At 37.9% G+C, this 144,179-nt stretch overlaps 1 protein-coding gene across 7 annotated transcripts; it reads left to right on the top strand.

The window, feature by feature from the left end:
* The first annotated feature begins 36,567 nt into the window (after positions 1-36,567).
* On the top strand, positions 36,568-117,006 carry LOC149143963 (serine/threonine-protein kinase D6PK-like). 7 transcript variants are annotated; one of them, XM_089446756.1, is made up of 3 exons: positions 36,568-36,841; positions 38,549-40,237; positions 115,773-117,006. In XM_089446756.1, the coding sequence occupies exons 2-3, from the start codon at positions 38,727-38,729 to the stop codon at positions 116,656-116,658; spliced, it is 2,397 nt and encodes a 798-aa protein (XP_089302882.1). In that variant the 5' UTR covers positions 36,568-36,841; positions 38,549-38,726; the 3' UTR covers positions 116,659-117,006. The 7 variants fall into 7 exon arrangements, with proteins under 7 accessions (XP_089302882.1, XP_089302881.1, XP_089302884.1 ...); XM_089446755.1 differs by having other exon boundaries at positions 38,513-40,237; XM_089446758.1 differs by having other exon boundaries at positions 36,568-36,871.
* Positions 117,007-144,179: the final 27,173 nt, after the last annotated feature.

The raw sequence follows: 144,179 nt of genomic DNA, 5'->3' as shown, positions 1-144,179 counted from the left end.
ACTTGAAGTATATGCTCAGAGGAAATTGTCGAGGAGTTTCTTCCAAGATTTCTAGCTTAGCATGAAAACCTTGACAAAACTCTAGCTCCTGTCAATTGTCAGAATTCTAGTGTAAATGGTGAATTCTTTAACATGATAATTACTTTTGATAATTATTATGGTTGTTCTTGGTTTATAAATTTTCTTCATCAAGGAATTACCATTAGAATATAATGAAATAAAACAAGAGACAAGAGACACCATAGATTAGGCTCTAATCCAGGGAAAAACCCCACCAAGGGGGAAAACCCATCAAAACCTTTCCTTACAGAGTTATAGAAAATCCAAGTCAATACAACCAATGTCTCAAGTGCCAAGTCATCCCTCCACTAGACAACATCCGCCTTCACAACGTTCTTCATAGGTTTGTCCATAAATTCCTTCACAGAACATCACAAAGATATATCACAGGAGCTCACATACTAGTCACAGAAAGGCTCCACAATGGCTCACATACTATTACAAAAAATTCTCTGTAGTTGCTTACGTACTATTACAGAAAGGACTCCATAGCAGTTCATATACTATCACAAAAAGGGCTCCACAATAGCTCATATATCTCAAAGATGTCTGAATTCTACTACAGAATAACGATGAACTTTTTCCCAAATGGAGAAGCACGTAGATAATATATTGTCGTTCCCATGTTCAAAAGGGTGCCTCATAGGGTTTAGCTGACCTATCTCTTAGGAGGGCTAACTTGGCAACTTGGAGGAGAAATATTACTTATAAAATTCAAATTTTCTTTTCTTTCAATTGTCCAATGGAACATAATACAATTCAAATTTCCTTTTTGACAAATAAACGATTTCTTCATGTAATTATGAAGATTGAATCTAGTTACAATTTCCAACACTCCCTCTTAACTAGGAGGTATTCATAATGCCTCATCCTGGTATTCTCATCTATAAGAAAGGATCCATATTGATAAGCATCTTCATCATCATAACCAACATTGTCAAAATACCAAGGCCTTGACAGGTAAACTCTATCCCTCCACAAGATCAAAGCACAATGTTGGGAGGCATTCCATAGGACACCACACTGCCTCTCTAAGGCACATACTCCAACTAGACATACCAATTCCCTCAAGGAAATTTATGTCTACTGGACCATTCATTATCCAATTCATGTACTTAACTTAGGATGTCAATCCTAATGCGTTATAGTACATGATGCAAGAATGTTTGTCTAAGATGCTTATCTAATCCACCATTCTCCTTATCCATGTCCATGTACTTGACTTAGGATGTCAATCATAATCCATCACAATACATGACACAAGGAGAATCATGTGTCCAACCTTACTTTCTCTCAACTTGAGAGGATAAATCAATACTCACTCCCTCTCAAACAGGGAGAGTACATCCACAAGCCTAAGCTTGCCATGGAATTACACATACTTCCATCAAATCAACTACTTGTTCAACAATGGAGATCCTATTGTAGCTTCTTGGTTCCCATCTTCATTACATCTCAAATCACAATGTGCTCCAACCTTTCAATAAAACTAGGTTCTTAGACCTTAATAATTTTCATACTTCCTTAACCATGGTCGAATCTAGCACACCCTATTCATAAAACATTTTTTGGGGTCAACTTGCTTCAAGGCTATCAACACAAGTCACCATATCTTTCTCTAATGCATCAAAAATATGTTTCTTATTTACCACAGCCAATTCTCAAGAAAAAATAGTTAGTTACGACCATTAAAACAACATCTAGAATAATGAATCAATTGTACATAACATGATGGATAAAAAAAATCATAACTTCTACAAATAGGTCTACAATCCATATCCCAAGGATCTTGATCACATGCTTCCTTCAACCAAGGAATATTTTCTAGGTTTCTCTTTTCAAGAAAAGTAAACTCCCTCTTAAGCTTGACCTGCATGATTTTTTTTTTTTTTTTCATTTGTCATTCCTAAGATATAGGACTTCTTTCAACAACAATGAAGGTTTCCTTAATCATACTTTTCAAGGGTCAATATCCAAATCCCAAGAGCCTACCAATCTAATTGCAAGTTCTACAAGAATGCATATGTTGGTTACAAATTCAAGAATTTATAACCATATGCCTTCTATAGATCTTGACTAATGATTTAGTTCACAAGAGAGGATACTCCTATCCATTCAATATATCCTTTCAGACCCTCATGTTTCAACAACTCTTCAGCAATATAATCAAGAGCATTTCAACTTAGGAAGGAAACCTTAACAAATATTCATGCCTAGATCTTGAACAATGAAAAACAAGATACATACCTTGTCAATTTTCCCTGTTCATACCTTCAACAGATGAATGTTATCTTCCTGTAACAGAGATACCTCAGACTTCTAGTTGTTGGACCACAGAGAATTCTTTCAAGCTGCTAGCAATGTTCCTCTTGGTTCACATGGATTGCATATGCACAGTCATGGCAAGGTGATTCTCCATTAGCTCACAGGGTGGTCCTCCACTGTAAAGGAGTCAACTTCAGGGCATCAAACTGTCTACAGGTCCTCACACATAAAGAGTCTCATAATTACACAAAACCTTTCCCAAGTGGAATCTAGAACTTTTTCACAGAGGCATGCTTCAGGAAGACATAATTCTCAGGGATCTTGTGTCTAAAAACGCAGAATTTTCCTTCAGGGATCTCAACCTTATACACCCAACAAGATCTTGCTTGGAAAGTCACTAGGCCTCGACCTAGTATACAAGGTCATCAATTCAGACCTCTATCTCAACTTGGACAAAAACAACTTCAAGTAAAGTTCAAATCTGAATCTTCAAACTTTTGTCAATAGTATGCTTACAAGAGAGTTTATACACAAGGTTTATGCCTGAAGATGATTTGGCCTCTTTATTATACTATTTACCACATAGTGATTTTCCAAAGATCCAAAGTAAATTGTCTCGAGGCCATCTTCAAATTACAATAAACTTCTACTATGTCCTTCTCATTTATCAGAGAGTAATGCCATTCAAATCCTCACTTGTAACTAGAAGATCCAACTTAAATCACAAGTATATATTTTTAAACTAGAAGATGACATTCATGAATGTCATGCACAACCTTTCATTGGATATGTTGTGGTTTGGATTAGGGATAATTAGTACATCTTCAAACCATATAAAAACTTGGAACAAACTAGATCATCAACCACAGGAATCTTGATCAAGAATTAACTTCCTTCAAGCTTCAAACTTCTTGATTCTAATCATGATATAGGAAGATCTAGACTTATATATGACATATGGATAATTCTATGGATATATATTTAAACCACAATGAAATTCCTCATTGACAAATTTCCTACTGCTCCTTGGATGCACAATATATCACAAGGAATCTTGTTCTTGAAATTCAGACTTGTAGTTATGGATTTTCTTAACAAATAAATATTCTTGGCCTATAAATTTGGAGATGATCTACTCAGAGTTTCATATATAATCACAATTTTTTTATTAATTCAAAAAGTTGTCACAATAATAGTGAATTCATAATGCCTTTTGAGAGTGTACAAACTTTATACTCCCTTCATATTGGATCTTGAATAGCTCTTGTCTATACCATAGCTCTGAAACCATGTTAGAATTCCAGAGTGAATGGTGAATTCGTTAACATGATAATTACTTATGATAATTATTATGGTTCTTCTTGGTTTATTAATCTTCTTCATCAAGTGATTTCCATTGGAATACAATAAAATAAAACAAGAGACAAGAGACATCAGAGATTAAGCTCCAAGCCAAGGCAAAACCACACCAAGGGGGGAACCAATCAAACCTTTCCTTATAGAGTCATAGAAAATCCAAGTCAATACAACCAATGTCTCAAGTGCCAAGTCACCCCTCCACTAGACAACATTTTCCTTCATAGCGTTCTTCATAGGTATGTCCATAGGTTCATCCATAGATTCCTTCATAGAACATGACATAGATATATCACAGGAGCTCACATACTAGTTACAGAAAGGCTCCACAGTGGCTTGCATACTATTACAGAAAAGTCTCCATAGTAGCTCGTGTATTGTCACATAGAGGACTTCACAGCAGTTCGTACACTATCACAAAAGGGGCTCCACAATAGCTCATATATCTCAAAGACGCAGGTCTGAATTTCATTTTTTATACATGTCTAAATTTTGCTACCGAAGATCCACAAAATTCTTCCCAAATGGCAAAGCATGCTAGCCAATGTATAGTTGTTCCCATATCTGAAAGGGTGCCTCATAGGGCTAAGCCGACCTGTCTCGTAGGAGGGCTGACTTGGCAACTTGGAGGAGAAATATTACTTATAAAATTCAAAATTTATTTTCTTAAAATTTTTCAAATGGGACATAATAAAATTCAAAGTTCCTTTTTGACAAATAAATGATTTCTTCATGTAATTATGAAGATCGAACCCAGTTACAATTTCCAACATTAACTAATGGTGTTGCACCACTATGATGTAAAATTGTTTAACCACCATGGTTTTACGCGGACCCCCCAAGTCTGGTTTGGTGGAGGAAGTCTCACTTTAATTTGGGTCATCAATCTCTTGTTTGGTTGTTTGGCTGATACCACCCATAACGAAAGCCACCTTTGCATTAACCCATGGGAGGACATGGCCCTACGCAATTTCTCTGGTATGGTTAAGAGGACATGTGGCACACGTCCATCACACAAAGTTTCCCACTTTTTAACACAACTCTTCTCTGCCATCCATTCCACTGACTTTGTCCAACTGCTAAATCTATCACAAGTTTGACCCTACCACCATATTTAGGGATGCAATGTTGACCTTGAGGCTTGTCATGCTTGAATGCTAATAACTTATGCTCTAGGAGGCCATTTGCAGACTTCCATATATCACTAGAAAGCTATTTCTGAACTCTACCCATTTGAGCAGTTTCCAATATTACTTGAGATGATATGTTATACCAGGAATGGCTCCAAAGTCTCTACTCCTTTAGCATTCTTCTTGCAACCACCTATGTCATTGCAATCGTCTGCTTTGCCTTTGCCATCAATGTCAACATGTTCCTAACATTCTCCCCCTTTGGAATTGATGGCAACACCATAGAACAAGAGAATAAATAAAAAAGAAAGTGCGCTTATTACTCTTATTTTCTTCTCCTCTTATGGATGTTGCTCCCCCTATGATGAACTTCTCCTTTTTGCTTGAGTGAGGTAGTTCTCCTGTGTTGTACTTCTCCCCCTTTGACATTAATGGAAAACAAGCTAATGTTATTTGATATGAACCACAGATAGAAATAGTATCATCAACATAAACAACCATAACTAACAATTTGCCATCATTAGATTTCACATACAAATTATTGTCGATTGCACTTGTTTTGAAACCACACTTGAGCAAGTAACTATCCAACCTGGAATACCAAGCCCATGGGGCTTCCTTGAGACCATACAAGGGCTTTTTTAGCTTGTAAACATAATCAGGTTGATTTGACAACTGAAAACCATGTGGCTGCTCAATGTAAACTTCTTCCTACAACTCTCCATTCAAGAAAGAAAAGTTGACATCCATCTAATATATCTTGAATTTCTTGAAGCTAGTAAAGGCTAAGATCATTCTAATTGCCTCTAATCGAGCAACAATAGCAAAGGTTTCATCAAAGTCTAACCCTTAAATTTGTGCATAGCATTTGCAAACTAATCTTGCCTTGTTTCTCACCACTTCACCATGCCCATTCAATTTTTTCCTGAAGACCCACTTCATGGCAATAACATTCATATTAGTTGATCTAGGAACAAGTTCCCAAGTCTGAATTTTCTCGATGTGATCAAGCTATTCATGCATGGCTTTTAACCAATTATCATCTTGGTTAGCCTAAGAAAAACCCCTTAGTTCCATCTCAGATAGAAAAGCTACATGCACTTGAGTAGGGGGATTTAACAATCTTCTTCTTATCTGTACACTTATGTTCAAGTCACCATCAATTTGGTTAGTTAGGTGGTTTTTTTGCACATACCTTGTAGGATCTTTGGTTTGAGGACTGAGGGGTTCTTCATTGTCTTCATCTAAAAATGGCTCACCAACCTTTTCATCATAATTGACTGGATCTGTGGAGTTATTATTTATTGGTTGATTAACTTCAAAATTGATATACTCATCAACTTTAACGTCAATACAATCAACTATCCTCTTTATATTCTTGTTGTAAAATCTATAGCCCTTGAGAGTGGAGATTTCCACAGTTATTCATATTATTTGAATCTTCCAGAATCTATAGCCCTTGTTATTCCGAGAGTATCCAAGAAAAATACCTCCATCCTCTCTTGCATCAAACTTACCAATCTTGTCATTATTCCTTTTGATATAACACATGCTCCCAAACACTATAAAATGTTTAACTGTAGCAGGTATGCCATATCAAAGATCATATGGAGTTTGATCACTATTTGGTTCGAAGTGTGCTTTACTGAGAATCACCATTGTTGTATGAATGGCTTCAACCCAAAATCTCTAGTGAATATTTCTTTCTCCCATCATGGCTCTGGTCAATTGTTGAACTAATCTATTGCCTCTCTTTGTTGCATTGTTATGTTGTGGAGTCTCTGCGATGGTAAATTGACTTTTGATGCCATGTTGCTTGCAAAAGTCATCAATCTCTGTTGAGGTAAAGTCACCTCCATTATCAAACCTTATGCACTTGATTTTATAATTTGTCTCATTTTCCAGCAATGGCCTCAAAGTCTTTAAACTTCTCAAACGCCTCTGACTTTTCTCTAAGGAGTGCAACCCATATCATTATGTTAAAATCATCAATTATTAGCGTGAATTACAATTAACCTGTGGGTTTCTGAGTTCTTGAAGGGCCACATAATTCCATATGTACTACTTGCATTGGCATGTTTGATAAGTTCTCTTTGGACTTGAATGGTATTCAAACTTGTTTTCCCATCTGACAGGAATTGCAAATAATATTCTCAGGTTTGAAAGATTTGGAAGATCTCTAACATCACTCTTCTTTCCCAAATTGACAATCTAATCAAAATTCAGATGTCCAAGTCTTTTATGCCACAACCAACTCTCCTCGATATTTGATAAACAACATCTCTCTATCTTCTCTTTTAGGACATAGACATTATTATTTGTTCTCATAGCTTCAGCTACTATTTATCTAGTACCTACAGACTTTATTTGACAATTTTTAGCTTTGAAAACCACATCATAGCCTTGGTCACACATTTGAGACACACTGAGTAAATTATGCTTCAACCCATCAACATACAACACATCCTTGGCTATACCTCTGCCATTTTCATGGTTGACGACTCCTTTACCAAAAATCTTACCAGGTGCATTATTTCCAAAAGTCACATTACCTTTCTTAACTGGTTTCCATGATAAGAAGTTACTTTTGTCTCCTAACATGTGCCTGGAACAACCACTGTCAACATACCAATGAATGCCTTCATTCTGAGCATATAGGACAATATTACATTGCTATGTACTTTCCTTTTTCCTTATAGACTTTGGGTTCCTGGCTTGTTTGGTTAAATATTGGATCATATTTTTTATTATTAAGTCTGTAATCAGCCGCTCTATGCCCAAAATTCTGACAAATATAACATTGAATCAGATTTTTCAAAGGAGTAAATGGATTGTTGTACCTAGTTCTACTCATCCTTTTCCTAATAGATTGATTAATTGGCTGATAATTTCTTCTCTTTAGCCTGAGCTATTTATAAGATAAATTCACCTACAATTTGTTGCCTTGTGCCCATAATTTGAGCAAGTAAAACAGTACTCTGGAAAAATTTCTTCATACTTGGGGGAAAATCAATTTCTGAACATTGGTTGAGTTTCTCTCTGATAAATTTGATTTGCCTCTCCAACATTGATCCTCCCTTGTCATGTGGGATTCATGTTGTTGTTTGAATTGCCCCTTCTATTTCATTGTTGTTGATTTGCCTCTTGCTAAAAATTGGGTTGCGTGTTTCCTTTGTCTCTTTCACGTATCTTTGTTGACGCGTTGGATCTTCTTGTGTTTCTTGCACAAAGGTAATCGATTTCTTTCCCTTCAAATCAATTGTTGAGTTGAGCTTAACTCATCCTCAAATCCAAGACCTGCTCTGTTATTGGAGACCCTTTGAGCATCAAGGAATTCATTTAATTTTTCAGTCCCCTTTCCCAATTTTTTATTAAGGCTCACTTGTGTTTTTTTTTTTTTTTGTAGCTCTTTCCTTAGCAAAACAATTTCTCCTCCAAGCCTTTCACATGCCTAATTTTTCTCACTGAGCTGTTGATTAAGAGTTTCTTGAATCTTCTTACCTTCTTCAATTTGCAGGAGCAAAGGTTCAATGACTTCAGCTTTGTCTTTAATCAATAATTCCTTTTGGGTTTTATTTTTCTTCTTGAGCCTTCTAATCTCTTCAAGAAAACTGACCAACTCTCCTTCTAAATCAACTTCGGCCTCTTCTCCGTTAGATTCAACAACTTATATTTCCATATTATCTATGTTCATAAGCATAAATTCTTTTGAACTTTCATTATCTTTGTCCTCATTTGAAGATTGACTGCCTTCACTTTCAGAGGAGCTAGCTTCTTGGGTGTATAAGCTCTTGTTATTAGCCTTCTTTCTTTCCTTTTTCACCTTTCTAAACTTCCCTATAGGATCATATTCCTTTTTATTCTTTTTAGGACACTTGGAAGCATAACAACCAACTTCGCCACAATTAAAACACTTAAAAGCTAGCTTACCTTTGTACTTGCTTGAGCCTCTCTTGAGCTTCCTCACAAAATTACCTTCCTCTTCATCTAATTGACAACATGAATCATCATGTTTTTCCTAGGGATTCTTATCTTCTTTGAAGGTTGACTCCTTTTTTGTAGGATTTCCATTAGAGTTTATTATCTCATAAGCAATGACAATGCCTAGCAGTTGGTCCAAAGTGAGAGTCTTCAATTATGTCATCTCCTCTATGGCTGAAACATTGGGATTAAATCCCTCAGGGAGAGATCTCAACACCTTTTGAACTACTATTGGCTCTTTTAATTTTTCATCAAGACCTCTTATAGTGTTCACAACCTCATCAACCCTTAGAAAGTATTTAGCAATATCTTCATCATCATGCATCTTCAAAGACTCAAATTGCATTAAAAAACCTCGAAGTTTGGCTTGCTTTTCCTTGTTTTCACCTTCAGAACAACTACTCATCTTGTCCCAAATAACTTTTGCAATTGAGAAATCCATGACCTTGACTAATTCTGATTTAGGTAGGCTAGCAAGCAGGGCATTCATAGATTTATCATTGCATGTAAACTCCATCTTTTGATATCTTGTAATCAAGGTTGGAGGCTTTTGATTTTCTTTTCCACTGCATCCCATACATCAACTCCAAGTGATTGAATATGGGTCTTCATCCTTGATTTCCAAAACACATAGTTTGTTCCATTGAACATCAATTCTCTGTTGGTGTATCCTACTTCCGGGTTTGTCTTGGTTTTTTTTATCTTTGTTCTAGATGTTAAACTGATTTGAATCAATTTGGCTCTGATTCCGATTGTTATAAACCAGGACAATACTGAGAGGTGGGTGAATCAATATTGTAGGAAATTTAAAAAAATTCTCTCATTGGTAAATATTACTAAAACAACAATAAACACTTTAGCAACAATTCATATGAGTATCACAAGAAGCACAAAATATCACACATAGATTCTTCAAACTTTTTCTTCTATTTATTTCACAAATGCAAGCTTCTACTTGCTATTTTAAAGTTCTCTTGCTACAACCAGAAGGAACCTACTACTCCATAATTTATCAACTACAACTGAAAGGAGCTACAACCCCTAGTTTATCAACTAACACTGAAAGGAGCTTCAACCCCAAACTTTTTACCAGCCACTACCAGAATGAGCTACAACCCTTGATCTACAAGCTACTACGTGCTTGACCTCCTTGGTTCATCTTTCATACAATTTTCAAACTCAAATAATGAAGGCCACTTTCTTTCATAAACAAATAATTTTCTCTCTAATCACACACCCCATTCACCTTCAACAATATATGGTCATTAATCAATCCACCGTCCACACCACCAACATCAATCCATGAATCTCTCCAACATTATTAAACACAAATTCAGTTATGCGTATAAAGAAATTTGAGCTGATAATTTTAGTTATTGAACTTGTAGTTAAGTTCAACTCAATATCATGCATAAATATTTATTTTTGCCTTTGTCCTACTTCAAACATGTCTTTTGAATGTGTTGATTAAGTCTTCTAACTCTTCTCCCATGTCTTTGTAAGAAAACCTGAGTTAAACTGCTCAATTATGCAATTTTGGATTTTTTTACAGAATTTAGTAGAAGTTTTCTAAATTTGGCTTACCTCCAAATTTAGCAATTATGCCAAATCTGCCTCTGAATATGTCCATTCCAACAATAACGTTGCCAACTCGTTCATGCATGTTTTTGAACTTTTATTCGTCCACCAAATATGGCGTAACGCCAAATTTACCAAGTTGTTGACTCGTTCGTCCATAAGTCCAAAGGCCCGAGGTACAAATAATCAAGACTATAAATCTGCTCAAGTGCTTAACCAAAGGACCGTTGGATATAACCTCTGGATGGGTCCATTTGTTCTAAGCCCTGAGGGCTTTAATCACCATTCATAATCTCTATGTGCCCTCGGTCTTTACATCCACATAAAACTAGGTGCTAGCCCACATTATTTAGCTCCTGACTTTTATTTCTTGGCAAAAACTCAGTGGACGCCCTTGCATTATCACCGAGATCATTTCCTCTAACGTGGTGTTTTATGGGTCCACCTTGCTTCCATTGTGACTAATCAAATAACCATCGAGATGACTTGTATGCACAGTGCAATAACAAAAATTATGAGATGATTTGTCCACCACATCATATGCCACACTGTCTTAGAGTTATTTCTCATACTTTACTACGTGTGCACCCTTTTGTTTCTTCCAAGGAGGTTTCTTCCGGGGTCTGAGTTTCTTCCAAGTTTGCGTCATACTGCCACCATGCATTGTCACCTACTTGACATGTGGTCCTTTTAGCTAGGATTACTTGTATGCCATGTCATCTTGGAATTTATTCCTTGAACTTTACTGTTGGTGGCTCTTAGATTAACTTTTGAGATTTATTTATTCCAGGGAAGTTTATTTTGGGGTGATGTGTCATTGCCACGATGATGCCACCTATATTTTCCAACTGCCTGCCACTTTTGCAAGGATGTTGTCTCTCGCTAAGTGGTGCCACGTGTCACCCAATTTTGGCCCACTTGGCCACCCAAAAGTGTTGAATCTGCATGCCACGTGCCACTCTCTAATTGGGTCACATCACATTGACATCATACTTCCATCGTGTCTCTTTTATCAAATCAAATCATGCCATGTGTCTCATCTATATAAGTCTATGTTGTCGTCTCCAAATTTTTAGTACGATAGAAAGAGGTTCTTGGGTCAAATTCTTTAATAAAGTTTTTAAGGTTGGATGACAGATCTTGGTGATAAATTGAAGTATCTTTCGGAGAAAATTTCCAAGGATTTTATTCTTATATTTCTATCTCAGGGTGAAAACCTTGACAAAACTCTAGCTCCTGTCAACTAACGATAACTACACCAGTTTGATGTAAAATCGTTTAACCGCAATGGTTTTAAGCGAACCCCCAAGTTTGGTTTAGTGGTAAAGGTGGAGGAGGTCCCACTTTAATATGGGTTGTTAATCTCCTATTTGGTTGTTTGGTTGATGCCACCCATGGTGGAAACCCCCTCTGCATTAACCCTCGGGAGGGAATGACCTTGCGCAATTTCTATGATAGGGTTAAGATGACGCATGACACACATCCATCACATAAAGTTTCCCACTTTTTAACACAACTCCATTCTGCCAACCAGTCCTCTGACTTTGTCCAACTGCCAAATCTGTTACCAATTTGACCCTACCACCATATTTAGGGTTGCAACATTGACCTTGGGGCTTGTCATCTTTGACTAACAATAAGTTATGCTCCAGGAGGCCATTTGTAGACTTCCATATACCATTGGAAATATATTTTTGAGCTCTATCCATTTGAGTAGTTTCCAACAATACTTGAGATGATATGATATACTATAAATGGCTCCAAATTCTATGCTTTGTTATCATTCTTCTTGCAACCATTTGTGCCTTTGTAATGATCTTCTTTGCCTTTGCCATCAATGACAACATATTTCTAACATTTAATTTGAAAGTTAGGCGAGGCATAATCATCTCACCCATGAAGGTCTACATCAAAGAATGGCTCATGAAGTTATTGAATGAAGTCATTAACCCACAATAACTGCCCGAGAAGTTAGGATAACAAAGAATAGAGGAGCCAATTCTAAACAAATTTCTTCAACAACAACTGCATAAGGGAGAGAGGATTCATTCCACTTGTGATCCTTCTACAATTTTGTGAGTGTTTATTTTTCTTTGAAGCAATTCCATATTTTCTTCTCAATCCTCAATCATTTGACTTTATTGAATTGTTATATGTTTTCTAAAGTCGATCCCTAACTACATTTTCTTTCATTCTTCTAGTTACCTTTATCATTATTATTTGATCCATGGGAGTCCAATCCTAGTCCCTCAGGGACAAATGCATTTTATTTTATGTTTAAGTAACAAAATTTTGTGATTGTGATTTAAGAACTTGACTTTAGTCTAAAACTTCAAGTATGTAAATTATTCTTTTGACTCTCTTCAAGAGATTGTTTCAGGAACCCATGCCATTTGTGATTTTGAAACTTTAATTTTCAAATAAAAAGTAAGAGTCTCATGAATGTTTCCTTGTTCTCTTATGATTTTAAATGCGTGAAATAACTATATAAATCTCTAAGTATATGGACTAATACTTTCTATTTCTGTCTTTTTGAATTTGCTCCAAATATGTTTCCTTCTGTATGTTTATGGATTACAGTGTGGAATGGATTTGTGAGTAAACAATTTATTTTGTTATAATTTTAGTTTTACTTTCAAAAAATACCTAGTCCACTCACACATGCATGTGCTAACATGGGTTGAATGTTTAATTTGTTAATATTCAAGTTATATGCATATTAGATTGTGATCAATACAAAGTACTACCTCTGAAAAATGTAGAGGGGACCTGGAAACAAGCCCTAAGAGGTTGACAATTTTCATTGTTAAGAAAAGAGATCAACATGTCTTTATGCAATTATCAGAGGGTTTGTGATCACAAACCTATTTTGTCCCGTGAATCCATAAAATCAACATAAATCTAACTCAAACACTCAATATAGGAACTATTGATAGATTGAAACACAATAAATGAGTAATCCACTGAGCTATTTGTTGAAAAGTGTAACTAGGTTCGGTCTTCATAATGACATGTAATTATGATTTTATGTAATGAGATGTAAAGAAGAAAAATAAAATTAATATATTGACTTGCTTCATGTGTTTCATGAGAAAGAGATTTTATTTTTGAGTCAAGACTCCCAATGAGAGTCTTTAGTATTTATTAATCATCTAGTCATAAAATGAAAGAGTCATTTTCATGTAGTGAAGTCATGTTACACTTTGTAAAAGGTCAAATTTGTCTATGTAAAGTATCGTCCAAGACCTTGTCACTTATCCTCTTCAAGTTAGCCTACAAGTGTTCATGTCTGACTAAAAGACATGTGTGAAGGTGTATATATAAGCCACACTCGGCCTCACTTAGGACAAGCAACTCAACAATCTTTCATTCAAGCAGAAGTGTGAAGAAAGGGTGAAGAAGAAGTGTGCAGAAAGGGTGAAGAAGGAATGCGAAGAAGGAGATGCAAGGAGAAGTGTGAAGATAGGATAAGAAGGTTTCTTCCAGGCATAGCGAAGAGAGATTCTTTTGGATCAATGAAGAAAGAGTTTCTTCTGGAACAACGAAAAAGGTTTCTTCTGGGGTAGCGAAGGAGGTTTCTTCTGGGGTCTGTGAAGAAAGGGTTCTTCTAGGGCACTTGTTCTGGGTAACCAAGGTAGATATCTAGGGGCTGAGTCTCTCTAGAGGAGACCAGTGAAAGCCTATAGACCGAGATTCTCTAGGAGAAGTCAAGAAGAAGCAGTGTGAAGGATAGAGACTGAGTTTATTTGGAAGGAGCTGACGAGAGCAGTTCGAGATCAAGAAGGAAATCGAAGGGAAGAGGTAGAGCATCAAGGTTAGTGACAAGGTTCTTGGGAGGATACTAGAGTCAATGGTCTTTGTCATGGTCTTGGTACTCATCAATTAAATATCTAGAAGAATAATTTTGATTAGGTTTTCCTCTCAAGAGGTGAGAGGTTTTGGCCTTGGCTGACAAGCCTACATATTGTGTCACTTGTCTTTCATTGTGCATATTGGTAATTGTCATGATGAAAAGAACACAATAATAACATAACAAAGAAAAAACTATAACTTAAGAAGTAAAAGTATATCCTAAGCAATTATCCCTGCCCTAGATTTCTCAACACTATTGCATTCGGAAGATGATTGGCTTACTTGCCTAAGGAGCAAAACTTGAACCCACTTACCTACTTGGGAAGAGGAACTTGAATTGACTTACTCATGATGCATAAGTGATTCACTGATGAAGGCTCTCCTCCTTATTGCATATATATATATATATATATATATATATATATATATATATATATATATATATATATATACAATCAACATTGTTTTGGAAGTGCATAGTATTATCCCAAATCTCTATGTATAACCATATCCTGTAATTCACGCCAAACAAGTGAGAGACAAACAATGCATAACAACCTTACATGCATAACACATCATAAGGCTGATCTTTATAATAATTGTTAGGAAAATCATTATAGGCTTTAAAAGAGGTCTTTTGGTAGGAGTCATGGAATGTTAGTGTAACTTTTTCCTTTTCATTGCTAATCATTGATTTAGTATTCTTTGTAGCCATCTCTTATATAGCTTCTTAGAAAAGGCAACACCCCTTGGCTTGTTTGGTGGGTAAGGTTAGTACACTATTTGAAATAGGTCCACCTATAACATGTGTATAAGGTAGGTTTGATGCCTTATATCTATCATGAAAATGATAGCCCCTACCTCAGCAAGTTAGAATCTATTTTTCATAGCCAAGTGACATAGGAAAAATAAAAAGCTTACCCTCTAATAAGACACATACCATATGAAAGTCTTTAATACCAAGTGTCTTAATATGTGATTTTGGCCAAGCAAATAAATACTTTATATCAAATGTGTTTGCCTCTCATCAATGGGAGGGCCTTACTTGAATCTACCCACCCTTACCATACCATCTCTTCCTAGTAGCCACCATCTACCAGGAATTCATTAATGCATGTATTTTTGTGAAGGAAGGATTGATCCTTAACCAACTTGTAAGTAGGTGAGTAAGGTTTTCCAGTTCAATAGGTTTCCTTACAACAGATTCATATGTACATCATTCATATATTGAGGAGATCAAAGGACCTTTTCTATTCCTTTTTCGTGTCATCCATACTTGACTATTTGAAATGACACATGTAGGTATCTTTCCAAACACCCCAATTTAATGTTTCAGTTAAGGATCCATATTTACATGTACAAGGTACAAAGTTCCAACAATTGAATGGTACTTTGCATAATGGAAATTTTGTGCACATGAAACAAAGATTAATAATGTAAGTACCTGGCAAAGCAACTTGACTTTGCGTTTTGGCTAGAGGTAAAACATATTGAGTTCCAACCTTGAAGCAATGTTGTTGCATTGCAACATCCATAATCACATGAATAGAACACTGATGACATGGACACCTTGCTAAACTCCTTAATTTGGTGTTTTTCTTAAGGATCCATATTCATAGGTAAACTATTTTGAGTTTCTATCCCCAAGTGGTGTTGCTGCATTGCAACAACTCTATGCACACAAATAATGATTAATGATGTGGGTTCCTTGCTAAACGCCCCAATTTGATGTTTTGGTTAAGGATTAACATCCATAGGGAAAAGGCTAGAGTTTTAATCCCCAATCTATGTTGCTACATTAAATCAACTCCATGCACATAAACAAAAGATTAATTAACAATACATTACGTATAAACACGTCAATTTGATAGTTTTAGTCAATGATCCATATCCACTTATAAAAGGTCTTTAGTTTCAACCTCCAAGAAATGTTTATTAATAACCACAATTCTATGCACATGAATAAAAGATCTATAATGCCAATACCTTGGCAAGCACTTGAGTTTAGTGTTTTGGTCAAGGATCTATATCCACAAATAAATGCTCTTAAATTTGAACCTTCAAATAATGAATAACTTGCCAAACACCTTAGTTTTATTTCTTGACCAAGGATTCATATACACATAAAATATCTTAAGTTTTACCTCTTGAATAATGTCATTGCATTGCAACAATTTTATATAAAAAAAGAAAATAAACATGTGGATATATGGATAAAGAATCCATGTTGACAAGTAAAATATCTCCAATGTAAAATAATTATAACACAACATTGAATCTATCCACAAAAGACCAAAGTCACCTTCAATGAAATGCCAAAAAGAGAATGAAATTTAAAAGTAACATAATATAAATATAATAACAACATGGAGAACACACAAGCAAGAGCGTAGATCATACTTATATAAGACAATAATAATTGAATAGGAGGTGTTTGGGTTCTCAAAGAGAGAATTTAGGGTCCTTGAATACAAAGGACCTAAATGGAAATGGAAGAATGCTCATTGATGCCTATATATGTCAACTCTTATTTTACCTGATGAGATGTTGTAAGTTTGCAAAAGGAGAAGATGCAAAGCTACCTTGACTCGAGCTCTAGATATAAACCATGAGCATGATTAATGATACACCAATGATTTGTTCTTCTAGTCCTCTCATGTTAGGGAAATGTCTTCTCGATGTTATATTACTCACACTAGATACAGATCAAACTCTATCGTGATGTTTTGAACCCAACCAATGCATTTCCATTATGTAATTATCAAAGGGTTTGTGGTCATAGACTTATTTTTCCTTATGAATCTACAACATCAACTTAAACTTAACTCAAGCACTGAATATAGAAACTAACAATGGATAGGAACACGATAAATGAGTAATTCATTGAGCTACTACATTAGGGAGATGATCGACTTACTTGCCTGGGGAGGGAAACTTGAACTCACTTATTTGCTCAGGAAGAGCAACATGAATTGACTCGCTCACTACACACGAGCATTTCAAAAATGAAGGCTCTCCTCCTTATTGTGTATATATTGAAACAAGCAACGTTGTTTGGGAATTGCACAGTCTTAGCCTAAAGCTCTATGTATAACCTTACCCTCCAATTCACACCTAAAAAATGAGAGACAAACAAAGCACAATGATCTTATGAGAATAGCACAATATAAGGCTTATCCTTATAATAATTATTAGTCAAATAATTATAGGCTTGAAATGAGGTATTTTGGTAGGATTCATGGAAGGTTAGCATAATATTTCTCATTTTCATTGTTATTATTTGATTTAGTATTCATTAAAGCTATTTCTTATGGGGCTTCTTAGGAAGGGAAATGCCCCATTGATGGTTTGGTGCATAAGGATAATATACTATATGAAATAGGTCCATGTGCAAGGTAGGTTTGATGCCTTACATTTGTCGTGAAAATAATAGTTCCCACCTCGAGAAGTTAGATCCATTTTCATAACCAAGTGACACAAGGAAGAGAGAAAGCTTACCCTCTAATAGGACAAATATCATAAGAAAGTCTTTAGTACTAAGTGTCTTAATCTATAAATATTGGCTAAGGAAGTACTTACTGGCTAATTAAGGGTCAATCCTTCCTTTGTATCAAATGTGTTTTCCTATCCTTGATGGGAGAGCCTTACTTGAATCTACCCACCCTAACCATAACATCCCTACCTAGTAGTCACCATCTACCATAAAAATCATTGATGCATGTATTTATGTGAATGAGGGATTGATCCTTAATTAGATACTATGCAAGTGAGTAATATTCACCAATTCAATAGGTTCCCTTACAACAACCCTAGTTATGAATTGAAGCCACCCTAATATTACATCTCCACACTACCGGTGCAACACATGAACATGATAAAGAGTGCCATGTGTAAGGGCCTATTTGTTGTAGTTAAATCAAGAATTCCCTTCCAACATCATCAAGGGCCCTCGATCATATGATACAATCATTTTTTGATGTGACACATCAAGGCCATTATTCCAACTTATTTTAGTGACAACCAAGCCAACATAGTCTAAAATATTAACCTAATGCATCAAACGTGGATACTATTCAATATCAAACCCTTGAAAAGAAGATAATTCCAACTGCGTCGTTGCATTACACACTCCATACAGGAATAAAATAACTTGTGGGAATGTGAGTGGAGATAAAGCTTTAAAGGAACTTATTGTTTCTCACAAATTCATATGTATATCATTCATATATTAGGGAGTTAAGAGGACTTTTTCTACTCTCTCTTACCAACATCTACACTTGAATTAAACTATTTGAAAGAGTGGACATAAGTATCTTTCTAGAACCCCAATTTCATGTTTTGTTTAAGGATCCATATTTAGATGTAAATGATACAAATTTCCAAGAACCAAATGGTGCTTTGCATCATGGCATTTTCATGTACATGAAACAACAATTGATAACACAGGCACCTTGCAAAGCATCCTGGTTTGGTGTCTTGGTTTAGGATGTACATCCATGGTTAAAACATATTGAGTTCCAACCTTCAAGCAATGTTATTGCATTGCAACATTCCTAAACACATTAAAAAAAGATTAATGGCATGGACACCTTGCAAAACACCTTAATTTGGTGTTTTACTTAATGACCCATATTCATAGGTAAAAGATTTTGAGTTCCTACCCACAAGTGGTATTGTTGCATTGCAATGACTCCATGCACATGAATGATGATTAATGATGTGGGTACCTCGCTAAACACACCTATTTGATGTTTTGGTTAATGATTAAAATCCATAGGGAAAAGGCTCGAGCTTTAAACCCCAAGCCATGTTTCTACATTGCATCAACTCCAAGCACATGAACAAACTATTAATTAACAATACCTTGCTTATAAACACTTTGATTTTATACTTTAGTCAATGTTCCATATCCACTTGTAAAGGTATAAAGTTCCAACCTCCAAGCAATATTTATTAATAATAGCAATTCCATGCACATGAATAAAAGATCTATGATGCAAGTACTGTGGAAAACACTCAAGTTTATTGTTTTAGTCCAGGATACATATATACAAATAAATGCTCTTAAATTTAGACCTTCAAATAATGAATACCTTGTTAAATACCTAGTTTGATTGATTGACCGAGGACTCATATACAAATAAAAGAGCTTAGGTTTCACATCCCAAACAATATCAATGCATTGCAAAAATTTTACACCAAGAAGAAAATGAACATGTGGATGTTTGGGTAAATAGTCCATGTTCATAAGTAAAATTTCTCAGATAAAAATATTTAAAACACAAGATCAAATATTTCCACAAAAGACAAAATTGTTCTTCAATGATATGCCAAAAAGAGAACGACATTTAAAAGTAACATAATATAAATATAATAACAACATGGAGAAAGCAAAAGCAAGAACACATATTATGCTTATACAAGAAAACAACAACTAAAGAGGGGGTGTTTAGTTTCCCAAGGAGAGAATTTAGGGTCCTTGAATACAAAGAACTTAGGTGGAAATAGAATCATGTTGAATGATGCTTATATATGTCAAGTCTTATTTTGTCTTAGAAAATGCTGAGTGGAGATAAATCTTTAAAGGAATTGCACATTTCTCACAAATCACATGTATATCATTCATATATCAGGGAGTTAAGAGGACTTTTTCTACTCCTTTTTACCAACATCCACACTTGAATTAAACTATTTAAAGGGGTGGACATATGTATCTTTCCAAGCACCCCAATTTCATATCCTAGTTAATTGTCCATATTTAAATGTAAAAGGTACAAAGTTCCAACAATCAAATGGTGATTTGCATCGTGGCAATTTCATGCACATGAAACAAAGATTAATAACACAAGCACCTCACAAAACATCTTGGTTTGGTGTTTTGGTTTTGGTAATGTTGTTGCATTGCAACATCCTCGTGCGCATTAATAAAAGACTAATGACATGGACACCTTGTTTTTTTTTTTTTTCTGAATAAGGCTAATTCTATTATAATGCAAAAAGGTCAAAAATTACATAGCAGTTACAAAAGAGCATGGCTCAGAAATCTTGCCCGGAAAATGTTCATTTACCCAGCTTGTATCTACCAAGATTGAACACCATCAAAATTGAATTACTGTCTTCTGCTGTATCTATGGCCTCTATGACTTGAAACCATGACTCTAAACGATACATAGTAGGGACCCGAAGACATACAAACAAGTACACCCAGACGGCCGACACATAGACAGACGGACCCATGCTGTCGAACTGATACATAGACATGGAAAACAAAGACAAAATGTGGCTCTTGCGGCCTGAGTTGCCGAGAGCACCCTTCTTATTTTGCTCATTCATCATCAGTGGTGTAGGGCGCTTCCTCAATTGGGCACCCAAAATGAAGAGAGTCATCAGAATCAGAGAGAGGGATCATCACGCTGGAAGGCCGTCCCTGAACAGGCGCGCTTGGGCCTGCGAGAGCTGGTGGACAAGCTATGGGGGAGCTTTCCCTGTCAGTTTCACTGGGACCTGCAAGAGCTGAAGGACCGGCTAAGGGGGAGCTTTCCCTGACAGGGCGATGCCGGTCGATAATAGGCCCTGTCCCATGAGCAGGAGGAGGAAAATCCAGCGTGGCTTCTGCCGAATCTCTTAGAATATCACAATGCTCAACCGTTACAGAGATAATGAAGGTGGAATTAGCGAGAGCACAGGGAACTCGGTACCTTACCATAGGATGCTCGTGATGCCCACAGTCCATACTATGATCGCTTTCCATGCCTCTGCCGCGCCCAGCTCTAATGCCATGAAAGTGTTGCGGCTCAGAAGTGACTTCGACGGAGGAGGAAGGAGAATTGGGGCCAGGCCGCTGGATGGAGGTCCTTCCGCGAGAGCTACCACGCCGATTGCACATTCTTTGTCTTTCACCCCTCATGTCTGAATTCCGATAATGAACTCGCGTACCGGGACCTGGTGAGGAGGCCTGAATCGGGCCGAGGGTAGCCAAATCGAGCTCACGACGCAGATTTCTGAGGCGTATAACAATCTCTGAGAAGGCTGCAGAGCATGGATGCTCTTGTTCCCTTCCCCTGTCCGCCGAATGATGCACCAGAAGAGCGACAATATGCCAGACGAAAGCAATGGTATGCTCAAATGCCAGAGGGGTTCCGTGTTTATTAACCTCCATAGCGCAGTTCACCAGGCAGTGCAGAATGGACATGACTAGCATTAATGCCGGCATAAGTTCTATTGCATGCGAGCCTACTATATCAGCTGCAGGGTACTGCATGTCACTAATGGGCTGACACCTGCCCATGTGACACCCCATCTGTCCTCCACTCGCTTTAGACACCCGCATCCGGGAGGGAGAGGTCTTTCTGCACCAAAGAAATGCAGTCCTGTTTGAGTTTATCATCATCGACCATGTCAAGTGAACCTGAGAAGTATGGAATTAACTGAGATGCTCCCTGGTTAGCCAGCCTGTCTGCTACTTGGTTAGCTGTCCTTCTTACATGCTGGAAGGTGATGCTTGGGGGGTTTTTTAGTTTCGCCTCCAGAGATTCCAGCTGGCTCAGCAATCTCCAGCTTGAAGCGACCTTAACAGCCGGAGTACCTGCATGTATTCTTTGTGCAACAGCTATAAGAATGAGAGAGACTCCTTCAACCTCCAGAGGGTAGAAATGTTCTCGTTCTGCTATGCATATGCCTGCCCAGAGTCCTTCCATTTCTGCTGCGTTGTTAGTATCTTTACCAATCGATCCATAGAATATATGCAGTATTGCTCCAGTATGGCTTCTAAAAATTCCTCCAAAGCCCGTGGGTCCAGGATTTCCTTTAGCAGCCCCATCAAAATTTAGCTTGTAGGAGTTGTTTGCCGGAGGGAGCCAGCTTGCTGAAGAGGTGGGGCTAATTGTAGGACGAATGCTGACCTTTGCTAGAACGGAGAGATCCAGATTCCATGCTTTCAGAATGTCACATTCCCTTGGTGAGTCTGGCAGATCTGTGGCGGACCAAATTCTGATAGCCAGAGTTTCTTGTAAATTCTTTTTGAGGATGAGCCACAGAGCATCTATGGACCTGAAGGTGTTATTGAAGACTCTATAGTTTCTTTCCTTCCAGAGAGTCCAGTATAGAAAGCCGGGTAGAAGACTCCACAGAGAGTTGAGAAGCTGGCTCTTAAAAGGGTTCTTGGTCCATTGCCTTATATTTTCTGTTACATCTTCCATCCTTGCCTCCGATCTCATGTTGCAATCTTCAACTTTCTTCCAAAGTTGCGTGGCTAACTGACAGGTTTCCATTAGATGACTGATGGTCTCAGAGTGTAGGTTACAATTTGGGCATCGTGATGGCCCAATGAAACCGCATTTTATCAGGTTGTCCCAAGTGAGAATGCGCCGTTTGCTGAGAAGCCATAAGAATGTTGAAACTTTGGGCCATAGTCCTGTCTGCCAGACTTTTTCCCAGATTCAGTCCCTGTTTGCTTGGATCTCTGAATACCTCAGCTGATGAGCTTCTTTTGTGGTGAATGTTCCTTTGGGCGTATGACCCCATCTTAGTCGATCCTACTGGTTGGAGTATCAGATTCTTTTGTAGGTGAGTTCTTGATCTATATCAGAGTGCGACTCTCCTTACCAATCCATTTGCCAAAGGCTAGCCTGCTTCCAGATTCAGAAGTCATGATTTGAGGATTGTTGCCAGAATTGATGCACGTGAGTGAGGTTTTCCTGCTGAATCTGCATTTGCCATAGAGGCTTTTGAAATAAAGTTGCCAGCTTTGGGAGTTGTTGCCATGAGTCTTCCCAGAACCTTGCTGTTGTACCTGAATGAATCTCCCAGAAACTGTGTTCTTGAATGAACTTACTATGGAGCTTTGCAGTGTTCCAAATAGGTGATCCGGAGATTGAGGGATTGATTCTGATGAGATCTTTCTATTGACTACCCAGGACATATTTTGCTTGCCATAATCTGGCCCATGGTGAGTGTGGCTTGGTGATCCAATTCCACCACATTCGGGCTCCCATCGTATTATTGCTTTGAAGTGGATCTCGCAGGCCTAAACCTCCCTCTGATTTGATTTTGCAGACGTCTTTCCAGTTGACCAGAGCCCATTTTCTGTTTAAGCCAGAGGAACCCCAGAGGAAGTTGCGTTGAAGGTTGCGAATGGTCTTGAGGACCCATTTTGGAGCTGCCATAATGGAAAAGAGATACAAAGGCATAGCCTGTAGAACTGATTTGATTAAGACCAGTCTACCGGCCATGTTAAGAGCCCGGAAGGTCCAAGAAGATAACTTTGATTCTAATTTATCTAGAAGAGTCTTCCATGAGGCATGCTTGACAGCAGAGTCCGCGAGGGGAGCTCCTAGGTAAGTAGAAGGTAGCTTGGAAATGGTATAACCCAAAATTCTGGCAATGTTCCTTTGAGAGGGGGGGGGGGGGTGTTGAAGAAGAAGAGCTGGGATTTCGAGGCGTTGATGGAAGTGCCAGATGCGTCGGAGAAGATGGAAAGCAGGGATTTAAAAACAGAGGCTTCTTGTGAGGAAGGATGACCAAATAACATGGTGTCATCAATAAGACATGGACACCTTGTTAAACACCTTAATTTGGCGTTTTACTTAATGATGCATATTCATAGGTAAAAGACTTGAGTTCCTACCCACAAGTGGTGTTGTTTCATTGCAACGAGTCCATGCGCATGAATAATGATTAATGATGTGGGTACCTCACTGAACACACCAATTTGATGTTTTGGTTAAGGGTTAAAGTCCATAGGGAAAAAGGCTCGAGTTTTAATCCCTAAGCCATGTTGCTACATTTCATCGAATCCATGTAGCTGAACAAAAGATTAATCAATAATACCTTGCTTATAAACACTTCAATTTGATACTTTAGTCAACATTCCATATCCACTTGTAAAAGGTCTAAAGTCTCATCCTCCACACAATATTTATTAATAATAACAGCTCCATGCACATGAATAAAAGATCTATGATGTGAGTGCCTTGGTAAACACTCAAGCTTGTTGTTTTAGTCAAGGATCTATATATACAAATAAATGCTCTTAAATTCAAACTTTTAAGTAATGAATACCTTATCAAACACCTAGTTTGATTTCTTGACTGATGACCTATATACACATAAAATATCTTAGGTTTTACATCCCAAATAATATTATTGCATTGCAAAAAATTTATACTAAAGGAAAATGAACATGTGAATGTTTGGATAAAGAGTCCACGTTCACAAGTAAAATTTCTCAAATATAAAAGATTTAAAACACAACAAGATTTAAAACACAACATTGAACCTATCCACAAAAGACAAAATTCTCCTTCAATGATACATCGAAAAGACAATGACACTTAAAACAATATAAATATAATAACAACATGGAGAAAGAAAAAGCAAGGGCACATATTATGCTTATACAAAAAAAAATATATCTGAAGAAGGGGTGATTATATTCCCAAGGAGAGAAATTAGGGTCTTTGAATACAAAGGACCTAGGTGGAAATAGAATCATGCTCAATGATGCATATATATGTTAACTCTTATTCTATCTTAGAAAATGTTGAAAGCTTGCGGAAGGAGAAGATGCAAAGCTACCTTGACTCAAACACTAGATATAGATCATGAGCATGATAAGTGATACACAAAAGTTGTGTCCTTCTAGTCCTTTCGTATTAGGGAAAGGTCCTCTTAATGCTCTAACGCTCGCACTAGATATGGATCAAACTATCTCATGACATTTTGAACCCAACCCATGTATTGTTTTTATACAAATATCAAAGGATGTGTAATCACAAACCTATTTTGTCCTATGAATCTATAAGATCAACACAAAGTTAACTCAAGCACTAAATATGGAAACTATTTATAAATTGGAATATGATAAATGAGTAATTCATGAAGCTATTGCATTAGAGACAAGTGTCTTACTTGCTTGAGAGGGAGATTTAAACTCACTTACCTACTTAAGAAGAGGAACCCGAATTGACTCACTCTCTACTTATTAGCATTTCACAAATGAAGGCTCTCCTCCTTATTGCTTATATATTGAAACAATCAACATTGTTTGATAAGTGCACAATCTTTGCCGAGAACATTATGTATAACCTTACCCTCCAATTCACACTCGACAAGTGATAGACAAACAAAGCATAGTGATCTCACAAGCATAACACATTATGAGCCTTTCCCTTACAATAGTTGTTATGCAAAAAATTACAGGCTTAAATGAGGTGTTTTAGTAGGAATCATGGAGAGTTAGTGTACTCTTTCTCCTTTTCATTATTAATACTTGATTTAGTATTCTTTATAGCCATCTCTTATGTGGCTTCTTAGAAAGGGCAACACATATTGGTTGCTTTTGTGGGTAAGTTTAATATACTATATAAAATAGCCCCCCCTATAATGTTTGTGTAAGGTAGGTTCGATGCCTTACATATGTAATGAAAATGATAGCCCCTACCTCAACAAGTTAGAAACCGTTTTTCATAGCCAACTGACATAGGAAAGAGAGAAAGATTACCCTCTAATAAGACACATATCACATGATAGTCATTAGTACCAAATGTCTTAACCTATGGATGTTGGCCAAGGAAATAAACCATTTGTATCAAATATGTTTACCTCTCATCAATAGCAGGGCCTTACTTGACTATAAAAACCCTAACCATAACATCTCTACCCAATAGCCACCACATACCAACAAATAATTCATGCATGTATGTATGTGAAGGAAGGATCGATCCTTAACAAGTTAGTAAGTAAGTGAGTAAGCTTTACTAGTTTAATAGGATTCCTTACAACTACCTTGGCTATGAATTAAATGCACCCTAATATCACATCTCCATGCTACTAGTGCAACACATGAACATGATTGAGAGTCTCATGTGTAAGGGCCTATTTGCTATAGTCAAATTAGGAAGTCCCTTCCAACATCATCGAGGGCCCTCAAATATAGGATACAATAGGTTTTTTTGTTGTTGTTGTTGTTGTTTTGTTTTGTTTGTGTGCGACACACAAAGGCCATTATTCCAACTTTTCTTAGTGACAATCAAGCCAACACAGGTAGAAGCATTGACTTGATGCTTCAAACATAGATACTATTCAATATCAAGCCTTTGAAAAGAAAATTCCAACCGATGTTTTTGCACTACACACTCCATGTAGGAATAAAATAACAGGCAAGAAAGTGAGCGAAGATAGAGCTTTAAATGAACTTATTGTTTCTTGTAGATTCATATGTATATCATTCATATACCAAGGAGTTAAGAAAACTTTTTTTACTCCTTTTTTTGTGACATCCACACTTGAATTAAACTATTTGAAATGATAGATGTAGGTATATTGCCAAACACCACAATTTCAAGTTTTCCTTAAGGACCCATATTTAGATGTAAAAGATATAAAGTTTCAATAACCAAATTGTGTTGGAAATAATACTGAGAGGGGGGGGTGAATCAGTATTATCAGAACTATAAAACTTTTTCAATGCTCAGAAACATATACGCTACTTTCGTTAAGTGAACCAGCGTGTACACGCAACTGTGAATAAAGAAAACAGCGTATAACTAGAAATCTTATAATTCAGTCAGTTTATCTTCAGTTAAGTGCATGAGGACATTATTCACCATATTAAGAGTAAACAGATGCAGTAGAACAGATCACACAGAACCACACATATGAACACCAAGATATAAGGTGGAAACCCAATGTGGGTGAAAACCACCTGCTGCAAGTCGTCTCTATCTTTAATATGGAACTTCAGTTTACAATCCTTTTGTACTGGTGCAGCCTTATACCAGTACGCAGGCTACAACCTGCAGAAGGCTACAACCTTCTCTCGTTCTCCAAACTTTCTTGGAAGGGAGCTCCAACCCCCTTTGCTCTTGTACTAGCCAAGATACTAGTACGTAGGTGCTGGCCTACAATCTTCTTTCTTTCAGGTACCACCTTTCATACATTTTCAGACTGGATATTCCTGAAGCACAACGTTACAATCTGAAGACCACAATTCATTCAACTTTCACAACAAATCATTGAAGCACAAAACATCCAATACTAGCATCATCAATCACTGAACCACTGAAACCCTGTCAAACACCAGTTACCAGAACACAGAGCAGACTACAGAACTCTGCAATAACAGTCAGACCCAACTGTAACTCAAAAATCAAGCTCCAAAATATATACGCTACTTCAATGAGAGAAACCCGCGTATACACGCGCTTTTACCGAAGCCAACCTGCGTACAGATCTAAAAATAAATTCTATCAACTTGCAGCTGTACCAGACATCAGTTAGACCCAGAACATAACACTGCGTCAGTATGCAGATCTAGAAATACGCATAATCAACCATATCATAATAGTGCATTTCAAATCATTAGATCCCGATCTATCCTTTAGATCTAGTCTTTCATCAACCGAAGTGATCTCTCCTTAGCTTAGATCAAGCAACCCAGAACCTGCATACCAGATCTCTTTCTTCTTCAGATGTTCAAGCCTTTTCTTGATGATTTGCCTAATGATCTTCTCCTCCTTATATAGCCTTAGGCCTAGCTCAATACCAAGAGCCAAAACCATAGAAATCCAAAACCATCAACTTCAAAACTAGAGATCTACACGTCTGTCGAGGTACTTTGGTCCAAAGACATGGGCACAAGTACCGAGGACTAACTACCATGGACCAAAAGGAAACTTCCGAAATATACGCCCTTTTCTGTTCATGCATCTGCGTGTATACGCGCCTTCGTATATAGCTCTCCTGCGTATACGCGACTTAGCATGCATATCACCAGCGTGTATACGCAACTTGGACTTGATTAACCGGCGTATATTAGATTTCTCTTTATTCTGTAGTCTGAACAGAGATCTGTCATCAAAGAGAGTTGCCATCAAGGACAACACCTGTATCAAAGCACCACACCTGTGCCAAAATGCCAACAATCTCCCCCTTTGGACTTGATGGCAACCTCAAGATCCTTAGAATCATTCTCCCCCTTTGTCATCAAGGGCAAAGGGCTATGCTCCCCCTGAGTACATGCTGATACCTCTGCTTGGCTGTGCTGAATCATGCTCCCCCTGACTGTAGGCCAGATCTGTAAAAGATGTTCTTCAACAAGAACCAAGACTTCTACACCATAAGGAACCTTCCTATCACCAAAAGACTCAATACATACATCCATACTCCCTACCAAGAGGGGACACATCAGAAACAACCAATTATATTACATCAATCATCCCAGGCATAGTGGGGAAACCAACATAGGCCGTTACATGACCTTGACATCATAAAAGAGATATCACAAAAGAGATACATGACATAGAGACAACAGGTCTAGACCAAGACTTATGAAAGTCACCAGCAGCATCTGATAAACATCTTTTAGATCAGCAACCAGGATTTCTTTCTAAGCTCCTTCTCCTGAAACCAATAACCAAAGCATCTAAATGCCAACAATGCTTTATGAGACTTTTAAGCTGCTCCCCCTGAACCTGTGCCTGCTGCACCTTCTGAAATTGTGTCTGAAGGATTCTGACATACCCATCTCAGACCTTTTCAAACCAGAGTTTGCCCTTGCTGCTCAGAACTCCATATACGCGATTTATCCTGTACAAAACAGCGTATGCACGCGGATATAATCTCTGCAACAAGCGTACACCATACACGCGACTTTCCCCGCATAAATCGGCGTGTATACGCGTATATACCTTACGTAACTTGCGTATACCAACTTTTCTGTAGAACAGACAAGCTTCAACAGCAGGATGAAGCATCAACTACTCCCAGCTTTTGTCTGAGATATTCAAAAGTTTCCCTGGGCAGTGGTTTTGTGAGAATATCAGCAACTTGTTCCTTAGAAGGAACATACTCCAACTTGACCTTCTGCTCAAGCACTTGTTCCCGGAGAAAATGGTACTTGATTGGTATGTGCTTGGTCTTTGAGTGCATGACTGGATTCTTTGAAATGCTGATTGCACTAGTATTATCACATAAGATAGAAACTGGTGGAGTGCAAGTAATTTGAAAGTCCTGCAAGGTCTGCATCATCCAAAGAAGTTGTGTGCAACAAGATGCCGCAGCCACATATTCTGCTTCAGCTGTAGATAAGGCAATCGAACTCTGTTTCTTGCTGAACCAAGATACTAATCTGGAACCCATGAAGAAAGCACCACCACTTGTGCTTTTCCTATCATCCACACTTCCAGCCCAATCTGCATCTGTGTAAGCATGAAGAGTGAGATCTGTATTTCTAGGATACCATAAGCCATAGTTTTGGGTCCCTTGAAGATACTTGAAGATTCTTTTGACTGCCTGAAGATGAGTTTCCTTTGGGTTGGCTTGAAATCTTCCAACAATTCCTACTGCATGTGTAATATCTGGTCGGGTACCTGTCAAATAGAGCAAACTCCCAATCATGGATCTATAAGTGGGTTGGTGAACTGCTGCTGATTCATGATTTGCACTGAGGCTGCATCCTGTAACCATGGGTGTACATACTGGCTTTGACTCTTCCATGCCATACTTCTTCAAGATCTGCTTGAGGTATTTGGTTTGAGACAAGAAGATACCTCCTTCATTTTGTTGAATTTGCAATCCAAGAAAATATGTCAATTCTCCAAGTAGTGACATTTCGAATTCTTTCTGCATAACCGAGGCAAAGTTTTGACTCATAGTCTCTTCATTGCTGCCAAAGATAATATCATCTACATAAACAACAAGAATTAGCAATTTGTTATTTTCAACTTTTATATAGAGATTGCTATCTGCTGATCCTTTTGAAAAGCCTTGTTGGTGAAGATATTTGTCCAACCGATAGTACCAAGCCCTTGGAGCTTGTTTGAGTCCATAGAGAGCCTTTTTTAATCTGCATACAAGGTTTGGATCATTCCCAAGAATGAAACCATCTGGCTGCTCAATATATACTTCTTCTTCTAAGTCTCCATTCAGAAAGGTTGATTTCACATCCATTTGAAATACCTTGAAGTTTTGAAAGCTTGAGAGAGCAAGGAACATTCGGATAGCCTCAAGTCTTGCCACAGGAGCAAAGGTCTCTTCAAAATCTATTCCTTCTTGCTGTGCATACCCTTTACAAACGAGTCTGGCCTTGTTCCTAATTACTTCTCCATTTTCATTCAATTTATTCTTGAAGACCCATTTTGTTCCTATTACATTTTTATCTTTTGGTCTAGGAACTAATTCCCAAGTGTTGTTCTTTTCGATCTGCTCAAGTTCTTCATCCATTGCTTTGACCCAACATTCATCCTTGCATGCCTCTTTCACATTTTGTGGTTCAGTGGAGGAGAGTAATGCCAAATAGCTTGAAGCTTCTGCAAGTGTCCTTCTTGTTTGTACTCCTGCTTCTTTCTGCCCCACAATCTGAGATTCCGGATGATTCTTTTGAACATATCTGGATGGAGTCTTCTCTTCTATTCTTGTCTGCTCCTCTGGTTCTTCTTGAGGTTCTTCTTCTTCATCATTCCGTCTTTGAGGGTAACCTTCATCTTCTTCAATGTCTTCATGGTGAACTTGCCTAGGAATATATCCCTTCTCATCAACCACTACATCAATGCTGTCAACAATTTTGCCAAGTCTTTTATTGTAGCACTTGTATGCTTTGCTATGTGGAGAATAACCAAGAAGAATGCCCTCATCTGCTCTTGGTTCAAGTTTGCCAAGTTGCTCATCAGTATTTTTAATATAACATTTGCTCCCAAAGATTTTGAAGTGCTTCACCGAAGGAGTCTCACCACTCCAGAGCTCATGAGGTGTTTGAGTGCTGTTTACTCGGACATTTGTTTTGTTAAGAATAATAACCGCAGCATGTGCAGCTTCACCCCAGAAGGTTGCGGGAGTACCTGATTCATCAAGCATAGCACGAGCCATTTGTTGGATTGTTCTGTTCATTCTTTCCGCAACCCCATTTTGCTGAGGAGTTCTAGCTGTAGAGAATTCTCTTCTTATCCCATGTTCTTCACAGAAATCGAAAAATTCGTTTGAGGTAAATTCCCCACCTCTGTCAGATCTGAGGCACTTAATTTTGTGTCCTGATTCATTTTCAACCAAGGCTTTGAAGGTTTTGAATTTTTCGAATGCTTCATCTTTGTGCTTCATGAGCCCTAACCAAACAAATCTGGAGAAATCATCAATGAATAATATCAGATATTCTTCTCCTCGAGGTGTCCTCTTCCTAAATGGACCACATACATCTGTATGGACTAGCTCAAGAGGCATGCTAGTTGATCCTTCCTTCTCTGGAAAGTTAGTTCTGGTTTGCTTTCCAAATTGACAAGATTTGCATATGGTATTGTCTGGAATTTTGATATCTGGAAGACCACGAACTGCCTGATATTTGCATGCTTTCCTTATTTGTGAAAAGCTTAGATGCCCCAACCTCCGATGCCATAGCCAATGTTCATCATTCTTGCTTAAGTAGCATTGTTGTCTTTCCTCAAAGATATATAGATTATTTGGAGTCCTTCTTCCTTTGATCACTGTTTTACTTGTATCAAGATCGCGAACACAACATCCATTTGATCTAAATATTACCTCAGTTCCTTGATCGCACATCTGACTGACACTGAGAAGATTATGCTTCAATCCATCAACATATAAAACATTTCCTGCTTTGACCTCCTCTTTCAACGGAGCAACACCTTTTCCTTTTATGGCTGCAGAGATATCGTTCCCGAAAGAAACTTTCTTCCCCTTTTCTAATGCGGTATATGACTCAAGCTTTTCTTTGTCCCCTGTCATATGCTTCGAACATCCGCTATCAATGTACCATAGACTTTCTTGACCTTCTGCATAAAAGGCTATCCCACATCTTTCTGGTTGTGATTCTTTTATTCTCCATGTTCTAACATTTGAGGTTTGTTCCTTCTGAGTTGTCTTCCGGAATCTGCTCCTGCATTCAGAGTCTTCATGACCAAAGTTATTACAAATAGAGCATTCAACTTCATTTTCAAGAACCGAAAAATTGTTATAAGTCCTTTTCATGGTTCCAGTCATTCTCCCTTGCTTTTGAGCTTCTCTAGTCATGATTGTTTTGTAGGCAACACATTGAGCTGCTTTGTGACCGAAGTTATGGCAAGAAAAGCATTGGCCATTAAAGAAACTTCTGCGATAATCAGATCTATCATCCAACCGATTGTAGCTTCTATTCATTCTTGGAGCAAATTGGGAAGATTTTACCTGTGGCTGATTGTAGCTTCTGTTTGTCCCTGAATTTCTTGATGGTCTTTATTTGTTCTTGAGATAAACTGTCCCTGATTCACTTGATGACTTTTATTTGGCCTTTGCTCGCTTCTCCTTGCTGCATCAAGATAACTTTTAGAGGTAGAGGCTTGAGATGTTTCTCCATTATATCCAAGACCTGTCTTGATCAGAGGAGATCGCTGCACATTGATAATCTCATCCAAGGTTTCAGATCCTTTGACAAACTTAAGATTAATAGCTTTTGTTTTCTCAATTTCTTTTCTGAGACCAACAATTTCACCTTCTAGTTTTTCAAGATGTTTTTCTTTTTCATCAATTTGAAATTGTAGAGTATCAATGATCACACTCTTTTCTTCTATACATCTCTTGAGTCTAGTAATTTCATCATAGAGGTTATTCACATCTACAGCATCCTCATAATCATCATCTTCAAATGCCATTAACAACTTATATTTATTACCTTATTCATCTTCATCACTGTTTGATAAACCATCACTATCTTCATGGGTGTAGTAGCTTTTCTTATTTGCACTTAGTTTCTTGTTCCATCTAGCAAGTTCCTTTCCTTTATCCTTATAAGGACATTTTGCAGCATAATGACCTACTCTTCCACAAGCAAAGCATTTGAAAGGTAGCTTACCTCTGAACCTTCCAGAACCCCTTTGAAGATTTCTGACAAAATTTGATTCTTCTTCCTCTTCTTCTGGAACATGGCTTGCTTCATAGTAATCTTCTTTGCCTGATGCCTTAAAAGCAGCTTCCCTTCTGTCTGATGGACCTCCCTTTCTCATTTCATAAGCAGTTAGAATTCCATGTAGCTGAGACATAGTGAGAACACGAAGATTTTCCTTTTCTTCTATTGCAGATACTTTAGATTCAAACTTGGGGGATAATGATCTTAGAATCTTTTGAACTACTATAGCCTCTTTTATTTCTTCACCCAAATTTTTCATACAATTAACAATCTCATCTACCCGAAGAAAATAATTAGCAACACTTTCATCATTATACATCTTGAGAGTCTCATATTGAATCCTGAGAGTTTGAAGTTTAGCTTGTTTTACCTGTTCATCTCCTTCATAGCTCGTGATCATTTTGTCCCATATCTCTTTTGCTGATTTGAAGTGCATTACCTTCATGAATTCTGTTTGGGATATACTTCCTAATAGAGTACTGACTGCTTTTGCATTTGTTTCATACTTCTTTTTCTCAGCTGGATCTGTAGGAGTAGCTGAAGGAAAAGCATAGCCTGTTTCTACAATGTCCCAAACTTCTGTACCAAGAGATTGAAGATATGCAGTAACTCTTACCTTCCAATAATTGAAGTTTGTCCCATCAAAAATCGGTGGCCTGATTGATGCTTCTCTCTCGTAGTTGCTCATGGTGAACGATCTACCTTCAAGCGATCAAGCTTCTCTGAAGGACCTGCTCTGATACCAATTGTTGGAAATAATACTGAGAGGGGGGGGTGAATCAGTATTATCAGAACTATAAAACTTTTTCAATGCTCAGAAACATATACGCTACTTTCGTTAAGTGAACCAGCGTGTACACGCAACTGTGAATAAAGAAAACAACGTATAACTAGAAATCTTATAATTCAGTCAGTTTATCTTCAGTTAAGTGCATGAGGACATTATTCACCATATTAAGAGTAAACAGATGCAGTAGAACAGATCACACAGAACCACACATATGAACACCAAGATATAAGGTGGAAACCCAATGTGGGTGAAAACCACCTGCTGCAAGTCGTCTCTATCTTTAATATGAAACTTCAGTTTACAATCCTTTTGTACTGGTGCAGCCTTATACCAGTACGCAGGCTACAACCTGCAGAAGGCTACAACCTTCTCTCGTTCTCCAAACTTTCTTGGAAGGGAGCTCCAACCCCCTTTGCTCTTGTACTAGCCAAGATACTAGTACGTAGGTGCTGGCCTACAATCTTCTTTCTTTCAGGTACCACCTTTCATACATTTTCAGACTGGATATTCCTGAAGCACAACGTTACAATCTGAAGACCACAATTCATTCAACTTTCACAACAAATCATTGAAGCACAAAACATCCAATACTAGCATCATCAATCACTGAACCACTGAAACCCTGTCAAACACCAGTTACCAGAACACAGAGCAGACTACAGAACTCTGCAATAACAGTCAGACCCAACTGTAACTCAAAAATCAAGCTCCAAAATATATACGCTACTTCAATGAGAGAAACCCGCGTATACACGCGCTTTTACCGAAGCCAACCTGCGTACAGATCTAAAAATAAATTCTATCAACTTGCAGCTGTACCAGACATCAGTTAGACCCAGAACATAACATTGCGTCAGTATGCAGATCTAGAAATACGCATAATCAACCATATCATAATAGTGCATTTCAAATCATTAGATCCCGATCTATCCTTTAGATCTAGTCTTTCATCAACCGAAGTGATCTCTCCTTAGCTTAGATCAAGCAACCCAGAACCTGCATACCAGATCTCTTTCTTCTTCAGATGTTCAAGCCTTTTCTTGATGATTTGCCTAATGATCTTCTCCTCCTTATATAGCCTTAGGCCTAGCTCAATACCAAGAGCCAAAACCATAGAAATCCAAAACCATCAACTTCAAAACTAGAGATCTACACGTCTGTCGAGGTACTTTGGTCCAAAGACATGGGCACAAGTACCGAGGACTAACTACCATGGACCAAAAGGAAACTTCCCGAAATATACGCCCTTTTCTGTTCATGCATCTGCGTGTATACGCGCCTTCGTATATAGCTCTCCTGCGTATACGCGACTTAGCATGCATATCACCAGCGTGTATACGCAACTTGGACTTGATTAACCGGCGTATATTAGATTTCTCTTTATTCTGTAGTCTGAACAGAGATCTGTCATCAAAGAGAGTTGCCATCAAGGACAACACCTGTATCAAAGCGCCACACCTGTGCCAAAATGCCAACAAATTGTGCTTTGCATCATGGCAATTTCGTGCACATGAAACAAATATTAATAATGTAGGTACCTTGCAAAGAACCTTGGTTTGGTGTTTTTGTTAAAGATTTACATCCACAAGTAAAACATATTGAGTTCCAATCTTCAAGCAATGCAATCAAGCAATGTTGTTGCATTGCAACATCCTCAAGCACATGATTAAAAGATTAATGGAATGAATCCTTGTTAAACACCTTTATCCGATGTTTTGCTTAAGGATCCATATTAATATGTAAAAGATTTTTAGTTCCTACCTCCAAATGTTGTTGCTGCATTGCAACAACTCCATGCACATGAATAATGATTAATAGTGTGGGTACCTTGCTAAACTCCCCAATTTGATGTTTTACTTAAGGACTAATATCCACAAGAAAAAAACTTGAGTTTTTATCCCAAATCATGTGTGAACTCCAAGCACATAAACAAAAAATTAATTAAAAACACTTTACCTATAAACACCAATCAATTATCCATATCCACTTGTAAAAAGTATTTTCCAACCTCCCAACAATATTTATTAACAACAACAACTCAATACACACAAATAAAAAATCTATTATATGAATGCCTTGTAAAACACTCAAGCTTAATTAATGTTTTGGTCAAAGATAGATATCCACATATAAATGCTCTTAAATTTGAGCTTTCTAATAATGAATACCTTGTCAAACACCCAAAGTTTGATCTTTTGACCATGCACTCATATACACTTAAAATATCTAAAATTTCATCCCAAACAATATCAAGTGCATTGCAACAATTTTATATAAAATGAGAATTAACACGTGGATATTTGGACAAAGAGTCCAGGTTCACAGCTGAAATGTTTGTAATATAAAATAATTAAAACACAACATTGAATCTATCCACAAAAGACCAAATTCAGCTTCAACGACGCGCCAAAAGAGAATACATTTAAAAATAACACAATATAGATATGATAACAACATGGAGAAAGCAAAAGCAGGAGCGCAGATTATGCTTATACAAGACAATAATAACTGAAGAGGGGATGGTTAGATTCCCAAGGAGAGAATTTAGGGTCTTTGGATACAAAAGACCTATGTGGAAGTGGAAGAATGCCCCTTATGCCTATATATGTCAACTCCCACTCTATTTTAGAAAATGTTGAAAGCCTGCAGAATGAGAAGCAGCAAAGCTTACCCATTATATAAAAACCGCCCAATTCAAAGTTGGGCCCTTCCCTACTTTATCCTTTGTGGAAAAAGGAATACAAAGCCCTTTGATGTGATTTGTGCTATCGTGGTGGCATACATTGGTCGTACTGAGTGTCGGCTCTTATCATTCAAACCCCTTTTCTCGTTTTTCATTTTCAAATGTCTATGGGGTCACTCTCACCATTGCCAAGCACCCAAGAAGCGGAGGAGGAAGAGGAGGACCAGCGGAAGGATCAGGCCAAATGTTAAAAGCAGGCAGGAGCTTCAGACCCACAAACCCATTTGGTATTTTATTGAATTTTCAATGCTTTTTGACATCACCATTGATAGCTGGATCCATGTGTGAAGCTTTAGCAGTTCAGTATTCTTATATCAGAACACCCATTTTCAACTCTATGATTGGAATTTATTTTCATAGCAGACCCAGGTATGGATTAGAATAATCAATCTCAAACACAATGAATCAGAACACGAGCTTTCGCAGGCCTCTATGCGAGACTGCGTTCACAACTTAAAATAGTGATTGATCAGGGAGCTTCAGCTCAGTTTTGCGAGACAACCAATATTGTATTGATCGCCCTTTTCTGGCTGATTACTTTTATTCATATTCTAAACCATTTAAACTTCTGCGGCTGCTTTTTTCTGTGGGTTGTGTCTGCCTTTTTTTATGGGTTAGAGGGCCATCTACTTCTCCCATCCACATAGTACATCCCCCCAGTTCTGCATTTTTTCTGTAACATTAATGGTTAACAGGAGGGCACATGGTGAGGGTCCGAATATCTCTGCCTACAGAACCATTGTCATTAGGGCCAATAATTCGACTTCATCCAAAAGTTTCCCATCATATCTGTACCTCTTGATTGGGGATAGAGTGAGTAGTTTTATGATGGTCTCGATTCAGTGTATGAAGCAACTTGATTATTGAGTACTGTCTAATATCTATGTTTGTTACAGACTTGCAACACGTAGTTGGATGGCTTCCAGAGCAGTTCGGCTTAGATGGCCAGGGACTTGGGGTGTACCAAGACTAGTGCGAGGTTTAAGAGTCAAAGTGCTTGGAGACATTTGTTAAGTGTGCATATGTATCTGTGATAGAAACCAATGGTTATAGATAGCTGAATTGCGCCTCAATACATTGGCGAGTTAAGGCTGGTTTCTCGATCCACTGGCAAGTTATATCTAGGTTACCCTTTTTTTAACCTCTTGATGACAGGGCAATATCATAGCAATAGAGCTTATGCCTAGTATTGGTCGGTATAGTTCTCATCTAATTATCAGAGCAAGCCTATTCTTGTCTGTTCCTATCAGTTCAAATTACCGCATCTGCGTTTGGCAAGCAAAACATAATTGAAAGTTCTGCTATTGAGGGAATTCGTTCATATTTGGAGCAAAAACTTTCAAACATGTATAACATTCGAATACAATAAGAGAAAAAAGTTCTGTATAGTCTCTTGAGCAACTGGAGAGGATCATGTCTTCAATTGGCAATGTAGCACCCACTTTTAAGATCTTTGTTCCTCATTAGTTTCTTTATCCTTTGAAACACAACATGAGCTATAAGAACGATAGAGCTTTTCTCCAGCAATTTGGTGAATTTATGGAATTCATTTGAGACAGGTAAATGTTAGCCAAAACTAAGAGCAATTTGATGAATTTATGGAATTCATTTGACATAGGTAAATGATAGTTAAAACCAATAACATCTCGTGTTCGAGAGACTTAATAGTTTTGGGCATAGGCTATATTGGACTTGTCAACAAGGGAAATTAAGGATGGCAAACAAGTAGAAGATTAATATTCTCTTGTTTAGAACTTGGGTTATGTGTTGAGTTGCTGTTGTTTCTGACCTGTTTTTATTGCACCACTTACATTCAAACTGTAAAGATTGTATTAAAAATGGAATTTTTGTATATGATATTTTCACAGGAGCATTGACTATTTCATCACTGTTGCATGGCATAGATATACAATATTTTGTATCAACCATGACAAATTCACTGGGAGCGATATATTTTTTGGATGGGGCCAAATAAAAACAGTGAAGGAGATTTATGAATAGCCAGTGTTATGATCACACGAGTCAAAGTACACCTCATGGATGCTTTTAGCTACGTAGACTGAAAATAGTACATCTAATCTGATGGCGAAATCAGAGACATCAGAAGGAAGTTTGAAATGCTTATCAGAGGGAGGTAGCTCAAAAATGTCATCAGGGGCAGAGATTTCTCAAGCAGCAGAAGAAGATAGCTCTGAAAAATCACCTTTTCAAAAAGCTTCTAGAGCAGACGGAGGTGTTTTGAATAAACAAATTAATGGAGCAGCTAATTTGGTGACATATAATACACCTTTCCTGGCAAAAGACTTACAGGCAGCAAGTGCAATTCATGAAGTTGAAGCAACTTCTATGAAACATTCATCAAGGGAAGCAGGCATTTCTCAGTCATTAAGAGCAGGTGCAGCAGGGAAATCTACCTTGAAAAAACCATTGAGGGTTGGTATTTCACGCGCACCTGAAGCTGGCACATCAGGAACAGTCACATTGAAACAAGCTTTACGAGGGTTGACCCTTGCTCAGGCTTCAGAATTAGCTTCTTTGAAACGTCATTCAAGACCACCAGGCAGTTCTCAGTTATCAGATGCAGGCGCTATAAAACAACTATACAGAGCTGTAGTCATTCCTGAGATATCAGAACCGAGCACTTCTAAAAACATATCCCGGGCATGGGGCACTTGCCAGGAGTTAGAAGGTGGCAGTCTAAAGCCATCACTGAGAGGTAGCAGTCATTTTGAAATGTCAGAAGCATGTCTGTTGAAGCTATCATCTGTATTTGGTACATCCCTAACTTCTGTAGCGAGTACATCAAAGACAAAAGGTGATAATTCTCAATCTGGGGAAGCTAGACCAGTGAGCTCATCAGAAGCTGGCACTAGCCAAAAGAATGAAGTGACACATGAACGTGGCAATGAAGATACAGGTGATGCTTCCTTGCCAGCCAGTGTTAGTCTTAGCTCTCAGAGCAGTGTCAACAACACTGATTTTGTCATTGAGGCAATTGGTAGTGAAAATTGTAATGGTGCTAAAATTAGCACGGGCAACAGCAGTGAGGGTAAATTTAGTGTAGTAAAGACTATGCAAGGTTTAAAAGCCAGTGACAGGGCCGATTATGTTGAAATTTCGAAGAGTAGTGCAAGCAGGGGTAGCAATAGCAGTGGGGTGAGTGATGAGAGCACTTGCAGTAGTTTAAGCAGCAGTGGCAACAGACCTCATATGTCAAATGATTCAAGGTGGGAAGCTATTCGTGCTGTTCGAAAGAGGGATGGATGTTTGGGGTTGAACCATTTCAGGTTGGTGAAGCGGTTAGGCTGTGGCGACATAGGCAGTGTGTACCTCACAGAATTGGATCGTACAAAGTGTTATTTTGCCATGAAGGTGATGGAAAATGGGCCTTCAGTGAGCCGGAAAAAGATGCTCAGAGCCCAGACTGAAAGAGAAATACTTCAGATGCTGGATCATCCATTTCTTCCCACATTATACACTCACTTTGAAACTGACAAGTTCTCATGTTTAGTTATGGAGTATTGCCCAGGAGGAGATCTCCACATACTCCGACAGCGGCAGCCAGGCAGAAACTTCTCAGAACAAGCAGCACGGTATGTGATTTCACTCTTGTGTAATTCAGCAAATTTCTTGTTTTATGTTTCTATTCTTATTGTGGCAGAGAATCATTATTACCGGACTTGACTCAGTGAAAAATGCGCTGAGACAAAAGAGTCATTTTTGATTTGACTCAGGGAAAACTCTTCCAAAACTTGTCAAGTACTAAAAGACAAAACCCAGGAATATATCAATTTTGGCTCTTTTCTGGGCTTATATGAGTTAACCAAGTGAGTTTTTGTGTGGGCTGTGGATCAAGCCTATTGAACCAAGTCAATGACCCATAAGTACTTGTGAGTCAGTGAACATGCTGATGAGTTGCAATGACCCATTTTACTGGCGGGTTGGGTCAAATCTGCAGCTAATGGGCTTGATCCAGGAGTCTTGTTAATATTATGCTGACAACTTCGGTCATCTAAGTTCAATTTTGTGACCAATCTAAGTTCAATTTTGTGACCAACATAGCTGAAATGGTTGCAGTATGGCCTCCTCAATTGGAGCTCCAAATTTTTTCAGAAAGATATTGTATTCCTTCAAGCGGCAAAACAACCAATTCTTGAATCCAGTGTAGCTTCTTCGACCAACCAACATTGGCCACTAGAATCCTATGGGAAGTCTGAACCTTTTTTTTACCAGAATGGATACTTTTTATATTCATGATCTGGGTTTACATGGCCAGAACCGCTTTTACAAAAATTCAGCAAAACTGGCAGCAGTTTGAGCATCTATCTCCAGGTCCCAATACATCCATATTACTAATTTCGTCCTTCTACGCGCCTTAACTACTATTACAAAACACTGATAATTCCCACAAACTCTAAAAAAAGACCTAAAATAAACAGAAAGCGACATAGCATAAGGCAAGCATTAATCCAGACTGGACTTCCCCGCTTCCTCGCATTTCTTCTTTTCCTGATCCCTCGGCCCTGCTCCTGAACCTCCTTCTCCTTCCCTAGCTTGCAACTGGGCGACGACCTCTTCCGGCAGCCCTGCAATGATTTCTTGTACCTCACTGAAGATGTTGTCACTTATCAGCTCTGAGTTGGAGGTCAGCAGATCAGTCTCCATTTTCACAATCCTTTTTTCCAACGATGCTTCCATGCTTTCAAACTTTGCATTGATGCGATCTGCGTTCGCAGCCCGGTCTTTCTCCAGAAGCTCTACTCGATGAGTGATAAGATCCAACCTACCCATAAGTAGCTTGAACAGAAACTCAGCGGCCCTTTTCCACTGGGCCAAGTCCTTCTCAGGAAGTTTCCCAGACTGCGGCTTCCTTGACTCCATCCCTATATCTTCCCAACCCACACTGCTATCACACCGGCGCTCTCCACTTACCACAGCGTATGGAACTGGAGGGGACTGCGTCCACTTATAAACACCCGTTTCTTCCTTCTCCTCATTCACCTCTGCTCGTGCCATGATCGCCTGAAGATCCTCGATCTGCAGGCCCATTAAATAAGCCTGTTGTCCGATGGATCTTCTGAACCACCCTTGCAGCCAATTCACCGATGATCGAGATGCTGGCCATCGTTTCACCATTAAATCGCCTGTGCAATATACAGTCCAAATTCCTTCCTGAAATGATGGGTTCGCTGCACTCTTCATGAACTTAAATGTTACCTTATACATGCAGGCTGGGGGGATGATCTTGGGATCCGCAGGAGCACCATGCATTGAAAACTTATACTCCTTGACCCAACTGTCCTGCCTACCTGCCACAGGATCACACATCATCCTGCCCTCAGCATGCTCGAGGGAAGCATTTATTTCTCTGTCTGACATTCTCTTAAGGAATTGGGATGTGGCCTATTGCCCTCCCACCTGTCTCACACTCCCCATCGCCCAAAGACACCCCATGATTCGCCAATTAACAACATTGAGATGGCACAGGATATGGAGCAATTCGTGTTTTTCAAATTTTTTCAATTGATGTTCTATTCTTGAAACAAGGGAAGATTTTGGATCCCTTTTTTGGCATTAATGGGAGAAAACATCCTTATATCTAATAGGGAATCTCTCACCACTTTGATTTTCTTTATCCCTAGAGAGAGAGCTAAATCCAATCCTTTCCACAACGCTAACAATTCTGCTTTATTGTTTGTTGCTACTCCTAAACCCCATGCATATTTTATTTCGACTTGTTCGTCGGGGCAACAAAAATAAGTCTGAACCTTTTTTTAAGCCAATAATACTTGAAATTTATTGTGCAACTATTCATCCTACTAAAATGGCAGTTCTGTTTTGGTTACAATCAGCCTTATTGTCATCCTTGCCTTTTGTTGCTAGTCACTTGGAAAAGCTATGGTGGGTAGCTATTTAAGTTTGTTTTGTGTCTATTTATGAATTTTTGGGGATTCTATTAGATCCTAATAGCTTTAAAATTGAGCAGGCTGATTTAAGCTCTGATCAATGTTGCTAACTTCTTATATGCAGTGACATACAGGAAAAGCTTGGATATATAAAAAGTTCCAATATTGGATAATAATTCATACAGTTATCTCCATATGATGATAAATATCCTTCTGCCAATATTTATTTAAAATTTTAAGTCTAGCTGAGAACCCATAAAGGATTCTTCATGCTGAATATCCATGGGGGAGTCCACATATCTATTCATGTATGACCCTTGGAAGGATCTCTGAAGCCCTATTCATTCTATTCACGAAATCTTGTGGGATTATTTAAATTGCCCATATTGAGCTGTCAAAGCTTCACAAAATTGTTTTGCTGAAGTTGTCAAAGAAACTCTCAGTAATTATTAATGTACAATATGTATAGTGTCTATAGCTCTCAGAAACTGGATTGCTGTTTTTTGGACCTTGCCGCTCTTGTTTGTTAACATACGATCACATTAGAATGACTGGATAAAATTAATTTCCTTGGGAAATTTATAATGTTAGGAAGGACATTTAGTGTTGCCCACTTTCAGAAAGAATCGTTGTTTCCTTCACAGGCTACTTCATACAGGCCTAGAAAACTATCTTTAGGTCCGAGATTTTGCACACAACAGATTGTTTTACATGGTGGTATTAATTTTTCTTAATATGAAAAACTACATACTTTTTAGTAAAATAGGTTGGCTATAGGCATGCTGATAAAAGTTCGGGACTATGTTACCACATCCTTATGCTGAATTCAAATGCCACCTTGTAGGATCCCTGAATCCTCACTTGCTCTCTTAGGATCCATTTCCAAAGAGGATCCCATGAAGGAGATGAATCTCATGATAGATCTTGTTATTCATGTTTGAAATTGAGTATACTCCACATAAAAGACTAAATGAAACATAAATGGAAAATTAAAATAACTATTGAAATTTGTTGAAATTCTGATGTTCTATGCTGTAACAATTACTTATTACAAAACTTCTTTTTGTTGCAATATCAGTTAAGCAATTGTAGACATAAACCAAATGCACAATAGAAGACAACCAATAACAAAATGAGACATAGAGAATTTAGGTCCAATGACCAGGGCAAAACCCACAAAGGGAAAATCCAACCAGATTCTTCTTCTATTAGATATCAATTCTACAGCAGGGATACAAAGTACAATGAGAGATCAAGAGACCCAAATCTGAACCAGCAACAACAAATGCAAACAATGAATCAACCTTCTTTTAACTGAATCAACATTGAAACACTAAATCAACCTTGGCTCACCAAGTCCTGCTCTTTTCTTCAAGTCTCTCTCTCACAATCTTCTTCAAGTCTCTCCAACTCTCTCTCTCTCAAGTTCGAGTTTCTCTTTCACAACGCACAAATAGTAAGGTGAGGTGACACACACACACACACACACACACACACACACATATAGGAGGTGCAATGAATTCAAGCCACAAAGGAGGTACAACTTGCATGCCATGAGGTAGGTGCAACACATGCCTTTTTGGGTAGAGTAACTTATGCCATTAAGGAGAGGTAACAAATGCCTTAGAGAATTGTAACTTATGCCATTAAGGAGAGGCAACACATGCGTTAGAGAATTGTAACTCATGCCATTAAGGAGTGTCATAATTTAGGAGAGAAATGTATGACTTAAATGAGGAGAGTGTAACATATGCATTAATGAGAGTGTAAGAGAACCTTTCATGACATGCCTTTAATGTGTGCGTAAGTGAGAGTGTAATATATCCATTAATAGAGAGAGAGAGAGTAACTTAGTGCTATGAGAGACATCAAGGAGAGAGTTGCGAAGTGATTGAGTGTCATGAAGGAAAGGGGACTTGAATTTCCTTTTGATAATATCATAGTATCATAAAGGATAACAATAATAATAATAACAACAACAATATTGATGATTAAGTTGAAATTGAACTATTAGGATTGATTGATGATAAGTTAAGTGATTTTCCATCAACTATACTTGGTTACCGATTGATGCAGGGTGATTTACTATTTTTGGAAAGTCATACTTGAGATGCTAGACGTGACTTTTTAATTTAGAAAGTCACTTTAGAATTGTCAGAAATGAGTTTTTATTTAAGGGAATTCATCCTTGAGCTGCCAATTTTCAACACTCCCTATTAGCCAGGGAGGAATTTATTTTTACAACAAAGATCTCTACGTTCTCTCCTCATCTTTGCTCTAGAACAATGATATCTCAATCTAATGAAGAAGAATTGTGATAGGGGAGATTCATCTATTACCCTATATCCACTGATCTTCCCACCTTGACACAGACTTGGGGGGGTTACCACTTGTGAACACATGACAAGGATCATGCACAACCAAGTCTCATCTCTGCTTGGGGGGATTACTACTTGTCAATACATGACAAGGATTGCGCACAACCAAGGTTCACTGCAAGAGTCTAGTTGTAGAACACCTGCATCCACAAACTTTGTCGACACATGACAATAACCAAGTCTCATCTTTGCTTGGGGGGATTACCACTTGTCAACACATGACAAGGATTGCACACAACCAAGCTTCACCACACCCATTGGCCAGATGGGTGGCAATCCCAACAAGCCTAGCTTGTGGGTAGGATGCATACTAGGGTATACTCTTGGCAAGCCCTAGACTTGATGGTAGGGGGGGTTACCACTTGTAAACACATGACAAGGGTTGCGCACAACTTACAATTAAGAGTTCCCTCAACCCTAGGAGCTTTCCTCGCTCCATTCCCAACCTGTGAGCTCAGACAAGAGGGAAGAGCATAGCTCAATGTTCTTGATCATCCATGACCGCTCCTTTTAGGAAGGGTCACATCCGTCACTCCAAGCTGCTCTCTGAATACCAACAACTTCCCTTTCGACAAAGGCTTGGTAAGTATGCCAATATCTGATCATCATTTGCAATATGATGGAGTCTAACTGCTCGTTTTTGCACCATATCCTAGATATAGTGATATCTAATCTCAATGTGCTTGGAGTTGTCACGGAACACGAGATTTTTTGCAAGTTGAATCCCACTCCTATTGTCACAGTATATTACTGTCGTATTTGGTACATGCTAAAACAAACTCTCCAAAGAGCTTCCTCAACCATATTGCCTCACAACTAGCCATGCTAGAAGCAATGTGCTCGGCTTCAACAGTGCTAAGGGTCACAGACTTTGTTTTCTGCTCATCCAATATATCATGGTAGATCCCAAACTGAAGCAACATCCATATGTGCTCTTTCTGTCAACAGAGTTACTAGCGCAATCATCATCAAAGTATCCATGTAGTCTCACATCTTCGACAATATATATCCATCCAAGATTAATGGTCACATGTAGGTATCTCAACACATGCTTTGCAACAATCCAATGTGCATGTGATGGTTTATTCATATATTGGCTCAGAGTATTGATCGCAAAACATATATTCGGGTGAGCGTTCACTAAGAACATCAGTGCCCTAAATAGTTGTCGATACTCATAAGGATTTGCCAAATTAGGTCTCGCAACTTCACATAATTTATTGAAATTCATTTCCGTTAGTGTATTCATGGACTTACATTCTGTCATACCAAATCTTTCCAGTAGCTTGACAACATATTTTCCTTGATAAAGGAAAATCTCACCAGGTCTCTGCCATACCAGTAGGCCCAGAAAGTAGTGCATCAAATGAAGATCTGGCATTTCAAACTCAGAAGCTAACTCCTCCTTACATTGAAGGATAAGAGGTTCTCCACTTGTCAAGAACAAGTTGTCAACATATAATACCAAAATCAAAGGCATACCTTGGACTGTTTTGAAGTAGAGATTTGGATCAACATTGCTTTTGGTAAAACCAAGCTTCATCAAGAAGCTATCAATGTGAGCATACCAAGCTCTTGGGGCTTGCTTCAATCCATAGAGAGATTTCTTCAATCTACACACGAGTTTTCTTGTCATGTTCTTCAAAGCCTTGTGGTTGCTCCACAAATACTTCTTCCTTGAGGAAGCCATGCAAAAAAACAGTTTTCACATCCATTTGGTGAAGTGTCCATCCCTGGCTAGCAGCTAGAGCCACAATAGATCAGATGGTAGTATATTGGGCAACAGGTGCAAAAATATCATCATAGTCTACTCCCTCTTTTTGAGAGAAACCTCTAGCCACAAATCTAGCTTTATATTTTTCAATACTTCCATCCACACCATGTTTAATTTTGTACAACCATTTAGAAGTCACAACAGACTTACCTTTGGGTCTTGGAACTACTTCCCATACATCATTATGTATGATGGACTCATATTCTTCGACCATTGCATCTTTCCATACTTGATCTTTTACTGCTTCTTCAAAAGTGCATGGTTCAGCCTATATAATGTTGCTCACGGCTACAACATATCCCTGGAACAAGCATGATTTATTGCTTTATCTAAAGGTTCCTCTAGGGGTATCATGTCTATCAACATCCTGTAAAGTGCCACGAAGCCATAATGGTCTCTTTCTAGCAAGAGGATCACATGGAGGAGGATCCAAGGGGTCCATGGGTTCATTGGCAAGATTAGGTTCAATCTTAGGATCTTTTTGTATATCTAAGACATTATCCTGTCTTTCAACATTAACATAAGGAGGAGTGTCTCCGGCGTTCCAATAGCTGCATCTTCATCAAATGTTATATACCTGCTAAACTCTATAGTTTTTTGACCAAACACGTATATTCTGTAAGCTTTAGAATTTTCACAATAACCAATGAACGTACCTTTCTTACCTGAGGCTTCTAGCTTGATCCTCTTTTCCTTTGGCACATGAAAGTAGACAGGGTAGCCAGAAATCCTTAAGTGCCCAACCTCGGGCTTTCCACGAGTGAAGACTTTTTCAGGAGTCATGTTGTTTAAAGCTCGGTATGGAGATCTATTTTGGACACAGACAACAGTGTTAGCAGCTTCTCCCCATAGAAATTTTGGTAGCTTTTGATCGTGCAACATAAATTTGACTGCTTCCATGATAGTTCTATTCTTTCTTTCGGCCACACCATTTTGTTTTGGGCTATATGGTATGGTGGTTTCTTTCCTGATTCTAGCTTCTTTGCAGAAGTCATTGAGATCATTTGAAGTGAACTCTCCTCCATTGTCAGATCTGAAGATTTTGATCTGTTTTTTCTTTTCTACCAGAGCCTTGAAGTCTTTGAACATGCCAAATGCTTGACCTTTGTTTTTCAAAAAGAAAATCCATGTCTTGCGAGAAAAATCGTCCACAAAGATTATATAATACAAGTAGCCACCAAGAGAAGTTACAAGCATAGGTCCACATAAATCAGAATGTATAAGGTGAAGTACCTGACTGGTTTTGCTTTTGCTTGAAGGGAATGGTCCCTTTACATGCTTTCCACTTGCACACCCTTGATAAACTCCATCATGATCCACTCTAATCTCAGGCAATCCAGAAACCATCTTTCTCACAAGAGGCAAAGCTTTATACGACAGATGAGTGAACCTTTGGTGCCACAATTCACATTGATAGTAGTAATCATGAATCAATGCACAAATTTGTTGAGAAATCTAGGGCAACTAGATTAGGAGTGATTTCTCTTTACTTTGATAACTGCTTGTGATGTTCTTTACTTCAGCTTGTAGTATTTGTACTTCTTCTTTTGATTATTATAGTGTTTTTATCATCAAACAACTACCAAAACATGAAGATCAATAGAACAAATGGACACAAGATGTAGGCTGCTAGCCAGGGCAAAAACCTCTCCTAGAGAGGAAAACCCACAAGAAATTTTTCTCTTCTTATAGAATCTTCAAATGATGAATTCCAAGGCCTTTTTAGACTCAAGACAGAGACCGTTCCAAGACCAAGTCAACCTTACTTTTTGATGGTCTTTCCTTCATAAAGTCAAACCAAGTCAAACCTTCTTCAATAGCTTCCAGCAACAAATTTTGGCCTTCCAGTAACTGCTGCAACTTTGACTTTCCAGTAATTGCTGCAATTTCGACCTCAAGTAAATGTTGCAACTTCGCATGTGTTAGTGATTAGGGTTGAGCTAGGCTTCCTTACTTCTTCGCTTGGCTTTCTTCTTCCTTTTAGACAAATAGACTATCAAACTTGCTTCTTTGCATCAAATTTTCGACCCTTCGTAGAGATCTGAAAATTTGTTCTTGCAGCGGTAATGAAACCCTAGGTTTCTTTGCACTTGTGAGAGGTAGAGAGAGCAAAAGATCAAAATTTCAGTTTTCTCCTGAGATCTTCTCTTTCTAGTCCTTTGCTTCTCTTTTCCTTTCCTTTTTCTTGCTTGCTTGATCGAACTTGTTGGATGCCACAAATGAGGTCAAGGATATATATATATATATATATATATATACACACTTTCAAGGAGGACGGATTGCCCTAAACATGGCTGACTTCTTCATTGCAGGTCGACTTGGTCTTGGAGGGGTACTTTGACACATTTAACTTAAAATTAATTTCTTTGACTTGTTACAAGATGCCCAATAAGGTCTATTACACATGACAATGACTCCTTTTGACTCTATACAAAGATGACAAAATCCTAGGAGCACACAATGGGTGCTTTGACCTTAAACTAAATTGAATTTGAGCATGAAACCCCATGGTTTATAAATGACAATAATATTTTTCTTTCTTTTTACATCAAATATATAAAATCAATACTACATAGAATATTATGAAGATCGAACCTAGTTACACATTTCAACACTCCCTCTTAACTAGGGAGTTATTCATAATACATTGATGGTACATGGACATTCTCATATTGAATAATTCTCATAAGAAGAGTTGGATTGGTAAGCCGTCTCATAAGCTATCTTTTTAGCTTATATCAATGCATCTCATCATATCAACTAACATTGTCATATAGCAAGGCCTTAACTAACAACTTCATATCTCCACTAGATTAGAGCATAACGCTGGGGAGATAATGATTTATAAACACCTTCATCATTGTCTCTCAAGGCACATATCCCATCCGGATGTTCACAAGGTATGTCCTTTTAGGACCATTCCCCTCTTGGATTTACAGATCCTCATGGAATCTTCTCTTCGACTACTCTTTCCTATTGGATGCCTTATCTCATCCTCAAAGAGTATCAGTTCCCGAGACTACTTCTATCCTCAAGAAGTATCGGTCTCAGATGCTTACCCAATCCTCCATTCTTTCTTCATGATGTGAAGACAAGAATGATGTGTCTATCTCTCCCTCTCAACTAGGGAGGATCTACTCATTCCTTTACATGAAAGGAATTTACCCAAGCTCCCTCTTAATGAGGGATTTGTTTCCAACAACTATCTATTCTTTCGTGGAGATTATGGTACTATTAGTTGCTTGTAGGGTTCCTCTCTCTGTATAATCATGTCATGAATAAACTTCAACTTCTACATCATGGAGCCATTTTCTTCCATAACTTCTTCGTAGGGCTTCGACCATCTTCTACATCACTTTCCCTTTTTCTTTTCAACAAAACATAGTTTTGAACCAAGTATGTCATCCTCTTCTTCCATAACTTCTTCGTAGGGCTTTGACCATCTTCTACATCACTTTCCCTTTTTCTTTTCAACGAAACATAGTGTTGAACCAAGTATGTCATCCTTCTTTTCATCGGAAAGTGACCTTCTTTGTCATCATCTGGCTTTCCTTCATACTGCTACCTCTTCCAAGTCATGTTCCTGTCATAATCATCCATCCAAATTTATGTATACTAGTTGTATGTGATTTTTTATTACCTTTTGCCGGTAGCCCTGCTTCGATCCAACTAGATGCTTTCTTTCAAAAATCAAAAGTGAACATCAAACTAGAATTACCTCTTTATGATGGCCTTTTGTCAAATTCTCTACTTTTGCAACATCGACATCCTTTTCTATACGAATCCATCTCCAAGGCTTCCCTTACCGAGGTTCTCCTTCGTCTTCATACTTATTAGGGTCTTCGTAATTTCTTCATGGAGATGTCATAACCATTCCTTCTTTACATTAGATGTTGATTATCCATATCTAAATAGCTATAGATGCATCTTACAAATTTTCTTTTCAACTTCTTCACATGCTGCTTCCACAGGTTTCTTATACATAACTCCTTTAAAGGAACAATTATTGCCCACTACCTCATATTCTTCATGAGGTCATATAATGTTGATTCTATCATTATGTAGAAGAATTTAAGGCATAGTGCATCAACCATAAGGGAGTCCTTTTCTGCAAACATGCTCATGAGATAGAGCATTCTAACCATTCTAATCTACAATCAAGTGATGAAATGACTTTATCTATCTATTAAAAATTACCAAATGCATACCTCTTCCTTCACGTGGCCATCTAGACTTCCTTTAGTAGCTTCCTTTCCCTTGCTTGAAGATGGAAAAATACTTCAACTAAATTATCACGCTGCACATTTCTGTCATCACACCTTCATCCTTCCAAACCGTGGATCACACACTAGGTGGAATGTAGACTATCTATGTAACACTTGTTTCTTTAAGTAGAGATGAATCTTTCCAACAAAGATTCTAATGGAGGATCTTGATGATCCTTTTCTTAAAATGCTTGTTTCTGATAATGATGAGGTGGATGAGTTCTAATCTTCCTTTCCTGCTAGATGACTGTTTCAAATTTGCAAACTTGCTATTTCTACTATCCTTTTATTCTTCTAATGGTGATGTTATCTCAAAACTGCTACAATGCATCCTACCATAACTATAATGCTTCCTATTATCACTGTTGTCTTGAAAATGAACTTAATGTATGAGAGACCTTTAATAGTAGAGGTCTTTCACTTCTTCCTTCTTTGTTTTCTTCTCTTCCAGTTCTTCTACTTCTTCGGTCACATGGGCTTCACTTCTTTCTTTCCTTTTCTTGTTGCCCTTCTTGAGTTTAGGACAATTCCTTTTGTAGTGCCCATATTCATTACATTCATAACATTGAATTTTAGACATGTCAACTTTCTTTTGAAATCTCTTTCATGGCTCAAACTTCCCAAACTTTCCTTTCTTCCTTGACATAGCTGCAAATGCTTGAGACTGCTCATTAGATTCAACGTCATCCTCTCCTTTTAATCTGGTTTCTTCAATTTTACATAATGCCCATAAGTCATTGAATTGTGTAGCTTCCTTCTTTGCATAGATGCTTGATACAAAGTTGCCCCATTCATTTGGTAGTGCGTTGAGTACACAAGTGGTCATCTCTGCATCTGAGATTGTTTCTACTAGCTCTTGTAGTTGATCTCTAATTTGAGATACCTTCATGAGATATGAAGCTACCCCTTCTTCCTTTGATACTTTCATTTTGTATAATTTGGTTCTTAAGGATATTATTTCCCCAATTGTACTTACAGAGTACAATTCTACTAATTTGTCATAGATCTCTTTTGATGACTTCAATTTTGCTATAAAGTGAATGAAAGAATCCTTGATAGATTCAATGAGGATTCTTTGAGCCCTTATTTGTCCTTTTATATATTTTGATAATGCCTGAGATTGTTCTTGAGGAGACTTTGTGATGGAGCCCTTGACATAATAAAAAACTTTATTTTTGTGAGAATCAAATCTATTCTCTTCTTCCATGCAAGGTAGTTTGATGTCCCAACAAGTTTATTGTTCTCCTTGTAGAAAGTAGTCATTTGATTTGTAGGTTGAGACATGAATATAAAGTACTTGACAAATGAAGATGCTTCCTTGATGATGATGTCTTCCACTAGAGTGTGAGCTTTAGAATGAGGGAGGGATGATCTTCCTTCTTCAAAATGACAATGCCTCTTCTTTAAGATGAGGAGAGATGTTCTTCTTCCTTCAAAAATGCTTGAGGTTTGCTCTTTTCTTCAATATGAGGGAGATCACTTTGATTCCTTTGATGATGATGAAGTGCTTTTTCTTGTTTCCTTTGGATGATGATGTAGAGTGTGGGAGGGTTCCCAAGATACTTCAAATGTGTAAAGTCCTTTCTTTGAGATGGAGGTAGGGTCCTTAAGGTCTTCTTTTCTTCTTCCAAGAGTTCTTCCTTCAAGATGATAGGGTCTTTGTGATGTGATGACTAGATCTTCTTGATGCTCTTCCTCTTATATTCGGCCCTTATGTATCCTTTTTCAATTGAGTGATCTTCAAGCTGCCTTTCCTTGTCACTTTAGCTTTGAAACCATGTTGAGAAATCTAGGGAAGCTAGATTAGGAGTGATTTTTCTTTACTTCAACTTGTAGTATTTATAATTAACTTCTTCTTATTTTGATTATTATAGTGTTCTTATCATCAAACAACTACCAAAACATGAAGATCAAGAGAACAATTGGACACAATATTTAGGCTGCTAGCCAGGGCAAAATTCTCTCCTAGAGAGGAAAACCCACAAGGAATTCTTCTCTTCTTATAGAATCTTCAAATTTCGAAATCCAAGACCTTTTTAGACTCAAGACAGAGACCCTTCCATGAGCAAGTCAACCTTTCTTCTTGATGATCTTTTCTTCATAAAGTTAAACTAAGTCAAACCTTCTTCAATAGCTTCCAACAACAAATTTCGGCCTTCCAGTACCTGCTGCAACTTCAACTTTCCAATAACTGCTGCAACTTCGACCTTCCAGTAAATGCTGTAACTTAGCACGTGTGAGTGATTAGGGTTGATCTAGGCTTCCTTACTTCTTCGCTTGGATCTCTTCTTCCTTTTAGACGCATAGACTATCAAACTTGCTTCTTTGCATAAGATTTTCAGCCCTTCCTGGAAATCTGAAATTTGGTCTTGTCTCTGCAAAAAAACCCCAACTTTCTTTACATGTGTGAGAGATAGAGAGAGAAAAAGATCAAAATTTCGGTTTTCTCCTTGAGATCTTCTCTTTCCAGTCCCTCACTTGTCTTTTCCCTTCCTTTTTCTTGCTTGCTTGATCGAACTTGTTAGATGCCACAAATGAGGTCGAGGATCACTTCTATATATATATATACACACTCAAGGAGGACAAATTGTGACTTTGAGCATGAAACCCCATGCTTTATAAATAACAATAATATTTTTCTTTCTTTTCACATAAAAAAATAAAATAAGTACTACATAGAATATTGAATATTATGAAGACCGAACCTAGTTACACATTTCAACAAGATTGGTCTTCCATTGATTTTATAAAGACCTTCAAATCTCGATCCCAAATTGAAGGCATCTTTCATGCTAGATCTCATTGGCCAAGTGAGAACTTTTCCATTTATGAAAGCAACTTTCATTCCTTTGTCTTCTAAGGTAGATATAGATATAAGATTCTTTTTCAAACTAGTTACATATAAAAATTCTTGAAGATATATAGTTTTACGTTAATCCAAATGAAAAGAAACAAAACTAGATCCCTTTATAGGATATGTAGAATTATCTCCAAGTATAATTTTCAGATTCGTCTCCCTCTCAACTAGATTTGAGAGAACTGCTTTATAACTAGTAAAGTTTCTTGAAGCATCACTATCAACCAACCATCACAAGAATTTGCAAGAGAGGAACTAGAAAGAGCAGAAACGAGAAAGTACTGTGATTGTGTTTCAGTTGCATTATTATCATACCTTGGGTTCCTTGAAATCTTGAAAGAACAATAAATTTCTTTACGAACAACAAGAGCTTCTCTTCTTCTTCTATAATTAGATTTGAAGTTGTTGCTACGATTGTTGTGGTTGGATCTTGGTGCACTTCTATTTTTTGGACAATCACGGGCATAGTGGCCATGCTTATGGAAATTGTAGCATTGGCCTTTTGATAAGTCTTTGTTCCATTTATAGGAATTGTTGGATCTGGAAGCAAACTTTTTTGAAAAGTGATGACCTCTTTTTCCTTTCTGCTTCTTGTCTTGGGAAACAAAGGCAGTAGGTTCTTCCTCTGGCAATAATTTTGGCCTCTTCTTGATTGCACTTTCCTAGGAGCTCATCAAAGGTGGGACACTTATCATTGTTGCTGATGGTAGTAATAAAAGTTTCCCAAGTTGGGGAAAGACCTCCAAGCGTAGTCAACACTAGCTCTTTATCAGATACAATTTCACCAACAATTGACAACTGATTATTGATTTTAGATATCCTCATGAAGTATGTTTGAATTATCTCTTCTCTGTGTTGAAATATGTAACTAGGTTCAGTCTTCATATGTAGTCTTGATTGTTGTATATTGTAAAAAGAAAAGAAAATTATTGTTATTATTTTTTATAAGCACGGGTTTCATGCTCAAGGTCAATTTATTTTAGGTCAAAGCACCCATTGAGTGCTTCTAGGTTTTGCCATAGAGTCAAGAAGTCAAAGAGTCATTGTCATATGTAAAAAACTCCATTGAGTGTCTTGTAACACGTCAAAAGAATTATTTGTGAGTCATAAAGTGTCAAATTACCCCTCCAAGACCAAGTCGGTTTGGCAGTGGATAAGTCGGCCTAATTAGGACAGTGCGTACTCTTGGAAGGGCTATAAATAAGACACCATTCGACCTCATTTGATCACTCACTCATTCACTCATCAAGGAAGCGAAGGACAAGAAGAAGAAGGCAAGCGAAGGACTAGAAGGAAGAAGGAAGACACATTTTATGGTTTTTACACTTTCTCTCTCACACGTGCGAAGGAAGGCTAGGGTTTTTGCAGCAACAAAGCCGAAATTTTCAAGATGCAAGGGAAGGGTTGAAATTAGTAAAAGAGAAGTCAATTTGGTCACCTACAAGCCTTAGAAGAGGAAGCAACTCAAGCGAAGGAAGGAGGAAGCCTTAGAAGCCCTAAATTCTCCCACACATGCAAAAATTACAGCTGTTGCGGGGGCCGGAAATTTCAGACCTTTAGTGAGGGCTAAAAATCTGAAGCTGGGGGGTCAAAGTTCAGCGATTTGGAAGAGATTTGACTTGGTTTAACCTAGTAAGAAGCAATGCATCCTCCAGAGGCTTTGACTTGGTCTTAGAAGGGTCTTTGTCTAGAGGTCTTGGAACTCGTCATTTGAAGGATCTATAATAAGAGAAGAGATTTTTGTGGGTTTTCCTCTCTAGGAGAGGTTTTGGCCTTGGCTAGCAGCCGACATTTTGTGTCCTTGTGTATTATTGATCTTCATGTTTTGGTCGCTGTTTGATGATAAAAACAACATAATAATAAGAGAAGAAGCTAAGAATCAAGAAAAGTAAAAGAACATCACAAGCAGTCATCAAGTCTAAGAGAAATCACATCAATTGTAGCCCTATTGATTTCTCAACATGGAATCAGAGCTAATGTTGACAAAGGGCATGATGAAGATCATTGCATCCTTGAAGAAGCAGTTCTCCATGATGACATCCTCTCTCAAGCAAGGCATCAAAGCAGTTTGGGATCTCTTATTATCTATCAAGAATTACATGACCAAGATCTCCTCTACAAAGAACAAAGGATTATTTCCAGCACTTATAGGTACTTTGGCATAGAAGGTTTGGACACCTTCGTTACAAAATCTTACCATCCTTAAACTCTATGGTAAATGGCATCCTTGAGTTGAAGGAAGAGCATGAAGGAATTTCCAAGGGATGTGCATTAGGTAACAATGTAAATAAACCCTTTGGAAGCAATGCTTCAAGATCTAAAAAAATCTTGGATCTCATTCACTCTGATGTTTGTGGTCCTATGGCTACAAAATCTCTTGGAGTGTTGAAGAAAATGTAACTAGGTTCGGTCTTCATAATGACATGATCTTTGTAAATGATGTAATAAAGAGAATAAACTATTTTTGTATATCTTGCCTCATAGGTTTCATGAGCAAGAAAGTAATTAGGTCAAAGACTTCTTCTTGATGTCTTTAGGATTTTATTGTTATGTCAAAGAGTCATGTCATGTATGGAGAAGCTTTTTAAGAGCCTATGTAAAATTTATTGGTGTCAAATCAACCCTCCAAGACCAAGAAGAATCCTCCGAGAGCAAACTTACCAAAATTTGCAAGCAAAACAACAAAGCAATATTATGTCGGCTCCAAAATGAATATATTAAATAAATGGAAGTCATGTCGGCTTAGAAAAAGTCATGCCTGTTCACACTCTCACATCGGCTCAATATGGGAGCACTCACTACTATATATACCTGCTTAGGGTTAGCTCAAAAGACGAGATCTTTGCAATTCCTCTCTGAGATTTCATATAAGCATTGGGGTGTAGGTATATGCAAAGGAGGAGCAACAGACCTCGCATAAGGCATCTGCAATCAAGATGATAACCTCACACTCCTCTCTCTGAAACTTCGCATGAAGGAGCAGGTCCGAAATTAGGGCTTGACTGCACCTCGATTGGGTATTAGGTGCAGTCATGGCCAGAACCTCGAATACATCAATGAGGATACAAAGGAAGGCACAATCCTCGGATAAATAAGGCAGAAAAGATCTCGGATAGAGCATATAGGATTCAAAGAAGGACTAGGCTAGGTATACTCTCGGCATATACCTAATCCACATGATCACAGTCTCGGTAGCATAGTGAAATACATAGATTGTTACATATGACGAGGAGCAGTCTAGGCAGATAGATCTCGGTTGTATCCTTGTAGCGATGACAACAGTAACTCAGATGTACTCCCTCAGCAAGAATGTCATGATGAAAGAAGTCTTAGCATACCTGTGATATGCAGTCTTAATGTTTGGATCTACATCATAGTTGATCTCAAAATGATACAGTTGCAATAAATAATAATGATCATCATAAGGATCGGTCTCTGCAATGTGTCAAGTATCATGATTTCACTGTGATCTCAGTCTACAAGGAAGAGCAGTCAAGGTGTAGCATTGATACTCTCAATAACCTTACAACAGTAATGAAGTTCTTGAAGATACAATAATGATGATCTCAGTAAGGATCTGAGAGCTCAAGATGCAATCCCAGTAATGCAGATGATGATCTTAGTAGTGTTCGAGAAAGAGGACTGAGGTCTTGGTCTTGGAGAGGCAAATAGTGTCAAGGGTCGTGGTCTTGGTATTTGTCAATGGAATCTCTATAAGAAGAATTTTGCGTGGGTTTTCCTCTCCAAGAGGGAGAGGTTTTGGCCCTGGCAGAAAACCAAATAATTGTGTTCTTGTCTCTTTTGTTTTGATAGCAGTTTGATGAAGGAATCACACATGCTAATAATGAATGGAACATTAAGCTAAGCTAAATAGTATAAATGCTTCACAAATTGTTATCATGTTAAAGAAGAATCACCTTAATATGACAACCCTAGATTCTTCAACATGGTATTGGAGGCCAGGTTGGTTCAGCAGTTAAGGAAAGTTGCAGAAAAGAGACATTCAGAGGTCAAGGCATCAATCTAGCTGAAGGATCTACAATCAAAGAACGAGACCTAGATTCAAGAAGCAGTCTACAACAATGGGTTTGAAGGACAACAATCAAAAGATGAAACATTCATGGCAATGACTTTGGTGACTCCCACAATTTTGATCTATGTCACAATGATCTCAATCATTCCACAATGGCATTACTTCTATAGTCTTGACATCTCGAATTATCAAAATCTTGATGCTCAAGGGCATACATAATCAGATCGCCTACAACATACTAATGGGTCTCACAACACTTTAGTCATAAGTAATATGGACAGAATTCGATGTAGAATGAAGATGTTCGTTGACTCAACCATATCAACTCTATCTGATGAGTCTCTATACATCATGACAAGCAACCTCAAGTTGGTGTTGCAAGGATCGGATATTCAAGTCAATTATTTTTGAAGGCTTGAAGATAAGCTTCAGCAAGGATCCTATCCGGAGGTAGCATCAATGCATCTACCTCAATGATCAAGGTGAAGATCTCATCTTCACGTATCAAGTAATTATCTTTTATTTTATAATCAAGTTTTGTTTAATGACTTCATCATTGCAAGAAGATCTATGGGTTGGATAGGTCATCAAAAGGTCTTGCAGTAGGATTGACAAAAACCTTATGAAGAAGTGAAGTCAACACATCAAGGTCTCCTTTAAAGTTATAAGAACTCTTAAAGTTCTATGAAGTAAGAAAGGAGACACAAGAAGGGTACATGAAATACTAGAGGATATACTCCCTAAAATGAAGTACAAAAGGTGCCAAAGAATGAAGAAATATCTTTATGAGATCTCAATTGAGAGATCTGGGAAAATAATGAATAGACAACCATCATCAATAAGCAAAGTGACAAATGTCTATGAACAAGAAGGTCACCTCGATCAACAGTTTTTGTGGTCTCTATGTCATATAGAGAAATACAAGTTGATAGAACTCAAATAAGTGCAGATCAGTAAAGGAAGGTTAACAAGACAAAATAGTACTATGGGACTCATATCGCCGGAAGGATGGAGGTAGCTGAAGTGAGATTAGAGAAAGAGGGAATATTGGATCTCCATTATAAATGAGATGGTGTCCCTCTCAAAAAGATCCGATCAGAAGTCCCTGTAGATATGATCATGGTAAGAAGATGCATCGTGACATCATGAAAACAAGAGCTCATATGTATCATGGAGGATATAGCTCTTGGGAATCTCATCATACATTGATAGAAAGGAAGAAGTCATCCAGGTCCAAGGGAATGTTTGTCAGATGGGGATGTACTAAATTCTGAAGAGTATCTCAGCGTAGGATCCCCTAGTCTGGGAAGGCCACAAGAGTTTCATCAGGATTTCCAAATTGTGAAAATCATGAGATGAAGGACTAATGACATAATGAAGTTGATCAAGGGATTGAAGATCCGTTTAGTCAAGAAAGTTGCAAAAAGTAGCCTGAAGGAAAAATGAGGTATGTATACTTGTAATTGTATTTGTATTTGATATTGAGATGTCATGTTATATGGTTGCAGATAAAATGGATCAAACATGAAAGGATGCAGAAATACATAAGTCAAACTAGACGACATCAACATAATATGTCCTCATAATGTAGTATTAGGTCGCTGATGACAATTGAAGAACTCTGAAAGCTCCTGGGAATAAAATATATGAGGAGGGAAGAGATTGTGAAGTATGCAACCTTGATGAAGGGAATCAACATCCAAAAGATTAGGAAGACTTGACCAAGAGATCTCCAGGAAAAATGTGAAGACTCTGATAGAAGTCTGAAAGGTTGAGGATCCTTGACAACAGATATCATTGGGAGATGTGTCAACATGTATGCAAGATGATTGATACCTACAAGAAGATGTCACTGGAAGAAGGCCATCACCAAAACGTAATAGGTAATTTGTGTTTGGTGTCTGACCTCTTGGAAAAATCTGGGTATGTGTGCATGATCAAGGAAAGGAGAGTTGTGAAGGATGTTACAACTATGTACCTTGTGATCTAGAGTAGTCATTGTTGAAGGAAAGTGAAGACACATGAGCTTATGAAGGAAGCCCCAGATGTAAATCCAAGGAGGATACTTTCTGGGAAAGAAGGAATGACATGACGGAGGAAAGTGATGGATGGCTGAACCCTACATGTGAAGAAATTAATGACATCGAAGTCTTGAATCGTCAGTCAACTAGAAGACCCTATAAAGCACTGATGATAGAGTCCTTGGGTAAGAGGGAGCTCTGGGAAGTTCTTATGAGCAAAGGAACTCGAGCAAGCTTCTAAGTAAAAAGAAACTTGGAACTCGTCCTTGGTTAAGAGGGAGAGTTAGACATGACATTCTTGTCTTCAGTTTGGAAGAAAGAATGGAGGATTGTGTAATCATCTGGCATCCGACACTCTTTGAGGATGTGGTAGGGCATCCAAGACAAGAGTGGGCAAGAGGACCGATATTCTTGAGGGCTAGGAACCCAAGATGAGAATAGTCCTAGTAGGGCATACTCGGAGAACACTCGGGTGGGTATGACCCTAAGAGAGAATGATGATGTGTGTCTATCAGTGATTTGTCTCGCTAACATTGTGCTCTGATCTAAGTGAGAGATGGAGCTGTTAGTCGAGGCCTTGCTAAATGGAAACAATGTTGGTTGAAATGATGCTATAACAAATGGATTGCAAATCCGATTCTTCTTATGAGAATGATCAAGTACCAGTATGAATACCTCCCTAGTTAAGAGGGAGTGTTGAAGAAAATGTAACTAGGTTCATTCTTCATAATGACATGATCTTTGTAAATGATGTAATAAAGAGAATAAATTATTTTTGTATATATTGCCTCATGGGTTTCATGGGCAAGAAAGTAATTAGGTCATAGACTTCTTCTTGATGTCTTTAGGATTTTATTGTTATGTCAAAGAGTCATGTCATGTATGGAGAAGCTCTATAAGAGCCTATGTAAAATGTATTGGTGTCAAACCAACCCTCCAAGACCAAGAAGAATCCTCCAAGAGCAAGCTCACCAAAATCTGCAAGCAAAACAACAAGGGAATATTATGTCAGCTCCAAAATGAATATATTAAATAAATGGAAGTCATGTTGGCTTGGAAAAAGTCAGCACTGTTCACACTCTCACGTCGGCTCAATATGGGAGCACTCACTACTATATATATCCGCTTAGGGTCAGCTCAAAAGACGAGATCTTCGCAATTCCTCTCTGAGATTTCGTATAAGCATTAGGGTGCAGGTATATGCAATGAAGGAGCAACAAACCTCGCATAGGGCATCTGCAATCAAGATGATAAACTTGCATTCCTCTCTCTAAAACTTCCCATGAAGGAGCAGGTCCGAAATTAGGGCTTGACTGCACCTCGATTGGGTATTAGGTGCAACCATGGCCAGAACCTCGAATACATCATTGAGGATGCAAATGAAGGTACAAACCTCGGATAAATAAGGCAGAAAAGATCTCAGACAGAGCATATAAGATTCAAAGAAGGTCTGGGCTAGATATACTCTCGGCATAGACCTAATCCAAATGATCACAGTCTCGGTAGCATAGTGAAATAGATAGATTGTTACATATGACGAGGAGCAGTCTAGGCAGATAGATCTCGGTTGTATCCTTGTAGCAATGAACAACAGTAACTCAGATCTACTCCCTTAGCAAGAATGTCATGATGAAAGAAGTCTTAGCATACCTGTGATATGCAGTCTTAATGTTTGGATCTACATCAATAGTTGATCTCAAAATGATGCAAATGCAATAAATAATAATGATCATTATAAGGATCGGTCTCTGCAATGTGTCAAGGATCATGATTTCACTGTGATCTCAGTCTACACGGAAGAGCAGTTAAGGTGTAGCATTGATACTCTCAAAAACCTTACAACAGTAATGAAGTTCTTGAAGATACAATAATGATGATCTTAATAAGGATTTGAGAGCTCAAGATGCAATCCTAGTATTGCAGCAGTGGTGCAGACGATGATCTCAGCAGTGTTCGAGAAAGAGGATTGAGGTCTTGGTCTTGGAGAGGTAGAGAGTGTCAAGGGTCGTGGTCTTGGTATTTGTCAATGGAATCTCTATAAGAAGAATTTTGCATGGGTTTTCCTCTCCAAGAGGGAGAGGTTTTGGCCCCTAGGAGAAAGCCAAATAATTGTGTTTTTGTCTCTTTTGTTTTGATAACAGTTTGATGAAGGAATCACACATACTAATAATGAATGGAATATTAAGCTAAGATAAATAGTATAAATGCTTCAGAAATTGTTATCATGTTAACGAAGAATCACCTTAATATGACAACCCTAGATTCTTCAACATGGAGGTCATCTTTACTATGTGACTTTCATTGATGACCACTCAAGAGAGATTTGGATTTATTTACTTAAGTCCAAGGATGAAGTATTTGACAAATTTTAAGAATTCAAAGCAGAAGTGGAGAATCTTACAAAAAGGAAGATAAAAGTGCTAAAATCTGACAATGGAGGGGAATACACATCAAAACAACTCATAGCTTTCTGTAAGGAAGCTGGAATTAAGAGGGTGCTGATAGTTTGATTTTAGAACATAATGGAGTAGCAGAAGGGAAGAATCGTACAATTGAAGAATGCATTAGGGCAATGCTACATGATCAAGACTTACCTCAATTACCATGGGGTGAAGTTTCCAAAATAACAGGCTATATTCAAAATCGAAGTCCCCGTAAGATACTTGACAACATGACCCCTGAAGAAGCATTTATCGGAAGAAAACCTAGTGTATATCATCTTCAAATATTTGGTTGCCCTGTCTACATTCACATTCCAAAAGATAAAAGAAAGAAATTGGATCCTACAAGCATGAAGGGCATATTTGTTGGCTATAGTACCTCGTCAAAGGAATATAGGATCTACATCAAGGAAGGTCACCGAATTGAAGTAAGTAGAGATGTGATTTTTGATGAAAACATTGCCTACAAGAAGTCTAAAGATCTCTCGATTGATTCCGATGATGAAGAACTACCTATATTTGAAGAATGCCCAAAGGAAGAAGAAGACACTCTATATCTAATCATGAAGAATAAGGTCCCAGTGAACCTATGCAATAATTCGGTTGTAGCGGCTACAACCACCCTCCAAAATTTTGGCCTGCACCCAATTTCGGAGCCTCCCTTGAGAGTCTCGCTTGATGACTGCACCCACTCAGGTTCACTCCATGAGCATGCGTGAGTCTTTGCTTTTGCCTTGCTTTTTCATTTCACCAAGTCTTGCATGTTGATGTCAAAGTCATGCTTGTGACCATGTTCTGGTTATGCTCAAAGTCTTCGCTTCATGTGTACTTGTTGTGATCGCTATGAAAACATCTGTCGCACTCACACACGGAGTCACATTCACTGTCGCGCAAGTGTCGTCACGGTCGACCAACGATAAATCACAAGTGTCGCGCTTGTCACCTACATCGTCGGTCAGTCATGTTGTACATGTGTGTCTGGATGGTTTGAGTCGTCTCGTCGTTGAGTCATGCAAGTGTGTGTTGCAAGATCACATATGCATCTTTCACTTGTTCACACACTTAGTCATTTTTCTGAAGTTCTGATGATCGGACTCCCCTTTGACAGCCAGACCATCACCCTGCCCATCGACTCGATCAACTGTCACCCAGAACAGTGCAGGAGCACCGAGCAAGTCATTTCAAGCTGCGCTGCCCGCAAGCAAATCAATTAGTCTCCATGCTGGTCAACCAGAGAGCTTGACCTGACAGCCACCTAGGACTAACTCCCCTGAAAAATTGCGCAGAGGCTGCAAGCATTGACCGCTTTGCTGACAGAGAAAATTGGACAGACACCTAGTGCCTGTCCTTGTCTCTCTCAGAAAATTGCGCAATTTTTCCAGCCAGCCCTTCCGACAGTCGACCCGTTGCTCATCCAGAAAATTGCACTGTTTTCTTGAGCAGGCCTTCTGCTACCTAGCAGTCTGCTTAGCTCAGAAATTGCGCAGAGATGATCAGCAGGCCGACCTCCCAGCATCAGTGCAATTTCTCTCACCATCAGCAGACTGCCAGTTCCCTCCAGGAATTGCACAGTTTCTGCTGCTAAGCTCTTGGCAGCGGACTGCCAGTTCCTCTCCAGGAATTGCGCAGTTTTGGTTGCCAAGCTCCCGGCCAGTTCCTCCTGGAAATTGCGCAATTTCTGTCTGCCAAGCCTCCTTGTAGCCCGACTTGTTCCTCCAAAAAATTGTGCAGTTTTGCTGTCAAGCCCCACTGCCCGCTCGTTCCGGAAACTGCGCAGATTTTGCTTGCCCAACCTCCTTGTAGCGCGGACTGTTCCCTTCAAAAACTGCACAGTTTTGTCTTCCAATCAGGCCAGATCTCATGGACAGTCGCTGTCGATCTGGATTGCCCATCTCCATCACCTAGTGACTCTTGTGCAATTTTCATTAGCAGTGCCCAGAGCCTCCATCCCGCCTCGCAACCTTGTTGCCTCTCCTGGTCACCTGGATCCAAAATGGTGACTAGGAGGTTTTTGGATTTGATGTCGTCTCGTCATGAGCGATTGCAGGAATAGGTACACAAACAAACATGGCATGATGACGAACGGGATGAACGAAGGGGAGCACATGCAAAAGGACAGGTTCACCAACGGACGAACAAACAATGCATGCAAAGAGATGTGCTCGCGAATGGATTATCATGCGAAGATGTGTTCGCGGACGGACGAATGAACGAACATGCACCTTTCGCGAACAGACAAACTTGTCAAGCCTTGCAACATACAAGCAAGGAGCAACGTGCAAAAGTAACATCAAGCGAACCAACGACCATCGAAGACTCCACACACTTTGCCATGCAGAGGCGAAGCTGTGACACACCATGAGGACATCCATCACCCAACAACACTGCAGCTCGACATACACACCATCAGCAACATGAATGCACCAACATTGTCATGTCGAGTCATGTCTTCCACATCTCTACTATGGGCCATACTGTCTATCAATATATTGTAATGTGGAAGTCCAAGAGATCCACTTGTTGTACAAATAGTCATGTAAAGTCGAAAAGTCATGGAAGTCAAACAATCATGAGGGTAGTCGAACAGTCACAAGGGTTAGTTTCACCCTAGGCTATAAATACCCCCGCATTTGTACATGCAAAGGACTTTTTCACCTCAGCTTCTCCCACATAGCCAAGAGAGTTTGTAATCTTTTCTTTGAGGAGTGTGGCTCCAACCCCCCTCACACGGGGTTAGTGATGTATGGTGTAACGATGTGTCTTGGAACTTTCGCTTAATTCAGAAGCCTGCTAACAGGCCAACACGTTTTCACACATGTATTGTAACTGTTGTAAGACTAATCTTTAATACTTGTGATGCATGTTGCTTTAACCCGTGTTCTACATTTGAACTATTTCACTTGTTGTAATACATAATCTACTAATGAAAATGTGTTGTATATGCTGTTAACGTTGTGTCGTCCGTGTAGACTACTCTCTTGAACATCAGACAGACCTTTCATATAAAACTTGTTGTAAATAATCCGTGGAGTGTTATACATGTTATCTTCCCTTGTGTGTTGTGACTGTTGCATCCATGTGGACCGCTCCACCGGAAGCTGTGCACGTCCGGTTGTGTTGTGTGTTCCTAGCAACGTTGGGACTACTCCAAACCGACTTGGGACTCACTCTTCCCCTCCCCCTCGACAGTGAAAGATCCGTTGACACAAGTGACACTTACACTTACCAGGGACGCGAACCTCACTTCTCGAAGACAAAGCAGACCAATCTCCTGTGCAGACAAGCAAGAGTTGAGGCAAATCCTTAAATAATGGCAACCGGTCCATCATACTGGATGGGACTTCCACACCAAACGGTGTGAGGTCTAGTTGGGACTTCATATCGGGGTGATCCCCTGAATGTTGGCGGGTCCAACATCGTCAACAAAGTCATAAACCCTGAAACTTGTAAGAGACCCGCTTGTTAACATCAACTCTTCAAGAAGCAAAAGGACATGCTGCAGCTAAAGGAACATTCAGGGAAAGTAAAAAGCCTAAAAGATATTCAGGGTATGCAACCTATATAACAAAATTGATTGAAGCAAAACCATCCTCTTTTGAAGAAGCTATCAAACATCAAGAATGGAAAGATGCCATGAAAGAAGAATATCAGTCTATAATGAAAAATGGAGTTTGGGAAATCGTTCCTAGGCCGAATGACAAATCAGTTGTAACTTCCAAATGGCTCTACAAGATTAAGCATGCAACAGATGGAAGCATTGACAAGTACAAAGCAAGGTTTGTGGCTAGGGGTTTCTCTCAACAAGAAGGCATCGATTATGAAGAAACATTTGCACCTACAACTAGATACACAACTATAAGATTGTTGGTCTCCTTGGCAACAACTATGGGATGGAACATCCATCAAATGGATGTGAAGACAACTTTCCTGAATGGCACCATTGATGAAGAAGTATATATTGAACAACCCTTGGGATTTGAAGTACATAATAGAGAAACTCATGTTTGCAGGTTAAAGAAGGCACTTTATGGCCTCAAGCAAGCCCCAAGGGCTTGGTATGCTAGGATGGATACATATCTACAAAGAATGGGTTTTTCAAAGAGTTCTGTAGATCCAAATCTTTATATCAAAGTAGTGAAGGGTGAACCAATGATCATTCTTCTATATGTGGATGACCTTCTCATAACAGGTGTGGAAAGTCGTATACAAGAATGCAAGAAATAGTTGACAACAAAAATCGATATGAATGATTTAGGGTTTATGCACTATTACTTGGGGTTGGAAGTTTGGAAAAGACTTGGTGAAGTATATCTAGGTCAAGGAAAGTATGTAATTAAGATGCTACAAAGGTTTGGCATGATGGATAACAAACCGATGACAACCCCCATGGTCACAAATTTGAAGAAGTTGAGAAATTTAGAAGCAAGACTTGTGGATCCTACAAGTTATAGACAATTGGTTAGCTCTTTGATGTATCTTGTGAATACACGTCCAAATATCTGTTTTGCTGTGAATATTCTTAGTCAATTTTAGATGGAGCTTAGACATGACCACTGGATAGCAGCCAAGCATATATTGAGATATTTGCAAGGGACAATACATTATTTCTTCGAGTATGATGGAAAGAACAATATCCAACTTATGGGATATACTGATTCAGATTGGGGAGGCAGTGAGTTAGATGGAAGAAGCACTATTGGAGGATGTTTTAGCTTGGGATCCTCTATGATCTCATGGATGAGTAGAAAACAAGAATCAGTTGCATTAAGTAGTGCTAAAGCTGAATACATTGCAACATGTGAAGTTAGTAGAGAAGTTGTTTGGTTGAGGAAGCTGTTATCCGATTTGTTTGAAGGACCAATGGACCCTACAATTATACATTGTGATAACACCAATTGCATAAGGTTGTCTGAAGACCCCATATTCCATGGAAAGACAAAGCACATAAACAACAAGTATCATTACATACGAAAATTGGTGCAAGATGGGGTGGTGCAACTACAATATATCTCCACCAATGAGCAGGTAGCTGATATTTTGACAAAATCTCTTCCTAATAAAAATCTTGTGTATTTGAGAAACAAGCTTGGATTGGTTGGTTCTCCTCCCTAGTTGAGAGGGAGAGATAGACACATCATTCTTATCTTCACATTGTGAAGAAAGAATGGAGGATTTGATAAGCATATGATTTCCGATACTCTTTGAGGATGAGGTGGGACATCCGATAGGTAAGAGTAGTCGAAGAAGAAATTCCTTGAGGACGTGTTAATCCAAGACATTAATTGTCTTAAAAGGACGTACTTTGTGAACATCCAGATGCAGGATGTGCCTTGAGAGACAATGATGATAATGTCTATAAGTCATTGTCTCCCCAACATTGTGCTCTGATCTTGTGGAGAGATAGAGTTGTTAGTCAAGGCCTTGCTATATGACAATGCTGGTAGATATGATGAGATGCAATGATATAAGCTGAAAAGTTAGCTTATGAGATGGCTTACCAATCCAACTCTTCTTATGAGATCTCTTTAGTATGAGAATGTTCCTATACCATTATGAATACCTCCCTAGTTAAGAGGGAGTGTTGAAATATGTAACTAGGTTTGGTCTTCATATGTACTCTTGATTCTTGTATATTGTAAAAAGAAAAGAAAATTGTTATTATTATTTTTAATAAGCATGGGTTTCATGCTCAAGGTCAATTTATTTTACGTCAAAGCACCCATTGAGTGCATCTAGGTTTTGTCATAGAGTCAAGAAGTCAAAGAGTCATTGTCATATGTAAAAGACCCCATGGGGCATCTTTTAACATGTTAAAAGAATTATCTGTGACTCATAAGTATCAAATTACCCTTCCATGATCAAGTCGGCTTGGTAGTGGAGAAGTCAGCCTAATTAGGACAGTTCGTACTCCTAGAAGGGCTATAAATAAGAGACCATTCGACCTCATTTGATTACTCACTCATTCACTCTCAAGGAAGCGAGGACAAGAAGAAGAAGGCAAGCGAAGGACTAGAAGGAAGAAAGAAGACGAATTCTCTGGTTTTTACACTCTCACATGTGCGAAGGAAGGCTAAGGTTTCTGCAACATCAAAGCAAAAGTTTTCAAGTTGCAAGGGAAGGGTTGAAATTGGTAGAAGATAAGTCAATTTGGTCACCTACAAGCCTTAGAAGAGGAAGCCTTTGAAACCCTATTTTATCCCACACGTGCGAAAATAACAATTGTTGCAGGGGCCGAAAATTTCATACTTGTAGTGAGGGTTGAAAATCTGAAGCTGGGGGTCGAAGTTTTGCAATCGAAAGAGATTTGACTTGGTTTGACTTGGTAAGAAGCAACACATCCTCCAGAAGGTTTGACTTGGTCTTGGAAGGGTTTTGGTCTTGGTTTAGAGGTCTTGGAATTCGTCATTTGAAGAATCTATAAGAAGAGAAGAGATTTTTGTGGGTTTTCCTGTCTAGGAGAGTTTTTGGCCCTGACTAGCAGCGTACATCTTGTGTCCTTGTGTACTATTGATCTTCATGTTTTGGTAGCTCTTTGATGATAGGAACAACATAATAATAAGAGAAGACGAAGCTACTAATCAAGAAAAGTAAAAGAACATCATAGTTATCAAGTCTAAGAGAAATCACTTCAATTGTCGTTTATTGATTTCTCAACACTTTGTTCATCTTAATGTCCTTGAGTTGATTATTCAAAGCAAGGATTTCACTCAAGTTATTTACTTCATACATTCCAATAAGCTTGTCATACATTTCCTTGGATTTCTTCAACTTGGAAACATAGGTGATGAGATGGTCTCCAAGAGAATCAAAGATAATCTTCTTAGCCTTGACTTCTCCCTTTTTGTATTTTGCCTTGACAACAACATTTGAATTTTCTAGTGGTTCCGCTACTTTGCCTTCCACATATTCTAATACATCATGTTCTTCAAGAATAATATCCAATCTTGCCTTCCATGGACCAAATTCGAAGCATAATTCAACTTCTCTTCATTCTTGAAGTAAGAAGAAGAGATCTTGATCAACTCAAATAAATTTCAGTAGCAAGTAAGATCTCTTCAAAGGAGTGATAGCTCTTATCTTCTTGCGCTTGTCTTCACCAAAGCTCTGATACCATGCTGAAATTATGATGTTCTATGCTGTAACAATTACTTATTACAAAACTTCTTTCTGCTACAATATTAGTTAAGCAATTGTAGATAGAACATAAACCAAATGCACAATAGAAGACAACCAAGAACAAAATGAGATACAACAAATTTAGGTCCAATGACCAGGGCAAAACCCACAAGGGGAAAAACCCATCCAGATTCTCCTTCTATTAGATATCAATTGTTCAACAGAGATACAAAGTACAATGAAAGATCAAGAGAATGAATAAGTTCACTCAAATCTGAACAAGCATCAACATAAAGATCACTAGTAGTGACAACATATGCAAACACTGAATCAACCTTCCCTTCAACTGAATCAAAACTGAAACACTGAATCAACCTTGGCTCACGAAGTCTTGCTCTTACTCTTCAAGTCTCTCTCTCACATTCTTCTTCAAGTCTCTCCAACTCTCTCTCTAAAGTTAGAGTTTCTCTTTCACAACGCACAAGTAGTAAGGTGAGGTGATATGAGACACACACACATGTAGGAGGTGCAACGAATTCATGCCTTAAAGCAGGTACAATTCGCATGCCATGAGGTAGGTGCAACACATGCCTTTTTTGGTAGAGTAACTTATGCCATTAAGGAGAGGCAACACATGCCTTAGAGAATTGTAATTAATGCTATTTAGGAGTGTCATCATTTATGAGAGAAATGTATGACTTAAATTGGGAGAGTGTAACATATGCATTAATGAGAGTGTAAGATAATCTTTCCTGACATGCCTTTAATGAGTGCGTAAGAGAGAGTGTAGCATATCTATTAAGAGAGATAAAGAGTAACGTAGTGCTATGAGAGACATCAAGAAGAGAGGTGCGAAGTGATTGAGTGTCATGAAGGAAAGGGGTCTTGAATTTCCTTTTGATAATATCATAGTGTCATAAAGGATAATAATAATAATAATAATAATATTGATGATTAAGTCAAAATTGAACTATTAGGATTGATTGATGATAAGTTAAGTGATTTTCCATCAACTATGTTGGAAATAATACTGAGAGGGGGGGTGAATCAGTATTATCTAGCAATTTAATAAATCTTCCTTATTTGATCTTTGAATTATTTTTGCATGTCAGTACCATAAAATAATGAGCATGAACAAAGACAACAGATAGTCACACCAAAGAACACAAGATGTAAGGTGGAAACCCAATGTGGGTGAAAACCACCTGCTGCAATATGTCTCTATCTTCTTTCAAATTAGAAACTCCTTTTACAATGATTTTGTACTGGTGCAGTCCTTTACCAGTACGCAGGCTGCAACCTGCAGAGAGCTACAACTCTCTCTCGTTTTCCAGTCTTCTCCTGGAAGGGAGCTACAACCCCCTACTTCTTTTCATAAAGCATCAAATGATCATCAAGTACATAACAGTTACAGTCCACTACAGTTATCAGATCAGTAATAACAGAACTAACCCAGAACACCTTATCAATAGAGAAATTCAATCAACAGAACATCTTAAGACAGAGACGCAGTTTTCCCTTCTGTCGCCTGCGACCAGACGCCGTTAACCTTCTGCTCCCCTGCGTCCACATGCAGAGATCCTTCTGCTGCGCTGCGTGCCCACGCACTGTTCCTTCAACTGCACTGCGTCCTGTTGCTGCAGGGACGCACCCAGAAATAATATCGCGCCGCGTCTTTTTGATCAGAGACGCACCTGATCCTTATTATGCTCCGCGTCCCCACGCAGTGCGCCTGTTACTGTACTGCGTCCCAGACGCCCCTGAATCTTACTCTGCCCTGCGTCCCCACGCAGGTCTCTTCTTACTGCACTGCGTCCCGGCGCACTTGCCTTTCACTGAACCTGCGTACCTTCGGGTATGAATGATTTCAAGACTTTAAGAGTAACCCAAACAGTCAGATCTACAGATCTGATCATGCGCCAAAGAGATCTTAGTCTTTCAGAAGATTCGCCTTTTTAGATCTAGACCAGATCTAGCCTCATAAGATATTCAACCAAAGACATGCTCAAACCAAATGATCTCCTTTGCTTTATATAGGCAAGCTCCTCCTCAAATCATGGAACAATACCACGAGCCGACACCATAATAACACAATACCGTCGGCTAGATACCAAGAGTAAAACACAAGAAACCACCACGTGAGCTTTTCTCTGCCTTGAAATGTGTGCACTGGGTGGACGCACCTCCTGAAAGGCTGGCCTGCGACTCTGGACGCGGTCCCTGCAAGGTGTACCTGCGGGTACGCACCTTCTGAACTGATTTCCTGCGTCCTTATTTTTCAATAAATTGAGAGCCTTGTCATGGGAGTTGCCATCAAGTACAACATCTGTAACATATAGCCATACCAGAGAACATAATGCCAACAATCTCCCCCTTTGGACTTGATGGCAACCTTACAATCTTTAGCTTCATTCTCCCCCTTTGACATCAAGGGCAAAGGGGTATGCTCCCCCTAAGATCATGCTCCCCCTGAAAAAGAACCAGATCTGTAACAAAGAACCATAATCCACCATGAAAGAGATAGAGACATATTGCAGCTATTTCCAAGATCTTCTTCTGACCATCCTCCATAATGCCAACAATGCATTATATGCTCCCCCTGAACCTGTACCATCAATCAGAAAAGATTCAACAATAAGATGATGCATCAACAACCCCCAACTTTTGCCTGAGGTATTCAAAAGTGTCCCTGGGCAATGGTTTGGTGAGAATATCAGCAACTTGTTCCTTAGAAGGAACATACTCCAACTTGACCTTCTGTTCAAGCACTTGTTCCCGGAGAAAATGATACTTGATTGGTATGTGCTTGGTTTTTGAATGCATAACTGGATTCTTTGAGATGCTGATTGCACTTGTGTTATCACATAAGATGGGGATAGGTGGTGTACAAGTGATTTGAAAATCCTGCAAAGTCTGCATCATCCAAAGGAGTTGGGTGCAACAAGATGCAGCAGCAACATATTCCGCTTCAGCTGTAGACAAGGCAATTGAACTCTGTTTCTTGCTGAACCAAGATACCAGTCGAGAACCCATAAAGAACGCACCACCACTTGTGCTTTTCCTGTCATCCACACTTCCGGCCCAATCTGCATCTGTATAAGCATGAAGAGCAAGATCTGTATCTCTAGGATACCATAAGCCATAATTTTGAGTCCCTTGAAGATATTTGAAAATTCTCTTCACTGCCTGAAGATGAGTCTCCTTCGGATTTGCCTGAAATCTTCCAACTATTCCAACTGCATGCATGATGTCCGGTCGGGTACCTGTCAAATAAAGTAAACTTCCAATCATAGATCTGTAGGTTGGTTGATGTACTGCTGCAGATTCATCATTTGTACTGAGACTACATCCTGTGACCATGGGTGTACATACTGGTTTTGCATCTTCCATGCCATATTTCTTCAAAATCTGTTTGAGATACTTGGTTTGAGATAAAAAGATTTCTCCTTCCTTTTGTTGGATTTGCAAACCAAGGAAATATGTCAGTTCTCCTAGCAAGGACATTTCAAATTCTTTCTGCATGACCGAGGCAAAGCTTTGACTCATAGCTTCTTCATTGCTGCCAAAAATAATGTCATCTACATACACAACAAGTATTAGCAATTTGTCATTTTCAACTTTTATATAAAGATTGCTATCTGCTGAACCTTTTGAAAAACCTTGTTGATGAAGATATTTGTCCAAGCGGTAGTACCAAGCCCTTGGAGCTTGTTTGAGACCATAGAGGGCCTTTTTCAATCTGCATACAAGGTTTGGATCATTTCCAAGAATGAACCCATCTGGCTGTTCAATGTATACTTCTTCTTCCAAGTCTCCATTCAGAAAGGCTGATTTCACGTCCATTTGAAATACTTTGAAGTTTTGAAAACTTGAGAGAGCAAGAAACATTCGGATGGCCTCAAGTCTTGCAACAGGAGCAAAGGTTTCTTCAAAGTCTATTCCTTCTTGCTGTGCATACCCTTTACAAACAAGTCTGGCTTTATTTCTAATTACTTCTCCATTTTCATTCAATTTGTTTTTGAAGACCCATTTTGTCCCGATAACATTCTTATCTTTTGGTCTAGGAACCAGCTCCCAAGTGTTGTTCTTTTCGATCTGCTCAAGTTCTTCATCCATTGCTTTCACCCAACATTCATCTTTGCATGCCTCTTTCACATTTTGTGGTTCAGTTGAGGAGAGTAATGCTAAATAGCTTGAAGCTTCTGCAATTGTTCTTCGAGTTTGTACACCTGCTTCTTTCTGTCCCATAATCTGAGATTCTGGATGGTTCTTCTGAACATATCTGGATGGAGTCTTTTCTTCTATTCTTGTTTGCTCCTCTGGTTCTTCTTGAGATTCTTCTTCTTCATCATTCTGTCTTTGAGGGTAGCCTTCATCTTCTTCGATGTCTTCTCGATGTACTTGCCTAGGAATGTATCCCTTCTCATCAACCACTACATCAATGCTGTCAACAATTCTGCCAAGTCTTTTATTGTAGCATTTGTATGCTTTGCTATATGGAGAATAACCAAGAAGAATGCCTTCATCTGCTCTAGGTTCAAGTTTGCCAAGCTGCTCATCAGTATTCTTGATATAGCATTTGCTCCCAAAGATTTTGAAGTGCTTTACCGAAGGAGTCCTACCATTCCAAAGCTCATGAGGAGTTTGAGTGCTGTTCACCCGGACATTCGTTTTGTTGAGAATAACAACCGCAGCATGTGCAGCTTCACCCCAGAAAGTAGCGGGAGTTCCTGATTCATCAAGCATAGCACGAGCCATTTGTTGGATTGTTCTGTTCATTCTTTCCACAACTCCATTTTGCTGGGGAGTTCTTGCTGTAGAGAATTCTCTTCTTATCCCATGTTCTTCACAGAAATCGAAAAATTCATTTGACGTAAATTCCCCACCTCTGTCGGATCTGAGGCACTTAATTTTGTGACCTGATTCATTTTCCACCAAGGCTTTGAAGGATTTGAATTTTTCGAATGCTTCATCTTTGTGCTTCATAAGTCCTAACCAGACAAACCTGGAGAAATCGTCAATGAATAATATCAAGTATTCTTCTCCTCGAGGTGTTCTTTTCCTGAAGGGACCGCATGTATCTGTATGTACTAGCTCAAGAGGCATGCTAGCTGATCCTTCTTTCTCTGGAAAGTTAGTTCTGGTTTGTTTTCCAAACTGACATGATTTGCATATGGTGTTGTCAGGAATTTTGATATCTGGAAGATCGCGAACTGCCTGATATTTGCACGCTTTCCTTATTTGTGAGAAGCTTAGATGTCCCAACCTTCGATGCCATAACCAGTGCTCTTCATCCTTGCTCAGATATCATTGTTGTTGTCCTTCTTCAAATATGTACAGATTATTTGGAGTTCTTTTGCCTTTGAGCACTGTTTTACCTGTATCAAGATCACGAACAAGACATCCATTCGATCCGAATATAACCTCGGTTCTTTGATCACACATCTGGCTGACACTTAGAAGATTATGCTTCAATCCATCTACATACAAAACATTTCCAGCCTTGACCTTTTCTTTTAACTGAGCAATGCCTTTTCCTTTTATAGTTGCAGGAGTATCATTTCCAAAAGAGACTTTCTTTCCCTTTTCTAGAGCAGAATAAGATTCAAGTTTTTCTTTATCACCTGTCATATGCTTCGAACATCCACTGTCAATGTACCATAGATTTTCCTGTCCCTCTGCATAAAAAGCTATCCCGCATCTTTCTGTTTGAGGTTCCTTTATTCTCCATGTTTTGGTGCTTGAGGCTTGTTCCTTTTTCTGCTGAAACCTGCTCCTGCATTCAGAGTCTTCATGCCCAAAATTATTGCAAATAGAACATTCAACTTCATTTTCAAGAACCGAAAAGTTGTTATAGGTCCTTTTTGTAATCCCTGTCATACTTCTTTGTTTTTGAGCTTCCCTAGTCATGATTGTTTTATATGCAACACATTGAGCTGCTTTGTGACCAAAGTTATGACAAGAAAAGCATTGTCCATTGAAGAAACTTCTGCGGTTATCGAATCTACCAGCCAACTGATTGTAATTTCTATTTTCATCTATTCTTGAACCAAATTGAGAAGATTTTACCTGTGGCTGGTTCACCCTTAAGATGGATTGCCCCTGATAGTTTCTGTTTGTAATTCGTCCCTGCTTTACCTGATGATCTTCATTGTTCTTTTGCTCATTTCTTCTTGCTGCATCAAGATAACTCTTAGAGGTGGATGCTTGAGAGGTTTCTCCATTGTAGCCCAGACCTGTCTTGTTTAGAGGAGACCGCTGCACATTGATAATCTTATCCAAAGTTTCAGATCCTTTGACAAACTTAAGATTAATAGTTTTTGTTTTCTCAATCTCTTTTCTAAGACCAACAATTTCTCCTTCTAGTTTTTCAAGATGTTTTTCCTTTTCATCAATTTGAAATTGTAAAGTATCAATGATCACATTCTTTTCTTCTATACATCTCTTGAGTCTAGTAATTTCATCATAAAGGTTATCCACATCTATAGCATCCATATAATCATCATCTTCAAATGCCATTAACAACTTATATTCATTGCCTCGTTCATCTTCATCACTGTTCGATAGACCATCACTATCTTCATGGGTGTAGTAGCTTTTCTTATTTGCACTTTGTTTCTTGTTCCATCTAGCAGGTTCCTTTCCTTTATCCTTATAAGGACATTTTGCAGCATAATGACCTACTCTTCCACAAGCAAAGCATTTAAAAGGTAACTTACCTCTGAATCTTCCAGAACCTCTTTGAAGTTTTCTGACAAAATTTGATTCTTCTTCCTCTTCTTCTGGGACGTGGATTGCTTCATAATAATCTTCTTTACCTGATGCCTTGAAAGCAGCTTCTCTTCTGTCTGATGGACCTCCCTTTCTCATTTCATAAGCAGTTAGAATTCCATGTAGCTGAGACATAGTGAGAATTCGTAGATTTTCCTTTTCTTCTATAGCAGATACTTTAGATTCAAACTTGGGGGACAATGATCTTAGAACCTTTTCAACCACTATAGCCTCTCTTATTTCTTCACCCAAATTTTTCATACAATTAACAATTTCATCTACCCGAAGAAAATAGTTAGCCACACTTTCATCATTATACATCTTGAGAGTCTCATACTGAATCCTGAGAGTTTGAAGTTTAGCACGCTTTACCTGTTCATCTCCTTCATAGCTTGTGACAATTTTGTCCCATATCTCTTTTGCGGATTTGTAGTGCATTACCTTCATGAATTCCGTTTGGGATATACATCCTAACAGAGTACTGACTGCTTTTGCATTTGTTTCATACTTCTTTTTCTCAGCTGGATCTGTAGGAGTAGCTGAAGGAAAAGCGTAGCCTGTTTCAACAATGTCCCAAACTTCTGTACCAAGAGATTGAAGATATGCAGTAACTCTTACCTTCCAATAATTGAAGTTTGTCCCATCAAAAACCGGTGGCCTGATTGATGCTTCTCTCTCGTAGTTGCTCATGATGAACGATCTACCTTCAAGCGATCAAGCTTCTCTGAAGGACCTGCTCTGATACCAATTGTTGGAAATAATACTGAGAGGGGGGGTGAATCAGTATTATCTAGCAATTTAATAAATCTTCCTTATTTGATCTTTGAATTATTTTTGCATGTCAGTACCATAAAATAATGAGTATGAACAAAGACAACAGATAGTCACACCAAAGAACACAAGATGTAAGGTGGAAACCCAATGTGGGTGAAAACCACCTGCTGCAATATGTCTCTATCTTCTTTCAAATTAGAAACTCCTTTTACAATGATTTTGTACTGGTGCAGTCCTTTACCAGTACGCAGGCTGCAACCTGCAGAGAGCTACAACTCGCTCTCGTTTTCCAGTCTTCTCCTGGAAGGGAGCTACAACCCCCTACTTCTTTTCATAAAGCATCAAATGATCATCAAGTACATAACAGTTACAGTCCACTACAGTTATCAGATCAGTAATAACAGAACTAACCCAGAACACCTTATCAATAGAGAAATTCAATCAACAGAACATCTTAAGATAGAGACGCAGTTTTCCATTCTGTCGCCTGCGACCAGACGCCGTTAACCTTCTGCTCCCCTGCGTCCACACGCAGAGATCCTTCTGCTGCGCTGCGTGCCCACGCACTGTTCCTTCAACTGCACTGCGTCCTGTTGCTGCAGGGACGCACCCAGAAATAATATCGCGCCGCGTCTTTTTGATCAGAGACGCACCTGATCCTTATTATGCTCCGCGTCCCCACGCAGTGCGCCTGTTACTGTACTGCGTCCCGGACGCACCTGAATCTTACTCTGCCCTGCGTCCCCACGCAGGTCTCTTCTTACTGCACTGCGTCCCGGCGCACTTGCCTTTCACTGAACCTGCGTACCTTCGGGTATGAATGATTTCAAGACTTTAAGAGTAACCCAAACAGTCAGATCTACAGATCTGATCATGCGCCAAAGAGATCTCAGTCTTTCAGAAGATTCGCCTTTTTAGATCTAGACCAGATCTAGCCTCATAAGATATTCAACCAAAGACATGCTCAAACCAAATGATCTCCTTTGCTTTATATAGGCAAGCTCCTCCTCAAATCATGGAACAATACCACGAGCCGACACCATAATAACACAATACCGTCGGCTAGATACCAAGAGTAAAACACAAGAAACCCCCACGTGAGCTTTTCTCTGCCTTGAAATGTGTGCACTGGGTGGACGCACCTCCTGAAAGGTTGGCCTGCGACTCTGGACGCGGTCCCTGCAAGGTGTACCTGCGGGTACGCACCTTCTGAACTGATTTCCTGCGTCCTTCTTATTTTTCAATAAATTGAGAGCCTTGTCATGGGAGTTGCCATCAAGTACAACATCTGTAACATATAGCCATACCAGAGAACATAATGCCAACAAACTATACTTGATTAACGATTGATGTAAGGTGATTTACTATTTTTGGAAAATCATTCTTGAGATGCTAGACATGACTTTCTAATTTTAGAGAGTCACTCTAGAATTGTCAGAAATTAGTTTTTATTTAAGGAAATTCATCCCTGAGTTGCCAATTTTCAACAAAATTCCCGAAACTTTGAAAGGACAATGAAGAAAGCTTCTAGAAAGCTATTATATGCATCGAATCCATATTTTTATGTTTTCAACTTTTAATTTATTAGAACCTACGATTCACTAAATTTTGGGGATAGGTGGACAAAGGGATGGGTTTTGGGGATGGCTAGACTTTAGAGAGACCCCCTAAATTTCGCAATTTGACAATAGAAGATGGTACAATGTAATTAGTGTCAGTCTACATAATTGTATTTGTCAAAAGAAAAGAAAAATAAAAATTTATTGTAAAAGAAAAATTATTTTTGAAGCATGGGTTTCATGCTCTTTTTATTTATTTTCTAGGTCAAATCCTCCATTGAAAGCTTTTAGGTTTTGTCACGAGTCAAAATAGTCTTTGTCACGATTATTAGACCCTTCTTGGGCTTTTGTGTCATGTAAAAAGAATTATTTTTGAGTCAAAATGTCACTTGTCACCTCCACACCAGGTTGGCCCTGTCCTGATGAAGTTAGCCTAGATTACAGCTATTCGACCCAACAAAAGTAGTGTAAATAAAATTGCACTTCAACCTATTTGGCATCATCTCTATCACAAGTTCGATTTGCAACTCAAAGACTAGAAAAGAAGATCAAAGAGCAAGGAGAAGGAAGAAAGAAGCTAGGAAAGACAAAATCGAAGTTCTTGGGCATCTCTCTCTCACACGTGCGGAGTCTCCTAGGGTTTTTGGACAAGTAATCGGAGCTGAAATTTTGAAGTAGCTGCAATTTTGAAATTTTGTAGCTGGAAGGCCGAAATTCTAGATTGAAGCAGTATTTGGGGAACTGACACTTGGAGGATTTGACATAGATCATCTACTTGAAGGAAGGGCTGACTTGGTGATTGGAGGAGGTCTTTGTTAGGGTCAAAAGGTCTTGGATTGTCTCATTTTGATTTGAATCTACTAGTGGAAGAGTTGGACTAGGTTTTCCCCTGGATAGGGGTTTTGCCCTGGCTGAGTGCTTATATCTTGTGTTCCTTGTTCTTGTGATATTCATACATTTTAATTTGGTAATTGCTTGATGAAAGATAACATAATAAAGAAGTAAAAGAAACTAACATAAGTCACAAATAATTATGAAGAAAAGAGTAATCAAAACTTGATTCCTACATGCGTTGATTTCTCAACATGGCATTAGAGGTAAGGTGAAGGAAGGACTATTTGAAGATCACTTTGTTGGCTATCATTTGAAGGAAGGAAAGCAATCTTGGAAGAAAAGATCACTCTCTCAATGGCAAGTTATTTGAAGATGGGACTCAATCTCATGAAAATTGCAAGAAGCTTGGTTGGAAGGATCATTTACAATCTATCTAGGAGAGTCAAGAGTGGAGGATTCTTGGTTGCACTTATAGGTACACTTGATGATGACAATGCATGGATTATTGATAGTGGAGCCTCAAGACACATGATAGGAGAAAGTGGACAACTTCATACTCTATCAAAAGGATCATCATCACATGCAATGGAGCTTGGAGACAACAACAACTATGCAGTCAAGGGCCTTGGATCTACATCATTGAAGCTAGAAAGTGGAGCAAAGCTACACCTCAACAACATCCTCTATGTCCCAGGTTTGAAAAAGAATTTACTTTCCATTTCTTGTTTAGAAGATAAAGGAAATAGAGTTGCTTCTGTAGATGGTAAAGTTTTGGTTTGACGAAAGGATTGTAGTTTTGAAAAGGCAAGGGTTATTAGGGTTCATGAAGGAAGATTATATAGAGTTATAACTCCATCTCCTCAAGCCCTTGTTCATATGGAAATTAGTCCCATCGAACTTTGGCATAGAAGATATGGACACATTCACTACAAGATAATACCCTCTCTAAGTCAAATGGTGAAGGGCATCCCCAACATCAAGGAGGACCATGAAGGAGTATGCAAGGGTTGTGCCTTGGGAAAGAATACAAGGAAACCATTTACAAGCAATGACACAAGGTCTAAGGAAATATTAGACCTCATTCATTCTAATATATTGTTGAAATTTGGTATCGGAGGACAGGTGGTTTCCTTAGGCTTTGATCTTTGGCCTAGGGAAAAGTGTCCAAAAGAATTTAATTTTTCTCCTAAAGTCACTTTATAAGTTTATAAAGTTAAATCTAATTTAAAAGTGACTTTAAGTGATAAAGTTATTAAGTCTAATTTTAAAGTGACTTTTATAAAGTCAATGAAAAATTAGAAAGGAAAAGTGACTTTGGAAATAAATGACTAAGTGGGTCTTTATTAAAGTGGGGTGAATTAAAAAATAAAAAGTGAGATTTAAATGAGCATTTAATCTCAGCCTTAGATCTCAATCTATTTCAGCCATTGGATTTAGGGATCACCCAAAAGTCACTTGGATCACCCAAAAGTCACTTGGGGTTAGATTAAAGGAGGAAAAGGAGGAAAAGGTCATTCATTCTTTCATGAGCAGATTGAGAGAAGGAGAGCAAGAGAGCAAGGGATATTTCTGGACAGTGAGCTGCAGAGTTTCAGCAGAGCGGAGTTTCAACAGCGGAGTTTCAGCAGCGGAGTTTCAGCAGGGCGGAGTTTTAGCAAGGCTGAGTTTCAGCAAGGCTGAGATAAGTTGTAAAAGTTTGCTTGCTGATTTTTGCTGAATATTTCTCTTACTTTAAAAAGGCATTTTTCAGAAATAAAGAAGAGCTCTCAAACTGGTTTTCCCCAAGAGTTGTAGGGGGTTTTTCCAGGGTCATATTGACCAAAAATCTCAGTGTTTAAATGTGTTGTAATGGCTGTTTATTACTGCTGATTTTTATTTCTGCAATTTCCAGCATTCTGTAAAATTTCCAGAATTTGTGTTTTCAGCAAATTTATTTTTTCCAGCTTGTTAAATGTATGGTTATGGGAAAGGGCATTTAACTATATGGGAGAAATAAGGAGAAACTGAAAACCGGGGTGGGAAATGAGAAATTTCTACATGGTATGAGAGCTTGAGTGCTAAAATGCAGTTTGGAACAGCAAGGAGAAAAAATTACAGCTGCTGATTTTTCACTCAGAAAATTCCAGCAAGCTGATTTTTCACAAACAACAGTTTTTATCTTTACTACAGCAGTGCTATTTTTCAGTTTTAGGACAGCAGGATGTCATTGGGATTGAGGGTGGAGGATAGGTTGGATGGGCATACAAATTACAACGTTTGGAAGGAGAGAATGCAGAGTATCTTTGAGGAGGTAGAAGTCTGGGATATCATGGTGCATACCACACAGAACCCTGTTGTTGTGCCTACTGATGCTACTCAGTTGACAACTTATAATAAAAAGAACAACAAGGGTAAGAGGCTGATTCTAGACGGAATCAAAGACCATTGCATTTCTCATGTGAGAGGAAAGAGCAATGCCCATGAGATGTGGACAGCATTGTCCAATCTCTACCAGAGTACCAATGAGAACCGGAAGATGGTCCTGAAGGAGAAGCTGAAGAACATTAAGATGGGTAATGATAGTGCAGCTGGATATCTCACAAAGATTATTAATGTGAGAGATGAGTTGGCAGCGATTGGAGAGACCATTCCACCCATTGAGTTGGTGCGGATTGCAGTGAATGGCCTCCCCCGTTCATGGTTGAACTTTGCTGATGGGGTTTGTGCACGTGAGACCCTTCCCACATGGGAGAGGTTTTGGGATGATTGCGTTCAGATAGAGATCAGGAAAGGTTAGCTTGGGGCAACCAAGCCAGTTGAGCAGGATGAGGATGTAGCACTGGTGGCAGGAGGCAAGAAAGACAAAGGGAAGAAGCAGGCTTTCACAAGCAGTGGTGGGGGCAAAGGCAAAGGTAAAGGTAAACAGGGTGACACACAGAAGGACTATTCCAAGGTGAAGTGTTGGAATTGTCAAAAGATGGGACACTATGCAGTTGTGTGTCCGGAGAAGAAGAAGAAGAAGAGGAAGAACCAGGACGTGGCAGCTTCAGCAGAGATTGAGGACTTTGCAGGTCATTTTGACTGGGAGTGTGCGTTCACTACGTGTGAGTCCTTTAGTGCAGGATCACTTGCCACACAGGTTCAGAGGGAGCATGCTTTTCCCTCGATTAGCGGAGCATCTTCGAGTATCTAGTATGTGGACAATGGGGCTTCACGTCACATGACAGGAGTCCGTGAGTACTTCTCAGAGCTTTCAGAGAGTGGCACTGATATTGAGGTAGTACTCGGTGATGACAGAGTTGTCAGAGCAGTCGGGGTGGGGACACTGACATTTCAGAGGGAGTCCAAACCTCCCTTGAAGGTGTCAGATGTTCTTTATGTGCCAGGGATGAGGAAGAACCTCATATTCGTCTCAGCTTTGGAGGACAGAGGATATGAGGTACTGTTCAGGGGAGGACAGGTGTTGATGTATCCCAGGGGCACTCCAGCTGATTCAGCTAGAGTGATAGGTGTACGCCATGCAAAGGTGTACAAGTTTGCATTCCAGTCCCTTGTGGCATTGAGCAGTAGTACCGACAGCAGAGCTAGCAGTTCTGAGCTGTGTGAGATTTGGCACCGCAGGATGGGACATATGTATCATGGAGCCTTGAGGACATTGCGGGAGATCACTACAGGTGTGCCAGATTTCAGTACTGATCACTTTGATACTTGCAGAGGATGTGCGATGGGCAAGTTTGCCAAATCCCCTTTTCCCAGCAGTGACAACAGAGCGACTGGGATACTTGATTTGATTCATTCCGATGTGAGCGGTCGGATGTCTCATGTTTCCTTGAGTGGATATGAGTACTATGTTTTATTCATTGATAATCACTCCAGGAGGACCTGGATTTATTTTTTGAAGACCAAGAGTGAGGTCTTCAAGCGGTTTCAGGAGTTCAAAGCTCTTGTGGAGACACAGACAGGTCGAAAGATCAAGTCCCTGAGGTCGGACAATGGAGGAGAGTACACCCTTGGAGAGTTTGTTGACTATTGTGCGGAGGTAGGCATTAGGAGGGAGTTCATTGTTCCTTACAACCCCCAGCAGAACGGGGTTGCAGAGAGGAAGAACAGATCCATCATAGGGGCGGCCAAAGCCATGTTACATGATCAGGGGTTGCCATTGTTCTTGTGGGCAAAGGCCTGCAACACAGCTGTTTACTTGCAGAACAGGAGTCTGCATCGTGCCTTGGGGCACATGACTCTGAAGGAGGCTTTCTCTGGGAAGAAGCCTGATATTGGTCATCTTCATATCTTTGGATGCATTACATACTCCTATATACCCAAGGAGAAGAGGACCAAATTAGAGCCCACCGCAGAGAAGGGTATCTTTGTGGGCTACAGTGAGACCTCAAAGGCCTTTCGGATTTACATTCCTGCACAGAGGAGAGTTGTTGTCAGGCGGGATGTGAAGTTCGAGGAGGACAGGGCCTTTAGGAGGTCACGGGAGTTAGAGTATCTGGATCAGCCAAACCCTCAGCAGCAGTTGAGTCAGTCACAAGGATCCAGTGGGCAGGGATCAGGAGGATCTGGAGGTACATCTATGAGGATGTCAGGTCCGTCAGTGAGCAGTGGGTCATGAGCCAGAGGGGTGGTGCTCCGGGCAGCATGTAGAGCAGTTCACAGAGCAGTTCACTAGGGAGTCCACTGATGGATAGTTCACACGGTACCTCAGCTTCTACAGGTTCAGGTGCACGCAGGAGGACAACAGACAGACAGTCAGGAGTTCAGGCTCCTGATGATGATGGGGAGGAGGAGTTTCATTCTCCTATGGGAGAAGTGCACTCAGGGAAGAGGAAGCCCAAGTGGCTTCAGGACACCTTGAGAGATGCCACATCTGTTGCTGAGCCGAAGAGGCCGGTCAGAGAGAGTAGACCACCTGAGAGGTTTTGTAGCTATATGGCAATGGTTACCAGCATCCTTGACTCTAAGCCTTCTAGCTATGAGGAGGCAGCTAGCCAGCAGGTCTGGAGAGAGGCCATGCAGGAGGAGTATTCTTCTATCATGAAGAATGATGTTTGGGAGGTGGTGCCGAGGCCTGAGGGCAAATCCGTGGTTACTTCCAGATGGCTTTACAAGGTAAAGCATGCTGCAGATGGCAGCGTTGAGAAATTCAAAGCGAGGTTTGTAGCTAGAGGATTTTCCCAGGTAGAGGGAGTTGATTATGAGGAGACCTTCGCTCCCGTGGCTCGATATACTTCGATCCGCTCCATTATACCGATAGTAGCAGAGATGGGTTGGAAGATCCACCAGATGGATGTGAAGACTGCATTTCTCAATGGCTTCATACAGGAGGAGGTGTACATTGAGCAGCCACAGGGCTTTGAGGTGCATGGGAAGGAGTCCCATGTGTGCAGACTGAAGAAGGCCCTCTATGGCCTGAAGCAAGCTCCCAGAGCTTGGTACTCCAGGATAGATACATATTTGCAGGGGATGGGTTTCACAAAGAGTGAGGCAGATCCGAACCTTTACTTTATTGTGATTGTTGAGGAGCCTCTCATTCTGGTGCTGTATGTGGATGACTTGGTCATTAAAGGTGCAGAGAGACTCATAGAGCACTGCAAGAGAGATCTTGCGACGGAGTTTGAGATGAAGGACATCGGCTTGATGCATTACTTTTTGGGCTTGGAGGTGTGGCAGGAGGAGGGGCATTTCTTCCTGGGGCAGGGGAAGTATATTGTGGACATCCTTAGCAGATTCCACATGGAGGATTGTAGACCCATGTCGACATCGATGTTCACCAACTGGAAGAAGCTTCATTCTTCGGATTCCGAGTTGGTGGATCCCACATTGTACAGGCAGCTGATTGGTTCCTTGATGTATTTGGTCAACACTAGACCAGATATCTGTTTTGCAGTCAACACGATGAGTCAGTTTATGTGTGAGCCTAGGAAGGTTCACTGGGTGGCTGCAAAACACATTTTGCGGTACTTGCAGGGGACAATGGATTATGGTCTGGACTACAGGCAGGGAGATGGAGTGAGATTGGCAGGATACACTGATTCTGATTGGGCAGGTTGTGCTTCTGATAGGAAGAGCACTTCAGGGTGCTGTTTTGGGTTGGGTTCAGCAGTAGTGTCATGGTTCAGCCGGAAGCAGCAGTCAGTAGCACTGAGTTCAGCGGAAGCAGAGTATATGACAGCCAGTCTAGCTAGTTGTGAGGCTATCTGGCTTCGCAAGATGTTGTTTGGCTTATTTGGTCAGCCGTTGAGACCTTCAGTGATTTACTGTGATAATCAGAGTTGCATTAAACTCACAGAGAATCCAGTATTTCATGACAGGGCAAAGCATATCGGGATCAGATATCATTTCATCAGAGACTATGTTCAGAAGGGAGCTGTGAAGCTTGAGTATATTTCCACTGATGATCAGGTTGCAGATATTTTTACCAAAGCCTTACCACGGGGCAAGCATGTCTACTTCAGAGACAAGATGGGTGTGGTGAGGAACACCTTCCTCGGTAAGAGGGAGTGTTGAAATTTGGTACCGGAGGACAGGTGGTTCCCTTAGGCTTTGATCTTTGGCCTAGGGAAAAGTGTCCAAAAGAATTTAATTTTTCTCCTAAAGTGACTTTATAATTTTATAAAGTTAAATCTAATTTAAAAGTGACTTTAAGTGATAAAGTTACTAAGTCTAATTTTAAAGTGACTTTTATAAAGTCAATGAAAAATTAGAAAGGAAAAGTGACTTTGGAAATAAATGACTAAGTGGGTTTTTATTAAAGTGGGGTGAATTAAAAAATAAAAAGTGAGATTTAAATGAGCATTTAATCTCAGCCTTAGATTTCAATCTATTTCAGCCATTGAATTTAGGGATCACCCAAAAGTCACTTGGATCACCCAAAAGTCACTTGGGGTTAGATTAAAGGAGGAAAAAGAGAAAAAGGTCATTCATTCTTTCATGAGCAGATTGAGAGAAGGAGAGCAAGAGAGCAAGGGAGATTTCTGGACAGTGAGCTGCGGAGTTTCAGCAGAGCAAAGTTTTAGCAGAGCGGAGTTTCAGCAAGTCTGTATAGCGGAGTTTCAGCAGGGCGGAGTTTCCGCAAGGCTGAGTTTCAGCAAGGCTGAGTTAAGTTGTAAAAGTTTGCTTGTTGATTTTTGCTGAATATTTCTCTTACTGTAAAAAGGCATTTTCCAGAAATAAAGAAGAGCTCTCAAACTGGTTTTCCCCAAGAGTTGTAGGGGGTTTTTCTAGGGTCACATTGACAAAAAATCTCAGTGTTTAAATGTGTTGTAATGGCTGTTTATTACTGTTGATTTTTATTTCTGCAATTTTCAGCATTCTGTAAAATTTCCAGAATTTGTGTTTTCAGCAAATTTATTTTTTCCAGCTTGTTAAATGTATGGTTATGGGAAAGGGCATTTAACTATATGGGAGAAATAAGGAGAAACTGAAAACCGGGGTGGGAAATGATAAATTTCTACATATATGTGGGCCCATGTCTAATAAATTTCTTGGAGGCCATATTTACTATGTGACCTTCATTGATGATCATTCTAGAAAGACATGGCTCTATCTTCTCAAAACAAAGGACAAATTATTTGAAAAGTTCAAGACCCTGACCGAAAGAAAGATAGAAACTCTGAGATCCGACAATGGGGTGAATACACTTCAAATGAACTTATAACATATTGCAAAGAAGCATACATTAAGAGGGAGCTCATTGTTCCCTACAATCCCGAACAAAAAGGAGTAGCAGAAAGGAAGAATAGAACCATTGAAGAATGTATAAGGACTATGATAATTGATCAAGACCTACCAAAATTTCTATGGGGAAATCATGACAACAATGTACATACAAAATAGAAGTTCTCATAGAATCCTTGATAATATGACACTAGAAGAAGCATTCTTAGGGAAGAAGCCATGTGTAGACCATCTTCGAATCTTTGGATGTATTACATACATTCATGTTCCAAAAGACAAGCTAAAGAAGTTAGATTCTACAAGTATAAAAGGTATCTTCGTTGGTTATAACCTTTCATCAGAGGCTTATATAATCTACATCAAAGAAGAAAGAAAAATTGAATTTAGCAGAGATGCTATATTTGATGAAAATCATGGCTACAAAATATCCAAGGATATACCTATCGAGTCCGATGAAGAATATGTACCACTGTTTGAAAAAGAAGAGCAACATGACAAGTCACCTACAAACTTGGAGGGAGAAGGCCCAAGTGAACCTATCTAACCTACAATCATTCCCGAAACAAAGAAGAGGCCAAATTGGTTAAAAATTACACTTGAAGATGCTGAAGGACATGGCAAAAGACCACAAAAATACTCAGGGTATGCAACATACATGACGGAGTTAATCGAAACAAAACCAACTACCTTTGAAGAAGCCGTTCATCAAGATGAATGGAAGAAAACAATGCAGGAAGAATACCAATCTATGATGAAGAATGGGGTTTGGGAAATCGTTCCTAGACCTAGTGACAAATCTGTTCTCACTTCCAAATGGATTTACAAGATCAAACATGCCATTGATGGAAGCATAGACAAATACAAAGCAAGATTTGTTGCAAGGGGTTTCTTTCAAAAGGAAGGAATAGATTATGAAGAAACATTTTCTCCCATTGCCAGGTACACTACTATTAGATATTTGGTTTCTCTAGCTGCAACCTGCAACTATGGGACGGATATACATCAATTGAATGTTAAAGTAACATTTTTAAATAGAATCATTGATGAAGAAGTATATATTGAACAACCAGAAGGCTTTGAGATAAATAGCAGGGAAACTCATGTTTGCAGATTAAAGAAAGCTCTATATGGCTTGAAGCAAGCTCCTAGGGCTTGGTACGCAAGAATGGATGCCTATCTTTTAAGGATTGGCTTTGTCAAAAGTTCTGCAAATGCAAACCTCTACATCAAGATAGTGAAGAATGAACCAATTATTATACTTTTATATGTGGATGATTTATTTATTATAGGTGTGGAGCGCAAAATTCTAGAATGTAAGAAGTTGTTGGCAGTTGAATTTGAAATGAATGATCTCGGATTCATGCACTACTATTTGGGCTTTGGAAGTTTGTCAGAAACCCTGTGAGATATATCTTGTTCAAGGAAAGTATATAATCAAGATGTTACAAAAGTTCGATATGATGGATTCCAAGCCTATGACTACTCCCATGATCACAAATTTAAAGAAGTTGAGAAGGTCTAACTCTAGTCTCACTGATCCTACAAGTTATGGTAAGTTGGTGGGCTCTTTGATGTACTAGGTAAACATGAGACCTGATATATGTTTTGCTGCGAATGATCTTAGTCAATTTCAATTGGAGCCTCGTCATGACCATTGGATAGTTGCCAAGCACATTTTGAAATACCTATGTGGAACAATTCATCACTGCCTGAAGTATGATGGAAAGGAAGTTAAACAAACAAGTTTTACCGACTTTGATTGGGGTGGCAGTGAGACATATGGAAGAAGTAAAACTAAAGTTGGTCGTTGTTTTAGTTTGGGATCCATAATGATTTCGTGGATGAGTAGAAAACAAGATCCCGTTGCTTTAAGTAGTGTTGAATCCGAATATTTTGTTGCATGTGAAGTAGGAAAAGAAGTAGTTTGGTTAAGAAAACTCTTGTCAGATTTGTTTGGAGGACCACTGGATTCTAAAATGATAAATTGTGATAATCAAAACAACATCAAGATGTCTGAAGACCCCGTGTTTCATGCCAAGACAAAGCATATCAATAACAAGTACCACTACATTAGAAGTTTGGTGCAGGATGGGGCTGTGAAGCTACAATATATTTCGACAGATGAACAGTAGCTGACGTGTTGACGAGGTCTCTTCCAAATAAGAAGTTCAAATATTTCAGAAGCATGCTTGGATTGGTTGATATTACATATTTAGTGGATAGGGAGAGATGAATCATCTTGGGGCGACAAGATGCTTGGGAGGACATCTGGCTGGCTTGTGATGATGTCTAGATCCCAAAGTGGGGAGGGTGGCATTGGTCTTGGAGCTCCGACCTTGGATACACACCTAGATCCCTGGGTTGGTGTTAGAGCTAAAGCCTGATGGTACCTAGAGTGGCTAAAGCTTGGAACACACCTTAGTCCCACTCGATTAGATACCTTGGTCAGGGATCTAATCTCTAGCACTGCGCGTGCTGACTCTTCAAAGATTTTATCATTTTGAGTTCATCCATGTACCTATGTATATATGTAATTATGAATACCTCCCTAGTTAAGAGGGAGTGTTGAAAAATGTAACTAGTGTCAATCTTCATAATTGTATTTGTCAAAAGAAAAGAAAAAGAAAATTTTATTGTAAAAAAAATAATATTTTTGAAGCATGAGTTTCGTGCTATTTTTATTTATTTTCTAGGTTAAAGCCTCCATTGAAGGCTTCTAGGTTTTGTCACAAGTCAAAAGAGTCTTTGTCATAATTATTAGACCCTTGGGCTTTTGTATCATGTAAAAAGAATTATTTTTGATTCAAAATGTCACTTGTCTCCTCCACACCAAGTCGGCTTGGATTAGGGCTATTCGACCTAACAGAAGAAGTATAAATAGAAGTGCAATTCGACTTATTTGGCATCATCTCTCTCACAAGTTTGATTTGCAACTCGAAGGCTAGAAAAGAAGAGCGAAGAGCAAAGAGAAGGAAGAAAGACGTTGGGAAAGACAAAATCGAAGTTCTTGGGCATCTCTCTCTCACATGTTCGAAGTCTCCTAAGGTTTCTGGACAAGTAGCTGGGGCTGAAATTTTGAAGTAGCTACAGGTTTGAAATTTTGTCGCTGGGAGGTCGAAATTTTGGATTGAAGCAGTATTTGGAGCGCTGACACTTGGAGGATTTCAAGATCATCTACTTGAAGGAAGGGTTGACTTGGTGGTTGGAGGAGGCGTTTGTCGAGGTCGAAAGGTCTTAGATTGTCTTATTTTGATTTGAATCTACAAGTGGAAGAGTTGAACTAAGTTTTCCCCTGCATAGGGGTTTTGCCCTGGCTGAGTGCCTATATCTTGTGTTCCTTGTTCTTGTGATCTTCATACATTTTAATTTGGTAATTGCTTGATGAAAGATACCATAATAAAGAAGTAAAAGAAGCCAACATAAATCACAAGTAATTATCAAGAAAAGAGGAATCAAACCCTAATTCCTACATACATTGATTTCTCAACACCAGGGAACTCCCAAACATGGAACAGACATATAAACTATGAAGATTTGGTCAATAATCATTAATTCATAATAGTAATTATGAATAGATGTAAAATCACATCTAATTAGAGAATTTGAAATAGGTGAATTGTTGCTTTTCTAATTAGTAAATCTAAAAGAAAATACAATGATGCATCCATAAATCATCATGTGGGATCAAGACCCTTTGCACGCATCTTGAAGTTCCCATAAAAAAACCAAAACAAGATAATAAACGCTAGTGTTTGATTACATGTTTATAGTCTCATGCAAACTTGTCCCCAATTCACATTATCACTGCAACAATTCTTGAGCTAATTCTTGTACACCAAATGTCATGGAGAGAGAATTAACAAGAGTTAAGGTCTAGGGATATAATGAATCCTATCTAACATCAATCTATAATATCATTAGGTCTACTACATTTGAGAACCAAATAAACAATAATCTTTTTAACATCATCTTTTCTCTTTTTTCTAAAAAATGGAGGTGGGGGACTTCTTGACATATCCATTTGGTAGGGAATGATCAAATCAATGACTTTTGGAGTTGTGTTTAGGAGAAGTTCAACCAAAATCTGTCTAAGTATGGGTGTGTAGATTGGTCAATGTTCATGAGTGTAGAATTGCATATAGAAGAATTGGTGTAGGGTGCCATTGCCATGAGCAACTTCTGACGCCCTTCAGAGTGGGAGGCATGTCGTGGATGTGCTAAAAGTCAAGTGGCACAACCCAACACCACAACTAGGTGGTACATGTCCAAGTTTTGTCTTGCTAGCACTTATTCATGCAATTTGGCACATTGACCTCATTGTAGGTGCCAAGCAATTTAGCATGTTGGCCTTGGCGTAGGTACCAAAATAAAGTAATGAGGAGTTCACACTTTGACAAGCAGATGATCCATATTGCTTAGATGTTGTAGAGTTTGATAATTACTATCACAACATTGCAGACACATCAACATTCCATTCCATTTTGAAATTGATCAACATGCCTCTTACACCATTTTTAAATCCGAGGTTTTTTCTTAGAGAGAGACCAAGGTGGAAATTCTGTCCCATGACAGTAAGATGGATGTTCTCTGACTATCAACTAGCTAAACAAAATAAACATGATGAAAAGATTACCTTCACAAAGTTGAGAATACGCAGAGAGGCCTTGCTATGTTACAAAACCTTATGCAAGTGTAGGTAGACACTTGACGAGACTTGGGCCATGGCACGGGACAAAAATAAAACTTCGTTGTCAAGAGCAACTTCTATCTTATCAACTATCATTAGGATGTAGGAGAAACAACAATGGTTGTCTCTGTGATAAAAGTCAATCCAAATGGTAGATGCCTATATTCAAGAATTCTACTAAATGTTATATATGAAGAAATGAAGCTAGTCCCTGAGTTCATTGGTGGATTGGTCTCTTGACTCAAAAGGAGCTCAAAACATTTTACATTCACATTTGTTCACTCAAATCCTCACCAGTGGTTCAATGTCCCTGCACATGGATGTAGTGTTGAAAAATGTAACTACTATCGGTCTTCGTAATTGTATGAGTCATCATGTAATGAATTTGTCAAAAGAAAGAAAAATAAATTCTATTATAAAAGAAATTGACTTATTAAAGCATGGGTTTCATGCTTGTGCCAATGGTTGGTCAAAGCCTCCATTGTAGACCTCTAGGGTTTGTGTCAAGAATCCTTGTCCTTGTCATTATGTAATAGACCCTTCTTGAGTCAAGAAATAAATTTATTTTAGTGTCAAATAGGTCATTTAGGCTTCCTCCACCAAGTCGGCCTCAAAGAAGGACAAGTCAGCCTCATCAAGGGAATTTGACTTCACAGATTCACTATATAAAGGCAACAATTCGACGTCATTTGGTACATCAACCGAGAAGTTTGATCTGTAGTAAGCTAGAAGCAGTAAAAGGGTGAAAAATTCAAGGAAGGAGGGAAACCTAGCAAAGGAGAAGGAAGTCTTTGTCAAGCAAAAGAAGTTGAATTTCTCTCTCGTCTCACACATGCGAAGGAGCTGAAGCTGCAGGAGGGCCGAAATTGCTGTAGTAGCTGGGCCGAAATTCTGTCTTTGAAGCAGTATTGATGCAGTATTGTTGCAATTGATCTTTGGAGTCTGGAAGGGCAGTTTGAGGGCTGACTTGGAGGAGAAAGGTCATTTGGTCTGGTCTAAGGTCTTGGTATATCACAATTTGAATTTGCTAGTGGAAGAGTTTGACTGAGTTTTTCCCTAGAGAGGGGTTTTAGCCCTGGCTGAGTGCCTACGTCTGGTGTCATTGATCTTGGTGTTTTGATTTGATGACTGCTTGTTGAAAATAAGATAAAAGAGGAACATAAAGAAGATAATAAGAATACAAGAATAACACAAGTAATTATCAACATAAGAAAATCTTTCTGCCTTTCTGATTTTCTAACATGTACTGCTTTCAAGTTTCAACATACATGATGTTAAGTGCTTTCAAGAGGAGATGTGGCTGAGGAGATTGCTATCTATGTGAATTCTCTTTTTATATTAGCAGATTGCTATTTATGGAAGCTGCTACTTTTTTTGGATGGTGCTACTTTTAGAAAACATATTGCTATTTTTGGAAATGTGCTTTGTTGATTTTGGAGAACGTGCTTTTGATATTTTTTGAGAGGGCATCCCAAATCTGTAACTTCCAGGTACTAAAGACTGTTGGAAACGTAATCCTTGGGGTTATGTGTATTTGGTTCGTTCACTTGAATGGAAGGCGAAAAGCCTCAAGTGAAGGCCAACCATCATAGAAGTCCAAGAGACCTCTTGGAAGATGAAAATGCCAAATGTGCTTCTTAATAGTTTGGACTGTTTTCCTTCAGTTGTTTCTCTATCTGAAGGTTCCAGGATTAGCTCAAAAATGTTTATTCCATTTCATGCCTGTCACTGTATCTCCGGTTCCCATGGAGGCGGAACTGTCCCTCTGTATATGTGTCAGTGTGCCCTGTCAACTATGCTGTTTCTTTACGAAGTTCTCTGTGGACAGATTTGAGTGATGGTGCAGTGGATGAGTGGAAGCATTTCATTCTTGGAATCAGTTTTTGCTAGAATTGCTCTCTCCCTGTGGCATACTAGACTTTGCAGTAATGTGCTATGGCCAAATGGTAAACTAATCTATGTGTGTCTTTCCTTTGCCCACGGCTCAGCTAGACACACAGAGGCGTGACTGCCCCTCTGTATATGTGTCAGTGTGCCCTGTCAACTCTGCTGTTTCTTTATGCAGTTCTCTGTGGACATATTTGAGCGATGGTGCAATGGATGAGTGGAGGCATTTCATTTTTGGAATCAGTTTTTGCCAGAACTAGTCTTTCCCTGTGGCATACAGTATACTAGACTCTGCAGTAATGCGCTATGGCCAGCTGGTAAAATAATCTGTGTGTGCCTTTCCTTTGCCCATGGCTCAGCTAGACACATGCATGCTGACAGACTGCGGCATTTTCATGACCCAATTTCACCACTCATTCCACAGCGTATAGAATCAGTGCACTCTCTCTCCTCTTGTGTGCATTCTCTCTGTCATTGTGCATCAATTTCAGGGTTTCTATCTGTTTCACCTTCACGTTGTATTTGCACCCTTTTTAATTTGTTGAGTTTGGTATCATGTCCATCTTTTTATGAGCTAGAAAGCCTTCGCCCTCGACTCCATTATTGACATCTACAACCTCCAGGACAAATGATTGAGCATCTCTTAAATGCCTGCAACTACATGGCTCTTCTCCCTCCTAATATATGAGCTGTGTTCCATCAGTATGCGTAGCTTCTCCCATATGAGCTGCTTGCCATCAACGTGTGTAGTTTGATAGACCAGACAATTGGAAACAAGATAGCACAACAACAAATCACATCAAATAATAAAAATATTTGCTCCTGAGGAAGTTGTTCTCACACTTGGGTCTCAGATGAAGCACCTCACACTTGGGTCTCAGAAGAAGCACCCTTCACTTGGGTCTGGTGTTTGTCATTATCATACTTCATGGCCATTTGAAGTTCGGCTGTATGGAGGTTATGGTCTGCGATGAGGGCGGTGCAAGGGTGAAACTGTTCAGTGGCTCTGAAGTGTACACATCAGTGATTGAGATTCTGCATTTGGAGACAGAAAACGTTGATTTGGGATTCAAGCGGGCAATGAAGATTGATGATTTTGTTACCGAAGATATTTCAAAGCATTTATGGGGTCAACACTATGGGAAGGTGAATCCTTGTAGTTGAGGACCATGCACAAGCTTAAGTTGCTGGTCTGACCTGCCTTAGGTATGTTCAAACCCGGACTTGGGGATTCCGATGAACTATGCATACGAAGAATCACTGGTCGATGGATAAAATATTGTGTTGAGGCTGCAGCATCATCATCAAGTCGATATTCATACACCTGACCTGACTATTGTACTACAACTTACAAGTTAGAGGGAACACTAGTCCACTGTGGAGGCCGACTGGTCTTGGCAAAGGCACATATGGTGTTTGAAGGCTTGGGGTTACAAGCCAGACTATCAAGTCAAGCAAAAACAGACTGGCATTGAGATGAATGCAAGCTTGGCCTCTGAAGCTCATAAACTCCATCAACAATGTGCCTACAGCATTTGACATTTCAAAAGCTATTTCAGAGCAAGATGATTTGAAGGGAGACTTTATATCTGTTGCATGTTGACATTTGTAGTGCATCAAATTTATAAAAAAGAAAACGAAAAAAAAGGTGTATGCAGTCCTGCAAACCTATCGACTATAGACATCTTCTCACTAGTCTCAGTTTTGGAGATCTCTTGTAGGGCCTGTTAAAGCTGCCCTTAGCATCATATTCATAGTTGAGTCGCTGGCCAATGAAGGACACTCATATTCTTAGAGATAGTGTTTCCTGCTAAAGCTATCAATCTGCTAAAGCAAAGTCCTTTTGTGTCTTGGGTTCATCATTCCTTTTGATGTACTCGGCATTCTTGTAGCAAGACAATTTGTTCTCTCTACCAAGCCACATTAAGGCATTGGGAAGCACCATAGAAGTTAGTGTAGTTGAAAGGTGATGGACTGATGACATATTTGTTGAGAAAAAGGGTACTAAGGAGGTGTTTCTTCGTGTATTTTACCTTTGGCCTATGAAAACACATGAAACACCTTTTTAGTGGGTAGCTTTATGATTTATTAAAGTCATGTGCCTTTTAGTCGCTTTATAATGTTCAAAAAGTACTTAGTACTTTATTATATTAAAGTTACTCTATAACATTAAAGTGACTTTATGAGAAAAAAGTACATGGTGCAACTTAAAGTTTAAAGTGACTAGGGAAGCCATTAATGGAGGGGCATGAAAAAGGGGGTCAATGGGAGATTAGATCTCCACCCTTGATCAAGGAGAGCTGAGATCTAATCTCAGCCCTTGATCATAGCATTAGGACTTCACTTCATTATGAAGACTAAAAGGGGAGAAAAGGCAAAGGGAGTTCACTCATTTTTCAAGTTTAGAGTTGAAGGAGGAGGAGGAGAGAAGAGGAGGCTAAGAGAGCTTCAAGAGGGGGCTAAGATAGCTTCAAGAGAAGGGTGTGATAGCTGAGGAGGAAGAGGTTGAGATAGCTTCAAGAGAAGGTTGTGATAGCTGAGAAGAAGGAAGAGGCGTGATAGCTGAGAAGGAGGAGGCTGTGATAGCTACCATTTGCTGAAGGAGGGACGAGTTACAGCAAGGAGTGAAGAGCAGACAGACATTTCTAGACAAGAAGAGTAGCACACAGTTCAAGGAAGGGCAGGAGTATAGCATTCCCTTCCAGTGTGGGTTTCTACGAGAAAATCAACGTGAAATTCGAGGCTAGCAACACTGAAATCGAGGGGAAGTTAGAGTGTATTTAATGCTAGACTGATAACATGGTTTTCAGGGAGGAAAAATCAGTCTGTGTGGCACAAAAATCAAGGAGATTAACTCAGTCTGTCAGCGCACAATTCAAGGCAGAGATATATCAGTTTGAGGCTTGGTTTTCGAGTGAGGAAAGGTTGATTTCTGGCATGAATTTCAAGGACATTTAATGCTGTTCAGTGGCACGCTGTTAGAGAGGCAGAGATTGCTGTCAATGACATGATTTTCTGGGTAGTCTGAGTTTGACAGTGACATGAAAATCAAGACAGTCAAAGGCTGGGCAGATTTTCTAGGGAGCTGAGCAGAGTTTTCTAGTGGAAGTCTGAGCTTGAAATCCAAAGCAGAGGAGGTTTGGACAGAGGCACAAAAGACGAGTGCAGTGGTTTGACAGAGGCACAGGTTTCAAGAATTGTGGCACAATATTCAAGGGAAAGATAAGCACCCTTGATGAGTTTTTCATGCTGTAATAAATTCTCTGTGATAAGCAATAAAATACTCCTACTAGACTGGTTTTCCCCTTGTGGGTTTTTCCAGGGTCAGAGAATGACCAAAAACATAGTGTTCATTTATGTGTGTTTGCATGTGTAATTATTTTATCAGTTGAAAGTGTAAAAGTGAATGTAGTGGTAGCCTAGCAGTGTTTTGGTTGCAATTTAATATTGAAGTTTTAACTCAGCAAATGCATATGGGTTTGGGCAATAAACTTCTCGTGTAAAAGAAACTGAAACCGGAGGGGCTACTGGGACTTTAAATTTTTCTACAATATCTAGAATCAAGATTAATGAAGCTGATGACATCTTTCATTTCCCAAGTTTGAGTTGTTGAGAAAATGGCTCGAATTGATGAAGTATTAGAATTCCTGAATACTCTGATACTTTTTACTGTTGAAGGTATTGTTAAATCAACAAAGCCATCCTTATTGATGTTCAACCCTGTTTACAAGATGTGCTGGAGAAGATTGAGTTTCTTGAGCTTGAATCTCAGCTCCAACAAGATGAACTATAGTAGAGGAATCGACATTCTGAATTGGTGTATGTTCAGAATAACTCCCTTTTTGAGGTTGATTCCCATCAACAACCAACAAATAGCAGATTAGAGAGGCCATTTCAATAACAGATTTACATGAAGATGCATAAGATGCAGAGGTTCAGCTTGCACTTGCCAAACCCATCATCAGACCTTGAGAATAATTTATCAACAACAACTGTTGAGTTTTGTAGCTCAAAAGGTACTTCTAGTTTTGTGTCTTGACTAGAAGGACCTTGGTTTGCCTCTTAGGAGTTTGCATGCATGTGACATGCATGAGATGAGCATGTAAAGCAAGCTAAATTTATGACTTATACTTGAGTTAAAGTAGAGAAAACTAAAGATAGGTTAGTTAACGAAAGTAAAGTCACTTATCTTCACTTAATTTGATGGGCTAATTTTGGCCATCAATCTTAGCTCAAGAAAGTTATAAATTGAGCTTAAAGTGAGAAGCTAAGACACAACAACAACACAAGATTGAGAGAGGCTTCTTAGTGAGCGTGTGTTGGGTTTGAGAGAGTGCAGTGAGGCTAGTGATCAGTTTTGTATTTTCTTGGTTGGGCCATTATCCCAAGACGAGAGCCCAAGTAAGTTGTTTGATTAATATATTATAAATATAATTGTTCATATAGTTTTGTTAAAGGAGTCTATATATGAGATGAGGAGATTCTTCTCAGGGGGTTTTATGTCTTGGGGCAAACACTTGATTTCATCATTAAATCTTTTGTTGAACTCACCCATTATTTTGTTCTCTTTGTTCTTAATTCCATTTAATGCGCCCAGTATATGATGCTCATCCTTCTTCTCACCCAACTTCTTGTTGAAAGAAATTATTATATCATTGAGGGTTGTGAAAGTATTGTTAGGTTGTTCAGGAGCCAATCCATGGCATCCTCTTCTAATGAAAGTACAAAAAGCTTAATCTTTACATCCTCATGGTTGAAGTTTTGTCCACTGCACTACTTTGCTACACAAATGTTGAAGTTCATGATATGTGTCTTAGCACTGATGGCATTGTTGCCCTAGAATATAGGAAGCTTTTCAATGGCCTTGTTGGGCAAGGCATGTGGATACCCTTGGATGTTAGAGAAGTCAATGGGATTGTAGACATCATCCATTTCAAAAATTACTTGATCAGAGGTAGCTTCAAACAGGAGTTGGATGTCAGAAAGTGCTTCTTGTCCAAGATTTGTGAGTAACCTACTAAGAGAGAGCCTATTTAACCTCTTCCTATAAGCCCTTTCATGTTCAAGGATGGGGTTAATCAAGCTACTTGGATGTCTCTTCATAGAGTAACTTGCAGTATTTGATTGTGCCGAGAGGCGCTCTCCAGCCTTGTATGTCAGAGATGTTGGCTTGTCTTGTTATGTTATGGAAACATTTTGACTCGGTTAAAAAAAACCCTAAGTTAAAATAAACATTTTACGTTATTATTTTTTTTTTATCAATTTTTGTTGGGTAGTTAAGGTAAATTTGAAATAAAAAAAATAACCCTATGTTAAAATAAAAGTTCTACTTTATTATTATTTTTAAGTAATTTTTATTGGGTAGTTAAGGTAAACTTGACTTGGTCAAGTTACTAGTGGTTTTTGAGCTCTAGGTTTATGAGAACCCATGGTATTCATGTGGAATATAACCTATTTAAAGGGGGGAATTAAACCAGCCTAGATCCATCTTAACTCCAGATCTATCAAGTGTAGAGAGAGATCAAATCTCTTGAGATGTGAATATCTTAAGATGCAGAAAGATTTGATCCCTCTTTGTGTTTGGTAGATCTGGAGTTAAGATGGATCTAGGCTGGTTCTAATGGAGTCGTTGCTTGGACATGAACTGACTTCTAATACCAAATCAAGTAAGCATGTTGTATTCCGGGTCTAAGAAGACTTATCCTTGACAACGACGTCAAAAATGTTGCCGCCTAAATCCACACTTGGGATTATCGTCGAGAAAGTTTCTAACTCCACTTGGTGTGGCCTTGGGGGCAAGTTGCAAGTTGGGGCTGTCACCCATTTCCCAACTCCTTCGTCTAGGCTAACTCCTAGCAAAGCCAAGGGGGGTAGTCAAGTCGACCTACATGAAGAGCCACGTCCACCCTTGAAGGAGCCTATATATAAGAGGAACTCGTCCTCCATTTGGATCATTCATTCACTCATCTCTTATGCGAAGAAGGCAGAAGAAGAAAGTCGAAGAAGGAAGTGCGAAGAAGAGAAGGACGAAGAAGTCGAAGTGTTTGGGTCTCTCTCCATTCTTCTGGAAGTGCGAAGTTAGGGTTTCTGCACTGGGCTAGTCTGAGGTTTGATTTTGGAAGCAAAAGAGAAGGAAGGCAAGCGAAGGTCTCTTAGGGCATCTTACTAGCCCTAGGACTCAAGTCAAGGCAAGCGAGGTCAAGGGGAAGGCAGTTAGAGGGAGATCAAAGTCTCCTAGAGAAGCAACAACAATTGCAACAACTACTGGGGAATAGAATTTTGGATCTACTAGGAGGTCAAAGATATTTCAGCAGGAGGCCAAGGAAGACTTGATCTTGGAGGGTATTTGTCTGAGTCTAGGTCATGGTATTTGTCAATTGAAAGATCTGAAAGATAAGAAGAGATTTTATGGGTTTTCCCCTCAAGAGGAGGGGTTTTGGCCTTGGCTTGCAGCCTATATATTGTGTCATTGTTCTTACTGTTTTGGTAAATGTTTGATGTATTGCACACTGGAATAAGAAAGATCAAAGCTAATAAGTAAAAAGGTAATGCAAAGAGTTATCAAGTTAAGAGAATTAACATATACATTGCCCTATTGAGTTCTCAACAAAAAAGGCTCTATTTTGGCTTGCATGGTTAATGTTGGGCCCTTGGATTCCCACGTGCGGCTTGCTTTTAGCTTGATAGAGTTAAATGAGAGGAATGATAGCTTAGGTGGCTCCAACAACTAGTTTGAACTTTCTTTGATTCCCATGTTTGAGCTTGCATGCCTTTAACTAATTCCGAAGACTGCCTCAGGGAGAAAACACCTATAAGATTAGTCCAACGTTTGCTGGAGGAAGGTGGGCTACATCATGAGGATTCCAACAGGCTATCACTTGCCCAATTTGGACCTAGGATGTTGCCCACTTGAATCTTTCCATGTGTGAGTTGGAAATGAGGTCGATTTTGGCTTGCATGGGAAATGCCTTGCTTGATTGATGGATTTTGGCATCTGGGTTTGAGCGCAATTCCCTTCAACTTTGATGTAAAATTTGTCAATGCATGTCAAGGAATGACCTTCTTTAGCCATTTTCATCCCCCACATGGCTAGGGGAGAGAGTATGATCACCTTGGAGTGGTGATTTTGCTTAATGCCCTCTTCATTTGCCAGAATTTTGACGTGACATGTCACTTATGCATCATGTTGATCACTTTGAGCTCTTGCTAACTTTTTGTAGTTGAGACCTTTGTGCATTCGGATCCCTTTTAGTGCCCCATTAAATAGCGAATGTTGTGAACTGTGAGAATGCCATGTGGAGAAATTGAATTATATTGTACCATGGCCAACGAGATGCATACAAACTCTAACAAATGACCATGTGGAAAAGTCGGGTGCCCTCAAGACATGGGCCAGACAAGCCCTACATAGTGTGATCACGCCTACAAAACCAATGGCTCCACAGCAGGGTGCCCTCGATCCATTTGATTACCTGTTAGTCCCATAGGAGGTGTCAACCTTGAATGCTAGGAGTATCCCTCATTCTTACATCTCTCCCAGGATCATATGGCCAAACCCATTGCTAGTTCCAAAGGAAAGTGAGCCAATGCCTAGTTCGCCTCCCTTGCCATTGATCATCAGACTCAGGAGCCCTCAATATCATTAGCTCCATTGTCAGATCTTCTTGTCCTTATCTCACTCTTTCTTTTTCGATAAACTATTGATTATTTTGTATCAAGCCATAGTCTTTTTATATATGCATGTTGTGACACCACTATCACTTGTTTTTTTCTTTCTTCATGTTATTTTCAACATTTCCTAGGAGCTATGCTTGCACTCCCACATTGTATTTATACTCACTATACTATTCGTTAGTCCCATTGGCCTACTTATGCGGTCATTTGTTGGACATTAATTAAATTATTTCATCTTATCTTATTCATACCATGTGTCTTAGTAGATCCATCTCAAAACCTCCAACCCTATCCAGGATGAAAGGAATTGAGAGTGGGGACTTAAGGGATCATGCTGGGTGACCGTAATGGGCCTAGGACACCATATACATAATCATCACATGGCCTATAGGGCTTTGGGACTTGCATCTCATTGAACTTATAATGTTGTTTCCATGAAAATATATAGGGTACTTCCAAAGAGGTAACATGTTATATAGTCATATGGCTCCTAAAAGTTCTTTTTTTGGGAACCTTGACATGTAAGGTTCTCTAGAAAATTGACACTGCTTTACTAAAAAAATTAAAATGAATTAAAACTTGGTATTGACAAAACCTTTTTGACTTTTTGATGTGCTACACTAGTGATCGCTCACTCTGTTTTTGTTGACAGTGGTCCTTAGGTCTTCACTCTCTCACAAACTTTGTGGCTCTAACTAAGCTCCAATATGATATCATGGAAATCAAGGACATTAAGGAACCAATATGAGTCAATAGTGCATTGCATAAATGAGAAAGCAAAAGCTTTCTTATAAAGGGTTACAAGGTAGTCAAATGAATCCACTTTATGAATGTGGGACGGATTGAGAAACACACTAAAGGCCAATAAAGCATTAAAAAATGACTCTCTTAATTCCTATGTCTAATATCTAATTGATCTTTATGATCTTTCGTTTACTTTAACATTTTCATCCTCATTAGATTCTAGCATGTTTCCTTAATCGAAAACCTCTACTTATTTCCCATGTACAATTTTGCAATGGTATAATGTTTTGATGCACATTATTGACTTGGCGACCATATCTCACTACAATTATGACAATTAATATCCTTCTTATTTTCAAATTTTGAGCTTTGTTGATTATATTTCTCATTTCGATGTGACAGAACATATCTCATTTTTTCTTCATTTGAATTTTGTATGGTTTTCTTTTGAATAGTAGGATATTTTTGGTCATACATTTGACATTAATTGCTTAACTTCAATTCTACTATTTTTGCCTTGCTTTGGCTTTTTCCATGGTTTTAATACTGTACATCTCCATTTTGTATCTTATGTGAGGCTTTAATCTAGTCACATTAGATTGGAGTAACTGATGCTGTGATAACCCTAGCACTCATTTTGCAAATGTTCCCATTCACGTGTGTACTTGTGAGCATCTTGTTTTACCTTGGTAAGTTTTACCAAAAAATCTCTTTCTTGTATATGTTGGAATCTTTTAAAGAAACATCTTTAAATGTACACTAGTTGAATGAGATGTATGGCATGAGGACTTCTACCACGTGTATTAGTGGTTTGTTGGACCATCAAAGTGCATGGATGGTATTTTGATTCTCTCTCCTTTGTTTTGAAGACTATGTACATCGAAATATTTTTCTGCCTTGTTTATATATTCCATGATTTGTTATTCATTCCAACAATTTGACCTTCATCATTTATGCTCACATTTATCTTGGCGGGTTAATGTTGCCCTATGGTAGAAATTGGAGTATTGGGATGGCAGTTGTGGGTGAATCAAGTGGAGTAACATTTTGGTTGGGTCCAATGCTTGCACGAACAAGCAATAATATATATGGAGTATGGGGGATTTTAATTCATCCTATATGTTGAAGAAAGTGTAACTAGGTTCGGTCTTCATAAATGTATTTTTGATCTTTGTACTTGTAAAAGAAAAGAATTATTATTTTTGTCATTATCAAGAATGGGTTTCTTGCCCATTTGATAGGTCAAGCACATGTTTAAGTGCTTCTAGGAAAGTCAAAGAGTCAATGTAATTGTTAAAGACCCATGTGGGCATGTTACACCATGTAAATCTATGATTTAGAGTCAAAGACTGACCTCCAAGCAAAGTCAAAAGCCTCCTTGTGTCGGCCTCAACAAAAGAAGTAATTTAGTCTCTTAAGGATAGTCGGCCTCACTTGATCAAGTCAGCCCAAATAGGAGGGACATACTCCTGTATATAGGGCTATTCGACCTCACCAAAGATATAGAAGTGATCTCTGAAATCAGCGAAGAAGAGGGCTAGAAGAGGTGAGAGAAAGGAGGAGAAAGGGTCTCTATTTCAGCGAGAAAGAGAAGCATCCTAGCCGAAGTTGGAGGATTGATCTTGAGATAGATTTTTGTAATACGTGCGAAGAGGAAGGGTTCATTCTACTACCATATAAGAGCTGCTATTATAGTCATAAGAATAAGTTTGATTGGGTTGGTAAAAGAGTGCTAATTAGGCCTCTTACTCAAGTAAAGGAAGAGACAAATAAAGAGAAGGAAAGAGAGCAAGTAAAGCATCAATTCTTGAAGGTATCACCTCACACGTGCGAAGAAAAAGGACCATATTGATGCTATCTCAGATCTGTGACTATAGTAAGGAAAATAGCTCATATAAGTTAGAAATAAGGGCTTCTCCTTGATTAAAGAAGACTCCGCCTCAAGCGAAGAAGGCCAGGAAGAATACCTCTGCTAGGGTATGCATAACTAGGGTTTTTGCATTAAAGCCATCAGTTGAAGGAGGACGAAGAAGAAGGTCAAGGTGCAATAGAAGGGATTGATCTTGGATCAACGAGAAAGGCTTGACTTGTGCTTGGAGGATTTTTTGTCAAGGGTCTAGGGTTTGGCATTTGTCAATTGAAGCTTCAATAAGAGAAATTTGCAGAAGGGTTTTCCTCTCTAGGAGAGAGAGGTTTTGCCCTGGCTGAGAGTCAATATCTTGTGTTCTTGTCTCTTTTGTTTTGGTAACTGTTTGATGAAGTTAGAGAACTCATACTAATAATAATAAGAGAAGATTGTGGTAATAAGAAAAAGTAAAAAGTACCTCACAAATAGTTATCATCGTTAGAAGAATCTCATCCTAACCTAAATCCCCTAGGTTCTTCAACACTATATTGGCACATAAATGTACTATTCAATATTTTTCATTAACTGATCTTGGCTTTGTTTGATTTCAACATTGCATTCTTTCTTGCCTACTTTGCTTCCAATTGATTTTGCTTAAATTGCTCACCTATCTTTGCAATTTTCATTAGTGGTTAGAGGTAAAAAATGGCCCTCCAAAGGAAAATAATGAAATAATAGTTAATATAATAAAATAAGAGTTATGGATTTTTAAAGGAAAAGAAAGAAAACTACTCTTTTAAATTGCATTTTTAGCTTATCTCCTTGTAGGTTCACTCAAATGTCAAGTGTGGGCACCTATAGGATCCAGAATTGAATTTTGCATTCAACAAGTGCCCACTCTACACAATTTTGAGTGAACCCACACCAAAATAATTTATAAATACATAAAAAATTAAAAAAATTGCATCCAATTAGTACCCACTCTACATAATTTTGAGTAGACCCTGCTGAGAAATCGAGTGTAATGAAGTCTAACACCTAATTTCTCTTTTTGATAATTACTTGTAAATATTAGATGTCTTCTTATTACTTCTTATGTCTTCTTCATCAAGAAATTATACAAATGTTCAATCTTTCAGGAAATTATAAAGATCACAAGGAGACAAGAGACACCAAAATTATGCTGCTAGCTAGAGCAAAACCCACAAGGGGAAACCCCAACAATTCTTCTCTTATAGAATCAAATCAAAATGAGACATATCCAAGACCAAGATCAAGACCAAATTACTACCAAGATACCAAGTCAAACCCTCCTCCAAGTTACCTGCAATGTAAAATTCAACGCTTGGTCAAACTACTCCAAAATTGGTCAAACTTCAGAATTTCGGATCTATAACTAGGGCCGAATTTCAGCTTGCAATAAACTCAAAAAATTTCGGTCTCTTTCCACTGAAATTCGTCCTTCACATGTGCGAGCTGATAGAAGTCAAATATTTGGTCAACAATGCTAGATTCTCTTTGTTTTGACTTGTCTTTCTCTCTCCTTTGACTCGACTTCTCTTCTTTGCTTGCTTCAAAATTGCTTCTTGTGATTCTGAATGAATATGCTCCAAAGGGGTCGAACTTATCTCTTATATATAGTTGTCTAGGAGGGTCGAATAGGTGCCACTTGGAGGGCTAGGCCGACTTGTCCAAGGAGGGTCGACTTGGTCATCTTGTGGTCTTATGACTCAAAAATAATATTCAAATTTTCTTTCTTTTAAATGTCCAAATGGGACATGACTCAAATACATTTTCTTTTGACTCAATATATTTTTTTTTGACTCTTTTTGATTCTTAGCATGAAGAACATGCTTTGACAAAAATAAATATAATAAATACATCAATGATAAATTTACATTATGAAGACCAAACCTAGTTACAACTTCAACAGACCCACACTGAGAAATATTGCAAATACATGAAAAAATGTTAATATAAAAAAGAAACACGTTTTTTCATGTATTTGCAATTTTTTCTGTTGTGGGTCTACTCAAAATTATGTAGAGTTGGTGCTCGTTGGTTGTAAAATTCGATTCCTCATCCCACAGGTGCTCACGCTTGACATTTGAGTAACCTTATGTGGAGATAAGCCAAAAATGCAATTAAAAAAAGTATTTTTCTTCTTTTCCTTCTAAAATACCTACCCTGGGGATGACATCATCATCTTGAATCTAATTGGTTCTTTTAAAGTTGATTTTGTTAGTACATTTTTGTTATGAGGCCCATTTTTTTACTTCAAAATTCCCCTAATGGGTGTTCAGTTATATGTTGGTCACTACTTTCTTCTTTATAGAATTTAACATCCCTTGACATGATTATTATAAGGTAGTGCTATGGTATGACAATATCCACAAGTTCTGACTTATGCATATTTCGACCTCCAAAAATTCTAAACTCCACAAATTTAGGGTTTTGCAATTTTTGGCCTCCACAAATTCTGATAGTGATTTGCAATGTGTTGTCATAGTGGAAGAAACCTAGGATTGACTTTGATACCAATGTTATAAATGTTAAGTATATAATTCCAGTTGGAAAAATAATGTGCGTGTGTGATTACAATGAGCCTTGTGACTGTATAATTATAAGTATAAGCATTGCCTAGTCATGAAGGTGAAGAAGGATGTGTTTTAGACATGTGACCTGTCACATATTAACTAATGTGAATTTTTTTTTTTATTGTTTATATATTTTTGTAATGTTCCTTTTCGAGTGATCACTTCTAGAGAACTACTCAATAGCCTATTTGATTCCTGCGGGCTGTAGTCAGTAAAGAGGAGTTCAATAAATTTAATTGTTTAAATGTCATTTGGGTGAAAAAACATGTAAAAGTAACATTGAATAATTAAATTAGAAAGGTGTTATTAAGTGACTATAGGAGAAAAAACAAGGAAAACTTTATAAAGTCTCTTTATATTATTTAATTGAATGGGAAAAGGTAAAAAGATAAAAGAAAGGGTCAAAGGGAAAAAAATGTTATAAAAGAGAGATCCATGATAATCTGATGACCCATGGTATTTTGATGATAAAAGAGAGATTAGAACTCACTTATTGGGCATGCCTTGGAGAGCTCTGTTTGTAGGGGGTAAAACCATTATGAGAATTGGTTTTGGTGGTGAAACAAATCCACCCTAGCTGATCATAAGGAAGAATCACTTAGATTCTTCACAGGAATTCATTGCCAAAGAAGGAGATTCATCTTTTTGGCCAAGAAGAAGGTTCAACCAGAATTCATGTGGATTTTGCGTGGATTGATTTATCTATCAGCTGTTTGTGGAAGCCAAAGGAGGCCGACCTTATCAGTGTATCATCATTCAGAAGGTTGTGTGGGCTGATTTAGCCATTAGCATTTCGTGGGAATCAAGGGAGGTCGAATCTATCAGATTATCAGCAAAAATTTGGGGGTTTTGGTGAGCTATACCAGCCTGATTTTATTCCTGAATTCCAGTGCTGTTTCTCCCAGCAAACTAAGCCAATAATTGCTGGGCCATGGCATGAAGAAGGGAGGTTGAATTAGTTCAATAATTTTGTTCCGGCAAAGTCATCTTCAGCAGTTTACAAGGGATATTTCAGTGCCGTCATCTTCATCTCTTTTTCCCAGCAAAAATGTGCTAGGTTCTTAGAAATCGATTTGTATCTTAAAGGGCTGCTTAGCATGTCATTTCATGGCCCAATTAAAAAAAACATATTTGATTTCATTTGGCTGAGTTTGTTGCTACAAAATTTTGTTGTGTTGTTAGTGTGCCAGAAGGGCTTTTGCAGTTACTGTAGTGCTTGTGGAACATTTGCTGTGTTGTTGTTGTGTTAGCAATGCTTCATATTTTATTACATGCAAAGTGTTTGACGAAATGTTTGCAAGATAAAAATCAAGAAATTGCAATTTTGGTTAGTATATTTCAGTAAGGGTCATTACAATTTTTTCCATATTTATAGATGTTTTACTTTGTTCTTCATAGGTGGTTGCTTTTATAGGTCTCCTTGTGGACAATGATGATGTTGGTTTTTTGAGGCGTTTTTGCTCTAATCTGTTGGCATTTCTATTGATCTTCCCCTCCCCACTTTAGATACTCTCTTAATGTTTTGGGTCATCTCATGTACCCCAAGCAGGGGTGGAACAAGGTGATCAGAGAGGATATTTACAAGCAATACATATGGGTCATTTTTATTGCCCCTCCAAGGACAGTGGTCCTAAGTTGACTTTCTATTTTAAGCATTTCATGTAGTTGAAATATGGCCTTAACCTAATATGCTCACAAGAATTGGATGCATACCAAGATATCTTTGGGCAAGTTCATATTTTTTCGCATTAACTTCATAGTGAGACAGATCATCACATTCTGAGATTGGAGAGGCTTTGTCATGTATGTCACTTGCAGGACATCAAGTTGAAAGAGAACCTAATCTTTTGTTGCCCTGTCTATTATGAGACAAAGAAGAGGTTCTGTTGTCTCTAACTTGGGAGGATCTGTCACTACTTGCTTTGGGAACACTTGGAACAGAGGTGTCTAGCTCCCTCGCTGAGGGAAGTAAGAGGATCTAGGGGACATATTCAGGACGCACCCAAGACAAACCCTATTGATCTAATCAATTCCTTTTTCCCTCCATCTTGGTGGTAGATGATTGCAAAAAGACATGCAGATTGCCATAGAATTTTGGATACTAGATTGGTGATAGCCCGTACCTCTTCCTGACCTACAACTAACAGATCCTTTCACACCTAGGTCTTGCAGAGGTTTTGCTAACAACAAAGTTTATCTACCCTCCAATCTTCTTTCTTGAGCATCTAGAGTTAGAATCACCAAGTTCTTTCCGATGCCCATTAGTGTTAGGACTCAGGAGAATTTCAGTGGACGGTTGGTTTTTGCCTAGGATTACACATCCTGATCCGCTCAGTGTAAGGTTTTAGTTAGGCGATATTATTTGACGAATATTGGCTCCTTCATGGCTGATGATTCTATTAGGATGTCATCTTCTTCCTCTCCACATTCGGCCTCTCTTTGTGGTGCACCTTGAGATGCTCCCTCATCCCCATTTGGTATTTGGTTTTGTTGACGATGGGAAGTGGTTTTGTCATTATCATCTTATGTTTGGCATCAACGCTGGATTTGTATTGATTCTGGTTACTTTTGTTTAGCCTTTTTACCTCTTTGTAGTTTTCTCTCATCCATCATCCAAATAGGATATTGTACCCTTTACATCCACATAACTAGGTGGAATTCTATCAAATTTGGTCTATGCTTTCTTTACATAGCTAATGTGCAATACAGGGTGCATTTTTGCATGAGCATTTAGTTGTATTTTGTAATTATTTCAGTGTGAGTCATCTGCAATGCCTCAGATGAAATTTAATGCATCAGCCAGAAGAAAGAGTCCTATTGGATTTTACCCTTAGATATGCCTTGTCACCAACTTGGAAAGAGCTTAAAGTGCAGTGTAATCCTCATGCAATTTTGTACTTGCTTGTACCTTTCCATATTTATTTTGTAGCCATTCAATTCATTATACATCCTTTGCAGCATTTTCATTGAGACTTGGGTTATCACTTTCAATTCTAAATCCATGGAAATCAATGTTCCATGACTATTTAGTATTGTTGCAAGGAGTTACACACACTGGCACATGCCTACTGCTATAGTAGCTCTATAGCTCTCAGCAGCCACTTAAGCTCTTCACAAAACAATTGCTCTATAACTCTTTCCATTTGCACATTTAGCTAGGACTAGTTGTCACTGTCGAAGGCTAATTATGTGCACAAATCATTAAACAAGTCCTGAAAATTTCCTTTAAATTTAGTTTCTCCACACTCACAATATCTTTGGGAAGGCCATACCTGGAAACACTGAAGCTATAAATATATTAGTAATATCTTCTCCCTTGCTTGTGATAAGATGAGAGATAAATATAGCCATCTAGGTTAGTCTATTATCTGCCACCAAAATCTGATCAATGCCTGCTTGTCTGAGGCAAACATGTCACAAATTCCATGTAAATACTCTCTCATTATTATGAATAGGTAATCCTCTTTGAAATGTTTAATAGATATATCTTGCATCTACACACTTGGGTATCGAGTTTTGCCCTTCTTCATTTTTCTGGTATACATGGGAAATTTCAAAGTGCCAAGTCCACTAGAAGACCAAATGTGCAAAGGTGGAGCAGATTCATCAATCACCTACAAATAGGCTCAACCACCCCAGGGGTTGAGGACCTCAGACAATGTAAACGTGCCTTTGAACCCTAATGTGGACCCTTTGATGATAAGGATCTGGGGACCCTTATGATGTGGAAAACAAGCAGTGAAGAACACACCTGGCAAATAGACAATTATCATAATGAATATTACAGTAACACTTCATTCCTCCCCTCATATAGGACTTGAAGATTTTTTGCAAAATGGGCTGCCTCAGGTTGTCTAAGAAGTATTAAAATAATAACAAAATTGTAACTACTTACTCAAGGGCTAATTTGTGTTGCTTGAGATATTAAAAACTAGATACCCATACCTGAATAATTACAAAATTATACAATTATTGTTACATGTGTTGTTTCCTCCCAGCTTATGCAGAAGTTGTCCTTAATTTCTAGAAAGTGTTGTTCAAATGTAGCCTGGGATATCCCTTTGGCTTGAGATGGCAGGTTCCCTTGTGTACCTTTAAATATGATTTGGTTTGCCTATTCTCTGTTGAAGCTGTTGATACATTCTGGGGGTTGAATAGTATGTTCTCTGAGTGTGGGCTTGTATCTATAGCATCGCATTGTGTGGAATCATGGATGTAACATGTGTACCTCCTCCAACTGTGAGGGTTCAGAGAGGTTGATGTTATTAACATTTTACGTTGAATGCAAGACGTGCTCGATTAAGAGCTAAATAGAGGCATTCGGGCCCACAATTTGCAAACTTGTGTATGGCTCAATATTGAATGGTTTTGGGTAATGTTGGTGTTGTTTGTTAAACTATCTCTTGTCAAGATGAAGCTAGACTTAATCGTTCACCTAAAAATTGTGAGGAATCTGATGCCTAAGTGGAGGCTTAGAGCTTTTTATTTTGCTCGTGTTTTATTTGTATGTTCTTTATATCTTATCTGTCTTGGATTTGTATGTTCTGCCACCCTTGTTTAACTTTTGTTCTTGAAAGTTGAATCCACTGTAGGTTGCTCTACAATTATGCTAACAAGGTCACCCCAAGAAATTTTCACAGTATTTGATGGGTGAGACATCACAAACCAATGTCAATAAAATGTTCAATTGCAAGTGTGATGAAAATCTTTGTGGCTGAGTTGCCTGTTACTTTTGAACCATCCCAAACTGTAGGGCTGTGGATGCAGTTGTGGGAAGATTTATTGTTGTAACCAAGTTTTGTGACACCAAGTTTGTCATGTTGCCATTGTTGATTATTAGTTGAACTAGTTGATCCTTAACCTGGCAATTTTGTGAAAAAGGACGTTCTTTATTAGTGGAGTATTAGCCAGTCATTAAGACTAATTGCAGATTGGGCCCTTGCAGATACCTTCGCATTTATTTCTGTCACAAGAATCCTAGCCTTGAGCTTTTCTGTTTACAATACGTGAAACAGGAACATGTCTTGTGATCATCAAAGTAATTGCATGAAGGTTCTTCACTGCTCTTTTTGATCCCTCTTGAAGGTGCAGTGATGGGCATCACTTCTTTAGTAGGGGAGGTGTGGGGTGATTGAGTTGCTGAGGCACTAAGGTATTGATCGTGTTGGTGCCTCTATGAGTTTAGCTTCAATTTTGAGGGTCATTTGAAAAGGTTGCCCTAGTGAGGTAATTGGAAAGAACTCCATTTTCCATTGGATGTGAGAGAAGAGACTGCCGACAAATCTTATCTGTGAACTTTGTTTGGTTCTTTAACAGCCATTAATTTTTTAACAAGCTGATATATTGGATCTGATCAGGGGTTCGGTGAAGATGAAGCCAAGCCTTTATAAAATCTTTGCAAGACTTGAAAGGGTAAAAATGGTCATAAAAGGATACTTCTAATTGGTCCCATTGTTGTACAGGAGATTGCTGACTGTTGTTGTAAAATGATACTTCTAATTGGTCCCAAAATGTATGTGCTCAATCTTCCCTGTGTATTCATGATTTTTGAGCATCTGTAAATTGGGGTTGTATTTGAAAGTACACTTTCAAACTTCATAGCCATGCATCATATATGTTAACACTGGATTCTTTCCTCAGCTGCATTATCAATTGTTTTATCCTCAGCTTTCAGTTACACTCTCACCTTGTAAGTTTGGTTTGTGTGTCTAAAATTGTAGCTTCTTACGTATGCCTTTTCCATGTGGTTTTTGAATTTTTCTTGTAAATATACCTTTACTTTTGCTTTGCCTTCTATGCGCAGCTTTCTACATCACCACCTTTTCATCCATTTGGTATTCATCTTTTCCTATGTGCCTGGCCTTTTTTTCAAGGTCTCTTGTAGAGCTTGCCTTGAATGCCTATCTTTATTCATTGTTTCCAAACAAACAGTAAACTATATTCCAATCCTACAATTTTGCTCACATGTGTTTTTTTAAGACATAGGGAGCTCTCCATCCTCCTTGAAGTTACCTTAATCTGAATGCTTCCCAATTATGCTTTTTTATAAACCCCTTTCCCAAATATTTGTAACAGTTAGACTGCTTGAGCTTGTCACTATAAGTGATATATTTGTTTTTTGAGAGTCTACCTATTTTGTTGTAGTGGTGTTTTGATATCATTTTGGCTTCCTATCAAAATATGTAAAATGTGCAAGCTTTTTTGCTCGAGAGAAGAATCTGCCCTTTTTAGTTGTAGTGGTATTTACTATCATTTTGGCTTCTTAACAGACTACTTAGAAGCTGAGTAATGGTTTCGAGATTTTCTGTTATTTGTTCCATAACAAACTATCATTCTTTCCTTAAGATAAGTCTCTGATTGAAGGACTCGAAACATTGACTGACATATAACGATTTGCAGAAAATCCTGAAGCCATTACTTATGATCACCACTGTGAGACTTTCTCCCATTCTTTTACGTGAAAGCTGCCAGATGCTCCCTTAAGCGGCATATTTTCCTGGTCATGAGTAGCATATTATCTATTTTAAGTGTCTGGCATATTTGTAGATGTTCATCCCCATGCCACCTCTTGTCAACCAGTCCTTGAGCTTGTTAATGTAGAGCATATTGACAGGACTGGGCCGTCTTGACAAAGAATTGCTGGTTTGACTAAACTAGACCTCCTAACCGAGATGATTTGACCAGACAGAGTTAGTTTGGTCCAAGACTTGTCAGGCCTTGCTATGTCCAATCAAAGCAATTAGACTGGAGTTGACCTTGCCAGTGCTAGACAAATCTGGCTAGGTTCGATGGGTCAACTCGTGGGTCTTGTCTCTCCAATGAGTCTCTTTCACTTTCATTTTTCACTTGTTTCTCCTCGGTTCTCTGAGCAAGTTTGTATGCAAGCCTACTAGGTTTTTTCAAGCAAGATGAGATGGAGACCTAGGGTTGGCCCCTCAAATCTTGGATGATGATATATATATATATATATATATATGTCATGATCGGACAGTTTTTCATTTTGGTTCATAAATTCATGCCATGGCCCATTGTGATTAATCTATAAATATATTATCATATGATATGAGTTATACAAATACCATTTTGGGATTCCACAATACAAATATGTTATATTTGCATTATATTTAGTGTAATATTTTGAGTCTAATCTACTTTGAATGCAAAAAGTTTATATTCTTCTAGATATTCTATATTTTTTGTACTTTTCTTTACATATAGTTTTTATTGGGTTGATTGGTGATTTTTTTGAGTCACGAGTCAAGTTTGCCTGGTGGGCCAAAGTAAGTCTTGTGTTGAGTTGAGTCTGGTGACTTTGATATAGAGCCCACACAAGGCGTTTGAAAATGTTTAGCCTTGGTCTACTCTGTTGTTGTGGAATAATTCTTACAAATCCACTTTCTCTTCATTTTAGCTTCAATTCTGCTACAGTCTGTTCTAGTTCATCTCTTATTCCCATGCAGATTTTTTTTCTGAGAATTGTTTCAAAGATGTTTTCAAAATTAGCATCGATGTAGGGCTCTCCTTGTTTTGGATCCCTACCTTCTACAGGATATCCTTAAGTTTCTAGAGTGATTAATGATCGGGAGCTTTGGTCTAAGCCCTACCTCTGCCTTCACTTCCTTGCCTCTCTTATATTTAATGTTTATTTCATTTCCACTCTGCTTAATACAACTTAGCAAATATCCAGCTGACCATGGAAGATGTAGGGCTCTCCTCGTTTTGCATACCTACCTTCTACAGGATATCCTTAAGTTTCTAGAGTGATTAATGATCGGGTGCTTTGGTCTAAGCCCTACCTCTGCCTTCACTTCTTTGCCTCTCTTCTATTTAATGTTTATTTCATTCCCACTGTGCTTCCATACAACTTAGCAAATATCCAGCTGACCATGGAAGTTGTATAATTTTTCCATCTGTATCTCCACTCCTGAAGAGTGGGATGGTCAAACTGGTGCAGGGAGCTTGAGGGAAGCCTCAAGTGCTATACATGTCAGTCAGGTACTTAATGTGGTGCTAGTTCGTCTTTTGAGTATTTGGCTTGCAATTTGTTTGATTCTTTTTTCAGACAACATTTACTCTTCTTTCTTGCTTGTCTAATGGGAATGTTTTCCCTTCAACATTGAGCTATGATGCTCATTTTCTTGATTTTTTTAATAAAGATCTCCAAAATACCCTATCCACTGTTAATTTTTTATATTGTTACCATTCACAGATTTTTATTGCTGCTAAAAGCAACATGCCTTTCTTGGCCATGATTTTTTTTTTTATTGGTCTTAATAAGTTCCTTGCACAAGCTGGTGTTCTTCAATGCCGGGGAGAGGCTTGCTATATTTAGCTTCTTTCTTGCTTCATTGAACCATGATTTTATTTTGGAATGGATATGCTGGCCAAGGACCTTGTTTGTCCCTGAGTAGCTGTAATTGATGTACGAGTACAGGTCCTAGAAACTGGAATACATGCCAGGATTGAGAGGTAGGGAAATTGCATCCAGTAATGCAGCACGTTGACTTGCATCAGATCTATATGTAATATATCTATGAGTTCATGCACAAGAATGCATGGTTTGATGTTGTCCAAGAACCATATAAACATAAAATATTGGCATCATTATTGTGAATGATGTTTGAAGATATAGCCGTCTGTCCCTTTTCTCAGAAATTTGATTTTCGTTTTCCGGTTTTAACCTATGTTTGTGCCACACTTTTCAATGCAACTTCGGAGGATCAACCTAGGTTTATGCTGCAATTTCCGATGCAACCTCGAGTTCTTCTCAATCTACCTCAAATTTTTTGGGTTTGAAGTTCTCTTAAATGGGTACAAGGAATAGTTTGCTTTAGGAGTTTTGTTTCCCCAACATTTATGTTAATATATTGAACGCCAACATTTATTCTTTGTCATGTATCAAACTGCTAAATAATGTGAGACTTGCCATCTGGAAATAATCATGAAATAAATTCAGACTGCATTGTCCAATAACCGTATAAGGCATTGCCCATCAAATTCAAGCTTTAAGATGACATCCTTTTCGGAAGATACATAGGCTAATTAAAATATAAATTGCTTGATACAGCAAGGCAGTGATATTGTTTATTTACAGTCCAGTCCTCTGAATGGTGCTGCTTCTTGATCTTATGCTGGCCTGGATTCCTAGGTGAATCCTCCTTTAACAACTTAAGTAATATATATGTAAGAAGAAATATTTGAACAAGGACACTACTTGAAATGTCTATAGATTTAATATGCATCAAGTAGTTTCCAAATTATTATAGTTAGTTTAAGAACCGGTCTTTATTATTTTGTTGCAGGTTTTATGCAGCAGAGGTTCTTCTGGCTTTGGAGTATCTACATATGCTTGGAATTGTGTACAGAGACCTCAAACCAGAAAATGTTCTCGTGAGGGAAGATGGGCATATTATGCTCTCAGATTTTGATTTATCTTTGAGATGTGCTGTTAGCCCTACTCTAGTAAAATCGTCACCTGTTGATTTTGATCCTTTAAAAAGGATTCCAGCATTTTGCATTCAACCGCCTTGTATCCCACCTCCTTGTGTTGATCCAGTTTGTGTTCAGCAATCTTGCGTACAGCCTTCCTGCTTATTGCCCAGGTTCCTGTCACAGAGGTCAAAAAAGGTAAGGAAACCTAAAATTGAAGTTTGCCATCAAGTGACTCCTCTTACTGAGCTTGTTGCAGAGCCTACGAGTGCAAGGTCAAATTCATTTGTTGGAACACATGAATATTTGGCTCCCGAAATTGTTAAAGGCGAAGGTCATGGCAGTGCTGTTGATTGGTGGACCTACGGAATATTTTTATATGAGCTTCTGTTTGGAAAGACGCCATTCAAGGGGGCAGGTAATACTGCCACGCTTAACAATGTGGTAGGACAGCCCCTCAAGTTCCCAGAAACACCCGTTGTAAGCTATGCGGCCAAGGACTTGGTCAGGGGTTTGCTTGTAAAAGAGCCACAACATCGATTGGCATTCAAGCGTGGGGCAACGGAAATCAAACAACACCCTTTCTTTGAGGGTTTGAACTGGGCTCTTATTCGCTGTTCCACTCCACCTGAAGTTCCAAAGCCTTTGGAGACCACGTTTCCAGTGCAGACATTGCCCACTGGTTCTACAAGTGGAAAGAAAATTGTTGGCACAGATTCCAATCTTACAAGGAATCATTTGGAATTTCAAGTATTTTAGCTTTTATGTAGTGAATGTATATACCTTATCCCAGAAGTCCAGGGTTACTTCCCAAAAATATAGCATGCAGGTTGTTGGTGATGAACTATGTAATGATTAAATATGTATGAAAGAAGAAAGCAGTATCTTGCAATGTGAGGGAAACAACTGCTCTTGTATTCTGTGTAACTTTTACTCATTCAAGAAAATGCATTATAGTTTTATCATTATGGGATAGCTTAACAATTCCCATTGCGAACATTCAGGGCTTCCAGTATATGTTATTTGTAAGGAGGTTTTTAACTGTGAAATTGTGAACATGTATCATAGCCGTTTGTGCCACCTGGAAATTTCAATCAAATTCATTCAGAGCAAGCTCTTCATTTTTTCTCCGAAATATGGGGAAGCATTTAAATGCTTGTCCCCATATGATATTTTATTGGCAGAGATCATCTGCCGTGACTCTTTTGGATTTTATTCAGGGCTATCTGGCAATGATTATATATACGTTTATCACATCAGTTACATGGTGTTTCTTTGAAAAGATGCAAAACATGGTGATCAGACTCGTACTTGACTCGTACTTGGCAGATAAGTGTACATGGCTTTTGAAAAGGAAAAAGTTATGCGCTCAGCAGCAGAGTAATAAGTGCCGTATAGGCTGGGATATAGATTGTTGGATTTGAAGAATTTCAGATTCAATGTTATATCTCTCAATGTATGTAACATCTGTTCTCTGCTGCTGGCTGCGTATTGATTGGATTTTAAAAAGATGCAAAGCATAATACCCATATTATGCTTATACTCGCTGAGGCAGGTGACTGTGTACTTGGCAGTGTATGAGAACCTGCACAAGATTTTTTTTTTTTTTATACCTAATGAAAAATTTCTACTTGGGCATACTAGGTGAATACTGGGAAATAATTACAGAGTATGGCAAGTATGTAGTGGCTGCTACTTGGTCTACAGGATGTGGCTGAGAATTGAGCTGATTACTAATCCGAAGGCCTTATTTGTTATTTTTTATACCTAATGAAAAATTTCTACTTAGGCATACTAGGTGAATACTGGGAAATAATTACGAGTATGGCAAGTATGTAGTGGCTACTACTTGGTCCACAGGATGTGGCTGAGAATTGAGCTGATTACTAATCCGAAGGCCTTATTTGTTATACTCAAGATGACGACTGTCTAGCAAAGTATTCCCAAGGAAGAAACTAAAATACTGGAAATGAAAATCAAAACCCTATTTGCACCGACCGATGCAAGAAGCAGTCTACAACTCAGCATGGATGAAATGTTTAACATAATAATTAAAATGAAAGAGAAATTGGCTTTGTGAAAAAAAAATAACCAAAGGCCATCCTTATCATACTAGTGAGTATGGTATCTATCTTGCAAAGCAGGTTCAAGGAAGGAGCTAAAATGCTTGAAATGAAAATCAAAACCCTATTTGCATTGAAAGATGTGAGATACATTTTACAATTCAGCATGGATGAAATGTGTAACATGATAAATTAAAATGAAAGATAAAAAATGAAGCTCGCAAAACAAAAATAAAAAGCCATAAGAAATATTTATATGTAAAAAATAAATAATTCATTATAATAAATATAAGTTTAATAATAAAAAAAACTAGTCTAAATCTATTTTAACTTTGATCTTGTAATCAGGAAGATATTTGTATTTTTTTGTTCTCTATAATCCTTATTGGTCAACAGATTTAGGGATGATATAGATCTATGTTGGTGATACGTCCAAAGATAATGTAGAATGGAGTTTGGAAGTTAGATGTACATATTTTTGTGTAGATGTAATGGTATTTGACACTATCAACATGATCATATGTTGCAAACTAAGAAACTAAGAATCAAAGACAGTTGATTTTTCTCTTTGTTCTATATATCGGTTTATAGCTTTTCAAACAAAAAAGTAACTACATTTTTGAATGAACTAGGAAAGTAGTTTATAGATGATACAAAGTTCAAGAAAATCAACCAAAACCCTAATATAGATGAAGCCACTGTTCCTACCATTTCAGAGGTTTTGATTTTTTAAATACCAAGCATGCAAGAGAAGGAAGCGGAGCTACGTTAAGATAACCTTGAGTTGTAGCAAATGTGCTTGCATCATGACCTTTACAAGGATTTGTATTGAAATACACTTGAACAATAAGTGGTAGGCAATTAAAATTCATAGACCCCGCCTCCCTCTCCCATGAGAAATATCTTTATATTTTATATGAGCAATATACATGTTTCTTTTCTCAAGAGACTGCGCATACAAGAATTATCGAAGCCATTACAAGAAATATTCATTATGAGCTTAGCACGTCACACGTAATAATTGAACCTGTGTGGGGAGGATAACACATTTCTCCCAACCACCCAAGTTAAATCCAATTGACTTGGAATTCATAGACTACTTAATGATACATCCTAATAAATAGTTTCATAATTGTATGTATAACTACATAAAAACTTAATGATATGTCCTAATAATAAAAAAGCCATAACAAATATTCATATGTAAAAAAGAAAGAACTTATTATTATAAAATATAAATTTAATAATAAAAGAAACTAGACTAGATCCATTTTAACTTGGTCTTGTAATCACAAATGTATTTGTATTTTTTTTTCTCTATAATCCTTATTGGTCAATAGATTCAGGGATAAAATAGATCTAGTTGGTGATATGTCCAAAGATAATGTAGAATGGAGTTTGGAAGTTAGATGTGCATATTTTTGTGTAGATGCAATGGCCTTTGACACTCTTCAACATGATCATATGTTGCAAACTAAGAATAAAAGGCAAAGTTGATTTTTTTCTTTGTGCAACATATTGGTTCATAGCTTTTCAAACAAACAAGAAACTACATTTTTTAATGAACTTGGAAAGTAGTTTATAGATGATACAAAGTTGTTCATGGAAATCAACCAAAATAAAAAACTACATTTTTGAATGAACTAGGAAAGTAGTTCATAGATGATACAAAGTTGTTCAAGGAAATCAACCAAAGCTCTAATATAGATGAAGCCACCATTCCTACCATTTCAGATGTTTTGATCTTTTAAATGGCAAGCATGCAAGAGAAGGGAAACAAAGCTACCTTATGATAAAACAAGCAGAACCTCAGGTTGTAGCAAAAGCAATTGCATCATGACCTTTACAAGGATTTGTATGGAAATACACTTGAATAATAAGTGGTAGGCAATTAACTTGAAATTCATAGATCCCCGTTCTCCCCCTCCCCACCTCCCATGAAAAATATCTTTATATTCTATATGAGCGATATAAATGTTTCTTTTCTGAAGGAACTGCTCATACAAGAAGGATCAAATCCATTACAAGAAACTTCATTATGAACTTAGCATGTCACATGTAATAATTAAACCGGAGTGCGGAGGATAACACATTTCTCCCAACCACTCAAGCTAAATCCAATTGACTTGGAATTCATAGACTTAATGATATATCCTAATAAATAAATTCATCATTATATGTATAACTACATAAAAACTTAATGATATATCCTAACAATTGAAAAAACCATAAGAAATATTCATATGTAAAAAGGAAAAAAATCATTAAATAAATATAAATTTAATAACAGAAATTAGCCTACCATCTTAACTTTGGTCTTGTAATCACAAATATATTTGTATTTTTTTCTCTAGAAGGGTGAATGAATGAAGATGGGTTATATTTTTGAGCCAAATGAAATTTCAAAATTTTACTCTTTTATCGAATTGAAGCCCTCAAAATTCATATTAGAAAAATTTTGATTTGAAGTAAAAAGACACATTGTGGAAAATTATGTCACTGTCCTAATGATATTTTTTGCAAAAAAAATTAATGTCATATAATATGTCAATTTTCCATTAAATGAAATGTTTGTCCTCGCAAATTTTCACACATCTTAAAAGGTAGTGCGTGTTCATGTAGCATAACTTAGTATAAAATGTGTAATATATATATATATATATATATATATATATGAACATGTTCTACTTGAAGAGAGCTAAGTGTTCATATTGCAAATTTACGTTTTTATGCAAAATTATATATTTTTTATTATTTTCCGAAGTTGACTAAGTAATATTTCAATTGCATTTTGCAGACACGTGTTCGTGTAAGGTTTTTTTTGAACTATTTAAATAAATTGAAAAACGAAAAGTACCGTTTTGAAGAGGACTCGTAAACGAAGATAGTGGTATGGTTTTTTTTGAACTATTTAAATAAATTGAAAAACGAAAAGTACCCTTTTGAAGAGGACTCATAAACGAAGATAGTGGTATGGTTTTTTTGAACTATTAAAATAAATTGAAAAACGAAGAGTACCCTTTTGAAGAGGACTTGTAAACGAAGATAGTGGTATTTTTTGAAATTTTTTCGTTGTGTATATTTTATGATATTGATTTTTTATTCAACCTCTCTAAAATTGTTCAAAAAAATTTCAAGCATTCTGTTTATAAGAAATTAAATGAAAAATAACATATGAATTTGAAAATGTCAAACTCATGACATTGGATAGAGTCTTCTTTCATGAATCCAATATGATCAAGTCCGCCACCGAAGGAGAAAACTTTCCCTAAGTCTGCTAGGGTACAAAATGGTGTTGCAGTAAATTTTGTAGAAAGGGTGCTGAAATTGTGGATTTTAGGACTTCAGAGGCTTGATGGAGCGTTTAAATTTCAAATTCAAATAGACTAATCGAGCCTCTATAAAAACATTTGTGAATATCATAAATTAGATTTTAGAATCAATAAAGATCTAAAATCTAAGTTTTTACCACATTTTAAATTCCAAATTTTATTATAATTTTTGTTATCATGTCATGTAAAAACCTTATTAAATTTAATAATAATTTTAAAAAGTGTTATTATTATTATTAAATTAAATTATGAAATATGATACTAATATAATTTTTTAAATATTAATATATTTTAATGTTAATATTTAATTTATTAATAAATGTGGCTAATATATGCCATAGGCATCAACAAAAGAGTCATTAACACAAAAAGAGTAATACAAATTGACTCAATATGTTAATTTTATTTAACATTTTTTTTTATAAATCTAAAATAATAAAATATATAATATTTTTAAAACCCTGAAGTAATCATAACCTAAAACTACCTAAAGAAAAAAAACCTAAACAATTTCAATTGGAAGACATGAAATGCTCTATGTATCTCTGATGGTGGTAGCTGGAACATTAATATTTTGGAAAATTCTAGATAAGATTTCCATGGAAAATTATCATTTTCCCTCTAGGTGAATGTACAATACACATTTGAAATCTTGCATTTTAAATATGTATTATATAAAAAATTAAATTGTTGTACGACATCAAAATAAAAATATTTATTTAAACATAATATTTAATTGTTAAAGTATTTAATTTTTTTTGAAATATAGAAGAGAGAAAGTGGGAGTAGAAGGGTAAGAGAGAGAGAGAGGGAGACACAAATATGGAAAGAGAGGAGGAGAGAGTGGAGGAGAAAGAGAGAGAGCTTGAGAGATCGAGTTGGAGGAAAAGATAGGGAAGGAAGAAGTTCAAGACATATAGAGAGAGAAAGGTGGAGAGAGAGAGAGAGAGGAAGTGACAAAGGAGAGATGGAGAGAGAATGTGTATGTTTGGGGTGAGATAGAAAGACAAAGGAGAGAAGGAGATAAGGGGAAGAGAGAATGAGAGAGGGAGGGAGATAGTCAACAGAGTTGCAGGGCGAAGCTTAAGAGAGAGAGAGAGAGATAGAGAGAGTGAGTGACAAGGGGGAGAGGCAAAGGGAGGTAGGAGAGAAAGGGAGAAAGAGAAAGGACTTGAGGGAGGGAGAGAGAGATGGAGTTGGAGGGGGAGAGAGAGGGATGTAAGAAGAAATACATATAGAGGGAGAAAGGTGGAGAGAGAGGGGAGTGACAAGGGAGATGGAGAGAGAGGGAGAGAGAAGAGTAGGAGGGAAGAGAGATAGAAGTTGAGACAGATGGAGAGAAGGGGAAGAGAGAGAGAGGGAGATATAAACAGATATGGATAAACAATCTATATGTTTGCGAGGTGATATAGAGAGATGAAGAAGGAGAGACATAGGGAGATATTGATATAGATGGAAGGGGGAGAGAGGGAAGAAGAGAGAGATGGAGGGAGGTAGAGATAAATATATATGAGGAGAGAGAGTATGTGCGTATGGGGGGGTGAGATAGAGAGAAATGAGAGATGGGAGGGAGATATCGATATAGATGGAGGGGGGAGATAAAGAGAAGAAAATTACTTGCACTAGATGTATTGATTTCAATGTACAGATGTTGATTTCTAATCCTTTTTGATCTCTTACATTAGATTCATTGATTTCAATACATTGATATCAATGTAGATGTTGATTCATAATTCTATTTGATAACTAGCACTAAATGCATTGATTTCAGTGTAGATGTTGATTTCTAATCCTATTTGATTGCTTGCAACATTGGATGCATTGATTTCAATGTAGATTTGATTTATAATCCTATTTGATTGATTGTATTAGATGCATTGATTTCAATGTAGATGTTGATTTCTCATCCTATTTGATTGTTAGCATCAGATGCATTGATTTCAGTGTAGATGTTGATTTCTAACTTGATGTAACTAGATATGTGGTTTATACTAATTTCAAGGGAATTAGTTTAAACATTGTGCATTGATTTCAGTGTAAGCACAAAAAATTATTGACGACGTGCATTATGACTAAGCTTTTGGCTTTTGTAGATAACCTCAAACAAAATAAAATCGAATAAAACTTGTATTTGTAACTTTAACTTCTCCACATCTTTTAAAATTGAATATAACTTATTTCAATTATATTTGAGTTTTCTAAAATTGAATAAAACTTATTTTAATCATAAGGAATTGAACGAAATACTTGGATAACTACTTGTAAATTTAGGAAATTTGATAACATTATATAAAATTATAGAAATGTTGTTATATACTGTTTTTTGACCTATATATTAAATTTCAATACAATTGACTTATATAATGTTATGAATAAGCTCTTGTAGTAATCCGAATTGGATCCTTAAACATTCTCTAAGTTTTCATGACTGTTTCAAATTATGTCAAACTTCAAAGTCTTATGGATGTCGAGCTTATCAGAAATAACCTCTAAACAATGGCAATTTGTGGTCAGCACGCAACAACGGGGACCCTTGGTCAAAGCGCGTAGATCGTTGGCCAATGGTGACTGCGCGCTGGCACAAATGGACAAACGGGAGGTCAAATCCAAAAACAGAGGTAGTTTCTGATACGCGATTAGCGCTAAAGCGCTAACCGCGTATCACAAGGCATCCCCCTCAGAGAAGGAAAGCCCCCAAGTGCTCAGTCATGACGAAAGCATAAAACCGTACAGAAATCGCCGATTCTGTCAAAAGGCGGGTTCCGTGCTAAAACCGGTAGGATATCGGAAGGGCCTCAAGCGGTAAGCGGGTTCGACCGAGTCCCGCCCGATGCCATACACTAGGTGACACACGTCCGACGGATGAGAGAGAAAACCGCTCAATCAGACGAGTAAAGTTCATGCTACTTACCTGCCCAATATGGACGAAGACTGTAGGATTTGGAGGCTCTAGATCAACGCCAGAGAAATGATCCGATGGATGATCAGATTCGACGGGGAAATAGGCTGAGCCACATAAGATTTGAGGTCCAGCATGACCGATGAGTTGGCAGAGGAATCAATTTCGCGGGCAATCTTGGAGCAATGGAAATAACGACCGTTCAAAGAAAACTGACACTCAGCTCGTGAGGAAACATGTGGCCACCTCTCTATGAAGCGTTACACAGTGATGATGACGCAGAGCAGGGGAATTCAAGCGGACATAGGCAGGAGATCCAGAGAGTCGGGAAGCGGAAACGAACAGTTAGGGAGCAGATTGGCTTTAAGCCACGAACATACAAAGAGTAAGACGGAAGGAGGCAGAAAGAAAGAGAAGCAAATTGTAGAGAACCGAGAAGCCAAGCTGACCTGCAGAGCAAAGGCAACATCGAGCAGACTGAGACCAGTTGAGGTTGAGATTCAGTAAGGAGAGTCTGTGAACTCTAGAGACTTGGGGAATCCAAGTATAATCATACTAATCATCATCTGTTAAGTGATACTCAAATTGAGCTCCTTATTGTAGAAACTATTCTTTAAGACACAATAGGAAGGCCACCACTGAAGGCTGGACCAGGAGACGTAGCCCAGGAGGATTGGGTGAACTCATTAAACTTGTTGTGTTTATGTGTTTGCTTACTGTGTTTCTCTTACTGTTTCAGTGTCTGTGTATTTTGCAATCTTATCGATCCATTGGATAAAATAACATAGGCACACCCCAACACAAGTCTGTAATACCTTCATTAATTCTCTGAGGTCATTTATGGATGATTTCAGATCAAGTGGTATCAGAGCTCCCAGGTTGTTAAGGTTAGAAAAGCTTGTGCTGGATTTTGTTGTTGAATGCTAACTAGGTCAAAGCTTAAATTAGGAGAAGGAGAATTGGCTGAAACTAACCTGGAAATTGGAAGAGTCTATTCTAAGAAGAAAATGTCAGAAGAAGAAAGGCCCTTGGGACCAGACCCCCAATTTATAGATAGTTTCCTGGCCATGAGGTCCATGGTAGAGGAAATGTATAGGGAGTTTAAGAAAGGTAAAGATGAAGATTCATCACACTCCAAAGATAAAGGAGAAGAAGAGTCTCCCCTCCACGACCACTCAAAAGGCAAAGGGAAAGAAGAAAATTTTCTCACACCTCCTAATAGCCCTGAACATAAAAATATGACATCTTTGATTAAATTAGATGTTAAATTTGATTTACCAATATATTATGGAGAGTTGAATGCAGAGAAGCTGGATAATTGGATCAGACAGATTGATGTTTATTGAAAAGTGCAAAGTATTGACTCAGAGAAGAGCAAGATTCAGCTGGCCAGCCTATGCCTCGGAGGCACCGCCTTGGTATGATGGGAAGGCAGGACACACGCTGACATGAAGAAACATGGTAAGATTCTTTTTGTCTGGAGTGAATTTGTTTCTGCAATCAAAAAGCAGTTCTATCCACTAGCTTTCATGTAACAAGCCATGATGAGCTGGCAAACTCTTTGCCAATTGAAAGGGCAAAGTGTACAAGGTTACACCCAAGAATTTATGAAAAGAGCTTTGATTCTAGGAATTTATTTAGACTCACCTGAGACTTTGTTGAAGTACATAGGTGGTCTACACAACTACATGAGGCACACTATCCTCATGTTTAATCCCGCTAGTATAGATGAGGTATCTGTTCAAGCTACGCATCTAGAAGATAGAGAAAAGAGTGGGAACCCAGAAGTTGGGGGATCATCCAAACCCACTACAAGCAAGAATAAGAAGAAAAGAAAACAGAAATGGAAAGAGAGGAAGGTCAACACTGCACATAAAAGCAAGTCTTCATGCACTCACTGTAAGAAGGATAGACATGATGATGAGCACTGTTGGATTCTGCATCTGGAGCTAAGACTTAAGAAGTTCGAGGGCAAGGAGAAGAAGATTGCTGCAACTATTCAGAAATATTTGGGGTCAGACTCAGGAGATGAAACAACCATTGCAGCCACTGGTATAAAAGGTAAAAATTTGGAAGCATCTACTAGTAATTCTGCACAATCTACTAATAATGAAGAAAATGAGAGAAAAATACATGAGATTTTTCATATTTCAGTTATTTCCAATCATCAAAAGATTGATACTTTGTCTGATAGTGGCTCACAAGTAAATTTAATTTCTGAAGCAATTGTAAAGAAGTTGGGATTACTGACTACACCTCACAAGAAGCCATATCCATTAGGTTGGTTATGTGATAAAGCACAACTACAAGTGACTAGACAATGTAAACTTAAGTTTTCTTTTGGGTCAGCATTTGTAGATGAGGTTGAGTTAGATATAGTTCCTTTGGATATATGTGGAATTGTTTTAGGAAGTCCCTACTTGTGTGATAGAAAATATATTTTCTATAGAGTTGAGAACAAGTATCTACTCATTAAAGATGGAATCGAATATATTGTAAGAGCTCATAAGCTCAAGAATAATTATACTCTCATAAACTTAGGGAAGATGAAACGAATTGTAAATTCATGCAAACAATTTTCACTGATGGTTGTAAAGGAAAAGAAACCTGATAAAACCAATGTATTTGAGGTCTGTGATGTTAAACAACAAACTGGTTTAGATAAAGTTGTTTCAGAATATGATATCTTGTTTCAAGAACCTAAAGTTCTGCCACCCAAAAAGGAAATAGTGCATGATATTAATTTGCAGCAAGATGCTCCATTGCTTAACATCGGAATGTACAGGTTGTCCGCTTTAGAGAATGCAGAAATCAAGAAGCAAATGCAGGAGTTGCTAGAGAAGGGATTCATCAGACCTAACACATCACCATGTGGGTCTCCAATCGTTTTGGTGAAAAAGAAAGATGGCTCGTGGAGAATGTGCATTGATTACCGAGCACTGAATAAGATAACGATAAAAAATCATTATCCCCTTCCTCGCATAGATGATCTATTAGATCAGTTAAAGGAAGCTGTTTATTTTTCCAAGTTAGACTTGCATAGTGGCTATCATCAGGTCAGAGTTGCAGAACAAGATGCATGGAAGACTGCTTTCAAAACAAAGCAGGGATTGTATGAGTGGCTGGTTATGCCTTTTGGCTTAACTAATGCTCCTGCTACTTTCATGAGAGTAATGAATGATGTAATAAGAACTTTTCTTGATGATTTTGTTATTGTATATTGGATGACATTCTTATATTTAGCAAAACGTGGGAAGAACATTTAAAGCATGTTAAGCAAACACTAGATGTTTTGAAAAGAGAAATTTTTTATGTTAAACTCTTAAAATGTGAATTTGGAAAAACATCTTTGAATTATTTGGGACATATAGTAGGGGATGGTGAATTGAAGATAGATCCCTCTAAGGTTGCAGTCATTGTAAATTGGCCTAAACCCAAATCTGCTACAGAAGTTAGAAGTTTCTTAGGAGCAACACAATATTGGAGAAAGTTCATTTCTAACTTTTCCTTAATTGCAGCTCCCTTACATGCTTTAACAAGATTGAATAAGTTGTTTCAGTGGGGAGGCAAACAATAGAAAGCCTTCGACACCTTGAAAGAAAAGATTAGTACAACACCAGTACTAGCACTGCTCGATCTTCAAAGACCATTTGAGATCCAAATAGATACCAGTGACTATGCCATGGGAGCAGTGTTGATACAACACGATAAACCCATATGTTATCATTCTGAGACATTTAATTCTGCAGTAGTTAACTATCCCACATATGATAAAGAATTGTATGCATTAGTACAGAGTGTGAAAAAGTGGAAACATTACTTAATGGGCAAAGAGACAGTTATACATACTGATCATCAACCACTTCAATATCTACACTCCCAAACTAAGTTGCAGCAATCAAGACACTATAGATGGATGGGTTTTCTACAACAGTTTCATTTAGTCATCAGATATAAAAAGGGCATACACAATAAAGTTGCAGATATGTTATCTAGACCAATTATAAATGCATCTACTATACTTAAGCATAATTCAATATTGCATGAGAGCTACATTGAACAATATGCTCAAGATATAGATTTTAAAGATGTATATGCAACTTTAAGTCAAGGCAAACGAGTAGAAGAATTGGATTATCATATTAAGGACCAACTCTTGTATCATTGTGGAAAGCTATGCATTCCACAAACTGAAAGAGTAAAGATAATTCGAGAAGCACACACTTCTCTAATATCAGGTCACTTTGGGGTAAGTAAAACGGTTGCACAACTGCAAAGATTTTGTTATTGGCCGAAAATGAATGAAACAATTTCTAGATATGTAAGAGGGTGTACCATGTGTGCTAAAAGCAAGCCCAATGATAGAAAACTAGGCTTGTACACTCCACTACCAGTTCTTTCTCATCCTTGGGAAAGTGTTTCCATGGACTTTGTTGGAAGACTGCCTAAATCTAGGAAAGATCATGACTATTTATATGTTGTTGTGGATAGGTTCAACAAAATGTGTATTTTGATACTTTGTAATAAACAAATTACAGCTGAACAAACTGCAAAGTTGTTCTTTCAACATGTATGGGTTCATTTTGGATTACCCACTTCCATTGTATCTGATTGAGATTCCCGATTTGTTGGGAAGTTTTGGTCAATTCTGTGGGAACTGATGGACACCAAACCGAAGAAAAGCATAGCCTTTCATCCACAGACAGATGGCCAGACAGAAGTAGTCAACAGGACAATGATCCAGTTGCTTAGAGGCTATTGCAGTAAGCATCCCAAACTTTGGGATGAATATTTGTGTTATGTGCAACATGCTTACAATCGGGCAAAACATTCTTCTACACAGAGATCTCCTTTTGAGACCTGTTTTGGTTTCACACCAAGGTCTCCCTTAGATTTTGTCTTTGGAAAAGACATAGTAGTTGATGGACACAGTGATGTGGACAAGGCAACCAAGTTCATTGAACAAATCCAAGAGATTCACCAGGCAGTACAGGAACAGCTGGAAAAGAGCCAAGCCAAATATAAGGCAAGGCATGACAAGCATTAGATGGAGCATAGTTTCCAAGTTGGTGATCAAGTCTGGTTGTATATCAACAAAGACAGAATGCAAGGTGAAGGTAAAAAGCTAAAGCCAATAAGGTATGGACCATTCAAGATACTTGAGAAAATTGGTTAGAATGCATTTCGCCTTGATTTACTAGCTTACATGCACATCTACTCAGTCGTTAATGCAGACAACTTGAGATTATTTGAACCTTCATTAATTGAAGATCCCGAAAAGCAGAGTCAATTGCTTTCTATTGATGATCTCTTACCTAAATATCTTAATGAATTGCAGGAAGACACAGTTCTGGATCGGAAGGTGATGACGACGCGCAGGGGAGATGTTGAGTACCTCAGAATTGGACTCAAGGGTTCAAAGCCAAGCAGTGCAAAGTGGATAGAGATTGGACAAGTGAGACAACTATACCCCCACTTAGTCGATGCTTGAAAACCAAATTTTGGTGGTCCAAAAGATTTTTCAGTGGGAAGGCCATGATCTGAATTGGATCCTTAAACATTCTCTCAGTTTTCATCACTGTTTCAAATTATGTCAAACTTCAAAGTCTTATGGATATCGATCTTATCAGAAATAACCTCTAAACAATGGAAATTTGTGGTGAGCATGGAACAACGAGGACCCTCGGTCAAAGGGCTCAGACTATTGGCGCATGGTGACTACGCACTGGCACAAATTGACAAGGGGGAGGTCAAATCCAAAAACAGAGGTAGTTTCTGATACGCGCTAATCGTGTATCACAAGGCGTCCCCCTCAGAGAAGGAAAGCCCCTAAGCACTTGGTCACAAGGAAAGCATAAAACTGTATGAAAATCGCCGATTCCGACAGAAGGCAGGTCCCGCGCTAAAACTAGCAGGATATCGGAAGGGCCTCAAGCAGTAAACGGGTTCGACCGAGTCCTTCCTGATGCCATACACTGGGTGACACACGTCCGACAGATGAGAGAGAAAATCGCTCACATTGGACGAGTAAAGGTCATGCTACTTGCCCGTCCGATATGGACAGAGACCATAGGATCTGGAGGCTCCAGATCAACGGCAGAGAAATGATCTGACGGATGACCGGATTCGACGGGGAAATAGGCTGAGTCACATAAGATTTGAGGTCCGGCATGACCGATGAGTTGGTAGAGGAATCAGTTTCGCGGGCAATCTTGGAGCAACGGAAATAACAATCGTTCAAAGAGAACTGACACTCAGTTCATGAGGAAACAGGTGGCCACCTCTCTGTGAAGCGTTACACAGTGATGATGACGCAGAGCAGGGGAATTCAAGCGGACAGAGGTAGGAGATCCAAAGAGCCGGGAAGCGGAAACGAACAGTCAGGGAGCAGATTGGCTTTAAGCCACGAACAGACAGAGAGTAAGACCGGAGGAGGTAGAAAGAGAGAGAAGAAAATTGCAGAGAACAGAGAAGCCGAGCTGACCTGCAGAGCAAAGGCAACATCGAGCAGACTGAGACCAGTTGAGGTTGAGATTCAGTAAGGAGAGTCTGTGAACTCTAGAGACTTGGGGAATCCAAGTACAATCCTACTGATCATCATCTGTTAAGTGAGACTCAAATTGAGCTCCTTATTGTAAAAACTCTGCTTTAAGACACAATAGAAAGACCACCATTGAAGGCTGGACTAGGAGATGTAGCCCAGGAGGATTGGGTGAACTCCTTATTAAACTTGTTGTGTTTATGTGTTTGTTTACTGTGTTTCTCTTACTATTTCAGTGTCTGTGTATTTCGCAATCTTATCGATTCGTTGCATAAAATAACATAGGCACACCCCAGCACGAGTCTGTAATACCTTCATTAATTCTCTGAAGTCATTTATGGGTGATTTCAGATCATGTAGATAATCTCAAAAGAAATAATACTGAATAAAACCTATTTGTTGTTTACATGACATTTTTTCAAATTGAATAAAACTTATTTCAATCCTATTTGTGTTTTTTAATTGAACCTTGAGATAAGAAATTGATTGAAATACTAAAAAAATTGTCCATGCTATGGTATATGGGTGGGTCACAAATATATATATATATATATATATATATATATTATATATATCAAATTCAACTTATTTTTAAAATTAAATTGTAATAACATACATGTTGATTGTACTAAAAGACACTTTTTACAAGCCAATATGAAGCATAATTGTAATTCTTTCCATGTTCAATATTAAATTGATACATGATATATTTTAGTTCATTTTAAGTATCAAAGTGACTTGCATCATAACTTAATATTTTACTTATTTTCTTAGTCTATGAAACTAGAAATCAAAATTGTTATATTTTGTAATAAAAGTTATAGTATATAGAAAAATATTTAAATTAACAAAATAATTTTAATAGATCCATAAACTTAAAAAATTAATGAACATCCATAAACAAGATTAATACAAATCCGTAAAATGAATAGTGAATATATCAATAAACTATCCATATGAAAATATATACAAATTACAAATATCACATCAATATCCATAAACTGAAATAATAAGCATCCATAAACTAAAATAATGTTCATGTAGATCTATAAACTGTCAATGTATGAAAATATACAAAGTTTGTATCACATGTGAATGTGCCTTATAAAATGAATCTGAAAATATACAAAATATGGACACTCTAAGTACCACAGAACTCCTATATGAGTTCCGTTGCGCAAAGTAAGTGTCCATAAGCTAGCATTGCAATATAACACATTCAAATTTAAACTCATTAGATTATTATTTATACAAAATAAACAATATGGAAATAATTGATTTTGAACCACATATTTAATTACATATACGAGAATCTACTGACCTCAGTTGAGTCCAAATGCAAGTTAGATAGGATGGGGGTCTAATGAATCTGGGTTTGGTGCTCCCTTGCCTGCGGCTCAATGATTGGGGCTTGCATCGGTGGACCTACATCATCAATGCCTCTAAACCCAACATCCCACCCATGTGTCCAGATAACAATGACATCAACAACACTTTGCATATGGGCATGTGTACACAATGACAAGGAAAAGTTATAACTAGTCTACAAATTAATTAGCATATATATATGTGTGTAACTTAAAAAAATAAATGTTGAAATCGTAGGAATACAAAAGTTTACCTCAATTGCTGGTCCATGTGGTTGTACATAGTGACTCTCCTCCACATGAGTGTTATGAGGTGGAGGTGGAGGTGGAGGTGGAGGTAAAGGAGAATCCATAGAAACATGCTTTGGTGGAGGATGGCCTCGCTGATCAACTGCTCCCTTGGATGACCTCATAAGCTCATCCATGTAGATGAGTTGTGTCTGCATGTTATCATGAACTTATTAATATAAATGCAATCTAATACATACTAGAAATTAATATAAATATTTATGCATAATTTGACAATAAGAGTAAAATGTTATATATATATGGTCTCTATCACGCGTGCCGTGCACCCTCCAAGTCTCACAAATGACATCACGATACATACATGCACATGTCAAAAGTTGGTCAATGGGTAAACTCGCGAGAAATGCATCATCATATAAGGGCACTAGTGGTCACGAGGCAACATTGGTGGTCTCCTAATCTCTCCATCCAATGAAAATGCACACTAGCCAATGATGTCTGCATGTTGTCTGTAATAGTCTCCTTGGTCTCACCACCAAGTTGCGATAACTCCTCTAGCTCTGTCAGTAATACCAAGCTCCGAGATAGTAGTGGCAAGAATCTTGGAGGTGGTGGTACATACCCAGGGTCCCTACGAGCCCCCTTGCGCTCATAGGTACATCCCAAACCAGGTCCATAATAATGAGATCTAGTATCAATGTAATTCAACCTCATATGTAACACAAACTCTACATATAAATGCTTGGAAAAATAAATGGAAACCTAATCACGGTGGGGGAATTGGCCCCAAGCTCCAATGAATCAATCATACACAAAAGGGATTGCATCAACATTTCTAAAATATTTTAGTGGAATCAGACCTCTATGTCTAGCAGGGTGATTGGAGGGATGTCAAACAACTCCCCACGAAGATCAATGTTCTTGGTAGCCTCTTTCACCACTTCCCAAGTATCTATGCCTCTAACCTCATGCCTCCTAATCCTCTGTATGGATAGTAGGAGGTATCTTAATGGGCCCAACCTCTAGTATGTCTCGATCAACCTATTGATGCTATCTAACATCAAAGAAAAATTACAACTAGTCGGTGAATTGGAAGGGATGTCACACAGCTCTTCTGTGATCCACGTATGTCGGGACATAACATCCTCCAATGTGATATGAGTTGTAGCATCATCCCACAGAGGGATCGATGCTGCACTATGATCCTCAACTTTGGCCTGTTGAGGGCCTGCAAATCATAAACATAATTTAACATATATAATTAACAAACTAGAAGCATAATAACATATACATTAAATTCAAACACATCAGTTGAAGACAATTTCAAGACATAAACACATAAAGTTTAAAGAGGATTTAAAAATGTAGGAGGTGTACTTAAAAAAGGTGAAGAAGGTCCATTAGAGGTAACATGATCATAAAAAAAATAAAAAAACTACCTCTGACACTCTGACTTGTGACGAAAGCATGATTTATGAGTGGAACATGCACTCTGGGTGGGCTACGTGATCTATCACAAGCCCGACCACGTATAACAGAACCCCTCGCACTGTGATGGCCTATAGTTAGGGCACGTATATGTGATGTCTTTACATATTACATATAATACATGTAAATTAATCAAAGATAAAACTGTTGACTAAAGTATTACATATAATACAAAATTGTTACATATAATACATATAAACTAATCCAAGAAAAAAATGTTGACTTAGAAAGAATGTTGACAAAAACCCATTTCTAAACTCTCGAGCAAAATAATCTAGCCAGAAGTTCTAAACTTTAGAATCCATTTTTTAATAATTTATCAACTAAAGTATGAATTCCATGTAAACACAATCGAAAGAAGTGATCTTGACATCTTTTTCCATTTCTAAATAATGCATTTTATTCATAGTGCACAAATATGTAAATATATATGTGAAAAAATGAAATAAACCTATTTACAAAACTAACAAAATTTCATGCCAACCAAATACTCCAATAGACTTTAAGTTCTTAATATTTGACTTTGACACATGACATGCACTAGGTGTAAGCACATGAAAACAATGTTTTTTTTACTACACAATGAAATAATATGGTACAAATTAGAAAAAGCTTAAATGATTTTATTCATTGGACCAAATGAACTTTTTGTGATGGATTTAATGTATCTATCAATGATGCATTATTGAAACATGAATATATATATATATATATATATATATATATAGTTATAACAGATCATATAGCTAAATATATTATAGTTCTATATATATTGTTTATAACATAACATAGTGTAACATGTATTATATATATATATATATATAATATAGTTATGTTACCTGCTATGTATGTGAGTTGTTAAATAACTTTATGTTATGAACTAAATAGTTATAGAACTATGTTATGCTATAAACAATATATATAAAACTATAATATATTGCTATGTAATGTTATAGTTATATATGTGTTATAATTATATATAACCAAGTTAAATGTTTGTATATATATATATATATAACAATTTTTTTCTAAAGATTAATATTTTAGTTTTAATTGTTATTAAAAAAATATTTAAAATAATAAAATAAAATAAAATTTCTTATTTTATAAATAGAGGTTCACCATGAGCAATCATATTCATTATGTTAATCTCAAGCTCTTAATTTAATTATTTATTGGTTGTAATTTCGTTGTTTTATGTTTTAGAGTTTTTTGGGGTATATTTTCAGTCAAATGTATTAGAAATTTAAAATGCATTTTAAATAAAAAAAAAATTGAAATTTTATTTCACAAAATTCTTAAAGAAAACTTTAAGACCTAAAATAATTAGAATTTTTTTTTACTATTCAAAATCAGAAAATATGCATTTAAAAAACAAAACATTGCAATTAAGAAAAACATTTAAAACTTAAATTATAGTTTTTTTGTGTGGTTTCGAAGCGTTTTCTAGGTTTTTTGTTTTGTTGTTGTTTTTTTTAATAAATAAAAAAGAAAAAAAGATATAATACCGACCTTCATTTGAGGCTCTGGGACGTTGATGAGGTCATTGGCGAGATTGGTTTGAACGTTCCATGCTCCAATTGCTCAATCGAACTCCAATACTCTCAGACAAGCTATTCAAACACTTTCGATCAAGCTCTAAAATGTCCCGCGGCCTGTGCAAATGGTGCATGCAGACCACAAGCGGGAAATTTAATAAGAAAAAATGGCTCGATCGAGCCTTAGGTCTCGATTTAGGGTTTATTTTAACCCTCGATCAAACTATTTTTGTAGCACTTGAGAAGCTTGATCAAGCACTTAAATTGCTCGATCAAGCCATCTTTTTTTCCACCTAAATGCGACTCTCTTGCCAAAAAGTGTAACCTAACTCCATGCTAACACCCATAATTCTTATTGGTCAATATATTGAAGGATAAAATAGATCTATGTTGGTGATACATCTAAAGATAATGTACAATGGAGCTTGAAAGTTAGATGTGCATATTTTTGTGTAGATGCAATGGGATTTGACACTCTCTCAACATGATCATATGTTGCAAACTAAGAAACTAAAAATCAAAGATAAAGTTGATTTTGCTCTTTATGCAATACATTGGTTCATAGCTTTTCAAACAAACAAGAAACTACATTTTTGAATGAACTAGGAAAGTAGTTTATAGATGATACAAAGTTGTTTAAGTAAATCAATCAAAGCTCTAATATATATGAAGCAACCATTCCTACCATTTCAGATGCTTTGATCTTTTAAATACCAAGCATGCAAGAGAAGGGAAGCAAAGCTACCTTATGATAAAACAAATAGAACCACGGGTTGTAACAAATGTGTTTGCATCATGATCTTTACAAGGATTTGTATGGAAATACACTTGAACAGTAAGTGGTAGGAAATTGATTTGAAATTCATAGACCCCCCTGTCCCATGAGAAATGTCTTTATATTTTATATGAACAATATACATGTTTCTTTTCTCGAAGGACTGCTCATACAAAAAGAATCAAAACCATTACAAGAAATATTCATTATGAGCTCAACATGTCACATGAGTGGGGAGGATAAAACATTTCTCCCGACCACTTAAGCTAAATCCAATTGACTTGAAATTCATAGACTTAATGATATGTCCTAATAAATAGCTTTATGTATAACTACATAAAAACTTAACGATATATCCTAATAAATAGATTCATACTTATAACTCCATTAAAATATGTGGAACTAATTACTTAAAGATGAGGATATGAGACCACGTGTAATTATAAATAGGTATTGGTTTACAAGTAAAGAAAACACATTTTACTCATCGTGAGATTCACTTATTATGGTTTGATTCTAAACCATTAGAGCAATTGGACATTAAAATTAATAACCGTTGGAAATGAGGCAAGAAAAGGATAATAAGGTAACCCTTGAGGACATTACAAGTAATCTAGGTTCGTTTTAGAGCAGTTTAGGTGGATAAATATGGAGTAAAGGTAGGACATGTAAGTCAATGAAAGAAACATGCTATATTGATATTTAATTTAGCTAAAAAATCCTTTTAGATTAGCTAGAATTGTTAGGGCCTACTATATTGGACTGATTACTAGTGAAGATCTCCCATCTCCCATATTATGAGAGAGAGTTATAAAGGTTTTTATTTTGATTTCAAAAGTCTAATGTGGAAGTTGTAATAATTTTTTATCGTGTAATTCATTAGGTTGTTTTTATAGGAAATATATGAATCATCCATGGTAATATCAAAATTATGTGACCATTTTTTATTGGGCAATTTACTATTTCTATCTTGTTATTTTCTTGTGGTTTATTCTAAAATAATTATGATGGTTGTATTATGCTTTTGAATATTCTCTTTTCATTAGTGAGTGGAATTCAAATTAATAAAATGATATAGTAAAACATAAAGGAATTGGAGGAAAATAATGGGAAAAAATTGGTAATTTTTTTTTTTTTTTTTTTTTTTTTTATGATGAATGGATTGTAGAAAATCCTTGAAATTCTGTAACTGCTAATATGAACAATCTAAAAACTAGTTTCTTTTCATATAGACACAAAATTTCTCTTTATTTCGCAGCTGAGTAGGAACAAGAATAAATACACAATCACACAATTCAACAACACAATTTTACTAGGGAACCCAACCAGGAAAACTCTCTCCTTGTTGAGAATTTAATTGATAGAAAAATATGAGCAATGGATCTCTTGCATACAACTATTTCATTCAGAAAAAAATATTGCTCTCCCTCTACTTATCCTAAGCCTGAAACCCTTGCAAGAACCTTGATCCTGCTCCTCAATTTTCTCCTAAATCCTTGTGCATACGTTGCTCCTAAATTCTTGCACAATTCCCAAGGAAATTCCTCTCTCCAATAATGTGCACAAGATTCTCCTGGCACACCTTTCTCTCACAAGCTCACACACACAAACCCGTGCTCTCTATTTCCTTGTCCCACCAATTCATGCTCATAAAGCAATAATTACAATGAGTGTCTTCGTCCTCCTTATAAGAAATTTGAATGACTAAATCTGGAAAAGTATATATTAGGAATTGATTTTGTGATTGATGAGTTAAATGAGTTGAAATAACTCATGCAACTCGTCCCATCTCAATTCTAGAACTTCAGATTCACTATCACTTGTCCTTTTTCTAAATTAACTTGCACTAGAAGACAATAAACTTGGCTTTCCAATTTTGCACATTAGTTAATTGCTTAATACTCGTCCTAACTTTTAGGAACAAATTATAAATTATAGGGATTTGTCCTAACTTTTAGGAATTAGCTCCTAACTTATAGGAATTGGTTCATAACTTATAGGAACTTGAGCATGCTAAGGAGAAACTGGTTGTGGTCCCTTTGATTAAGGCACAAATCAAGGAACCGTTTCTCGCTATCATTTTCAACACTCTCTCTTAGCAAGGAAGGTGCTTCTAGAAGAACCTCGTCCACCTGGATATGTCTTCGACACTACCACATTCTCTGTTGTTGCAACTGCCCCCCTCTAAACTAGAAGACTTCCCTGCTTTCCTCTGCAGGACTTGATTTGAAGGCCTGTTCTTTTCCACCATGCTCTGTGAGTTTATCACTTCAGTCATAAGTGTGATGTACCTTGTGTACCTCTGTGGATGCTTCCTCTGGATGAAGGCGATACTGGAAGATCCAACTCTCTCCTGATCTCCCTTAACCAAATCCTCTACCCACTTGGCTTGAATTCTCCCTATACTGGAAGTCTTTTATTGAGTGGCTAACTCCACTTGCCTTGTGCTCTTCTCCCCATCATCTTGCTAGTTAGCCCAACTGCCAACTAGCTTAGACTAAAACTGAGATATTGGATGAGGCTCCATCTTGAGAGCTTCATCCTTCTCTCGCTCAACTACACTTCTCTACTCTGAGAATTCCTTACCTTTCTGCTCAAGGTTGCATCGGTCTCTACTTGCAACTTGTAGAGATTATTCACCCTCACACCTATCTACTTCTTACATCTAGAAGCTAAGTGTTGGAGGTATGCCTTACCTTTGCTGAAGATGATATCATATCCCTTGTCCTCAAGGTTAGCTATCGAAACAAGATTCTACTTCAATCCTGGAAAATAGAGAACATCTTTAAGATGAAGAGGATTACCTAATTGCATATGAAAATAGACAATACCAACTCCTCTAGTTGCATACTGACCATCATCTCCTAGCTCATTCTAAAACTACATGTCCTTCCCCTTCAGGTGGCTTAAGCTCTTCTTGTTATCAGTCATGTGGAAGGATGATCCTGAATCAATATACCAAATACTACTATTTGTTGAGCTTTCCGTGCAAGCAATTAATGAGAAATATTTCTCGAACTGGGAAGAAAATACATCTACCTCCACTGATGCAACTACATGATCCTTACTGGACTCCTTCTTTCACTTAGGACACTTAGTGGCATAGTGTCCAAACTCATGGCAATGGAAGCACTTGATATTTCTTAGATCCTCCTTCTTTCCCTTCTGACTACACTCAACCTCTCCTTGGCCTGCCTTGCTCTTAACCTTGCTACCTTTTCTTGCTAAAGAAAAGTTCTCCTCATTCATCACAACCTTCAACCCCTTGCCACTACTGCTAGTAGAGGTGTCAACTAGACTAAGTCTTAGCTCATCTTGAGTGAAATAACTCCATAGGCATTCCCAATCTAGCAGTTTATCTTGTTAAGTATTCCCTCGAATGAAAGTAGCCTACTCCTTGGTAAACCAATTTATGGAAACTCACACCATTTCTCTGTCATCATGATTCTCTCCTACAACTTCTAGCTCATCACGAACGTTTTGAACTCTGGTGATAGGAAGTTATGTTCTCACCCTTTTTCATCTTAGTTATCGTCAAATTTTCCTTGAGAATCATTTTACGATTCTTAGAGGGAACCTAGTATATCTTCACACGACATCACACATTTCCTTTATGGTATCGTTACTGAAAACATGTGGAACTATGTGATTCAAGAGTCCATATAAGATAATCCTCTTAGCTTTAGCCATCTCCTTTTGGAACTATCATAATTGGTTTGGATATGGTTTTGCAACATCTTTCTCTGCATAATGCTTCAGTCCAAATTCATCTAACAAGAATGACATCCAGACTTTCAAAACACCAAAGTTCGAGGCACCATCAAGTCTATCTTTATCTCTAAACCATGTTGTGGCCATCTCTCAAATACAAAATCTGTGTGTTGGTAAATTATGTTCACTGCTCTGATACCATGTAGAAAATCCACAAAATTTTGTAATTACTAATGAACAATTTGAAAACTAGTTTCTTTTTCATATAGACACATAATTTCTCTACTTATTTCGTAGAAGAATAGGAACAAGAATAAATACATAATCACACAACTCAACAACACAATTTTTATCGGGATCCCAACAGGGAAAACCCTCTGCTTGTTGAGAGTTTTATTGATAGAAAAATCTAAGCAATGGATTTCTTACGATACAATTGTTTCAATCAGAAAACAATCTTGTTCTCCCTCTGCTTGTTCTAAGCCTGAAACCATTGCAAGAACCTTGATCCTATTCCTCCTAAATTATTGCACAATTCCCAAGGAAATTCCTCTCTCCAATAATGCACATAAGATTCTATTGGCACACCTTTCTCTCACAAGCTCACATACACACAAACATCTGCTCTCTATTGCCTTGTCTCACCAACTCGTGCTCACAAAGCAATGATTGTAATGAGTGCCTTCATCCTCCTTAGAATCAATTCAAATGGCTAAATATCCAAAAGTATATTTTAGGAATTGATTTTATGATTGATGAGTTAACTAAGTTGAACTAACTCATGTAATCCGTCTCATCTCAATTCTAGAACTTGAGATTCAGTCGCTTGTCCTTTTCCCAAATTAACTCGCACTAGAAGACAATAAACTCGACCTTCCACTTTTGCACATTAGTTAACTACTTCATAACTTGTCCTAACTTTAGGGAACAAATCATAAATTATAGGAATTCGTCCCAACTTTTAGGAATTATCTCCTAATTTATAGAAATTGGTTCCTAACTTATAGTAACTCAAGCATGCTAAGGAGAAACTGGTTGTGGTCCCTTTGATTAAGGCACAAATCGGGGAACCCTTTCTCGCTATCATTTTCAACATGCATTGATTTTACAATCAATCCATGGGAGTTAGTGCGCTAACTAATTATGTGATCCTAAAGGATTAACAAGTTCACCCTTCTCTAAGTGATATTGGAAATGTGAGTGGAATTCTCCCACTTGCCTATATAATATTTGTATTTCTTAGATTATTTGACAAATCTTGTTGTTGAAGAATGTAACTAGAGTTGGTCTTCATAATTGTATTTGAGTCATGATGTAATTTATTTATCAAATGAAATTTTATTAGAAAGAAAATTTATTTTTGAAGCATGGGTTTCATGCTGTTTCATTTTTTTCTAGGTCAAAGCCTCCATTGAAGGCTTCTAGGTTTTTTCAACAGTCAAAAGAGTCATTGCCAAAATTATTAGACTCTTCTTGGGATTTTGTATAATGTAAAAAGAATTATTTTTTAGTCAAAAATATCAATTTTCACCTCCACACCAAGTCGGCCATGTCCTGATGAAGTCGACCTGGATTAGGGCTATTCGACCCAGTAGAAGTAATATAAATAGAAGTGTGATTCGACCTATTTGACATCATCTCACTCACAAGTTTGATCTGCAACTTGAAGACTACAAAAGAAGAATGAAGAGCAAGGAGAAGGAAGAAAGAAGTTGGGAAAAACAAATCGAATTTCTTGGGAATATCTCTCACATGTGCGAAGTCTTCTAGGGTTTTTGGACGAGTAGATGGGGTAGGAATTCTGAAGTAACTGCAGGTCCGAAATTTTGTAGTTGGGAGGCCGAGATTCTGGATAGAAGTTTTATTTGGGGAGATAACACTTATAGGATTTGGAAGAGATCATCTACTTGAAGGAATGGCTAACTTGTTGATTGGAGGAGGTCTTTGTCAGGGTAAAAAAGGTCTTCGATTATCTCATTTTGATTTGAAACTACTAGTATACGTAAAATATAACATAATAAATAAGTAAAAGAAGGCAACATAAATCACAAGTAATTATCAAGAAAAGAGGAATCAAACAATAATTCCTACATGCATTGATTTCTTAACACTTGTCACGGGGTTTGTGTGTCATGAACTACAGAGAATTTTTAATATTAGGTTTGATAAAGGCACATACTTAGGTTAGTATATTGAAATACTTAAAAGCGTGTTGTCATAAAAGTAGGTGACAAAATTTTTGACCAACATTGACAACAAATTAGTCTTTCAAACTTTTGATTTCTCACATATTTGATTCCATTGAGAAAAGGTAAGTGCACTCTATTATTTAATATGGATGAGTTGGGTAATATAATGCAAATAAACCAAATTGAAAGAAAAGTAAAGAGCAAATTTATCCTCTTTCTATGGCTGAGTAATTTCATTCCTCTTCTTTGTATTAAAATCTAGATATAACTTATTGACAATAAGACACGGAAATGGAATGGGAAAAGTCTTACCTAAGTGAAAGGTAAAGTATAAAATATCCTTTATTATTCCCCTCAAAGTGTTGTTCATTGCAAGAAGACAAATCCTTGTTCTTCCACTCACAAACTTAGTTTTCATGCATGCTTATCTAGGCTTATTGGGACAAGGCTTTACGGATAAATAAGATGTAACATACTGAAAGTTGGGTGTAACGTGTTGAAATCCAATAAATAAGAGACTTTATGGATAAGTGGGGGCAAAGGAAGTATAAATGTGGACACAACTACAATATGAGGTTGTATTGTTGTCCATGTGCATTGATTTATCCCTTTAAAAACCCTTCATTAAGGTTCTTTGGCTAGTGTGTGTTATGATGTTGTATCAAGTTTTTGTGTCATAAATACATACTACTTCTTGGTATATTGTTTTGTATCTATATATTTCTTATTCTCTCCTAAGTCACATTTGTTCTTTGTGTATTGTTTGCATAATTTATGCACTACGTTGGATCGATATAATGTCAACATTGTCGATATATAGCATTGCATACGAGTTGTGATGAGGTATTTTGATAAAAAAATTACATTTTATGAAATTGTTGTTCTATTCACACATAATTCATAGACCGTTCTCGAGAGTTCTAGTTGATCATTGATAAGAGTGAATTCTATAGATTGATGTGAAGAATCCATTAGAGAAATTTTGAGTTCTAAAATGGGTCTCCTAAGGAAATTATAGAATAATAGTGGAAATATTAAAATAAGATTAGATTACATCATCAAATTTTAGAGGGGAAAAAATCAACTCGTATTTTCAACTTATCTCCCTATGGGTTTACTTAAATTTCGAGCGGGAATACTCCTTGGATGCAAAATTTGATTCCTCATCCAAGGAGTACCCATATTGCACATTTTCGATGGACCCTGCTACACAAAAATGAGAAATACATGACAAACATGATTGCAATCACGTTTTTTCATGTATTTCTCATTTTTCGTGTAGTAGAGTCCATCAAAAGTATGCAACATGAGTACCCTTTTGATGAGGAATTAAACTTTGCATTCAACAAGTACTCCCATTTGAAATTTGAGTAAAAAATTAGGGAGATAAGTTGAAAATACAAGTTGAAAAGTTAGTTTAAATATTTTATTATTTTTTAATCTTTTTACTTTTTCGCTCCAAAAATGGTGAATCATCCCCCATGGTTGACATAATCATCTTGAATCCTATTGGTTCTTATAAAGTTTATTTTGGTTGTACATTTTTCTTAGGAGGCCCACTTTAGACCTCAAAATTCCTCTAATGCATAGGGTAATTATGAAGCGAATAATATAACTTGATGTAAAGAATCATAAAATAATTGTGAAGGGAAAGATATATGCCAAGATTATTCAACTATATAGTTATTTATTTAGAACATAGTTTTGATTATCAATTCCACTTGAATGGAACAAATATACCACACGGTATAATATACATATTTCTATGAAAATATATTGTATTAACACTCTATGAAACAAAATTGTAGTCGAGCAATTAGGGAAGCATAAATCCTCCCTAAAATGCATATCTTCTCTTTTAATATCAAGGTAATACACCACCGAAGAAGATAAACAACCACCATTCAAGTTGTTGCTAAGTACTTAGTGTTATGATATACCACCTAGCCTATATTCAAGGCAAAGAATTCCTTCCCACCAACTTATTTTATTTTAATGGGTTTGAAAATACTTTTATATCCTTAAATTAATACTTTTCAGTTCCTTAAGGATTCAAGTCTACCTAAAGCACATATCTACTAATCATACTCTAAGAGATTCACATTTTAGAGTATGTATTTGGGTTTTC

The sequence above is a fragment of the Pinus tabuliformis genome, chromosome X, assembly GCF_031772625.1.
Source record: "Pinus tabuliformis cultivar Carrire ecotype Pingquan chromosome X, CPIR1, whole genome shotgun sequence".
NCBI classification, from domain to species: domain Eukaryota; kingdom Viridiplantae; phylum Streptophyta; class Pinopsida; order Pinales; family Pinaceae; genus Pinus; species Pinus tabuliformis.
The sequence above is the reverse complement of the archived record's forward strand: the minus strand, read 5'-3'. Positions and strand labels throughout refer to the sequence as shown.

What these genes read in the sequence shown, in the direction of transcription:
- LOC149143963 (XM_089446756.1), top strand. Translation starts at nt 38,727, where the DNA reads ATGGCGAAATCAGAGACATCAGAAGGAAGTTTGAAATGCTTATCAGAG. An exon ending in TTCTCAGAACAAGCAGCACG is followed by an intron (nt 40,238 to 115,772) that starts GTATGTGATTTC and finishes ATTTTGTTGCAG; the next exon opens with GTTTTATGCAGCAGAGGTTC.